At 35.8% G+C, this 144,179-nt stretch overlaps 7 protein-coding genes and 2 non-coding genes across 10 annotated transcripts in view; 5 read left to right on the top strand and 4 right to left on the bottom strand.

The window, feature by feature from the left end:
• Nucleotides 1–3,101, top strand: part of LOC140137207 (histone-lysine N-methyltransferase SMYD3-like) — a 16,327-nt gene extending 13,226 nt beyond the window's left edge. Inside the window, exons 6-8 of the mRNA XM_072158858.1 lie at nt 664–766; nt 2,233–2,343; nt 2,901–3,101. Coding sequence (XP_072014959.1) covers nt 664–766; nt 2,233–2,343; nt 2,901–3,101 — 415 coding nt within the window. The remainder of the gene's footprint in view (nt 1–663; nt 767–2,232; nt 2,344–2,900) is intronic.
• A 920-nt stretch (nt 3,102–4,021) lies between these two features.
• LOC140138433 (uncharacterized) lies at nt 4,022–13,236 on the top strand. The gene is made up of 3 exons (XM_072160327.1): nt 4,022–4,192; nt 5,095–5,206; nt 12,845–13,236. Exons 1-3 carry the CDS (start codon nt 4,095–4,097, stop codon nt 12,935–12,937), a joined length of 303 nt encoding a protein of 100 aa, XP_072016428.1. The 5' UTR covers nt 4,022–4,094; the 3' UTR covers nt 12,938–13,236.
• A 15,038-nt stretch (nt 13,237–28,274) lies between these two features.
• On the bottom strand, nt 28,275–38,145 carry LOC140137778 (NLR family CARD domain-containing protein 4-like). Its single transcript, XM_072159545.1, has 5 exons — nt 37,859–38,145; nt 35,192–35,377; nt 33,793–33,975; nt 32,295–32,339; nt 28,275–31,070 (listed from the first exon to the last, which is right to left on the bottom strand). The coding sequence occupies exons 2-5, from the start codon at nt 35,310–35,312 to the stop codon at nt 28,471–28,473; spliced, it is 2,949 nt and encodes a 982-aa protein (XP_072015646.1). The 5' UTR covers nt 35,313–35,377; nt 37,859–38,145; the 3' UTR covers nt 28,275–28,470.
• A 227-nt stretch (nt 38,146–38,372) lies between these two features.
• Nucleotides 38,373–66,638, top strand: LOC140137777 (N-lysine methyltransferase SMYD2-like). 2 transcript variants are annotated; one of them, XR_011856897.1, is made up of 12 exons: nt 38,374–38,683; nt 39,296–39,356; nt 40,536–40,652; nt 41,624–41,697; nt 42,560–42,743; nt 43,494–43,596; nt 44,002–44,112; nt 49,073–49,174; nt 49,657–49,829; nt 60,013–60,124; nt 62,538–62,682; nt 65,372–66,638. XR_011856897.1 is itself a non-coding variant. In XM_072159544.1 (11 exons), exons 6-11 carry the CDS (start codon nt 43,555–43,557, stop codon nt 65,459–65,461), a joined length of 630 nt encoding a protein of 209 aa, XP_072015645.1. In that variant the 5' UTR covers nt 38,373–38,683; nt 39,296–39,356; nt 40,536–40,652; nt 41,624–41,697; nt 42,560–42,743; nt 43,494–43,554; the 3' UTR covers nt 65,462–66,638. The 2 variants fall into 2 exon arrangements, 1 of the variants encoding a protein (XP_072015645.1); XM_072159544.1 differs by lacking the exon at nt 62,538–62,682 and having other exon boundaries at nt 38,373–38,683.
• A 15,101-nt stretch (nt 66,639–81,739) lies between these two features.
• Nucleotides 81,740–93,674, bottom strand: LOC140137206 (large ribosomal subunit protein eL8-like). The gene is made up of 7 exons (XM_072158857.1): nt 93,666–93,674; nt 88,280–88,457; nt 86,401–86,550; nt 84,636–84,856; nt 84,274–84,404; nt 83,574–83,643; nt 81,740–82,145 (listed from the first exon to the last, which is right to left on the bottom strand). The coding sequence occupies exons 1-7, from the start codon at nt 93,672–93,674 to the stop codon at nt 82,044–82,046; spliced, it is 861 nt and encodes a 286-aa protein (XP_072014958.1). The 3' UTR covers nt 81,740–82,043.
• Nucleotides 82,397–82,476, bottom strand: LOC140138505 (small nucleolar RNA SNORD36). Its single transcript, XR_011857029.1, has one exon. It is a non-coding gene; the product is annotated as a small nucleolar RNA SNORD36 (small nucleolar RNA).
• On the bottom strand, nt 84,487–84,563 carry LOC140138504 (small nucleolar RNA SNORD36). The gene has a single exon (XR_011857028.1). It is a non-coding gene; the product is annotated as a small nucleolar RNA SNORD36 (small nucleolar RNA).
• On the top strand, nt 90,569–99,025 carry LOC140137776 (mediator of RNA polymerase II transcription subunit 22-like). The gene is made up of 4 exons (XM_072159543.1): nt 90,569–90,645; nt 94,737–94,902; nt 96,124–96,204; nt 97,418–99,025. Exons 2-4 carry the CDS (start codon nt 94,756–94,758, stop codon nt 97,634–97,636), a joined length of 447 nt encoding a protein of 148 aa, XP_072015644.1. The 5' UTR covers nt 90,569–90,645; nt 94,737–94,755; the 3' UTR covers nt 97,637–99,025.
• A 13,008-nt stretch (nt 99,026–112,033) lies between these two features.
• On the top strand, nt 112,034–138,692 carry LOC140137775 (ubiquitin carboxyl-terminal hydrolase isozyme L5-like). The gene is made up of 11 exons (XM_072159542.1): nt 112,034–112,165; nt 121,963–122,029; nt 123,789–123,894; nt 124,772–124,897; nt 126,257–126,318; nt 126,890–127,020; nt 128,424–128,487; nt 132,885–132,999; nt 134,394–134,510; nt 135,536–135,634; nt 137,135–138,692. The coding sequence occupies exons 1-11, from the start codon at nt 112,087–112,089 to the stop codon at nt 137,219–137,221; spliced, it is 1,053 nt and encodes a 350-aa protein (XP_072015643.1). The 5' UTR covers nt 112,034–112,086; the 3' UTR covers nt 137,222–138,692.
• Nucleotides 138,693–144,179: the final 5,487 nt, after the last annotated feature.

Below are 144,179 nucleotides of genomic sequence, written 5' to 3'. Positions count from 1 at the left end.
ATGTCAGCTCACACTTTTAGTGGTGAGGATTGTATTCAAAATAAGACTTGCTTTTGTGACAATTGTGCATATTTACTGTGTAATTAAAGTAATAATGTGTGATTTGTATGAAGAATAGATTCCTATTTAAATGTTAGTTTTCACTGATAGCTACTGATCACATTGTCCCCTTTTCATTTTGAGCCAAACAAATGAGGTAAAACAAAGAAAATTGCTATTTCATTCCAGCGCCTACTATGCGTGTATTAGTTCACCAATCATATTATTATCATGATTATCGATGGAGCAGCTGGGATGTACAAACAAGACATAAGACTAACAGCAATACAGACAGTCTATACGTCAAGACGTTTGATGAATAGCAATATGCATACTGTTTATATGTCACTGATTCAATGATACACACGCATACGATGTGTTTAGCCATCATTCGATCGGTGAACTCAGAATAAAACTGGAGATCTCCGGATTTAATATAAAAAGTTAAATTTTACTGTAATTAAAGCACTTCAGGCTTAGTCATTCACATGGTATATTAGTATACCACTGGGCGTTACAGTCATGCAAAAAATAGAATGGAAAATAAGAAGATACAGTTCCATGATTCTATTACATAAATGTTGATGGTTTCTTCTGTTTTTATGGTGTTTCCTTTCTGATCAGATCTGCCTTATTCAATCATAGCTGCGCACCTAACTGCTGCTTTGTATTCAACCATTCAATAATAGAAGTCAGGAATATACGAGACATCAAGCCAGGGGAAGAGGTTAGTATATTATATTTGTGTTGTATTCAATCAACAATGGCAATCAGTAGTATCAAGCCTGGGGAATAGGTTAGTCATTTTAGTATTATGTATTTGTTTTGTATTCAATCAACAATAGTAATCAGGAGTATACAAGAGCTGGGGAGGAGGTTAGTGTATTTTTGTGTTCTGTCCAATCAAACAATGGAATCAGCAATAGAAGGCTTTCAAAATAATTGTAATGCAGACGAAGACAAGCAAACTAATTGTGTGAAGGCTAGTGAAAAGCGGGCGGACCTGCCATATGCCTGTCCTAACTTTTGCAGGGTTTTTCAGAGGGTGGGCAATGGGTGGCAAGACAACTTTTAAGAGGGAAAACTTTGACGAAAATGGTCAAAAATGGAATAAAAAAATACAAAAAAGGACTAAAAAATCTTAAATATCACGGTGGCCAGCATTCCACGGGGGAGGCAAGAGGGGGGCAAGACTTCTCGCAGGCAGGCAGCGTTCCCCCGGCTACGCCACTGGCCTGTTGTAGACCTACATGTATTAACCAAAGGTCTCTAGCAAGCTTTCCACAAGGGGTGTTTTTTCAAATTTACCTTATCTTTTAGCAAAATTTGCAGAATTTGGCAAATTTGAAAAGAAAATGAAACAATTTTGGATCTCTATTTCATCAAATTTAGTTTATTCAGGCATGAAAAATTTCAGCGATTTAGCTGATTTTAGTGTTTTTTGTTATTGTTTTCAGTGTTTTTTAGCCTATTTCTGATTCAAATTCACAGAAAATGGTAAAAAACATGGGTTTCAGTGGTTTTTTCAAGACCAGTTTCCATGCCTGTATATTTTGGGGGTAAGCTGCACATCACCACCCAATCCAAATTCTATATCCCCTGGGTAGGGATTGGATCACTGACAGGCCTCCCATTACAGGCTAATGAAAGGTACGGTATATATAATTGAAGACAAAGATAAAAAAGACTAGTTTGCGTCTGACGTCACTGTCAATCAAATTCTATACGATCCTTGATTGGTTAATAGCGTGTACAAGGAAGGTCGATTTATCTGGTGCCAATCGGAGAAAAGGAATAGCAGAGGAATAACAGAGGCAAAAAGCATCTTTTTTAGGCATTGTTGACATGGTGCCTTCACAAAAGAAAGTTTCCTACTATAAAGACCTAACTTTTGAGATGGTTTGTATGTTTGAAGGTGCAAAATTAACAATAAGGCATCCGGTTTTACCGCCTCGTTCAGCAACTCATATCATCACAACACTTGTAAACAAACCATGCTTGAGTTTGATTGACAGATGACGTCAGACGCAAACTAGTCTTTTTATCTTTATCTTTCATTATAGCAAGCTCTACCAGTTGGTTCTTCCACTATGGTAAAGAAAAAGAAAATCACAGGCTGCAAGTCCCCTGTATATAATTGGAATGACAATATATCTCAGATTTGAAAGAATGCTTTTCATTTGTTCTTTCCAGTGTTCTATTAATTACGTGAATTTGCTGAAACCTATGGCTAAGAGACAACGAGACCTGTATGATGTGTATGGATTTTGGTGTGATTGCACTCGATGTCAGCAAAACCAAGAGGTATGTCAGATTTGCAATGGGCTATTCCATTTAAAATCCTCACTACCCCTGTGGAAGATTTTGGAAATATCTCTCATAGGGGGAGTATGAATTTCAAATGGAATGAACACATTAGGCAGCTTCATTTGAGTTTCATACACCCTCTGAAAAAGATTCAACATGAATTTTCCACTGAGGAAGGATGAGTTTCAAATGCAGCTGCTTACATTGTATGTGTTCATTCCATTGGAAATTCGGACTCCCACTGTGGAAGATATTTCCAAAATCTTCCACAGGGGTACTGTGTAAATTTTAAATGAAATAGCCCATTTTGTTTGTAGGACAAGCCAGTTGCATTGCTGTTCCTAGACTGAGTCTTATTGTTGTCCAGTTATTTAGCCAGTCTTATTTTTACTTTGAACCTCTGCATATTTCTTGGTTCCAAAGGCAAAATGTTTAGATTTTTTCACATTGCCCTTCAAATTATTTATGTGTAGTTATTAACCTATATGTGCTATGTTGTACAACTTGCTTGACTCATTAAGGGTGTTGTATTCATTTGTCATATTTTAATGTAGGAAGCAGATGAAGAAAGTGGTGATAGTACCGCATCCGATGAAGCAGAACAACTAGGGGATAAACTACTCAGGAATATTGAAGACACAGAAGTCACAGAAAATATCCTTTACTGTTCTTTTACATCTATACTATTTCACAAAGATTTATTAATGGAAGTGCTTAAACCTAAGCGATATATCTTTTCAGGGGGACTTTTATGAAAAACCTTGATCATGTGCGACCATCAAGACATTCAATCAATCACTTTTCTTGCAATTCGAAGGGTCTAACGATTTGACCATGCACCACATTCAATACATTGAGTACATCAAGTAAGAGCATTGTGGTACATGATTGATGTGAATGATCATACCATGTCATCACGTCTTGGGCTCATTCAACCCGCTGCCATCGTCAGTGTGTGATTGGTTTTTGTTTTTTACTACACGCGACATCTTTCTGAACCAATTTCCAGAGATTTCCGATCAACTACTGAAAAGTTCTTTCAGTGAAGTTGTAGGTGGCTATCCAGGGTTTGTACAGGTCATGAAACCCCTGGAAAGTCAGGGTATTTGGGGTTTGTTTTTCTAGGCCTTGAAAGTCAGGGAATTCCATAAAGGTCAGGGCATTTTTGAATGCGCCATATTATTTTTCTCTGTTGTTAAAATGTTCATAAAAATGCTTGAAAATAATAAAATTGTGTTTTTAGCTTTCCGATTTTGTTTTTGTACTAAGAAATTAGGTTCAGTATGATGCCCAAAATCCACACATAATTGACTGTTGCAACCTCTGTCTAGTACCACATTTCACCGATTCACTGACATAAAATATACTGCCCGCTATATAATGTATACTTATCAACTAATTATTCAATGCCATGACACACTTGTTGTACCAAGGGAGGTATTCTCCCAACTGGGGGAATTTCATCCAACTTGGGCTTTCCCCTGGATGCCTCCAGTCAAAACCCAAAAATCATGATTTCACTAGTTGAGGCAATAAAATGGAACCTTTTAAGTATTTGCCCCTCCCCCATTTCACTTTTCTCCCACCTTGAATAAAGGGATCCTGCAATAGGGATGGGTTGACATGACCCATAAATAATTATTCCCCTTGTCTACCTTAACAACTCAACAAATCATCTTTATGTGTTGGAATTATGTCATGATGCTGAGAGCCAACTGAACCCACTGTTAGACCCAACACATCACATTATGGCCAGTATCTATACCTGTGCTACAGAGGCGTGTATTGAATTACAGGAATGGGACCAAGCTGCTGTATATGGACAAAGAGTCATTGATGCTTGCAGGTAGGCCATCATGGGTACACCCTGTCAGTCCGAAACCCCATCAGTCCGAATTTTAAGCTTACCTAACGTTAACCCTAAACCTAACCCTAAACCTAACCCTTACCCTAAAAATTTGGACTAGCGGTGGTTTGGACTGACGGTGTTTCAGACTGACGGGGAGACCCCAGCCATCATATACAATGGTGTAGGTGACAACAACTGTATTTGAGATTTAATTGGAACCAAAATTGATTCTAGTGCTTGGACATGTAGTCACATTGTCTCCTTTAAAGCATGTGCATAGCAACCACATTGGAAAAGGGGACCCACAGCCAGACTGCACATACGCGCACACTGTTTGTTTATGAAAATACGATCACATACTGTTCAGGCCCCCTTCAAAATTTGTTGCTGAGTTGCCTGCCCTTTTCCTCCAAACACTATCAAACTTGGGAAACTATTTATCCTCCCCCCATGATATATTGGTTGGTCATGTAGGTTATTATAGTGTGTCTTGTCTCAAGTTGAGATTAATGCCATGTTGGATTTCACAGCGGCAGATTCAAATCGGTACGTTTACCCAGTTGCGTCAGCCGCGCATGGACATATTGCCCTTCTACGCTTGTGTGCATGCCCCACGGGATTAGGTTAGCGTGCGCAATTCGAATTTCCACTGCGAAATCCAACATGGCGGTACTCTCAACTTGAGACAAGACACACTATAAAACAAAGCAGTTTTCTTATGTATTGACTGTGTAGACAAAGGGTGATTGAGAGTTTCAGGCAGGTTATTGATACTGCGATTCGATACCGCGACCAGCAAAAATATGTACCTACGTCACTATCAAACTCCAAGCAAAACAAAATACAGTCAACTTATATGAAATCTATTTCATTGATAACATACTTTTTCTTTCCTTTAGGACCCATCTAAGTGATGCCAATCCTCTGATAGGGTTCTATAAATGGCGTGTTGCTAAGATACAAGCTGGTGAACTAAACCAACCTCTGGCTGCAAAGACCAAATTACAGAAGGTGAGTCTCGCGGAGCAGATGGAATGTGTCGACTTTTGCAACTTACTTTTTTTGCATACTGTATGTGTTGATACAAGTATCAACCTATATTACTGATGAAGAATAAGCATTATGTTGTGCATGTTTCAAATCTGAGAGGAATCTGGTAATATTTCTATGGGATCCTAACATGTGGCATGATTTGCAGAATTCTGTCAGGACTGGGAACTGTATTTTTGTGTAAAAAGATCAAAATTAGGAGACAACGTTTTTCAAATTAGGAGACAACGTTTTTCATCAGGGCCTCCTGATGAAAAATTTCCATTCCAGTCGATCATGCCACTGTTTTTCTAAGAAATTTGAAGAGTGGTCAATGGCAGGTGAAACATTTGCCAATAAAATCCTTACGTCTCCTGTTATATTGACATGTAACCCCACGGTAATGTCACTAAAAAAACAGTTCCCAGTTCTGCCTTATTTTGACAAAAACATATCACATATTATTTTATATAGCATTGTGCAAAAAGAGGTGAATGATTATTTATCAGGGGGTATAGGGTTTTGGTTATGGTTAGGATAAAATAATGAGAATGGGGCTGATTTCACAAAGACCCAGAAAATATGTTAAGTGACTAATCCTAATTGATAATTTACAAGATTTTTTACATGGATTTGATACATGAACACGGGACATAAATTTGTAGATTGGTTACAGCGACATAATGTGACATCATGCGTTCATGTACCATGTCCATTTGCGTAACACTAATCCAATAAAATGTCTTTCGATGAATCTACAATGTAAAGATGAACCATGCGTGGTTTTTGTCACTCCCGACCTGACCAACCCTGACCTCTGGTAACTGAACCCCTGTAGTGTTTGGGTCAGCTCTTTTTTACCATAACTGCAAAGCAATCTGATGAAAACTTTCCTTGATCTGGCTAAGGGGCCCCATCTGATCTTGAGTATCCTGCTTATTTTGACTATAAATGGGTGTGTTCATGTGTGATTGATAGGCAGTTTTTGTGAAATCAGTCCCAATTTGTATCGGGTGCGGGAGAAGGTGATTTATTGGATACTGGATAAAGCTACATATATTTATGATGTCCCTAGTGGCATTAACATGGTATACCATTGGGACTGATTCATCTTCAATCGTTTCCATACAGTTTGGATATGTTCAGTTTGTTTTTATTGTATTTTTGAAAAGCCTTTTAACATGGTGCAAAATATTTCAGGAAGTGATATAATATGATTGATTGGATGGTTGATTGATTGATCGGTGATTGATTGTTTGATGTACTTCAATCAGTTAACTGATTAACACATGTCAGTGTGGAATCAAGAGAATTGGTACCATTGGTATAGGCCTAGCAATAACGAGCATTAACCCTTTTTATCTGAGATGAGGAAGTATATCATGAAGAATTATAATAATAACACAATATTGCATTTTAATTCAAAGATAGCTTGATAACTGGCACTGTATGTTGTATGTATCTATTCTCTTTACTACAGTGACTGCACATGCACAAACTTTGCTTTTGAATGTTATAATCTTGTAGTGAATCACAATGGCTCAGGAATGAAACATCAAGATTTCTAACGAAGTTTACACATTAAGAAAGAAATAATATGAAAGACACTGTTTTAGGCTAAAAATCAAACATGAATTTCAAATGATTTGTTGCAATCTACATAAATCTTTTTACTAGCTTGGATACTTTGAAGAATGCAAAATGTGACCAACATTAACTTCCATAGAATATTGTTGCAATAATTTATTTGATATCAATTTGACTGATTGAAACACCAGCTGAGCCATTGCAATTCACCTTCTGCAAAACAATTTCTTGCTTTTCAGGCCCAAAGTTAGAGTGATATATCTCATAGTTAAAATATCGATCAAATGATGTTTTATGCATTGATATGATATCACTATATACTTTGGGCCCTACAGAGTGTATCTCAACTGATTGTGTGAGTGTTATAAAGTTTGTTTTTGTGCAAGACATGACAAAATTAGTGTGCAAATGTTTGAAAATCAGAGCTAGAACATGATGTGCCCCAAATTCTTTTACTATGGGTTTAACGTTATACAGTGGCGGTGCCAGGATTTTTTTTTTTTTGTTGCTTTTTGTTTCAGGGGGGATAAAATCAACAAATTTTGCGCAAAATTGTTGCAAAAAGTGGAAATTTTTGTAATTTTGGGTTTTATTTACTGGGGGGCAAGGGGCGGGAAGAGTTCTTACTGGGGGAATTTTCCCTGTGGCGCCGCCACTGCCATTATATATATATGCAACTCTTGCACAGCACCAATCTTTTAACATTCACAAATCAGACTATTTCACCTACGCATGCCTCTTTGTATTCAGTCCCGAAGGTACAGAAATCCACACATGTGCTGTGGTCTGCTAAGCCCATTTATGGGCTGACAGAACCAGTCTTTCCAAGATATACCAGACTCCGGTCAACTAGGCAACAGTAAGGATCCATTAACATTAATGTTAAATGTTAATGTCGTCGTACTGGTTGGTTGCTAGTAGTAACCGTGTATGTAACCATGGTGATATGCAAGTAATCCCAAGTAAACAAGTGTGGAAGGTACGGTGTTTGTCTTTGTTTGCTATTTTGATTTTTTATTGTAGTTTTTTTGTTTTTGGAAATGTTTGACATAACTCCTTAATGATGAAGGTTGTGTTTTGAGACATAAAACTTCAATTTGAATTTGTAAATTTGATGAAAAATTTAACCTTTTTTCTAATGAGTAATTGATTACAAGTAATGAGCATGATTAATTCTCAGTGCATTAGAACAATGGCATAGCACCACATAGGGGCATAGGGTCACATGCTCCAAAAGTTGACAATTCCTATTGAAAATCAATCAAGCTCAGGCCCCCTATTGGTTGACTGAAGTCATAGACAGATAAATTTAGAAAGTATCACCTGATTTCACCTGTCACTCAAAGTAGAAATGTGCTATCTTACTGATTGATGTAATACATACATGCACACTCTATCTTTTGAGTGCATAAACTAATTGCCATGCCCCTCAAAGATGATGTCAGGCGCAACATTCCGAGTTTATTTCTGCTTGTCACTATAATAACACTACACCTGTGCAACTCCAGATTAGGTAGCTCAATGCCCTATATGGAGTATGAAAGAAATATATCAGAACAATTTTGATCAGTATTTTTTCTTTCGACAAGAAGATTGAAGAAGAGAGATTAAGTAGAGTTATGGCAAATGTTACCAAGATTGATTGTGTATATCCTGCAATGGGCTATTCCATTTAAAATCCACACTACCCCTGTGGAAGATTTTGGAAATATCTTCCACAGGGGGAGTATGAATTTCAAATGGAATTAGCACATTGACCAACTTTAATTGAAACTCACCCTCCCTCTGTAGAAGATTATGGTTGAATCTTTCTCAGAGGGTGTATGAAATTCAAACGGAGCTGCCTATAAATGTGTTCATTCCATTTGAAATTCATACTCCCCCTATGGAAGATATTTCCAAAATCTTCCACAGGGGTAGTGTGGATTTTAAATGGAATAGCCTAATCCTAGCATATTGCATATTGGAGAGCTGCTTTAACCCTTGCTTAAGGTGATGATGACCTGGGATGCATGTCCCAAAGCATTATACCATAACACATTATATCGTAGCTAACATATCGTTAGAATTAAAGTTAATAGATGTCTGTATGCATTTGTGATGCTTATGAATGTAAATCTTAAATTGCAAAATGGACCCCCATCTTAACTTACGATGTGTTTGAGGTGTGATGTGTCTATGATGCGTTGTAAATGGGCTATTCCAGTTGAAGTTCATACACTTCGTATGGGAGATATGACCTTAACCTAAAGCCAAGAATTTTCTGCTTTACAAATGATAAATTCCGCTTTTCTCCGCTTTGTAATTTTAGCACATTTCTGAAATAATAAAATTGGGTTATATCATGGCTGCAATGGGAGGTAGGACAGGTGTTGTACGGTAAATCTGTGACAGATTTTACTTTATTTTGATGAATTTTGAAGACCCATTTCATTTAGTATTTTATTTATTTATTTTTCTTTTTCTAGGTCATTTTTGCTTATTTTTTTTATTTTTTTTCTCAGAAATGCTTTTTCCACTTTACCTCCGAATTCCGCGATTTTCGCGGAATTTCCGCAACGCGGAGAATTCTTGGCTTTACCTTAACCTTTCACACATGGAGTTTGAATTTCAGTTACCTGAATGGGTGACTCCATTTGAAATCTATACCCACTGTGTGGGAGATTTAGGTCATGTCTTCCATAGGGGTGTATGGATTTCAACTGGAATAGCCTGCTGTTTGTGAAATCCACCCTTTATCAACAGTTTTAGTCATATTAATTTTAATTTCAATTGCAGTAGCATTGTTATTGCTGTTGCTGTGATCCACTATATTACATGCATTTACTTTTCAATTGTAATAGTTGTTTATGTTTAGCAACCACCTTAGCCATGAAAGATCTGATCATTTTTATAGACCTATCTCAAGTTGTACATTTGGACACCCCAAATATGTTCCAAATGATTGTTTCTTGTTTACCAGACTCATAATATTGAGGTTTGATCAAGAATACACTGTGCATAAGTGACACACACACAGTTGGATGTAGCACTTACATCAAGTCTGCTTTGTGTTTTGTGTGACTGTTGGTACATGTTGCATGCAATAAGTTTGGACTTTATGATTGTGTGCCTTAATGATAACCAAACTAAATTTCACATATTTGAAAACCTTAAAATACACAGCTTTGAATTTTCAGAACTTAACCCCATGAGAACTACCTGCTGATTGGCCAAAATGAATATTGTGTCCAATTTTGAACCAATCAAGGAGGGTATTAATAAGATCATCTGGAAATGCAAGTTTGACCATAAATAGTTTAAAAGCCTAGTCATAATTGGCAATTTAAATGAGCATTTCAAGTTATCAACAAATCAGAAATGCTGTTACATGACCATTTTCCAGGGGGTTAAAGCTTTCAGTTTGTTAACAGGTCATTGGCAAAATAGTTCACAAATTCACAAACAATTTTATCCTTTACATTTACAGTTAAAAGGTACATAACCTATGACAAATAACCTTGTGGCACCCCCAGCAAACTGTTGCCATAATTTAAAAAAATATAGGTTTCATTATTGTTGAAGCCATAATGTACGATTTCCATCAAATTTTATGTTTATTATCCAATTTATCCAAAATAATATTTGCAATAACTGGCAGGAAGGGTTTCTGTAATAACAAGGTAAAGTGAAAGAGGCCACACTGGCTATTTTGGCTGTTTAACATGGAGTTCATACGGACTTAATGTCGTACAACTTTATGGCAAAATTGCTCTGTTGACCTACAAACACAACAAATTTGGCTGATTCCATTTAGGTGTAAGTTGGAACATGTGTAAACATAACAAATAAAGCTAAAAATCAGGTTTAAAAAAATGTATCCAATTTCATGTACATTATGGCTTTAATAAGCAGGTAAGTGCACCTAAATATTTAGAGAATAAACAACAGGAATTTTTGTTTTACTATCCTATACCATGTGATAGACGGCAGGCAAGTGCAATATTTTGAGTAGTGGATTCCGGTAAATTCTTAGTCAGTTTAATATTATTGTAATACCGTAACCACTCGGGTATAAGCCCACCCCCTAGATGGGCAATTTCACTTCAAAAATGGGGGTGGGCTTATAACCGAGGAGGGGCTAGTACTTGAACTTAAAAATAAGAACAATCATCCTCATTTGTATATGCCCGATGTACCAGTAATTTTTTATCATCTATGTCATTTTTTAAAATTATAAGTATGGAATGTTAATTTGATATCAACTGATATTTTTTATATGCGATGCGATCAAACAAAATCAGTCGGAACTTGGAAATATTGATTTTGTTTCCTGCTGTTTTGGAAACTCTTTAATTGCTCATATCTTTGGAACTGGTTGTTTAATTTCATTGGGGTTTTCTGCAAAATGCAGCTTTGTAAATGCTGTTTACTATCCTATAAGAAATTGAAAATTTAATATTGTTGAGTTCCGACTGATTTTGCTTGATTGAATCATATATTTGTTCTTAAATGTGAGACAAAAGCATTGATTTGATTTAAGAACTTAGCCAAAATTACAACTGAGCTTATACCAGAGTGCACCCTTGTTCCCAGAATGTTTTGACAAATAAGGGGTGGGCTTATAGCCAAAGCTGGGCGTATATCCGAGTGGATACGGTAACTATAAACTATTTTATTGAGCAAAAATTAAGTTAACATCATAAAAACATTACATCTTCAGTTGCGCGCACTGCAAGCACATGTGAGTATTACACACTAGGCCTATGCATTCAGCACATCTCTGCAAGCGTGATATGCGTTATCAATATTTGCGATGGCGTAGAGTCATCTACAGCCTGATAGACGCCACTCAAAATAATGCAGCTGTCCAATCAGATTATGTGTCTACAAACTAGACCACTCCCCCTGAATAACAAAGTGTTTGTAAAGATCGTCCTGTTGTTCCAGCTTATATTGTAAACCTCAGACAGCAACTTTCAATTACGCAGATGGTTAGAATGCGAAAAAATAGAATGAGGTGCATTGTGAAAATAGTTTGTTATTAATTTTAGAAAATAATTTGCTATTAATTTTAGGTTCATGCTGTATTATGAGTGCTGTGAAACTGTGATAGTACTGTAATGATTTACTCAGGGTGTGGTATATGGATGATGCGTGATTTCCTGATAAATAACTCAGAGAACGGAAAACATGGAGCAAAAGGACAATGGAAGTACAATCACAAAATAACACGATTTATTAATAAAATACGAATCCTAACCATACAGAGACTGCCGCTTATATTGAAAGTCATGTCTCTAAACAAATGGTCAAGCCGTCTTTGCACAGAAACAAATGCACGTGTTAACTCAACAAGCTCCAAATCATAAGTGAAGGTGCATCGGATGACTGGCCCACGCACACGCTCATGGCACGCTCCTCTCACATGCCAGTCGACCCAGCAACAGCACCAACCAATCAGGGAACGGCGACGTAAAAGTGCGACGCCTTAAAAGTGCGTCGACATAGTCGCCGCATCTCTCCGTCCCCATTGCAGAAATGCGTCTACCTTCCGCTGCATAATGCATACCACAAATGCAGACGCATCCACAATAACGAGGAAGAGAAGTAATGGGACAATTAATAAGCAATTAGCGTCAATTAATTAACAAAAGGAATAATTTGGGTTTCATTTATGAAAGTCCGAAAATACGCAAACAATTAGGAATGTGCGCCTTGTGCAAGTACAGCAAGTAAACAAGTCAACAAACTCTCCTGGGTCAATGTCCGTTCGTCAGGTCGAGTCATTACATTTGATGAAAGTTTCATACACAAGAAAAAGGTAAAGCCTGAAAAAGATAGGGAGACACCCGTAGGCTCAGGGCATTTCAGTACTATTTAGTTCTTCAATGTTCTTAGAACTTCCATTTCAGGATTTTTAGGAAGGACTAGCATCCAATTATTAATAATTTCCAAACTTTGTTATATAATGGTAGTTATTGAGTGTCACCACCTTCATTACACTTCCAAACTCATTTTCTAACACCATATTTGGGTTGATTTGTCCTACAGGCTGTGGATAATCTGAGCATTGCATATGGCAGCAGTCATTATGTAACCATAGCAGCCAAAGAGCTCCTGGAATCCATCATCAACATGTCTTAGGTACTAATAGAGTACAAATATGGATGGTATGTATCCCAATGGGCCTTTTCATTTGAAATTGGACATACCCCTGTGGAAGTCTTCCACGGAGGGAGTATGTTTTTCAAATGGAATTAGGTAGGGTTAATTCTTTTGAAACCCATACTCACAGTTTACCTATTATCTTCCATACCTGGAGTGAGTATTTCAAATGGAAGTTACCAAATTGTCTATTCTATTTGAAACCCATACTCCCTCAGTTGAAGATTTTAGCTACATCTTCCACAGAGGGAGTGTGGATTTCAGTGGAATAGCCTAATAGGGATAATGGAGATTGTTTTTCATCTGCCATTCTAAAGCTTAATCAATCAATACTCCAGTAGTAACTGCCAAGTGATTGATTTTGACCAATGAATTATTTTGTTCTTTCCTAAATAACAAATAACAATAAATCTCATTGGTCAAATATTAAAAGCTTATTGCTAGAGAGTGAAATATATTTTGAGCTCAAAATCAGGTTGGATGTTTCGAATGCATGAGGTGTAATTTTATGTTTGGTGTATAAATAATATTATATTTGGTGTGGTTCTGGGAGGTGCAAGTGATATTATTATATAGGGGCCTATATTTAGACCAATGGCATACTTTGAAATAGGTAAAATATATTTAATTTTAAATGTGTGATATTTTATTTTGTTATTGAATCATATTTATTACATCTCTAATATTTACAAGATTGGCTGGTATTCCCAAAATAGGATTAGTGCCGACTTTGAAGGCACACATACCTGCAGCAGAAACGCAGCACTGCACACTGTTTACGCGCTGTATAACCTCAAGTTGTCACTTTGTACTTCAGAGTTGACAAACTGTAGAGTTTATGTTAATAAGTTGCCACTGTAATTTGAGCAGAAAATAAATTATAGCCGAGGACCAAAGCTCACAGGGTACAACTGAAAATTCCTACAGAAAACTGTAACATCTGTCGCAGTGGAAAAATAGCTGGGAGAATGTGGGGTTAAAATATTGGCCCTAAACTTTTTGCATTATATCATTCACTAGGATCTCAATTCTCAAACATACTCATCTATCAAGACCAGTGCTCCCAAGTAAAAAAAAACAATTTTAAGTTTTTTAGGCTTACTTCCATTTCCATTTCCGGGTTCAACTAGGTTCATTAAAAGTATCAACTGCTGTTGGATTCCCTGATTTAATTGTTTCATCGTTGTCCTTCTTGTTTCTCAAAAACTCCATCAAATTCAAAGTTGTTGTTTTTATTTTGACACCATCTTGAGTGCTTAAAAACAATCAAAACTTTTGACCTGTCCTATATTATCATCCATATGTACATGTTTTGCATTTGCTGGCAATTAAAAGCTTCAACAGTTGGTCGCCATTGGCGCCATGGATTGAAAGTTTAGTCGCATCAGAAAAAATCTAGTCGCCAATGCGCCTAAAATGGTCGCACCGTACAGCACTGATCAAGACACAGTTTTTTAAAGCCAATATCCTTGTGCAGTCATCAAATGACCTTTTAATTGTATGGGGTACAAAAACTCATATTCCACAGCTTGAGCTCAAATTTTGTGCTCTGATTCTGTATTGGAAGTTATGAACTACACCATCAGAGATGAGATCATTTTGGTCCATAGTGATTTTAGTCACTATTTTGTGTGAATATCAGTCAGAGTTTTTTGTTTTCTCAAAATGGATGATAGAAAATGCTATATGAATTATATCATAACAACTTTTGTTCATAGTTAGACTACCTTTAAATTATATCATATGTATCTTAATACATTTTATTCCTGTAGTGTAGATATATATTCCAATTATTAGCTTAAGGTAGTACTGCCAATTTAAAAGATTTGTGAATTAAATTTGCTGATTTAAAATTTCATAATTCCATTCAGAAATGTGATCATTATAGTAAATGATGTATTACCTATTGTATGTTGGAGAATACTTTGTTTTAGTGAGTTGGAAACCCACAGTGAATGCTTATAAATAAGCTTTTTTTAAACAATAAGAAATACAATACAATACACTTATACAATACAATACAATACAATACAATACAATAAAAGTAAGTAAGTAATACAAGACAAAAGATATTGTCAACATGTTTTCCACATTGTATTAACGATCAAAATTTTGTATTTTGTAGTATCCGTATTCGCTGTTTTATAATTATTACATGTACATGTAGGGTTGCAATATATTATAGAAAGGGTTTTTTCACTGGTATACTGTATTCTCTTATTAACAGCCCTCTCTAATAAACACCTGATGCCATTTTTTAAACCAAACTGTACCATAAATACTGATAATACCATATAGGCACCTGTATTTTCAAACCTTTGATCACCAGTTTGATGGAACACTCGCAATTTCACCCGAAACAGAACCAATAACCTGTTAAAATCTGTTATGAGTATAAATTTTGTTTACTAACTCCACACCAGTTAAAGGAGTATTTTGTGATCCTAGCATCATCTTTTTATGACATTTTTCAGTCGATATCTACGAAAAAAGCTTATTCCCAAAATTTCAGTTGATTCTGATTTTGCATTTGCGAGTTATGCATGATTATGTGTATTACACTGCTCCATAGACAATGTGTTGTATTTTTGTTCTTGTGTACCAGAACATAATTCAAATTACACAATATTTTTGCTAAACGAATTAATCTACAAGAATTTTTTTGCAAGAGGTTTCCATTGGTATAAAAATCTCAATTGTTTTTGGAAAAAGTAGGATGATGATGCTGTGGATCACGAAATGCTCTTTTAACATCAACTTGTTGTGTAAACAAAAAATTTGGCTTGAATTCACAAGTTTTCATATTGATAAACGTGCATGCATCCTTTGTTATTGACAAGCTTAACGGTATTTGTGGAAATCCTTTTTGAAAATGCAGGGCATTAATAAGAGAGAATATGGAATTTGAATAAATACAATATTTACTGATACATTGACCAATGTATCAAGTATTTTGATAGTATAGACCACATGACATGTGATGTCATTGCCCAGCAGTATGCGTGCAAATTATGGCAATTTCCATTGTTCTTGGCCCTGCAGTGTGCGTACGCATCATAGTTTGCTCATGGCATATATGCATTTTAAATCGCCCACCACATTTCATATAGTATAAGAAAGCCATTGAACAGTGTAGCGGTTCGTTCAAGCATATCGATAGACCAGTCCCTCGCCTTTGTTGATAAACAATGATGTCAAGTGGTCTATACTTTTTGTCACAACACCGTTTTGACAATACTTTAAGAAACATTGACTTGTGTGTTAGTTGAATTATTTAGTATCGTAAATTTGTCATATAACATTCCATTTTTAACATAATTTTATTCTTTTATTAATAATTTCTTTGAATTTGATTCATGGGCTTACCAATTTCATATCAATCATACTTTGAGAATTATTATGCTGCAGAAACTGTGTATTCCAAATACATTCTTATTATCACTTCATAAATATGTTTATACTATTGAAGTATTAATGGATGGTGATGATTAGGAATTTGACCAATAATATTTAGCTTTTAAACATATTTAGAAAGTGATTTAAATTAATATTTTGTATTTGGGTCAATGTTCCTATTTACTGATTCTTTGTAATGAATGTTACATGTCTAAATATTGTTGTAATGTATTGAATGAAAGTTTCGACATAATTTTTAACCAAATATTGACCAAATATATTGATATGATACATTTTGTCACCACAAATCGAACCATTTTGACAATACTTTAACAAATTGACTTTTGTGTCTGGTAAATTACTTATATTGATAACTTTTCATCTGAAAATCCATTTTTAAAACAATTGTATCCTTTTATAATAATTTCTATGAATTTAAAGGGCTTAACATATATTTCAGTATAATATATTTTGTAAATCAGGTCAAATTCTACTTCCCCTTTATCCCTATTTCCAATTTTGATGGGAATATTATGCAAATATTCTGTTTGGCCTGAAGTAGAACCAAGTTTGTCACGGCATAGACTTGAAAGGCGTGGGTGTGGGGTGTATCTGCACCCCAAAAAGGGTTATTAAAAAAGTAAAAGATCCACCAAATATGTACAATTTTGGTAAAAAGAAGACCACATTTTAATACACTCGCAAAATATTGTTGGAATTTTGATGTATACGATTAAAAAAATTCAATGAAACTAACACAGTTTTGATGTGATCAAGCAACATCGCCAAAAGTATGCAACTCTACAAATCAAGCCAAGGTGACAACATTTTTAGATGTTGTTTATAGTTTGGGCCATGGTTTTCCCATCTTTGTTTTTCTTAAGAGAAAGCCCGCCAGAGCAGTCCTTCTGGGGTGAACCAAACAGTGGCGGGGGTGGGGGGTGTAAATTTCAGGGGGGGCAAAATCAACAAATTTTAGCAAAATTGCTGCAAAAAGTGGTATTTTTAAGTAATTTTTGGTTTTTACTGGGGGGCAACAGGGGGCATGGGTTCTGAATGGGGGGGGGGGGGGGCATTTGTTCCCATGCCCCCCACCACTGGAACCAAACTTAGCTGATTATCAAATTAATCAGTGACAAGGTTATCACTGAATTTGACAGATGCTAATTGATATTTTAATGTCATTGCATCAATTAGCACCTGCCAAATTCAGAGATAACCTTGTCATTGATTAATTTGATAACCAGGCAGGTTTGGTTCACTCCAGAAAAATTGCTCTGGCAGGGCTTCCTCTTTAAAAAAACATTGATATCAATCTAAAGAGCAATATGGGTGGTGTTGTATTACTTCTTACATCGGGCCATTCAAAGTATATCATGTACTGTTTAAAGTGCATCAAGAAATGTGTTATGAACAAGCAAAATCAGATCACTAAAAGATGAAGGTGAGATTATGTTGATCCTCGGTAAATATCTTCACCATTCTCTCAGTATCAAGATTTGTATCCATATCATGGCCCAAAGGCTCTGATGATGACCAAGAGTGTATGATATATGAAAGGATTCTGGTCCCAGCGCAGAACTGCATACATTAGCAATGGCAATTCCCCATTATCATAATAACCCATTTTTTCCCAGAAATGACTGTTTTTGCTTGTTCCCTTCACAATTGTTGTGTGCCTTGGTAACTCTGGGTATTATGATTTTCCAACAAGTTTATTAATCGTGAGGGTGTTTATTAGCCATGAAGCGAGACAAAACTCATCTGTTAATCCTAGCCTATAGTGCTCTAATTCTAATTTACCATAAAAACTCAATAGTTAGCATATGTGCTTATTATCGAGTGCTTTAGAAAACATGAATACTGGCACATTACCAACTGAGCTAATGGGGTTGAGACACACATTTGCAGGTTTTCTTGTTCGTATATAACTGTGTATCGATGATTTGCTCAAAACCCTTTACACTATAGTATTTTGTATACACCTATCCGACTTCGCCATTACTGCGGTGTCCCCGATGTAAAACTGCGGTGTCCCGAGGTCGGGGGTTCCATCCATTATTTATTGTGTGCTATACAGAATTGTACCCGGAATTGTACACAATAGTGATATTCAATACACAATCATGAGTATTGAATTACGGATTAAATCTCCCGCTCTGGTACATCTGTGTTGCCGTCAATAGAGGGCCAAATACAGTAAACGCTTCTCGGATTGGTGTATATTTTGCAAAGTTGGCAATTCAGGGGCAGGAGCACTTGTGCGTATCTATCTATTATGCTTGTGTACTTGTTAAACACGTTTTGTCACAGGTAATGAAATGCAGAGAATATAGAGGTTATCCACTTTACTCATGTGTGACTTCTAACAAAAGGCGCTGGTTCCCGTAGTATTCCTCATTCAAACCAATTCAATGCACAACCTTGGAGTTACCTGCATGACTTTGGCATGCTATTTTGAAACAGTGATGGATGCACATGCAGGTACTTCTTTTGAAAGTCCTAAACAAGGTATAGCTGATAGGATATGCAGCTTATAGAACATGGATAACCTCTATTACAGGCCTAGTTTGAACCATACAAAGAGAAATAAGTTGTTGCTATTAAGTAGCGACTACATCATAGAGCAGTGGATTCATAGAAATCCTCATCAGATTGACAGATTAAAACTAGTTGGAATATCAACCCAGGTAAACTGCACTTCCAAATTAAATTCAAATGTCACCAAATTAAAAATTATTGATAGAATTTGTGATAAATTTGAATACAATTGTACCTATAAACTGACTCAAAACTTTTGTACGTTTGTATGCATTGCTAAGCTTTGTTTTGTGTATGTCATAATATGTGTAATATATATATCATGTGTAATAATGTTGATTCAACTACTGTGGCTGCCATTTTTTTTACAACTCAATACTACCATAAATATTCTTCCAGTTGTTAAGTAGAATAGGCAATATAGTAAAACAGGGTTTTATAAAGAGGGTGAAACAGGGCTTTATGAATTGCATACATTTAAGTCTTCAGGTTTCTACCATTGTATCGTGTAACAATTTGTAACAAGATCAAATTTCCAGCAACTTGACTTTCTTATCATACCTTTATATTCTTCCACCAAAGGGCTAAGAGTATGGGCTGTGCAATACTGAGCCCTGTGAGAGGGTCAAATATGGGGTGGGGAAGAAGAATTTTTTGGCAAGCAGAAAGGGGGGTAGGCAAGCAATTGTTGGCAAGCCTAAAAGAGGGAGGGGAGGTTATTTTGGCACACATTTATGGGGCACCTTCTAAATAACAAGCTCTAAAAAGGATTAGGAAAACAGTATGGAAACGGTATGATCCTCGGCCGTAATTATTGCACAGGCCCTTACTTTTTACATCACATATTCATAAACTCTAGACAATTCAATTGTCATTGAATGTTTTTCAGCAAAATCTGTCGGAACTCAGAAATATTGATTTTGAGATACAGCCAAACAAAGGAAATATTATCTTTTGTTTTGCCATTTTGGAAACTCTTTAATTGCTCATATTGGAACTGGTTGTTCAATTTCAATGGGGTTTTCTGCAAAATCCATCTTTTTAAATGCTTTTTACTATCCTATTAGAAACTGAAAATTTAATATTTCCGAGTTCCGACTAAGTGCTATATGCTCAGGTAATTGCTGGCCAGGCCAGCGAAACCCCTGTAGCTACCCGTGGATGATCGTGTACTTGGCATGCAAGAGTTCTAAGATTCAAATCCTGGGAATCAAGTGACTTCTTTGTTCATCTTCTCTCCTTCTTCGTTTCTTCTTTAACTTCTGATAGCAAAAAGCAGTGTTCGGTGTTAGGGTTGATTATGATAAATATGCAAGGTTTGTGTTAAAAATCCTTCTGGTATCAAAAGTATGTCTTTAGTATGAGTGTACAGATTGTATGGTGTCGATCATTACCGAAGAAAGCAATGCGCTTTTGTGAAGATGCTAGGTGATGATATGGGAGAAAGCTCAAAGTACTGGACCTGATGAATATCAGTCCCTTTTCATCATTCGGGAGTGGGCACATACCTTCAAAACATTCTGTGTTTTGACTCATTGTTTTGACAGCATTTTTGTATTGTTTGTATTCTATGTGCTTTAACCATGGGTATTACAAAGGTAATGAAGAAGCTTTCCACCATGAACATGAAATGTCATGGTGGTAGAACGAATCATATTAAGGCCAAAAAAAAGAAAAAAAGGTTTGTCTCAAAGCTTACGAGAAATTTAAAAACAAATGCGAAATGCAATTTTTTTAATTTTTTTTATTCGACTTTTTCATGGTATTTTGAGAAAAAATCTGATTTTCACGATTTTTTCTGGAAAAAACTAAAAAAATTTTTTTGAAATTAAAAAATTTCCGCATTTCTTTTTGGTCAAATCGTGCAATTTTACAAACGCGCGCGCAAGCTTTGAAACAAACCTTTTTTTTTTTGCCTAATCTCTTTGTAATCTCTTTTGCATAACCAGCTTATTGGGCTATTCCAGTTGAAATCCACACTACCCCTGTGGAAGATATTGGAAATATCTTCCACAGGGAGAGTATTTTTTCAAATGTAATTGATCAGAATTAATCATTTTGAAACCCATACTCGCCCTGTATTATGGCTTTACCTATATCTTCCACAACTGGAGTGAGTATTTCAAATGGAAGTTATCCAATTGTCTATTCTATTGAAACTCATACTCCATTTGTGGCAGACTTTAGCTAAATCTTCCACAGGGGATAGTGTGGATTTTAAATGGATCAGCCCATTGTATGTGGCTTAATGTTTTTTCTGCAAATGTTCGTCAGGGAATTTTAGATCAACTATTGCATACATTGTTATATTTGTAAACAAATCTTTGTAAAGAATGTTAATGGGAATTTTTTGTCAGCTTTTTTAAACTGAAAATAACTTGTGACAATATTTGAATGTTGATTTAATCATCTAAATTCTTACAAAAGAAACTATAGGAACATGTAACTATAGTTTGATCAGCTCGTAATCGTCGGGTATTATTAGGCTTTTACCCCTACACCGAAAAGTAGACCCACGATCTGCCTGGTCTATATTTTACGTCTTAAAAAAAGTAGACAAATTATAGGACTTCAATTAATAATTTGTAATACTTCTGACAAGATGTCACAAGACAATTGTCCAAATAAAATATATTGATATTAATGTTATAAGGCCCGTTGATTACGAGCTGATCAGACTATAACAAATTATTGATACTGCGTAGGGGTGTCATGGTAACTGTGTTTTGTGCTGTGCACCATTTTAGATTTGTATTATTGTTTGTAACTATGTAATAATCAAAGTGACCAATGTCATAACTTGGGTAAACATGGAACTTCCAAAGTATTTTATACTATTTTGTATGACTTCTAAGGATGTATACCTATATAGAACTAAATCAGTTTTTAAGTCTTTATAATGCAGTAAATGAACATTCAGTGATCTGTTACTCCCAAAATACACTATTTCTCACACATGTATTTTTTTAAACTTTGGGAATATATACTTAAATGTAGTATCTAATCCCTCCAATGAATGAACTAGACAGTTTTTTTGGGTTTTTTTTATCAAGAGAAACAATAATTATGGGGGGTCCCTTTGTTCCCCTGGCTACGCCACAAGTCTAATATGATGCCATCAATGTAAAACCACTTTCCAGTGAAACCAGTCAAGGAAAGAAAGTGCAATATTTTTCAGGGAACTGTACATTTCATTCCTTATATATAGAGGCCATGCATGAAATTATCGATTGGCTCCATACAAAGGATTTGAACCGGTGTCCTTCACCGTAGTTATGGCGGAGTGCAGTCCATTCAAAGGTTGTCATCAACCTATTTGATCGTAGTGCAGGGTTATGTGTGTGAGACGAACTGTCACGGTAGATTGCAATCATGCTTTTGTTGAATGCATTTGAGTAGTCCGCCATATTTACGGGATGATACGTCACATGCAAGGCCTCTATATTGGCATGCTTATTATTTTTTTACTCAATCAAGCAAAATGATGTCAATGTGAAAACTAAATTTTGCATCAAAATAAATCGGCTCTAATGTCACTGGGTAATGTTATGCCTTCAAGAAAGACAAATTACCGTACTGACGCGAGTATAGTCCCACCTTCGAGTAAAGTCCCACCCCAAACTTTCGAAAAATTTCAAAAATTAAAAAAAAAAAAAAAAAAAAAACCAAAATTTTTTTTAAAGTTATTTATTTTTTTCGGCTTTGGAGTGTTCCTGGACCTAGACCTAAATGCTAGGATCATTCATGGTTGATTAAAAATTTTTTTTTGAAATTGAGTATAGTCCCACCCCCAATTTTGAAAAATGTTCACCCAAAAGCGGGTAGGACTATACTCGTGTCAGTACGGTATATAGTGGAAAACATTCGAGTATTTAAACAAAGAACATAATGATTTGAATGGTAAATCTGGTCATAATTACTCAAAAACAACTTATTTTACTTGATTGGGGCATATTTTTTCATAATAGTTAAGTATTTATTGCATGTACACTGTATATAATTGTAGAAGTGCATATTGAAAATTATATTGAGATTTGTACTGTACTTTGTACCAATTTTGTAACAAGTTGGTGATAAATAAAAACAAGTGGGAATATGGAAAATTTGACCTTGTGTCTGTTGTGATGTAGTTTATCTCAGGTGCATATTTGATGAATATTTGTAGGTAAACAGGCTGGTTTTCACATACAAAAAGAAAAATTAAACAAAACTATTTTGATCTCATTTTTTATTCAGAAAATATATACATGAAACACAAACTTTACAAGTAAAATTCAGATGAACTCTATTTTCATGATTTTGGAGGTATAATGCAACTAGCATCATTGAACACCTCCAAACCTATACACTTTTTCAGCAGCTGATCGGAAATCTTCACAAATGAATAGTTCAGAAAGGTGTAAATAAAATCACACCAACCAATCACTGGCTACAGTGTATTCGATGAGCGTGATCATAATATGGATGTTCACACTAATCATGCACTGCATTGCTTTTTACTTGAGGCAGCATATTGAAGCCAAATCAACTATAGCTGGTGATAAGTTTATTCAACTCAGAAATAGAAGTGATAAGCCATAGCAACATGTTACATCATGTGAGTGCAAGAAAGTCATAAGTGCAATAGCTGCCTTATGTCATTTAACATTTATACCAAGTAGTTGGACTTGAGATGAATCCAGGAGTAACTTTAATCACCTGATGAACAATCTCAAATCTATTGCCCTTATGAGATAAATATTTTTTTCACATTTTTGGATTCCTACAAAAATGAAATTTCAAAATCTTAACATGAGGCAGCCATTACACATTTCTGACACTCACAAAATGATATGACCTAACTTATGAACTCCGAGTAGGCTGCTGAGGCCTGGTATGTTTGGGAGATTGGATAGCAATTTTATTCAAATGAGAAGTAAACCAATGCACTGGCTTGATTACAGGCCTCAACATAGGGCAGTTCATTGGGCCAAATGCCCTTAAATTATGCAAGAGCCTCTGCTAGATTTTTTGGAAGACCCTCAACTTTTTGTACACAACCTACTAGTACCTAGCACTTCATTGGAAAGACCTGGAGGCTTGCTTGAACAAGTTGAAGTATTTGCATTTCCGGTAAAAGAAGTACTGGATTCACTTGAGTACATTTCCTTCCCCTGACCAGCAGGAGTATCTAGGTGATCAGAATATGTTACAAAAATACAAGTTTGTCAGCTTACTCAGGTGCATCTCTTATGACCTTTTCCCACCATCTTGGACAAAAATTAAATTGGCCCCTAGAGCAAATTGTATATCAAGAGCTAATGTGCCAATTGCTGTGCTTTTTCCCTAAACTGCACAATGTTTTCACAATTCAGCAGCACTATGGAAGTCTTATGGACTATCACTGTGGGTCTGACGATCCTTGTGGCCCTGTGAAATTTTGCCACCAAATTAAAGTTGTACCCTTTTTCACCCTGATATGGCAGTAACATCCACACGTTGAGGCAGCTACTTCTCACACACATCTATGTGGCATCTTAATCTTCACTACCATATTGGTGGAAAATGGTATAGCAAGACAGACTCAATGCTATAAAGTGTCACAAATATGTGGACCATTGTAACATTAAAATTCTAACAATTTGAGGTTTGGACCAATGAAAATTGATAAGGGCCTGTATATTTCAAACCCACAGGCCTGCATGGCCCTAAGATTGTGGCTTATTTTTAACAGTGAAAGGTGTGCACAAATAGATTCAAATTTAATACACATTCATATTCTAAAACAAAAGGTAATGAGTAACTCGTACTGTGTGAGTAACTCGTCAACTGAACTTGGGTCAGATATTGTGCTTTTCCCTTAAGGGAAGGGGTATGAACGTTTGGACAGTATTTATTGTGGGACATTAGAGCACATCAGACATATCGAATTGCATTCTGAATCGAAGAATGTCATTCTGATATCAAATAATTTTGATTTTTGAAATTAGCAATGTAATACACATTTTATGGCAAATCATTAAAATTGATATTTTTGATATTTAACAGTACTCGAAGTAAACTTTATAAATCTGATGATTTATACTTAACGTGTATGTAGGTGGGATGAAAAGCCGACGATCAATTGAAAATTTTGACATTTCGTATTGAAGATATGGATTTTTTTCTCCAAAACACAAAAAAAAACTAGGTCTTTTTGGGAAAAAATCCATATCTTCAATATGAAAGGTCAAAATTTTCAATTGATCGTCGGCTTTTCCTCCCAGCTACATACACTTTAAGAATATATCATTAGATTTATAAAATTAACTTTGAGGACTGTTATATATCAAACATTTGAAAAATATCAAATTTTTATAATTTGTCATAAAATTTGTATTATATCGTGATTTTCACAAAATTATTTGATATCAGAAAGACATGCTTCGTATTCAGAATGCAATTCGATACGTCTGAGGTGCTCTCATGTTCCATAAAAAACGCTCATTCCAGATCCCTTAACGCCCCACTGTATATACATTATACTTACAAAATGTGACATGATCAAGGGGAATGAGTCACATGTCGGCCCTGGTCGAAAATGAGTTTTACACATGTTTCTAAAGAGGACATTTAGAGAACTTTAGAGCTTTCAGAAACTGAAAGCCCCATGTTGATACGACTTTTCTTTGTGAAGTTACGTCAATTTATCAATCGCTGAAAACAATATAAAACAAAAGAATTTTAACACTTTCTTTGCCAATATCTCAAAATCAATATTAGCGACATTCGACTCATTTCCCTTGATCATGTCACAAATGTGGGTGTGGGAAGGAGAGCTTTTATTTCCAACCAATGTAGAAAGTGAGAATGTATGTTGCTACTTCATTTGAAGTAAGATTTGGGAGTTGAACATGCAAATTTGATTTTGAGATGGATTTTGAGTTCTTAAAATCATGTGACCATTCACATCAAAAAAGGTTGGACTTCGCAGGAGTAATGTAATAATACTTTCATCTTAAGTAGAATTTTATCAGCTTTATTTTAAAACTTTCTTTTCTTTTTGTGTTCTTTATTTTTTCATGCATGATTTCATCCATATTTTCAGGATCTTGAAAAGCAGTTTGCTGCAAAGTCCAACCTTTTGGTCTGATTGGGCACAAATAAGAATTTAGTTTGTGAATTAGATGGGTGTAGAGTTCAAAATTATGGTTAAAATACATGTTAATAATTATAGTAAGAATGTTTTTATGAATTTAAAAAGTCACTTCTAGCTTGAACTTTAGATGCACCTTCAACTCCCAACTTTGACTCAAACTCATAAAAGGCATGCATTATAATACTCCTATTATGCAAACAAACAAAATATTTTTTTTAGCAATTCAATTCAATATACAAGAATGAATATTCTTGCCTATTTTACAGAGTACAATACTGGTAAAATAGTAAGCTTATTTTGGTTATTATCTCTAGGAAGTGATGTGTCTGGATTTTTGTCAGGGAGGAGGTCAAAGGAAAAAAATTGCCCAGTTAGCATTAGTTTGACACAAGTTTACTGGGATAAATGTGTGTGCAGCATGCAAACATTTTCAGTTCCATGCTATTTGAAGTGAAAGTTGTTATAAGTTAGGTTCATTTTGCGTGAAGCACACACAAATTTGAAATTTTACACTATTTTATTTTATACCCAAATCAAGGTGTTTACTGAATGCTCATATATTAAAACAGCACTAAGAACAAGGATTATTTCTTTTTTACTTTGACTTGTAGGTTCCCATCAGGCACGCCACTATCTCCAGATCAAAAACTTGCCAATATACCATTTCATTAGTAAATGTACAATAGTCTTTCAAGGTGCTTCAGTGACATTTTACATATCAACATACAACACAACAAACACACACAACACAACACAATACAGCACAAACAATACAACATCCAACATTTATTTTTAGACATCTTTATATTTCCATGAACTCTGCCATACAATTGATTATCAGCAGAAATATCATGGGAGAGGTCACCAAACGGCCAACACAAGAACATCTCAACTTTAGGTCCCGTCAAGTTCGGTAGTAATGTATCAATGCCTTTTTGTGCTTACACAAGTGGAGTTGTACATATTTGTACATTCTACGCGATTAACTTTATGACGGCGATTTGATACTGCGCCAGCAAATATGCACCTACATCACTACCAAACTTGAGGTGAACCAAAGTATACCAACAGTAAAAATGTCAGTAAGTAGGTCCACTGTTGATGACCATAATGATAATAGAACACATTGAAATACTGCTTCTGAAAATAACATTTTTGGTTTTACTAATGGCAATAACTCTAGCTATAAGTTGTATTATAATAATTTACAGATTTAGGAAAGTCCATCAATGAGGAATGTTTTTAATATGATGCAAGAGGGTCTATGATGCAACATCCAGCAAATTGCTCAATAAAATACTTGACCCTGCATTTCATCATATACAAAATAAAGCTATAATTACCACATGATTGATTTGAATATCTCTCTTTTTTCTCTTTTGTTAGCCTGTACTGTGACACTTTGATGCATACAGATGTAGGTTAAACCTTTGATAAGAGTGCTCTTTTTGAAAGCATGATGATATGCCCACATGTGTTAAGAGACAGGGTACACTAAATACAGGCCCAGTTCATGGTGTCTATGCTCATATTATACATGCACTCATGTACTCTGAACCCTAATGTCACTGCATACTACAAAATACTACAACCTGGTGCCTCCCCTCCTAGGCCTCCCTTTTAGCGGGGCAGGAGCAGACAACACATAGGGCACCTCTGACCAAACCATATCTCCAAAAAATAATCTAGTCTAGAAATTCAACCAAAAAACACAACATAACATATGTATGATGTTCGTTGACAAACCAAATCTGAAGGTAAAACAAAGGAAAAGACTTGTGGGACACTGGTCACCCACCCAAGCCATAACTGATAACCAGCAATCCTGGTCCTACCCTGGGCCAAAGCACATCTTATCTTAGTCCCCCTTAACATACCTGACGTCACCACATACTACAAAATACCACAGCTTGGATGCTTACCCTTCAGTATGGTGGAGTAACACATAGGGTATATAATATATTGCAAGGTTAACCATTGCGCATACGCACACAACATCAAGCGTGTGCTGGGACATTGTGAAAATAATATATGCTGGACAGTTAGCAGTACGCTATAAGGAAACCTGCAAAATATTATACCTCCAATCAAACCACCCTGGGTTATGGCCAGCGTTCGAAATAAGGCCGGTCAGCCGGCCATTGGCCTGTAACTTTTTGGCCTGGCCGGTAACTTTTCTGATTGGCATCTAGTTGCCGCCCGGCTGGCCGGTAACTTTTAAGGTCAAGCCGGTTGGCCTGTAACTTTTGAGGCATATTTGAACACTGGTTATGGCACATATATTATCAGGTGGGCTCTAAAGATTGTTTGCTGTTGATTGTCTCAAAGGATTTGCTTGGAGCTTCTATCATTGATCAAAATATGTATCAATGTTCACTTCCCCTATGACATGGAATAAGCTATAACCATTGAAGCAGTGTATACTCTCCACACATACATGATCACAGCCATTCTCATATCATGATGACAGCTGACCTTTCCTAACTGCTTGGCAGATGGACGAGATGGCATCCCTATCACAAACGAGTGACAGTAGCCACCTATTACAAGGGATTCGCTTACCAATGACAGCCAAACAGTCTCTAACAAGCACACTACATTGACTATTGACTGTAGCATCGATACAAACTACATCAAGGTTAGGAAGGTAATGAAGGTGTTGGAATACAGCATGCAGCCCAATATTGCCAACACAGTTCCCTTGCAGGAAAAGCTGCTTTAGATTTTGAAGATGACAAAATGTCTCTGCCAAAGCAACCACACCTTCATCTGTCATTTGTGTATTTTCCAAGACCAACACTGTGACCTTGCTGCATGACCTCAGGGAAGTAGCCAGTGTTGTCCCAGCCTTCCCTACAGGATTTTCAGATAGATTTAGCTGTGATAGTTTAACTGCCTTGGGTAGGAGCTCACATAAGTTGTGTATATCACTCTCCGTCAGACCAGTTCCCTGAAGATTGAGGTACTCCAGACTTGGAAATATAGTGTGTGTAATATGAGCAATTGCATCCCCAATGTGTGTACTTGACAAATTCAGGTTTACTAGCGGAGCTTCGATTGAATCCAATATGGATTCCATGCTTCCACTTGTTAACTGAATATTACAAAGCGTCAGTGTGTGAACCTGGTGCTGCTTACAAAGCACCTGTGATAAAGTGTCACCGTCAAGTTCTACAAATGCAAACGCGATGTGTTTAAATGGCGCCCTCTGACTGGTCTGACATAGGTGATGTAAGATACTGGTCACGTCAAAGTAAGGGGCAACCATCAGATACTGTGAACCATGCAGAACAAGCTTATATAGCCGATTCAACTTACTAAGGCAAACACCAAGCTTATTCACAATGCCTGGTTCGATATGGTCGAATAAAGACTCAAATTCAGGCAAGTGCATCGTAACCTCTTCAACACTACACATATGAGTCAGTGTATCACAGATCACATGCAATGAATTGGATGGATGTCTCTTAAATTCAATGGATTTCACTTGACTCAGAGTATGCGCTGCGAGTGTAGACTTGACAAAATCATGCCACAAAAGCACATCATGGGAGTGCATTACGTTGTCACCAATGGAAAGGAAACGACCAGATGCTAGTAACGACTTAACAGATTCTGTAAGAGCATTATTATTACTGGGAAAACAACTCTCATACAGCAATATCACCATTGGTAATATGTCACAATACAATGCTCCGTCGTTGTGTGATTGCATCAACCCTATGTATACACCACTATTCCTATCAATTACTTTGCGATATATCCTGGTCACCTGCTGTATGATCGTGATAGCACAATCAGCTCCATTCAATCCACAGCAAAATTTGAGAAACTCAAATTTGTTCCGAACAGCATCCTCTGAATCTATCCTCTGAAGAACAGTACTGAATTCATCAAACCTACTGTCAAACAACGTAGCCCAGTAGTAGGCTGCACAGTATTCCTGAAAGGACTTGTGCAAGAAAGTGACTGCACGTGAAACCCGCAATTTTGATTTCAACCTTTCCATTGTCAAGATCCCTACTTGACAGCCTCTCTCTAGATTATCAGGGAAATCTTTCTCATCAAACATAAGCTTTTCCTGCAACAAATTCTCCTTAGGCATTAGGCCCTTGAGAGCTACCTTACCAAGACTACATAGAAAGTCACTCATGCTGACGTCATCACAGTTTCTGTGCTTCTCGCAGAATTTTCTCCATAGGTATGAAGTGAATTCTGCGTACAACTCTGATTGTGTGGTAGGCAATGTCCGCTCATCTTCCCACAGAAGACACATGAGCATCAACAGAACGGGTATCTGGGACAAAGAATTCAAAATGTCTGACTTGGATAGCTTCAAACGTAGACCTTCGACCAGTTCCGAGTTGTTTCGGAAGAATTTGTGTATGTACAGTTGGACATTCTTCTCCGAAAATCCAGTCACCTGAACAAGTTCATAAAATACTTGACATGTCCCTAATTGTTTATGGGGTCGGGTCGTCACAATTACGTGTGCTCTACGGAGGATATTGAAAGCAAGCAACTTTTCTACTTTGCCTGAGGTTTCGTTCAAATGTGGCAGAGAATATTCATCAAAACCATCTAACAAGATCAACACTTTTTCTGGGTAGGAATTGATATAAGTCTCCAAGGCAACCTTGGACACTTTTGTATCCTCTGCCAGAATTTGCTGGAATATTGCGTCTACTAAATCACACCCTCGTTGTAATTCCCGAAAACTAAGAATAAATACAAGGTCAAATTTACCAAGAGGACAGCCCTGTTTTCTTTGTGCCCACAAGTATGCCAATTTAGCCATTAAAGTAGACTTTCCTGACCCTACTACACCTTTTACCAGAATTCTTGCAGCTGGTATACCTTGCTTTGTCTGAATAGTTACCAGATCTTCATTTCTTGCTAGAACCTGTCTCATGTTGTTTTCTAGCTTCAGACTAACGTAGATGTCATCTATATCCCTGGTGTCATCAAACCACTGCAGTAGCTGAATTTGACTCATTTTACGCTTGTAGAAGTTGATCAGTTCCCTCTGGCAGCCTTCAAGATCAAATGGAGTGTGACCTGGATATAAAAAAACAATTATATAGGTAAACTTACAATTGGTTTAAAAGCATTGATGTGTAGGGTATCAAAGAAGTTTCTAAATGCTGAAACTACCAGCTTCTTATTGGTCTTTCCTGACACAATAATTCAGTTTCTGACTTATTAAGTTACTTCACTCATTAATTATGTAAAAATAATTGATAAGTGTAGGAAAAAGAGTGCATGAGAATTAACAAATCTTTGCATGTCCATTTAAAGCCCCTCTATATGTGGTTGTTAATACATCATCGGATTTATTGATCACCCTATGCCGTGACCCAACCTCAGAGTGATGATCTTGATATCAGACCTACAAGGCTGCACACTTTACAGAAAGTGGTGGTATGTAGCCCCCATCATTCCATAAACATTCCCAAGATGCCAAGTTTGAGATCAGCGCAAGCCCTAATTAACCTACATAAACCATCGCAGCCAGAATTAGCTCATCAAGTTAAAATGGGTAGGCCGAGACAATTAGCGGTAAGTTCCTTGTCAAACTACAATCCTGGAAAAAATGTGTTGGGACACTTGCTGCATCATGCTAGTTGTTTTCCTCGCAATTCGCATATTTTTTACTTGGTGTTTTTCAAACAATGTTGTGCATGTCAGGGACTGCCTTTTTGAGGAGAGCGAGAGCAATCACTCTCTATCATGTCTACTGCTCTCCCTAAATCTGACATAGGAGAGTAATTTTTAGCTCTCCTTTGTTGACCATTCTCTCCTTTAATACAATCTATTGTTAATGCTCCAAACAGCTGTCCTTGCAGGCTCCAGAAGAGCTATTTAATGCTCTCCTGCAATTTCCAAAACACAATCCCTGGCATGTAGCTTGAACCCTTCTTGTTGAAGCCATCTTCCTCCCCACAAACCAATGTTGATAGGCCCAACAACGCAGCTGATTATATGACTCCAATCAACATTCTATGAGGGGGAAAGAGGAACAATTTTAATGCATGGTAGTCCCAAGATTTTTTCTGTGATTGTAGCTCAATTTGCCACAAGATCATCAACACCGCAGGGACTCAAACTTGTACCCTCACACACCAGAGACAAGTGCATTACTGACTGAGCTAACTGGATTCCTTCTCAATCCCTACAATTATTACTATGATAAAATTACAAATCAAACTGATTACAAGAAATGTACAGAAAATGTACTATTAACCAATGTGATTATCAGATTGAGTATGTATTTATCATTACCTGCATCTTCTACTGCTTGATGGAAATCTTTTCGTTGTCTAAGCTCTGTTCAGAAGAGAAGAGAAAAAGATTTCAACATGCAATCTTATTTTACTGAAAAGTCTTGTGGAAATCATCACTTTTTACATAAAATTGTTTTCCTTGGAAAAACAAAACTCACTTTCGGGAAATTATGCATCCTGCCTCACCCAAAATCCAGGCTCAAGGATCAAAACAGGGTACCGTATGTATTGGAGCACCCCTCGAATTAAGCGTTATTGCATGATAAGTTTGCACCGTATAAAGCCGTAGTGTATTATGAAATTGGTTAATTTTTTTAAACCATTATTTTTTTGCAATATTTGTAATGTTTACACATGCTCCCCTATTCTGCTTATCAATGAATAAAGGTAGTTGGTTTGAACTGTAAACTTTACATAAAGTATGGGACACATATTGCACATATAAAACATTTTAAAACAATTGGTATTCATTTGTTTGCACTTTTCAGTGTTTTTGAATTGCTTGCTGAACTTTAATTTGTGATTTTGTGGAATCAGTGTCAATTTAGATACATATTGGTTAACAAAGTTCTTTGTATCTGATCCAGAATGTTCATTTACTTGTGTACGTTTCAACAACACCTGTTGTCTTTATCAACACTTGATGGGTAGTGACTGCTACTGACAACCGACGCTAGAAGTAGTTCCAGCGTTGATTTTGGAGTTGCCAGTTGATTTTCCTCCAAGGGATTTTTTAGATCCCTGTTTCAGAAACTCATCAAATATGTGAGATAGTTGGTACTGTCCTTCATCTCTGTTCATGGTGGTGCCCCTCCTCTTTCTTATTTCTATAGCCTCCTTTATCCAGTGAGTGTATCTATTTTGCTCCGTGCCGGTTGTCAGTAGCAGTCACCATGGATGGGGTCTACATGTATTCATGATAAGAAGCAACTCTCAACCACTGTATAACCTGCACTTAAAATTGTACCTCATATGAGATGGAATTGCACCCCAACTTGAAAAGTGAGTTGGAATTTTGCACCTCTAAAAAAAAATATCATAATTTGCCAAGTATTTTATTTCCCACCACAATATCCAAGGAACAACGGGGGGTAGTGTCTTAGCTAGCCACCAGTCTGGTCGTCATTTTAGATGGGGAGTTTGCTCCTGGAGCGGGCAAAATGAATGCCTTTGACAGATGCTACATTATATAAATTGTAGGTGTTCAGAAAGGCGGTTGAGATTTTTAGTAGACCAGATTTGAAAAACAAGGCCAAAGCAACACATATTTGAACTCTTTGAACCCTGGGCTGTTTAGAAGTATAGGTTACAGTAAATGTTTTAAAAGGTCAAATTAGGGCAAGCAATTTTATTCAAATGATGTGCAAACCTCAATTTCTAGCTAATACCATGGTGTGAGATTCCCTCTTCTCACATGTCTCATAACACCTTATAATCTATTGTGGCAATTCTGTAATTATAGCCTGATGTGCCTTTGACAGTACTTTGCGACCTACCATCTAGCAAAGTTGGAGTTGCCCCCTGCACATGGACATGTTCGTGGAAGTGTGCATTCCCTGCTATTCTGTACACATCTCTTCCTGATATGGTTTGGTTTCCTGACACATTGGTTTGTTGTTGCAGATCAGAATCACATGCTGGGGTGATGTCTTGGCATTGACTTGCCCTTGCATTGGCTGCTGTAGATTGAAAATAATAACATTATACAAATATTAACTGTCTATGAGTGTAATGGTAGAAATATAATCACGAGGGGAAAGATGGATTGTTCCATTCCACGAGCCGGAACGGCGAGTGGAATGGAACAATACATCTTTCACGAAGTGATTATATTTCTACCATATACACAATTTAAGACAGTTAATATTTGTTTTATATCACTCATACATAAATTCTATTACTAAAATACTATCTAAGGTAGGAAATAAATTTTTTCATCAACATAACACCATGTTTTGCTGTGATATACATGTACTTCACATTTTGGGATCCACCCCATAACTAAATCAAGTGAGTCTAAGAGTCCAGCATGACGGCTTAGCGCAGGCGCACCACGGCAGGCACTGTGATGGTAAAGACTATCACACGGAGAGGGTGATAGTAAAAAATGGCAAATGGTAATCAACCAATGAACTGTCTAGAATTTATGTATGAGTGATATAATATTATATCACACATGTATAAAGTGTAGATAGTTCACTGGTTGCCATTCAATTGTTTTACCATCAGTCATACTATTATCCAGTGTTCGGTTGTTTTTTACCATCTCAAAAAAATGCTTTAAAAAAAATTTATATGGTGCAACTTGCAGGTAAAGCACCTCAAAGTGCATGCTGTACAATGCAAACATAAGAATTGTATTTTTGTTCTTTAAAATGCATGTTATATGCTTCCTGCACATGCAGGGAAAAGACTGCCTCTTTGCGTGACTCATGCTACTTATGTGTGGGCGTGTGTTCAGGGGTGCGAGTGGGTTACCTGTTACCCTCATACTCCCCAATTTAGTTACCGATACAAAATCTGGGGTTATGCTAAAAAATGAGTATTAAATGTTCTTGAAATGTAATAGAATTTTATGTATGAGTAATTAATGTAAAACAAATAAAAGTGTCAAATTTGTGTAATGGGAAAAATATAAGACATTTGGTGAAAGTAGTAGGGTATCTAACCTGTTAGCGTTTTGGGATAACATACTTACTTTACAGCTTCTGTTGAATCTGTTCACCCTCTGCAGAGACTTGGCATGCCAATTAAATGATGTATTTTTTTCTCAAAAGATATAAATGTTTTCAATGAAAGTTGCAATTCTCCTGTGCCCAATCACTTTCAATGCGCCAAAATTGTGATGTTTATGTATTTATACAGCATGTATGGTGCAGTATTATTAGGGCCTACCTGATGACAGATCTCTCTGAAGAGGGCTTGCCGGCAGCTGCATCATATCGGGATCACATGGTACATCGGAATCAAGTTTATTGCTGGCCTGATCATGGTCTGTGACATCAGGGATGGACATGTCTGAAATGGGTGTGGTCTGATGGGTGTGGTCTGATACATGTGGGTGTGGTCAGGTACATCCACCTGTTGGATGAAGATGGAGATGATGTGATTATTTGGTGATGACGCTGTACATACCCAATTGACAGCTAGGGCTATATCCTTACTTCATTCAAAATTAAGATTGGTACCGTATCAGAAGAAAACATTTCCTAAGATATGTTTCACTTCTCTGATCCAAGTTTTTTGTTTTTCTTACTTTTAATTTTGAGCCGAACAAAAGAGGCAGCCAATCAAAAGGAGCTTGTGATGTTAACATTGGTAGTCTGTTTCAGGGTTCGCAGGTTTTTGCCGCAGAGTGGAAAAAACCGCGGTTTTAACCGTGGTTTTAACCGCTTGGCAAAAACAGTTTTTGCCAGTTTTTGCCGGCAAAAATGGCAAAAACTAAAATTATTTATAGTTCAGTTTTTTCATCTCAAAACAAATTATTAAGTTACAAAAATCATTTCCTGGGTGTAATAAGGCCAGATTTTGTAATTATAAGTAACATATTAAGAAATTAAAGGCATGCATTTTCATTGCTCAAGTGCATTTAACCAAAATGTGGCATATATCAGATTCAAAACTTTTTCATTTTAAGGACTTGATGAGACAAAAATTATGTTGAATGATTCATTAAAAGTTGTGTGCTGCTGTTTATGAGCTTTCTGTGTTATTTTTTAATATTTGAGTGACTGTATGTGAGTTTTTGCATTTTTTTCCTTTTTTTCCGGTTTAAACCAGGCAAAAACTGGCAAAAACAGGTTTTTGCCAGTTTTTGCCACCGGCAACGGCAAAAACAGGTTTTTGCCGGCAAAAACCGAACCCTGGTCTGTTTGTGTGGAGTAAATGGATTCAAACCAGCGGCAGCTGAGTGACTACTAGAAGAGCCAGCGCCATATTGTGAGGTTGGGTGCGAAGGAGTCAAATGCTGGATCCCCGGGCTGGACCCAATATTGATTGATTGTTGATCAACAAATAGCCCTAGAAATCTGGCCACATAACCTTTTTATTTTTTAGGCCAGACGCACTTTACATTGAAAAACTAGGAGGAATTGCTTGACCAAACCATACGTACCTGTACAAAAGAATTACAGTACATTTTCATGGTCATGTGTGATGATGTGGAAATGCAACTTCAAAGTACTAAGACTTTTTACAATCATGTACATGTTTCCTAACAAACACTGTCAAATAAATCATCACTCACATACCAAAGTAGTGTGCGTGCTCGTACCCAAAAACATTGAAAAAGGGTTGAATTTTGGCCTTATGGCGTCGTCCGGGGAGGGGGGTCGTCAACATTTTTAGAAAAAAGGTGCTTTTCAGTACAGTATAAGTTTTGATGTTTAGGGTATCTTTTTTCAACTTCAATGGGTTTGTTTTAGAGTTTACACCATTTAGCATGTTTAGAAGACCATTTTAGTTTCTTACGCAATATTTTAGGGGAAAGATATACAAAGCCTTACACCAATAAGGGGTGAAAATTTGCTACCATGATTAGGCCTATGCCATTTAGGAACATTTTTGAGGTGCTGGGACGAGCATGCAGGCCACTTTGTTTGGTATGCAAGTGACATCCTTCCCCCAACCTGCTGCTTGATGTTCGACTGATGACCATTTGTGCGCAGGGTTCAATTTAACTGGTGTCGTGCAGCAAAATGCTCCCATTTTGGACAACCTGCTACTTTTTACAATGTAAACATATGCTAATATTATAAGAACATCGCCTAAAATCAGGTTTTCGCTAAAAATTGTAGGTATGCCAGGCAAACACATTTGCTAGTCAGCCAAATTCGCCAAAAATGTCAATGCATTTTTACATAGAAATTTAAAACAACTGGTCAAGAAGGAAACCTACATAAATATGTTTTCTATACTTCACTTGACCCAAATATATGATTTTTATGGTGATAAGACACTCGCTCATGGAATTTTAGAGGATTTTGATAGCAGTTCCATTAAAAAACCTGCTATCATAGTGAGACAAAAGATCTAGAAACACCCCCGAAATGCCGTTTTGGGGAATTTTGCTAGCTGAATCTTTTTGTGATTGTTTGATGAAAGTCAATCTTTGACAAGATGTAACTTTGCTACGGAAAGTGCTATGAAAAAAGGGTTTTCATGCAGTTTTGGCTTTGTTTACTCAAGGGCTTTAATTTGATATATAAAATGATGCAGTTTGATGGCAAATTTGAATTCACCTAGCATACCTAAAAATTGCTATGCAAATTTGTCAAAGTAATTCGAACCCTGTCTGTGCGCAGTCCCTGGGTGCAGTCCAACCCCCTGCCCAGTTCGGAAGCACTCCCTTGGCCATTGCATCTGCACTGTGCGCAGTGCTGTGCAGTGAGTGGCACGAGCGTCGAGCGAGTGCTTCCGAACTGGGCTGCGCAGGGGCCAACTTTAGTTCCCAAAACTGACAAGAAAAGAGACAAAAGGTCACACTTAGTAGATAGACGCAACAAGTCACAAAAAGCTTAATACATTGGTCATTTTATTGATTGTTTACAATTTTAAGCTTACCTAAATTTCTGACACACTCATCATGCACTGACTCAACTTTACAATTACCAGAAATCCTCGCAAAAAACATGGCCTGGTATGCATTGCGATGTTCTGCAGCAGGAAACAAACCATCAAACTTCAAAATAAAGCGGTTTTTAATGCCGCAGGTTTAATTGTTTCTTTCATACAAAATGTCATGCATGTCAGGCATTGTTGTCACCTCGTGTGGATCGGGGAATCCCCAGGAATTCTTTTACATGACGTCATTCATCGCAGATATAGCAAGCGGATTACGCCACAAATTAGAATATAAGGTGTGAGTCTAGCTTGGCCTCGCGGCATTGCATATATTCTAATTTACCAAAGTTCTCCGGATCGCGGAGTCCAGAAATGTCAGTAAAAATATTAGTGAAGAAGACTGAGTTTTTCCAGGTGTTTCGGGGGAACCTTAGCCAGTAGTCAGTCTTTAGCCCCAATCGCCATTCAAATATTTTTGAACACCCTGTATGAATAAAACACGAATACGCTCATTCCCAGTGTCGCAATTTCACAATCGCGATATAGTGACCGTTGGTGCCTATTCATTGCCTTGCGATATGCGATTGTCCAATACTGGCGGAGGCCGAAGGAGTTCAAGGGCGAAGGAAACTGGCGATTTGTGAAGATCATGGCGACAATAATTCACCCTGGCATAGAAGTGTTCTTGGCTGAAAGGCGTGGTCGTGGTGTCCGTGCCACTCAAGCAATACGATCTGGTACATGTCTGGTTAGAGAACAACCATTTGCCCACGTGTTGTTGGAGCACGAAAGAGAGAGACGATGTGAATATTGCCTTTTGAGGAGGTAAGCTTACTCATCATATATTTTTAATTTTTAGCTTATAATTTTTTAATTGATACTGACAGCTTTTAGGATGAGTAGTAATATCATGATATGATAACCAAGACTCTATTTCCTTCTGCTATTCTTTTGTAAAAGAGGCAAATAGTTTTAATCATATATTACAACAGCTGGTCTTGTATTGCGCAATCACCATATAATTCCATGATAAGGAATTAATGACTGCCCCTGGTTCAAACTCACCCCAATGCAGACTCATTTCCCTTGATCGTGTCACATATTTGTTAAGAAATGAGGTACATTCTAGTGGTACCACTTTTCTTATAAAGTACCACTTAACGGGGCCATACAGCAATACTGCGTATTGCTGTATGGAACCAGATATATACATACATGTCACATCACCTCCAAAGCCCTACCCCTACCCCTAGCCTTGAAGAAAGTGTTTGCAAAAATTGATGTGTTTATAAATGATAACCAAGTACTTCTGTACTGTACATGTTTTTGTTCACAACAAGTTCAGAAACAAAATAAGATTTTTTAAATATTTTTTTTTGTCTGTTAAATTTATACTTATAATTAATATATTCATCTTTTCAAAATTTCTTTTTCCAGAGAAAAGTTGCAGAAATGTGGTAGTTGTAAAGATGTCTGTTATTGTAGTAATGACTGCCAGGTTAGTATATAATTATTTGGACTGTTTGAAATGTAAATTAAGATTTTGGTCAAACCATGGAAATAGTATTTCCATGGTCAAACTAATGCAGGCTTTTCATTCACAACAATAATAGCCTAAGCTCAGTTCCAATAATTGAAACTCCAGGACTATGGCTTTGAGTTTCATTTCATACGCTGCAAGTGACTCTATTCAGCACAAAGAAATCTACATGATGTGAAATCACATTTTAAAAATCAATTTTCACCACAAAATACATGTATGATATGAATACACATACACTTGTAGGTAAACAATAATGTATCAATGTGTGGGTCAAAAGGTTGTCAATAATGTTAAATGCGTCACGTTTTTTAGTTTCAATATGTACAGTGCAAGTGACTCTATTCATTAAAAGCTGCGTAGGCCCACAGCACACAGAAATGTTTGCTCTACAAATGATTGGAAATCACGTATTTGTAATCATTTTTCATCACAAAATATGATGTGAACTAGGCCTGGCATTTTCGGGTAATTTTTTTTTTTTTTTTTAAGTTTTTTATTTTTTCGGTTTTGTAGTGTCCCTGGACCTAGACCTAAATGCTAGGATCATTCATGGTTGACCTAAAAAAAAAAAAAAAAAAAAATTTCAAGATGTTTTGTATTTTTAATATGAAAATTGATAATTTATATTCATGTCATACTCTATTAATGATTTCAAAATGCATTGAATTTGAATGCATTTTGATATCATTAATAGTTTTTTTTTTTTTTTGAATTTGGTACCGGGAGGTATTTCCTACCGGGTAATGTAATCTCGGCGGGTACCCGTTTACCCGACCGAAAATGCCAGCCTTAATGTGAACACACAGATAAGCAATGATGGAAGGGTCAAACAGGTTGTTAATATTATTTTATATACTAATGCATGTATACATAAAACCTGGAGTCCCGGGCTGGAGTTACTTGCACAGAACCTACAACTTTAGAACAAGTCCTCAAATGGTCAAAATTTGTAGTTACAACAATTAACCTAAGCTCATTCAGTATGTAGCACGAGTTATGCATCTGTACTGTAGACCACACTTGTGCAAACCCCTTGTAGGTGTAGAGCAGTGTAGGCAGTTATAGTAAAACATTACGGATTTTTCAACATGCATTAACTGTTCTTTCTTTGATACTTTGCTTTCTTCTCATTAGATTGCTGCATACAAAAGACATCAATATGAATGTAGGATAAAGAAAAAGAACAAACAACAATCATTGCCTGAATGGACAGCTGCTCGTGGTATGATACAGATCTTGTGTGTTAAACAGGTAAGCCTTGTCCTCATTGTTGATTTTCCTGTAATTTAATTTGTTCTTGCCCGTGTTATATGAGACAATAGTATAGTTTGCATTGTGCGTAACATGGTATGCATGCAGTTTTCTTGTGTGTTGCTGCCGTGCGATATCGTGCATCTGCAAGTGAAAGACTCACTGAATTTGCCAGTTTCGTTGTCACATGGTCACTAGATGGAAAGAGTGGACGTAAATTACAGGTAAACAGTATTTTACGGGTGATCTGTTTAAGAATGAGAATAAAACTACTGTTTTGAGGCCCAGCCTGTCTCTATAGCCTGATATTGTGCCGCCTCAGTGTTCCGCTAAAAAATAATGCTATCTATGTTATATCAGGTGATAGAGACACGGCTGGGTTTTAAAACAATAAACCCAGGAAAAATGTGTTTGTTTGGTCTCCAATACCTTTTCTGGGCTAAAGTCAGTCAGACATTTTTTGTTATGAATCATAGCAAACAAATCATTCTGAAGTGGAAAAACCTTTTTTCTGAAAATTGGATAATAATTAAATGGTATTCTTCTTTACTTACCCCCTGGTTTTCAAAAATTGGTTTGGTGGGCTGGACAAGTTTTTGTTTTTTTCGGGGTGATCAATTGAAATTTCACTACAGTTCAGGCCTATTATGAATTATTCATTATAGTTTCAGAGGTAAAGGGGTATAAGGTTAAACAAGGACACCATTCCACCAAGGCCATTGAGCGCTTCAGATTGTTTAGAAAATACAACAGTTTTTTTGGGCATAAAGGCCAAAATCAGCAAAAATGGCCTTCTGGCTTTTCTTCAATATTTAGGTTCCTATAATCTAGCTTTGTGTGACGGGTATTTTAAAACCCCATTAGCAGCTATTTTGTGATTAAAATCATCCTATCCAAGTATCTTTTATTGATAGATGAATGTTTGTGAGTCTTAGATATTTCATTGTCAATTCATTTGATTTTAATTTCAGAAGAAGAAGAGAGGACAAACCCTACACCGGTATATCCTGTTCATTCCCACTGCTGCCTTCTCAGTTATGTGATGGTAAATATATATCTATATGCTATAAACAAATCACACATGTGTGTTGAATCTGTAGACAGTAGGACAAATTATATAGCTCAAGCTTGTTTTCTAGTAGGGAGAGTGAAAAAATTGACCCATCGCTATACCAATTTTCCAAGAGAAAACAGAAACTCAGTCAATATATGTGATGCACACATCAAATACGCTCTCATCAAAAGTTTACAGGAAAAGATTTTACCAAACTCTTGGCAAAACAAATGTTGGTCTATTAATGTTCTCCTCCCATCTGGCAATACCTAAGTTCCTATGGTATTCACATGTACACGTATGATTTGTATATACAAATCATACGTGTACATCCATACAGAGAACATTCCTAAACCATGTGATTTTGAATAATGGTTTGAAGTGACCTCCACTCACAGTTGTTTGATGGTATGTAAAACTGTGTCATTTTAAGTAAAGTTGAACAATGATGGCGCTATCTTAAAACTTGTTTGCATCTTTGCAGAAGAGAGACACTTGTATAATGGTATTAGAACATCCGAAAAAAGACGAACAAATGTAAAGGAAATTTTCAAAAAAAACCTTTTTATCATAAAATGTAAGGAATAACTCGAATTAATTGACTAATTTAAATTTAAAATATATGTAAATAGCACCCTCAATTTGCTCACAAATGTGCAGTTGATATAATAAAAATTACAAAAAAAAAAACAGAAAAAAGGCAGCAAAAGATGAATAATTTGACATAGATACGAAAATCTATGTCAAAAATAGGTAAAAAATTAATGTGAATATTAGTGTGATAGCTATTGTTCGGGTCTAGAATTGAACATTATAAATGAATTTCATTATTCCACTTTTTGTTTCCCATAAGGTCCTGAAGGATTGAAAAGTGCAGAAGATGCTGTGAAATGCCTAGAGGACTATGTGGGTACCACTGATCTACCTGGTTGGGATCACAAAAGTCTACTGAAACTTAATGAAAAACTGTCTGTCAATTCATTTTGTCTGTATGATGAAGGAAAAAGATCTGAAATAGGGGACGTTTTATATACAAGGTAATTAAAGTAGTCTAAAGTCAACTACAAGTCTTATCATCTGGACATAAACTTTGTGATTGCTACCATATCACATCTTATCAAAACCACTATAGGCTGGTGGTAAATGTTGACATCACTCTAGCCTTGTCAAAGGTTAACAATTTACCACCAGACCATTCCGCCTGAAGATGACCTCTGATATGTTCTGATTATAATAGTGATTAAAAAAAGCAAGAAAATAAATCACTATATCTTGTGTTGCTTTAAGTTTGGTATTGATGTGAAAATGTGTCTGTGAGAGAGCATTTTAATTACACGTGAGTGTATTAAGCTGCGATTCAATGGCTGCGCAACCTAAAACACAACGTGATGTCACCACCAAACTCGGTCAAAGCAACACAAGGTATATATTTTTTGCTTTGCTCTACATCAGAGCTTGCAACTTAGTTGATTATGATCTTTGACTTCAGTATTGCAAGACTATAGTGTGTCTTGTCTCAAGTGGCAGAATTGGTTGTGTTGCAGCAGTTGCGTCGCTAACATACAGGCAAATCAGTCCACCCTTCTATACGTGTGTATACGCCCACCAGATTAGGTTAGCATGCATGATTCAAATCTGCCACTGTGAAATCCAACATGGCGTTACGTTAAACTTAAGATAGACTATAATAGTGGAACTGTTAATCTTCTCCAGTGTATACTGCTGTAGTGATTCTCTATGTTTGAATTTAATTTTCTCCCCATTATGTTGGCAATTATTTGTTGCAGGTCAGCAGTGTTTAATCATAATTGTGAACCAAACTGTGCATTCATTTACAATGGCAAGACAATGGAAATAAGAAGTCTACGGGATATACAGCCTGGCGAGGAGGTAAGTCTTGACAAAAATATTATAGTGATGTAACATTTCTTTTTGTTGTAATGGTGATTACCCTTAACACTTTTTCCATAGTTAAAAAAGAGGGTACTGATGAAGGGTAGTATATCGTTTTCTCCTGTTTTTTTTCTGTACAGTTGATTTTGAAATTATAAATTTCTCGGAAAGCATCCTTTATTGTGATCCTCACAATGTACAAATATTATACTGCAACTGAGACATAAGAGGGAGAGATAATTATTACCCTTTAAGGTGAGACAGAGGGGAGCATGGTCTAGTGGTGTTTGCACTAAAATATTGAGGCACACTCTGACGGACAGAATACACATTTCATTCATTTACAGAATATATATCACATATTCTGTTAATAATCGTCCTCATCTGCCTTTGTTTTTGCAGTGTTTTATTCATTATGTTAACGTTCTTCAAACTGTCAATGTCAGACGAAAAAAGTTATATGATAACTACAGGTTCTGGTGTGAATGTTTACGATGCAAACGGGAGCTCAAGGTGAGTAGCTGACGTGCCGCTGAGAATTTGAAAGTGGACCCATAAAGATACCAATTTTTCAAGAAATTTGGACCCATTGATATACCAAAAGTCAAACTTTTCGGCCGAATTTTCCTAAAAATTTGGGAAAATTTTGACAATTTTGGCTAGATTAAGGAAAAATTGGGCTATTTTTCGGAAAAAATTGAGAAAATTTTGAAAAAAAAGGACCCATTCATATACCAAAATGCTACCCATATTTGCGGCACATCCCCGTATGGTCATTTGTACTGAGTACCTCCCCCCGGGTATTGGGAGCTGTTGGGATTGTGGGTGTGTGTGATACAATGTATTTAAGGGGGTAACCCCAGCAAAATTTTGTGCCTATTTTTGCATTTTTCTCAAAAATCATAGCACATTGGTGACAAGTAAGATATGTATATTATAGGGGCAAGGACTACAACTACTGCACTGCAAATTTTATTTCAGCACAGACAACAGTTGTGGAGTTACAGTCAAAAATGAGGGAAAACCAATATTTGATCAATAAATCAATAACTACTTGCCTTGAATTGCTGAATTTTCAGTGCAGTAGTTGTAGTCCTTGCCCCTATAATATACATATCTTACTTGTAACCAATGCGCTATAATTTTTGAGAAAAATGCAAAAATAGGCACAAAATTGGCCAGGGGTGTAGTACCCCCTTAAGTCTCAACAAACCATGGATGTCCACAGTCTCCTTAAAGGTGAACCTCATTGAAAATAAAGTTATATATCAATGGAAAGCGTATGATGTCAGGAAGCAGAAAAGAATATTTTTTATTTGCATAGCGTACCAGGCTAGACATAATCTCCATGCAAATATTGGATATTGGCACCCCCCCTAAATTACAAAACGAAATCGTTCAAATTGGGCGCTTTCGTTGATGACGTCAGCCCAGGGACACACAGTTACTTCGGGTTTGATTGTAAACACAATGTCCGTGTATTACTGTGGCATGCATAGGGCCAATGCACGAATTCAGTCATTGTCAACTTACTTTACATGAAAAATATCTTCAATAAAATAAGAATAACATGAAGGAAATATCATGATCAAATCAAGAATGAAGTTCCTGAATAAAGTGTGTGGATTTAAAAATGGTAAAAGTGCTGGCGGGGTGATTTTTGATATAGGGAATATTGCAGTAAAGCAGGAAGATTCGCAGAAGAGCCGGAATGAAAACAGATTACAAAAATAACTGCTAGTGCTACCAGTTCAGATCGTCACACCAAGTTGAGATGAACTTATCACAATGAGAAAATGAAGGAATAGAATAAGGTACATGTACAGGATTTTTTTAATTATTTCTTAGCTTTACAACCGGTCATGGCCGGTCATGTATGATAGGCGAACTCGTATATAGATACATACGGGATGAGCTCAGTGACTGATTGAGTCTCACTACGCCGAGTGTTCAGTATCCGCGACTGTACTGTACTTGCAGACAAAATGACCGATTTGACATTCACATTCTGATATTTCCAACTTATTGCTACTTCATCAGCAAAATTTATTCCTGTAAATGTTCCAAATATAAGGGAACGATTGGTCAAATCTGCTGAAACACCCCATGCAGCGCAAGTGCTACCAGAGGACGAAGCCCGAAGCGAGTCGCCGGGCTAGTCGCTGTGTTTTGTCATATCCGTCCCTGCACTTCAGCAGCTATTTACGCATCGTGTTCGGTAGTCCATAAAACATGAATGTTTCACTTTTTCAGTACCGTACACTGATTGTACTATCATTAAAGAATCGTGACACAAGTGACAATATTTTAATTTTATTCAGATTTCAGAATTCCATCAAATAACGGTCTACTAAGCCTAAATTGTATTTATTTTATAATAAAGTATCTGCCCACGTATCTGTTTCTTTCAATCGCGATTCTGTGGAAAGAATATATTACCGCAATGCGCTAAATATGAAAACCTTTATATGGGCTGGATTTGACGAAATCGGCGATTTTTATTATTTTTTTGATTACTGCAAGACGATATTTTTTTAAATCAGATATTTTAAAATGAATCAAGAATAGGGAATGTCACAAACAAGTATTTAATTTGTTATTCGATCATGTTTATCCAGTCCATGACATGAACCGTAGCAGCAAGCATTTGCGCATGGGATTGATCCCAGCGCGAAATTCAAACTCAATTACCCAGTTATACCCAGGCAGTTATGACTGATTTTGTCAACAATTTACGGAAAAATTTATGTGTTGACGATAATTCTATTATTTCTAATATATATAGAAGGAACCAGCAACTTGAAGATTCCTCTAATTTCAAGCTTTATTGTGAAAATCAGACTTGCCGGGCAAGTACAGGAAGTACAGGAAGCAAGTCTTGTTTACATGTTTCCGAGTAGGATCACGTGACTGCGAACCCTGAGCTTACGCCACGAGCATTCTCAAGGTCATAGACGATTGATTTGGGTGCTTTTGGGCGCCTTAAAAAGACCAAAAATTCAATCATTTTTTAATTATTCAGCTTTATTGGCCATCAAAAAAATCGGAAAAAATAATTTTTAGTATCCTGACATCATAAGCTTTCCATTGATATATAACTTTATTTTCAATGAGGTTCACCTTTAATGAATATCATATCAATGGTATCTCCCTCAGGGTGGTTTGGTTGGAGGAGCCTTTGGCTAATGAAAGTTGATTCCAAGTTTCTTATCACCTCCCCACCCCCATCACTTTTTCATTTTGACTAAAACTTTTATTATTTTCATGAAAAAGTCAATTATATGAAAATTAAGATGGAAATATCAAATATTTAAACTCTCAGACATGCCTGCTGATGATTTTCAGCAGTGTGTCTTAGTTGTAGGGGTAGAGGATATAATCAGTATATGAAAATTGAAGGATTTAATTTAATAAAGACAAACTCCATATTATTCAAATTTGTTTTCAATCTGTTGCAAAATGTCTGTAAAGATGATCTAAACATTAAAGCAATAATGTGCAATTTGCATAAAGAATAGATTCCTATTTAAATGTTTGTTTTCACTGATCACATTATCCCCTTTTAATTTCGAGCCAAACAAATGAGGTATAACGAAGAAAATTGCGATTTCATTCCAGCGCCTTCAATGCGTGTACTACGCTCGGCGATCGTAACATGTAATACTGCACGGAGCGTCGCGCTTGACGTGTGTACACATAAACTGACATCCACGGGAGATGTTAGCATGCAGTTGATCGATGAACTCTGAATAAAACCGGGTCGACCCGGTTTTAATATAAAAAGTTACATTTTACTGTTATTAAAGCACTTCAGGCTTAGTCTTTTACGTGGTATTTTAGTACACCACTGGGCATTATAATTATGCAAAAAGTAGAAATGCGAGTAAAATTGAGGGCGTCGCTGTGAAGCAAATCACACATTATGGCTTTAATCACTGTTTTGACATGGTCTTACAAATTTACATTAACAATATGGGTAATATTGAGATACAGGCAAATAATGAATAATGAAAAGTCACCTCATTACTTGATAAAAATATGTGACAGGAAACTTAAGGGATCTGGAATGAGCATTTTGACAGTATTTTTTGTGGGACATGAGAGCACATCAGACATCAATTGCATTCTGAATCTGAAGAATGTCTTTCTGATATCAAATAATTTTCATTTTTTGAAATTCACGATATAATACAAATTTTATGACAAATTATTAAAATTTGATATTTTTCACATTTTTGATATATAACAGTCCTTAAAGTAAATTTTATAAATCTAATGATATATTCTTAATATGTATGTAGCTGGGAGGAAAAGCCGACGATCAATTGAAAATTTTGACCTTTCATATTGAAGATATGGATTTTTTTCCCAAAAAGACCTAATTTATTTTGGTGTTTTGGGAAAAATCCATATCTTCAATACGAAAGGTCAAAATTTTCAATTGATCGTCGGCTTTTCATCCCACCTACATACACTTTAAGTATAAATCATCAGATTTATAAAGTTTACTTTGAGTATTGTTAAATATCAAAAATATCAATTTTTAGTCATTTGCCATAAAATGTGTATTACATTGCGATAATTTCAAAAAATCAAAATTATTTGATATCAGAAGGACATTCTTCGTATTCAGAATGCAATTTGATATGTCTGATGTGCTCTAATGTCCCACAATAAATACTGTCCAACGCTCATACCCCATCCCTTAACATCAACTTTTATTAGTGTTGCCTGTCCCACACAGCGTGTTGGTTTATTGGACTGAGAAGGATTAATACAATATAAAATGGCAATTTAGACACATGCAGGCCTGATTATTCCCGATTTAAATCGGTTTTCCGATTTTTTTCTACTAAAAAAAAAAAAAAAAAAAAAAATGGATGATGATATTTCATCATAAAAAGAGCAAGAAAATTTTTGTTAGTGGGGAAATTAAGAAAGTGTTAATTATAAACTTTTTAGGGGTTGCATGCATTAAAAATGAAAAACAATTTTAGAAAAAACCCATACAATTATATGCCTCAGAAACCCAATTTTTACCCTCTGATATGGCTAAAACCCAGGAGCTACGGGGGGCTTCACCCCCTCGACCCCCACCGGGGCGTTGCCCCTGGACCCCACCGGGGCCCTTGAGCGGGCCCCTGGACACCCCGCCATGAGGGGCAATACTACGGTTGCTCTGTTCGCCAACTTAAACCAAAACAGAATTTTTTTTTAGGACCACAATCAGGCCTGGGCACATGTATGTATGAATGAAATATGCGACACCCATATATGTACACACCTACACACACGTATTCAGGACAGGAACACTGTACTGTGAAGAATTAATTGTAAAGGTATTTGAAATCTTGAACACTGTACTTGCACCTTTGTAGGTCCTGTTGTTCTGATATGGATCAATATCAAGCAACAAGAATTATACCAACACCAAAATCATCAACAATCATCTATTTTGATTTCATCATTTCAGATTCTGGCCGATACAGCGATAGGTGACCGCTTAAAACTCGAAGAGACAGAAGCAAAAGCGCAGACTTTCTTGGCCAAGATTGACAAAGAATTTGATGAGAATATCCTTTTGAGGTTGTGAACTTTAATGTGAAATATGTTTGAACAAATATAGTGACAGGCAGTAGCATGCAAATTTTCAAGGGGTAAAATGAAGTGACATAAAATCAGGATATAGGACCTGAACTTTGTTTAAAAATGACTTGGTTAAATCCCTTTTCCAGATGTGTCTCTGAAGTCCAAACTGGATAACAATGGATTTTGTGACCGTTTATCAGGCATGAGAACTATGACTGTGGTTGTGCACCACCGCACAAATTCCTATCAGCATCATATCTGCAACGTTTTGACAGCATCGTGCTCTGGGTGTTGTAAAAATATGTGACCAACAACAAACACGGTCATAATGTTAATGAGGCACTGTACATTGACAATGCATAGATACGTAGAGAGGCCTCGTAGTAAATTTGAGGGTTTGGGGCGAAAGATTTGATGGAAATGATATGTCAAAATTAAACAAGTTCCTTAACAAAAGGACTTTCACATTATTATAAAATGCTAGAGACTTGTGAGACAGGCTTAGATGCAGTCCAGAATGATCTAGATACAACTAATCCTCATATGGCACAGTTGCATGTAAGGACTCAAGAAGCATGTATAGGATTGCAAAAGTGGAAGGCAGCTGTCAAATCAGGAATGGAGATTATACGTGCTTGCAAGTAAGTTCAAATTAGAGTTAATTTATTGTTAATTTTTTTTTTTTTTTTTATTTCTTTTTTTCCAGTGTACATTTTACAATCATAGTTTACTCAGATAAATACAGAAATTTTGATTTCTATACACCAGGTATTTTTTAAATATTAAACAATACATAAACAGTACCAGCACACACACACTCTCACATACATATTTATATAGCATTTGATTTTTCTAGCTTTTACAATAAGAAGAACATGTTTAGTTGAAAAGTCTCTTCCTAACCTGCCATTTATTTTGATAAACTCGGTATTTTGAATCTTTTAAAAGAATGAATCTTTCCAATTTATGATAATATTCTATTTCCTTCTGAAGAGGGATAAAAGAAAGGGTCGAATTTTGGCATCTTTTTCTGTATATATAAAACTTAGTTAGAATGAGAATTAAATTGATAGCACTATTTAGTTTTCCTAAATCTGTCCCGAAAAGAATATGATTTCGGTTGAATGTGATAGGTATACCGAGTTTTTGTAAACACCAGGTTTCGAGCTGAGACCAAATGGGTTTAACCTTTTACAATCTGATAAAAGATGAATTATCGTTTCGGGTTCCTTGTTGCAAAAAGTACATATATTATCATTTCTTTTGCCAATTATAAACATAAATGTATTTGTGGTAAGAATTCCATTTAAAATTCTGTACTGAAACCACCGTAATTTTGTATCCATTGTACATTTAAATGGCAACAAAGAATATACCTTCCATTCATCATCTGAAAAGCTACTATTTAATTTTACTTCCCATTTTCGTTTTGCTCTTGGTATCTTTGAGGACATAAGTTGTTTACAGATTGATCTGCAACCTTTTTTATCTTTTAAAATAAAACTGAAATGAAATGGGATAAACGGCTTAGGAATTGCAATAAATGTAGCGTTTTCCTGAAATAGATGCTTGAAATTATTCTTAATTGCGCAAATTACACTGTTGTATTCCAAAAAATTTAGCCGTAATCCATAATTTGTTTCAATTTCATGAAGAAAGAGAAAACGGTTTTGGTTAACATGGACAAGGTCAGAGACAAAATCAATACCTGCTGTCCGCCATTTTTTATAATTTATTTCTTTACCACCAATCTTAAACCATTCGTTTTCCCATAAACATGATCTTAACACATCATCAATTGTATTAGGATTGTGTTTTTTCTTTACCTTAGACCAAGATAAAAGAACTTCTTTCCAAAAAACATTTTGGGAATTTTGTGCTACTTTTAGTGTATAATTTGCGCCCTTTTCAAGATCATTAATATGTATACCAGTTGAAAAAAAAAAAAACATCAATCCTTTAGCATCAATACATCCATTTACAATTCGTCTAATCCATGTACATTTCAGTGCTTCAAAGAATAAATCTACTTTAACCAATCTTAATCCACCTTCAGAATAATCATTTGACAATTGATCTCTACTTATTTTATCTCTTGTACCTTTCCAAATAAAATTATAGATTTTCTTTTGTAAATCTTTTATAAAGTCTTTTGACGGGTTAGGAATTGAAAGAACAAGGTGGTTAAACTTTGGTATCAGTAGGGATTTGACTATAGTTATTCTTCCAAAACTGTCAAGTTTCTTTTAGACCAATGATGCATTACCTTTGTCACCGACTCCATAACCTTATCATAGTTCAAATTAACCATTTCAACCAAATTGGTTGAAAATTGTACTCCCAATGCAGAGAATTGTCCGTCTTCAACCCACTTTAGATTTTTATTTGTAATGCCAGGGTTTGGTTTTCTACCTCTAAGTGACCCAATATACACAACATTTGTTTTAGCCTCGTTTATTTTCAACCCTGACAAACGCTCAAACAAATCCAGTGTTTTTAATGTTTGTAGTAAACTTTCATTACTTCCATTTAAGATCACAGTCGAGTCATCAGCGTATTGGGTGATTTTACAATTAATATTTTCAACTGTAATACCACATATATCAGTATTTTTTCGTATGAGACAGCCCAACATTTCAGCACAAATTAGAAAGATATAAGGGACAAAGGGTCCCCTGTCTGCAACCTCTACCTAAATCGAATTGTTTTGAGGAATTTCCATTTACCAAAACTGAGGATTGACTTTTATTATAAAAAGTTTGATCCATTTTGTAAAAGATGGACCGATATTTAGAAAATCTAATGTTTTAAAAATGAATTTATGAGAAACGGAATCAAACGCTTTTTCAAAATCTATAAGCAATAGCATACCTGGTTGGTCATGTAATTTTGTGTATAAAATTAAATCATAAAGTAATCTTATATTTTCTCCAATATACCTTCCTTTCATAAAACCTTTTTGATCATCATTTATTAGGCTTGGTAAAATCTGTTTCATTCTTTCAGCAATACACGATGAAGCTAGTTTATAGGTTATATTTAACAAAGTAATAGGACGCCAATTCTTTAGGAATTGTTTTGGTTTGTTTCCTTTAGGAAGGAGGGTAATAATCCCTAATCTCTGCGTAACTGATAATTCCCTGATTCATATGAGTAGTTCAGAGAACGTAAGAGAAAACCTCCCAAGTCTTGAAAAAAAACTTTCCAAAATTCAGTGGTAAACCCATCAGACCCAGGACTTTTATTGTTTGACATTTTCTTCAAGGCAGTTAAAAGTTCGTTATAAGTCAAATGCCCTTCGAGCTTTTTTAATTGATCTTGAGTTAATTGAGGTAAATCTGATCTTGAAAGATTTTTGTCGAATTCCTCCAAATATAAATTGTTGTCTTTACATTCATACAGTTTCGAGTAAAACTTAAAAGTTTCTTCCATTACTTGGTATTGAGCTTTTATATCATCCCCATTTGCATTTTGTAAATGAACGATTGCTTTATTTACACAGTTTCTTTTTCCAAGTTCACAAAATATTTAGATGGTTTTTCTCCGTGTTCTATCCATCTTGCTTTGGATCGTAACATTACGCCTTCCATTTTTTCCTTCCTCATCTCCTCTAATTCGGACTTTTTAATTTCAACATTTTCTAAAACGTCTGTATTGTTTGAATCACCTAGCTCTTTTTCTAAAGTTTCTATATCTCTTTCAAGTATTTTTTCTTTATTTTTATTTTTTTGTTTTTTCTGATGCATATTTGATCGTTTCCCCCTTATCTCCATGAGCAATACTTCAAGAAACAGTTGTTCATTTATCGTAAACTCGAGCTCACTTGCAGGGATTTGATTTATATTATTTAAGTTATATGGTGATACTGCATATTGTTTCTTAACTTCACTAATTTTTTTCTTAATCCTATCTATGTAATCAATTTCTTTTAATAGCGTATTATTGAATTTCCAAAAACCTTTCCCACGCTTAATAGGAGACACGTCGAGTTTAAAGACTAATAAGAGAGTGATCTGTTCGATATCCAGGGTCTATTTTAGATTTCACTAAATATGTTGTAAGCTCTTCCGATATCAGAAAAAAATCTAATATGGACTGTTTTAAAGGAGTTGGTCGACGCCAGGTATATCTGCGAGAGTTTGGGTTTTGAAGTCGCCACGGGTCTATCAATCCAAGTTCTTCTTTCATTTCTAAAACAGTTTTTCTCGCTTTTGGATTATTTATGCGAATATAATTCGAGGTATCTAATTTTGGATCTTGAACCAAATTCCAGTCACCACATAACACACAATGGGCATTATCAAATGTTTCTATTACCCTTTTAATGTCGTGATAAAAGTTTGGCTTGTCATCATTTGGACCATATATTGATATAAGTGTTATACTTAACATTGTTAATAGATACATCTAAAGCTACCCAATTTCCTTCTTCATCATTTTGTGTTGTATGGACTTTATAATCTAAATTGTTATTGAGAAAAATGGCAACTCCTCTTGAATTTGAGGCAAAGAGCTAAAAAAGCTTCACCTCCCCATTCAGCTTTTACCATTATTTCCATATTCTTATCAAAATGAACATCTTGCAAACATAATATTGAAACACTTTTGTTACGCAAATAATGTAAAACATCTCTTCTTTTTTGTTTAGCATTTAAACCCCGCAATTCATTGATAGAATTTTAACATCATTAGCCATACTTAATCATTTTCAATGTCTATAATGGTATCATGGAACACGTTTCATGAGGTAATTGTACATAGAAAACTCTAGACATACATATAAATTATACTTTGATAAATATGGCCACTCACCCACACACACAAACAGAACCATGCAAAAAAGAACATGTAAAAAAAACAAAGAAAATTGGAACAAAATCTTGGTAGATACCCAAAAAACAAACATAAAAAAACAAAAAAAGTATCTACACACCGCACTCATCTCCGAGCCGACATGGAAACAGCATTTAAGAAAGGCAAACTTTTTTTGTCTGATTTTTTCAGAATAGTAATTTGTAGCATGTTTTGTTTTTATCAATCAAGCTCCAAATATTACTCATTTTGTTCAAATTATTGTTTTTGTTCAAAATCATACATAATTTAAAGTTGCATTTTTGGAATTTGTAAACAGTAGTATGTACATAGGTTTCCTATTTAAACAAAATTTACCAGCAAATGTTACCTTTCTGCAGTATCCATGTAAACTATAAATGCATTTAAACCACTAACGTGGTATAAAGCTATAGTATGAAACGGCCAATACATATAATAAAGTGGATAACATTGGAAACTAATTATATTACATAAGTATTTTCCTTTCACCAAAGGCATTCGGACAAGAATGGCCTATGATTTCACAGTTTATTTTGTTTACATAACAATCATAGATTGTTATAACATAAACAATACATAATTATCATAAAGTGGATCCATTGGAAGCTATGTGACATAAGTATTTTCCTTTCACCATTGGCATTCAAACAGAAAATGATTTCACATTTTATTTTGTTTACATATATAGATTGTTATAACATAAACAATACATATCACAAATTGGATAACATTGAAAACTATGTGACATAAGTATTTTCCTTTCACCATAGGCATTCAAACACAAAAAAAGGGCCTATGATTTCACATTTTATTTTGTTTACATATTTTAGATTGTTATAACCTAAACAATACATAGAGTAGATAACATTGGAAACTATGTGACATTAGGTATTTTCCTATCACCATAGGCTTTCGAACACAAAAAGGCCTATGATTTCACATTTTGTTTTGTTTACATATTTATATATAGATTGTTATAACATAAACAATCCATATCATAAAGTGTGTGATGAGTATTTGCCTTTCACCATAGGTATTCAATCAAACACAAAAAGGCCTATGATTTCACATTTTATTTTGTTTATATATTTATATATAGATTGTTGTAACATAAACAATCCATATCATAAAGTATGTGATGAGTATTTTCCTTTCACCATAGGTATTCAATCAAACACAAAAGGCATATGATTTCACATTTCATTTTGTTTACATATTTATATATATAGATTGTTATAACATAAACAATCCATATCATAAAGTATAAGATGAGTATTTGCCTTTCACCATAGGTATTCAATCAAACACAAAAGGCCTATGATTTCACATTTCATTTTGTTTATATATTTATATATAGATTGTTATAACATAAACAATCCATATCATAAAGTATAAGATGAGTATTTGCCTTTCACCATAGGTATTCAATCAAACACAAAAAGGCCTATGATTTCACATTTTATTTTGTTTACATATTTATATATAGATTGTTATAACATAAACAATCCATATCATAAAGTGTGTGATGAATATTTGCCTTTCACCATAGGTATTCAATCAAACACAAAAAGGCCTATGATTTCATATTTTATTTTGTTTACATATTTAAATATAGATTGTTATAACATAAACAATCCATATCATAAAGTGTGTGATGAGTATTTGCCTTTCACCATAGGTATTCAATCAAACACAAAAAGGCCTATGATTTCACATTTTATTTTGTTTATATATTTATATATAGATTGTTGTAACATTAACAATCCATATCATAAAGTATGTGATGAGTATTTTCCTTTCACCATAGGTATTCAATCAAACACAAAAAGGCCCATGATTTCACATTTCATTTTGTTTACATATTTATATATAGATTGTTATAACATAAACAATCCATATCATAAAGTATAAGATGAGTATTTGCCTTTCACCATAGGTATTCAATCAAACACAAAAAGGCCTATGATTTTACATTTTATTTTGTTTTGTTTATATATTTATATATAGATTGTTGTAACATAAACAATCCATATCATAAAGTGTGTGATGAGTATTTGCTTTTCACCATAGGCATCCAAACACAAAAAGGCATATGATTTCACATTTTATTTTGTTTACATATTTATATATAGATTGTTTTGACCTAAACAATACATAGAGTAGATAACATTGGAAAGTATTTTCCTTTCACCATAGGCTTTCAATACACAGAAAAAGCCCATGATTTCACGTTTTATTTTGTTTATATATAGATTGTTATAACATGAACAAATATTTTACAATATATATCATAAAGTGGATAACATTGAAAACAAGTATCTTCCTTTCACCATAGGCATAAGCATCATAAATGGTTTTGTTTGTTTTGGGTTTTTTTTTTTATATCGTCAGTACACATTTTCTGACTTTTCTTGCTTTTATAAGTTTATATTTTACAATTTTATGATACGATCCGAACACAGAAAGTGATTTTTTTTTTCAACACCCAATGTCATTTTTTCACTAATGTCATTACCTGTACTACCATAACTTTTGAGACTTTCTTTTCCAAACCCAAAGTTGTACATAAAATTTATATGGTGTGCACATTTTATTTGAAACCGATTAAGGACTGGTTCATAATCAGCAATTTTTTTCTTCTTTCCAGCAAAATTAATATTGTTCGATATAAAGGATGCCGTTGATAATCTATCAATAGCTTGTTTGCAGTGTCAAAGAAAAAGACTTGCTATAGCATAGCTTGTTCAATTATTTGGTGTACATCTTCCAGGCACTGCCTTTTGCTTCCTTGGCACGATATTCTAAGTACACTTTCACCCCATTTACTCTGATCCTTGTTGAATTTCCTTCATTCCGTAGTCTTCTTGCTTGAGTAGCCAACTCACCCCTCGTGACGTTTCATCTCTGCAGGGAGATCCGTAGCACATGACTGGCTTCCTGTCCTTGATATAACCGCTGAATTTGGCTTGCTTCTAAAACACAATCTCTGTCGGACATGCAACCAAAACGCACAATGATGGGATCCGGTCGTTCCTCTCCTTCCTGTTGCTCGCGCCCTGTAAGTCTCTCTTTCGACGTGGTAGTCGATGCGCGTTCACTATGATCACTGAATCAGCGTGTTCTCTTCTAAACATGAAATCCGTAATAAGGAACTCTCGCACTACATCGTAAATGTCCTCATCTTTGGTCTGTTTCACTCCATAGAAAAGCAAATTTTGTTTCCTATCATGAATTTCAGCTAGGATCTGATTAGTTCTCATTTCATTCTTCGCCTGGAAAATTTTGGCGTTAATCTCCGGGATCTGCTCCTTTAGGATTTGGTTGACAAATTTATCATTGTGGTCCACTGACTTGACCAAGTCCTTGATTTGGTTTTCATTTTCCATTACTCTGTTCACTGTACCTTTTAACTGTGCCTCTATTGCATCCATTCGAGCGTTTAATCTTTTATCCATATTCAATAACAAGTCCTTCAGTTCAGCGTTAGTCACGTCGCTCGTTGCATTGTTCGTATTTTCCGCCATTTTCTCACTGTTGTTGTTTTGTTGTCTGGTAAACATATCTTCCAGTGTAGTTTGCTCTTTTGCTGGCTGTTTTTCCCCTTCTTTTCGGGCATAGTATGTTCAGCAGTGCTCCTCAAATTATATGAAACCAATGACATTCTCCAAAATAAATTAATCCATGCCAAAAAACTGAAAAACTGGCTCGGAAACGAGAGCGATTTATTCGACACATCCACCCATGATGGTGTCAGGGTTGCCAATTTATTGTTAATGATCAATTTATTAATTTGGATATTGATTGAGCACTTATTGATGATAAATAAAAAACAATGATGATAATAATAAGTGGTAGGTTATATGTTTGATTCTAAGAGGAAATCGGCATGCCTAGCATTAACAAGCAATGGTTAGAGAAAGCATGTAATTTGAGGGTCCAGTGACACAGACGTAACTCCATTTTTTGCGAAAATAAGATTTTGATATCAAAATTTTCAGAAACATGAGCACTTTCCAATAAACACTTATAAGAAACTCCATTTAGCACCCTATTGAAATCAATGGCCAGTGAAACAGAGACTTAACTACATAAATCAATGTGGACCATTATCAGTAAACTTATTTTTCTCAGAATTGCCAAAATGGAGTTATGTCTTTGTGTCTCTGACCCATCGAATTATATATATGGCAAGTAAAATTAAATAAAGGTTATGCAAAAACCAAATTAACAGTGTTATCTTGATTTTATTTTTTTTAAAGCAGTGTTGCTATGAAGTGTATAAATTATAATTGGAAATTTAAACTTATGATCTCAACACAAAATTAAGACGTACCTCAAATATGTATAAATTATGTTTAGGTTTCCTGGTTGGCATATTAAATTAGGTCTTCATAAATATTTGACATCTCTGTGGCTTATTTTAGTATGTACACGCAAATATGAAGTCCAGTTAATATCATTTGATGATTCCACTGTATGAAAGAGGAAATTAATGTACAGTTGCCATAAAAGGAGGAAAGGAATAAATAAATATCCTTAAAATCAGAACACTGCTACAGTAATAATTTGAATGAACACAGGTTGACAATCGCAGTGTCGACTGCACTGCGCGACACAGGTGTGGAAGTGAATCCAACTCATTTCTGATTGGTTGGTATTTCAGATGTCTTTTGATTGGTTTCATCACTATTTATGCCCCGCCCACATTTACTCATTTGTAATATGATCGCATAAAGCTGTGTTCATTCAAATGAAGTTTTTACTGAGTCTGTAAAGTGTGCTGAGGCTTGTGGATCAACGTCTAGGTGTTGTGCCTGTGCGTAGCGCACTATAAATCACTGCGATTTAGTCTGCTACACACTCAATTAAATTATTTCATGTTTGTTGGATATTCTATTCAGGGGTGCAAATTGTGATTTCTTCCTCAGGAGCAAGGTTTTAAGGCTCAAGATTTCCTCAATCACACCATGCATAAAATAGCTTTATTCTGCACTTCAAAAGATGAGAATGTTAACATAGCCTGTAGTTTTATAGCGACTGTATGTTAGGTCTTCGAGCTTCCAAAAAAGGCTTTATGATAACAATGTGCGCGCGTAGCGCGCACAAATTTGATATTTTACACTAGTTTGGGGTCAATTTTGGTCAGACAGAGGCTCCTTTTCCCTTTGTTTTTCTTTACCCCCATTCCTCTTTCATTTTTTTTTGTCAGAGGAGTACAACTTGTTTAGTGCTTTATGGTTCTTCTTTTAAATTTCCTCAATATTTTTCAGTTTGTCCTCTTCTCAGTGGAATTAGTATTGATACACTGAATTCCTTCATGACTTTTGTTCCCATAAAATCCTCATTCTTGCCTCTCTATAAATGTCCTCAGATATGATTGCCACCTCTCTAAATTTCCTCAGATATGAGCCCTGTTTCCACTTGTCTTCGTCCAACTTCTTTTTTCCCTGTTAAATTACATTGTCATTGAAAAAGGGAGTGAATTGTAAATGTCCTCATATCCCATTTCCATATTCTAACACCAACACTCCTCTTTTCTGCTCTTATTTCTTGAACAATAATGTGAATTCCTCCAAATTTTGCACAACCAGTATCTTTAAAGATTTTCTCTCTTCCATTCAGTAGCTTCACTTCCTCAAGCCCTCCCCTATTATCTTGTACCTCACTCTTTTTCTCGCCTCCTTTCCCTCTTCCTCTTCCCTTTTCTTTTCTTCTCTCGCCCTCCTTTTGCCTCTCTTTCTTTTTCTTCCCATGGCATTATTTCCTCAATTTTGACTCTCATTTCCTAGGAGCGGTGCTCCCCGCTTCCGTCCTAGGAGCGGTGCTCCCCGCTCCCGCACAATTTGCATCCCTGATTCTATTATGGTGAATTGAGTAAGGTTGATACATTTGCAAATTATTATCATTATTTTTTGAAGGGAACTGGGATTTAGCAATGAGACATATTTAAAATGATTAATTCTTTATAAACAACAAACTAATTTTCTACAGGACACATCTTCTACCCACGGATCCCATTTTAGGCTTCCATATGTGGAGGGTTGCTAAGATACAAGCTGTGACGTTAAATCAACCAATAGTAGCCAGGGATCTATTACAGCAGGTGAGTCTAGCCAATCAGCTTTAAAGAAAAATAAAGGTTTATTTGTGTTTTAAAAGTGGAAGTTGCTACACTTTATACTCAGACATGGGAATTTTCAGGCTTCTGCAATTCAGGCAGTTTTGTTGTCCAAATTTATGTGTGTTTTTTAGCCTGTTTTGGGCCTTTTAATGCTGAATTCACACACCTTTTCAGGCAGTTTTCAAAAAAGCCATTGTCATCATGCCTGTAAATTACAAGGTACTTTTATTGGGCTATTCCAGTTGAAATCCACACTACCCCTGTGGAAGATTTTGAAACACCTTCCACAGGGGGAGCAAGTTTTTCAAATGTAATTGGTCAAGTTTAATCATTTTGAAACCTGTACTCCCCCTGTATTAATATGGCTTTACCTATATCTTCCACACCTGGAGTGAGTATTTCGAATGGAATTTACCCAATTGACTATTCTATTCAAAACTTATACTCCCTCTGTGGAAGGCTTTAGTTAAATCTTCCACAGGGGTAGTGTGGATTTTAAATGAAATAGCCCATTTGTGGCCTTGGTTTTGTCTATTTATTGGGATGTCTGGAAACAGTGTACGTTAGATGAACTATTGAGCAAATTCAATGAGATGGTACTGAGATAACTTTCTTACCAGTATGGTAAGTGGTGCGATTTGAATAGATGCAAATTTAATCAGATCATGCAGTGCATAAAAGCTTTATAGCCCAAGATGTTTTACTTGCCTGAAATGAGGGGTAGTCAACATGTGTCATCATATTAGGTGTGTTTAGACGGTAGCCTACTTTTGAATGTAACTTACAAGCGAGCCAGCAATTAAATTATGCTACAAGTGAGTGTGTGTCCACACGGGACTTACTTGTAAGCCAACTCAAAAGTAAGAGTGACCTTCACTGGTAAATTATGCCATGATTATGCACAATCAGAATAGGATTGGGTCATCAAGGTCATACTTACAAGCGAGTTTACATGCAAGTCTTGTTCACACTGGCCTTACATTCGAATGTAGCTCTCTACATGTAAGATATCTTACATGTAAAATCGTCACTGGTAACTTGCATGTAGCTACATGCGAGTGCGTTTAGACGGGCACTACATGCAAGTTTACATTTGAACAAGTCTAATGTGTGGTAATAATTTCCACTGATTTGGTCTGTACAATTTGGAGGGCATTGTGTTGTTGACACCCATTAAAGTGTATCTTTTTACACAGTATAGACATTGCAACTTTACATATCACACCAGGTTTCACAAAATCATCAAAATCTTTTGGAATTCGTTTTACACAGATTATTTTAATGAAGTATCAAGCTGCAGCTTATAAAATTCTTTTAAATCAATTTCAATATTCTTGATCATATATGAAGAGCTTTGTTACAAAACCCCTTACATCCACTTGCCCAATTTTGAGAACACATCAACAAATCATGAAAAAAAATCACTGAAATAAGGGGGTTTTCAACAAAAGCAGTTCTTGGCGGGATGCTCATCTTACCCAAGCATCCCGCCAAAAACTGCTTTTATTGCAAACCTCTATATATCAGTGATTTTTTTGATGATTTTTTGATATGTTCTCAAAATTGAGCAAGTGAATGTAAGGCGTTTTGCAACAAAGCTTTTCATTTGTTAAAAATTATGACCACTCCACTGAGTGTTGAATTTCTTTTTCTCCAGTGTTAAGTTATATTTTCAGACTCTTTGCACATCAGATTACTGTTGTTCAGGGTTGACAGATCTGTTCAGGAACTTTTTGCTTGATACTCTAATCAGTACATATAAACATTAGATAACCAAATTCTTCTTACAGCTGCCAACTATATGTTTTCTGGCATTGTTGGAAGTGGATTTTTGTGTTAAAATGTGGTTTACTCAAAGCACTTAGTAAGGAATGGAGTTGTGGTGAAGCAGATAAAGAAGGACTTACAAACCAAACACATAAAAAATACCACTTCCTACCAAGCTTGTTGCTACTCCAGAATATGTATACCACTTTTGTGTTATGATATCAAAATGTAATGTGTCCCCTAGCTCCATCTAACTATGGAAATTGGTGCATTAATATTTGCTATTACATAATATCATGTGTGAATCTTGTTAATCCTACCCTACATGCTCTTAACAGGTTTCAACTTTTCAAAATCTTACAAAGTACACAATATTTCATTTAAATTTTGGTTAGTAGTTATTGAGATGTAGGCATATACACCTCAAAACCACAGTGCCTAAACAAGGCATGAATGGTTGAGCTCCTGGAGTACCAATTTAAAAATTTATCGAGTTTGATGAAGCCCACATGGTCTAAAACAGGAATTTAAGACCTAAATTTAATTTGAAAAAGTTGAAGCCTGTTGATACTTGTTTGTGAGACATTGCCCAAGGAGATGAGTTCAACATGTTCAATATTGTGTTTAGCCCTAAAGGTACACAAAACCCACATACAGGTGGTGAGTTATCCAGCAAACTGGCTGGCCATTTGGCCTAGCCCACCAGTCACCGTCTAGCCACTCACAAGTTGCTATGGTAACCGATACTACACTATCAAGCCTCCTACTCTCAGGTATAGTGACCGTCTTACTACTTTCTTCCAGTTATTCCATGTACGGTTTGTTGTGACATTGTTCACATTTTGCCTTTTTTTTGTTCTTTGCCATTCACTATTTGTTGTTCAAGTTTTTAACTTGATGCAACAAGTACATTCTTTTACTGACATGATAAATCTTTTATTGATTTGGTTTTGTTGAAGAAATTTGATAAAACAGAGGGCACGTCTAAGTGAGATTTTGAAGATAACAAAGTTTGGGTTAATTTGTTGTCCTGATCTACTGTGTACTTACTAACAAGGAATTTTGAAATGCCAAAACTTTTACAATGTCTTTGGGACATTTCAAGCATAGTGCTATTTTAAGCAGATGCTAAAGTGTGCTTTATTGCTTTATTTTTTTGCTGCTTGCTATCACAGGATTTGAATTTTGCTTGTCCTTACATTGCTTTTGTATTGTTTGCCAAAAGAACTTAAAAGTAAGTATTTAGTCAAGTGGGAACAATTGAGCTCCAGGGAAAACTTACAAAATCATTTACATCATTTTTATTTTCATTTGTGTTTTTCCATTAGGTTGAATTAAATTATCATATGATATAGAAATTCAGGTACTCAATATTTTTTGGGAAGAACTAGATACCATTCATGAAAGTTCAGGCAACAAGACGAGTGCAAAATAAATGTTAGATTTTTTTAATGTAGATTTTTGCAAGCAATACTGGCACTTAAAAGATAGCAGTTTTTAGGTAGTACAAGTTTGATCCTGCTTTGTTTAAAAGATACGCACTTGAAAATAAGAAAAAGTTTGTTATTGCATGCGCAGTAGATAACTTTAGGGTTTGATGCTCTAGATAAAATAACGTCCTTGGGATCAAAAGTTCATTGACCTGTGTTGTTTTGTGAGTAATCCCTTGCTTACCTGTGTGCTTGAGATTTCAGTCTCATACCCATGAATTTGGGGGTCAATTGTAAAATATCATAATAGTAAATATATGATCAATGAACTGTGCCAAAGGATTGTGTTGAGACAGTTTTAGACTACATGTAGTTGAAAGGTAGGTTTTGTAGATGAGTGTTCAGGCTTTGAGTTTAAAAAAATTGGGGAGTGTGATAAAAAACACACCTCAAACTTGTGAGGAGTGCTATTTTGTGAATGATGAGTGTGATTGTCATACGAGTGTGAGTGTAAGCTGAAAGATTAAGGAGTGGGATAATCGCACTCCTTATGATCATTTATGGAGTGTGGAGGAGTGTGATTGCACTTGCACTCCTTAAAACTCAAAGCCTGAGTGTTGGACAATGTATTGAAAAGGGATAGCCTCATGCATAGCCCTGTGACAAATCTGCCAATAGGATTGTCATGCATAGGACCAAAATAATGTAGTGCTGGCATATTTCATACATACATTGATTGATTGATTGATTGATTGATTGATTGATTGATTGATTGATTCATTCATTCATTCATTCATTCATTCATTCATTCATTCATTCATTCATTCATTCATTCATTCATTCATTCATCTTTCATTCATTTTGACTCATCATATGTGCCGAAGTAAAAAATTGGCATCATTGACTCTTTGCACAGATCCGCCATCTTGCTCCCAAAATATTATGTTTTTGCAAAGCGTATGTGGTAATTAAAGTCATAATGTACGATCTTGATCTTATAATATGAAATTGTTTAATTTTTTCCAAACCTGATTTTTTGGCATATTTGTAATGTTTACACATGTCCCAACTTGCACCTAAATGGAATCAGTCAAATTTGTTGTGTCAACAGGGCAAAGTTCGACATAAAGTCATAATTCATATGACCTCCTATAGAACTGCATGTTAAACGGCCAAAATAAGCAGATGAATTTCTTTCACTTTACCTTGTTATTTCAGCTCCAAATGGACAGAAACCCTTCTGGACAATTATTATTACTAGTATTATTTCAGCATTTTGAGTATAGAAGAACAAATATAAAATTTGAAGGAAATCGTACATAGGCTTTAGGGCTCATATTGAAATACCCTACCACGTTTTCACACAGAAAGAAGGCAGGATTCCCCTCGCTAAGCGCGCGCCTCAGGAAAGCTTGGTCATAAAACGGATGGATTATATGCATCAGTGATACACCCTGCCCAGGATTTTAACAAAAGAAGGCTAGCACACGAAAGCTGCAGGATGGCGCACACCTTCCTGTGTAAGGGAATTTCAATATGAGCCCTTAAGCACATATATGAAATGACACACAACACACACTTTGGAGTTAGAACCTTGTTTTGAGATGACTGTGCCCGGGGACTGTGCAAAAGGTCAATAGCATTTTTGTTGCAATACAAAAGGTTTCACATATAATACCATGATATGTGTCATCAGCAGATTGCATTATATGCAGAAATCGGAACATGATCTAGTTTTAACAGCCAGAGGTTTACTATGTTCCCTTCCATATGGGAATATTTAAACAAGGCAATGCCTATTCTCCCTTTTAATTCATTGGACAGAGAGTTGTAGTATTTTTTAAATAATTTTTGAATATAATAGTACATTGTATATATGTAGGTTTAGTAACACTTTCAGCTTTAGCTAAATGAAGTTCGAGACAGAAGACAAAGGCTGATCTAGTTGCAGACGATAATTTTATGTGGGCAACGTCACTATAATATGTTTGATTCTAACACACATCTTTGCTGGTTCCCTTTGTCTTTCCAGGCTATTGATGTCATGAGTATTGGATATGGAAGCACACATCCAATGACAATGGAAGCCAAGGAGCTGTTGGGAACTATTATAGACCAATAATTACGGTGACATGGTAATGAGAACAGGACCAAGAAAGTTCAACTTCAACTACTACTAGGATAACAGGGTTTATATCACAGAAGACCTCCCACCTCGAACCATCTACTGTTATCCAACCTCTGTTGTATCTGGCCATCATGAGACCAATTGGTCTGATAAGTGAAAAATCCTGATAAGTGAATTATGTGTAATTTTGCATTGAATATGTGAAGTGCTTAAATTTGGGACAACAGATTACTGGATATGTGACACGATCTGGTCCGTGAAGGCCAAAGGCAGCAAATTTAAAATTGGGATAAAGGCAAAATCATGGATCAAAAAACAATAAAAATACATAAGAAAATAGGCATCAAAAACTTCATAACTTTAGAACCAAGTTTGCTAGATCTTTGGTGTTTTCAGTATATGATAGCTTAATGTTTGTATAAGGTAATAATTATAGTAATTCAATTGTCAAAAATGCCTCCTTTGGCCCGCATGGACCAGATTATGTCACATATGAGGTAATGTGGAGAGTTACTGAAAGATAAGTACTGTATGCAATATAGATAAGAGCATGACATTAATGTGTCAAAGCATTAAAAACATGTCCTACTGTATGACAATCACATGGCTGGATAACAGAGAGATCCGGATAAAAGAGGTTGGACTGTGTAGTGCTATTGGCCTCGGAGTACAGTCAGTGATGAGGGTGCAGTGAATATTAAACAAATAATCTCAAGCCATTTCCAGTCAGTTAGCTCGATCAGTAAGGAATTTGACTCTGGTGCATTGATTTTAGCAATGCAAGTTTGAGTCCCAGTGTAGTCCCTGTTTGTTCTCGTGGTATAATTGAGCTAACTGAATTCCCTGTACAAGGAACTAAATGCTTAATGTCTCGGTTACCAGCATGAGATCTCTGGGAACTGATCTGGGCTGCGATGGTTATGTAAGCTGACGAGGGTTCTGAGCTGCCTCCCTGATGCTGAATCGTCTTGGGCCACAGAGGTCAGTGAATTTCTGTAAGTGTGCTGAGGCTTGAGGATTTATACCTGCATGTGCATAGCACACTCTAAATTACTGTGCTTTCTTTTGTATTGAGAAAGAAACATTTGTGACCCATCACATCAAAACCGATCACTTCGCAGCTGGCTTTGTTGGCAGATAACAATGAAAGAAGATGAGAAAATATAAAGAATTTAGAGCTTGTTTTGCCTCATAAAACTTTTTTACTGTATCTGATTTCAACAAGGTGTCATTTTAAAGTAAAAATCAGCAGTTTATCCTAGTGTTTAAATCTCCATTTTCATTTCTGCCGCAAAGTGGTCGGTTTTGATGTGATGGGTCACATTTTACTTTCATTTAAAAACCAGAGCAAAACTTGACAATGTTCTGGTTCATAAATCTATATATATTACTTTAGGATATTTTGCAGGGTTTTACTGGTGCTTTGCTTGAATACTTTATAGTACTAGTGTTATATGGTGAAAAAAAATTACAACATACAAAAATTATTATGTAATAAGAAAAACTATAAAAGATATAATTATTATAGGTTTAGCTATAGATATGGAAATATATTTATGAATATGAATATATTAGTTAGCTTTTCTTCACAAAGTGTCTTATGTTGATCACCTGCGAAGAAGGAATAGAGGGTATTATATAACTCATACAAAGATTCTTGTCATTTGATTGGTCAATTACTATTGATTATTTTTGCTATCCAAAACAAAAAGACTGCACTCCGCACAAGTGCAATAGTCAATTTTCCATTGCACTCGTGCAATGGAAAACAATGACATGGCAACAATGACATGAAAAACATGTCAACAATGACATATACGTGCATATAGACCTCGACTCGTCAATTATAGGTGTGAGTGTCGCTGCTAAAATAAATATAGTTCATACATATTTGAATTTATTTTGTTTTCCTGGTGATTTATAGAATTAAGTGGAAGATAAGGAATTTATGTGTGAGTTATATTAAACAAATATTGAATGTTTTTATTTGTTCAATGAAAAGAATATTTTCATTTGGTGAAATGTGAACTGTTCCATTCAACTCGGCAAAGCCTCATTGAATGGTCCAGTTGAATGGTCCATATTTCACAATATTTAGTATTTACAATTTAATACACATTGATACTTGCATCATACCTGAAAACTTATTTGTGACCTGCTCTCACAAAACCAGGAACAAGAGTAGTCATGATATTTTTGAACATTTTGCAGTTTTCACTATATAGGAGACAACGCGTATAAATAAGTTTCAAATGAAGCCCAAGATCATGCTTATTTTGCTTCATTGTGTGACTATTTTTGGAGAAATAGGCCAATTAGGTAGTACTTGACACAGGAACGAATGTCAAATGATTGCATTTCAATGTAGTATTTGAAAAGTAATAATAACACCAACTCAATTATGAAAGTACAAATTGTCAAGCTTACAACACAAAATACTATGACTTGCATCTTGGTATTGGTTTTGTGGTAGCAGGCCACATTAATGGTTAATGTTAAGGGTAAGTGTGCAAAAAGTCCTCATCTGCAAAAGCTGCCCAGTGTCATTTGTGGATGTGTACAATATAAGGCTGGCATTTTCGGTCGGGTATTCGGTACCGCCGAGATTACATTACCCGGCAGGAAATACCCTGCCCGGTACCAAATTCAAAAAAAAAAAAAAAAAAATTTTTAATTTTTTTTTTAAGTTCGGTTTTGTAGTGTCCCGGACCTAGACCTAAACGCTAGGATCATTCATAGTTGTCCTAAAAAAAAAAAAAAAAAAAAAAAAAAATTCAAGATGTTTTGTATTTTTAATATGAAAATTGATAATTTGGATTCATGTCATACTTTATTAATGATTTCAAAATGCATTCAAATTCAATGCATTTTGAAATCATTAATAGAGTATGACATGAATACAAATTATCAATGATCCTAGCATTTAGGTCTAGGTCCACCGACACTACAAAACCGGAAGAAAAATTTAAAAAAAAAAAAAAAAAAACGCTGCTGGTACCCGGTACAAAATTACCGAAAATGCCAGGCCTAGTACAATATAGAATGCAGGAATGTCTATAGGGCAGCTATTGCAGTGAGGGCCTTCTTGTACTAATCCCATCACATGTACCAGGATTATTTTTATACTTGCCATTTGATATGCGGCAGCATAGGACAGACTTTCTTAAGGAGTCGGTCATCCACCTTTGCACAGTATTTTTTGTGGGATCTGAGAACACCTCTGACGCATTCTGAATACAAGGAATGTCCTTCTGATATCAAATAAATTTAGATTTTTTTAATTTTCGATATAATACAAATTTTATGGCAAATTGTTAGTTTTTTCCTGATAAAAAATTGATGTACTTTTGTACTCTTGTTATTGTATTCAGTGATTTTTTAGGGTAATATACCACTTCAATAAAAAAGTTTTCAAATTATGGACAATCCTGATGAAATAATTTATGGAGGATCATCTATATGGAAATATATTTATGAATATATATGTGACCATCCTCCACAACTGAGCCCGGATGTCGCCAGTGCCACTATTGAGATATGCTCCATTGAACTTAACAATAAACAATAGGAAACAAAGGATTTATTGACTGTTTTATTGATTTTCACTACTTAAATGTCAAGTACTATAGACATGATATACATCATTTTAAAGCTAATTTCAAGCAGAATATTTTGGTTGAATATCTCAAAAATGATGATTGGCGACTTCAGGGCTCAGTTGTGCTGGATGGTCACATATACGCTATATATGATAACTGATATGCACACTAATTTCATGAAAGTGTCTTGGGTTGATTACCTGGACTTGAATTCTTACACTGCATTGTATTTAGATAATAATACACAGGCTTTACAGATAGTAAAGATGACTGACGGTAACCTTAAACATAGACAGTAGAGAGAATATGCCTTAAATTAGAATATCAATGTTGCCTTGTATGTATACCTAATTTCAATGCAAAAAATAACTTTCTTATTTTATTTTTTAAACCTCAGGTTCTGAAATGAATATTATATGGAAATTAAATGTGATGTGTTCTGTCGAAAGTAGACGCTTCTGGTACAGATCAAAAGTGAGATTTATAGCCATAATATGATATTAATTTTATTATATGAGGGTCATTCAAAAAGTTCTACCTCCATCATCACATCTCTGTAATCTTATGTGTCAGGATATTGAAATTACCTATATATGCAGACCTGCCAACCTACCGAAGTCAGAATGAGGGACATTGAGACTAAAACCTTGTACATGTACACAAACTAGATACCGACAAATTCAAAGACTTCAGGTGTGCAATACTTTCAGCATTCAGAGAAGGTTTTGCAGGTCTGAATTTATCACAATAGACTAAAAAGAATGCTATAGCAAATTTTAAAGTGACATTTTCATCATTTTCTGCTGTTCTTACATTTAAATTTGCCATCACTGAAATTTTCAGAAAACAGGACTGTCCCTCATTTTCACTTTGGAAAACCCCAAATGAGGGACAGTTGGCAGGTCTGTATATGATTATACTCTTAAATCTCTGCTTCATAATAAAAGTTATTTGATTAAAATGTGATTAAGGTTGTTTAGATATGTCGGTTGAAGCGAATACAGATTTGGTACGCCGGAAGCCAAAAGTTTAGTAAACATCTTATTTCATTTTAACTTATGAAGCAATTAATATGACTTGAACCAACAAGAGTTCACCTGATCGAAGTCAACAACCTATCGAAAATGGTCAATACGAAGGCTACCCTGAACATGTATCGGTTTTGTTTTGCAAAAGACACAATACCCAGTAAAACTGTACTATCTGCAACCATTAGGTATTGAACAAATTTGAACAAAAATAAAGCAATTTAATCATTTTCAGAACGAAATCTGTAATGATTTCCATTATAGATGTGGGCAACCTTTTTAATCAAAATTAAATGTTTTTCAGACCGTTTCCGACATACCAAATCTGTACTCACTTTAACCAACACATCTTAACATTTAAAAAAAAAATCACATTTTAATTACATAACTTGTATTTTGTAGCCAAGATTTAAGAGTATAATCATAGGTAATTTCAACTTCCTGGCATGTAAGATAACAGAGATGTGATGATGGAGGTAGAACTTTTAAATCTATTATATTTATGTAATCAAAATGCCGTAACCTTGCACAGGAATTTCCCATTTTAAAATTGAACCACCATATTAAAGGGTAAAGTCTACTCTTTAATAATATATAATGAATTACTCATTTCTGATCAAGGTGCCATGCAGAAGAGTCTTATTTTTGACAGAACACTTCAACACATATTGAATGTGATTGGTGTATAATAAAATTATGTATTCCTTTTAAATTGAATATTATATAAAATTTTAATTGTAAATTGCTCTTGGTATAATTAAATTATCTGGTTCAAAAGTTGAACAAATTCAGTTATGCTTTTTGTGTAGTTTCTTCCTCGTACATTGTTTGTAGTATAAATCGCTGGGCAGAAAAAACCAGGGGGAAAACTTTAAATACGGAATTGTAACAAATCAAATAGATGGCGTCTTCATTTTGCAGGGTCATAAAACATGCTGAACTAATAACAGGTGTGTAGTTTTTGTGAAAATATATTGTTGACTATCACAATAATGTGGGACTTATGACAGTGTTCAAGCTTTGACTTACGTTTGGCGGACAAAAGTGTGAAAAAATTATTTAGGGGTGAAAACAATAAAATTCTTGATTGTTTATATGTTTCCAAGGGTAAAATATCATGTAGTTTCAGATTTTGGCACTTAAAACTCCCTATCTTTTATAGATTTCAAGAAAAATTCAATTTTATGTCCGATTTTGACCGAAAATAGCCATTTTGGGGTGACAAAAAAATTGACGTGCAGATTTCCTGTGAGTGTATGAACATGAACACTATTAAATAGCGCCTAATTTTCTATACTAATTGTGTAACAAGGGTACAATTGTGATATTAAAAGCATTGAATGGGATCAACATCTTTCTTTATTTCCGTAGCAGCAGTAGAAACTTGAGTGTTCGGGTGACAATTGATTTGGAAAAAAGTACGATATTCGCCTCATTTTCTATTTGAAAAGGCCATATCTCCTCATTTGTATGAGCTATAGGGATGTTTTAAAGTGTCTTTTTGCTCAGTATTTCAATAGCTAAATGGTAATATAATAAATAAGTAAGCTTCATTTACAGAAAAGAAAATAACTTGCAATATGCTACCCCCACCCCTAAGAATTTTGAAGGCGTGAAAAAATTAATGGATTCTCTAAAAAAAATAAGTCCTTCAAAACTGTGAGGTTTAAGGCTAAACAAACACAAACTTGCTCTTGCCAATACCTCCCTCTAGAGCAAGTTTATGTTTATTTAGCCCTAAGTATCCCCATTTTGAAGGACTTATTTTTTTAGAGCAAATTTTCATGATATTTGAGGATTTCGGGCAGAAATATGCCTGTACAGTGCTATGGGGAAAATTTTCAAGTTGATAATTATACATTTTTTATGTCAGATTCAGTTTCTACACAAAATTTCACCCTAGAAAATGTTCCTTTAAGTAGGATATCTTTCACTTTATGTTTTCACCATTCTGTCCACAAAATGTAAGTCAAAGCTTGAATGCTGTCTTATGTTATCATCAAAATGATTGGTTGGTTGTCTGTTTGGCAGGCTGCCTGACCTGTGTATTTGGCCGACTGTCCAGGGTGGAAGCAAATTCATTAATCCACTGTGCAGCCCAAACGCAATAAACCATCAACTTCCAACTTGGCATAGGGATTGGATATGGTGGCTTGATGAGCTGTAGTTTTGTGTCACATTATTTGCATTATTTATGAATATTAATGAGCTCATTTGCATATTTTGCCTACATTTTCATTAATCCACTCTGTAGCTTAAACACAATAACTGATCAACTTCAATGAATTGTGATAATATTATAGTGGCCTGTTGTGCTGTAGTTTTGTGCCATGTTATTTGCCTATTTATGAATATTAATGAGCTTATTTGAATATTGCGCAATATTTGTATCACAAACTTTCGTTTAATATATACACACTTTAAGGGGTGGATATGAGTGTTTGGACAGTATTTTTGTGGGACATAAGAGCACATCAGACATCGAAATGCATTCTGAATACGAAGAATGTTCTGATATCAAATAATTTTGATTTTTTTTTTTAAATTCGCAATATAATACAAATTTTATGACAAATTATTTAAATTTTATATTTTTAAAATTTTTGACATTAACAGTCCTTGAAGTAAACTTTATAAATCTAATGATATGTACTTAAAGTGTATGTAGCTGGGATGAAAAGCTGACGATCAATTGAAAATTTTGGCCTTAAAAAATCCTTATCTTCAATACGAAAGGTCAAAGTTTTCAATTGATCGTCGGCTTTTCATCCCAGCTACATACAATTAAGAACATATCATAAGATTTATAAAGTTAACTTCGAAATATCAAAAATATCATTTGCCATAAAATGTGTATTACATTGCAAATTTCAAAAAATCAAAACTATTTGATATCAAAAGGACATTCTTCGTATTCAGAATGCAATTCGATGTCTGATGTGCTCTGACGTCCCACAAAAAATACTCATACCCCATCCCTTAAGGGGGCCACCTTAATTATGAACATCGTAATTCTATGTTAACAAGTTGTCACCATTACCCATTTGCCAAATAGGCAACGGTGAAAATGCACAAGGTTTTTTCTGCCCAGTGATGGTATGAATTCAGTTTTCAACCTGTGTTACAATGATGTTCTTTAAAACCCACGGTATGAATGAACTATATAATTTTGTTTGGTAAATGGTGATGTAGCTGCATGGTTTTCCATTTATATCATGCTACATTGGGCATTTAAAATCAACCTCTAGTGCTACATTTGGAAACTAAGAGAATGTACAATTTTGCATGGACATATGACCACTTGAATAGAGTATGACATGAGTACATATTTATTCAAAACACATAGGTCTACAATATTTTTTTTTTAATCAACCATGAATGATCCTAGCATTTAGGTTTACGTCCAAGGACATTCCAAAGCCGAAATTTGGGGTGGGACTTTACTCGAAGGTGGGACTATAATACTCGCGTCAGTACGGTATGTTCCCTTACGAAAATGGCACGCAGTTTTTGAATGCATGCAGTACGCAAGCAGCACGCGTGCCGCACCGTGTGCAGCATGTGTGCAGTGGGTAGCGTCGCGGATGCGTATATTTGAACGAGGCACGCATGCAGGAAGCATGCAGATGCTTGCTGCATGCATGCAGCAAAAATGCATGCGCGCACAGTTTGCATGCAGCATGCAAATCCATTAGCGTGCAGCACGCACTGGCCATATATACATATGCGAGACAAAATCACGAAAAAAAAAAAATCAAAATTAGTTATTGGCGTATATTGTCCTTACATTAAGTCTTACATTACCTGGCTATCTTTTTTCACAATGAACCAAAATTGCCTGGCTTAATTTTATACAAGTGATTATCTAACTTTACCTACCTGATTTTGAACCAGGGACCTTCTGCATGGGAGTCTGATGCTTTACCATTTGAGCTAACAGGGGTGTACACATTTGATGAAGTGTTTTAAGTTAATATAAGCAATATTTTGATGACTAAACCGGCCAAAGTGCATCATTTTATGAATATTGATCAAATTTACTGTAAATATTGATAACATTTATTATAAAAATGTTGAATTTTGTTTTGATTTTTTTGCAGTGCCAACTGTTGATTCATGAATGGTATACCAACATTGGCCCAATGTTGCAATGACAACTATCGAAACAGGAATGCATTTCAACATTGGGCCAATGATGCAATGCCTAACTATCGAAACAGGAATGGAATTCCACTGAACATTGGCCCAATGTTTCAATGCTAACTATCAAAACAGGAATGGTGCATTCCAACATTGGCCCATGTTGAAATGCTAACTATCGAAACTTGAGGAATGGCATTCCAACATTGGGCCAATGTTTCAATGCCAACTATATTGACTCATGAATGGCAAATCAACAATGGCCCAATGTTGCAATGCCAACTGTTGATACAAGATTGGCATTTCAACATTGGGCCAATAATGGAATATTCAAAGGCTGCTGAAAAGATGCAAAAAACATGGACCAATGTTGGCGTGCCAACCGATGATGGTCCTTCCAATGCTTGCCACCGTTGAGCAAATGTTGTATTGATATTATGAGACGAGGTCTATTTAGGGCTGTGCAATAATTAGTGGGTAAAATTTTCAAATACCTGCCCAAAATTGCTTGCCCTCCCCTCTAGACCTGCCAAAAATGGCTTGCCTCCCCCCTCACCTATTGGCCTGCCAAAAATTGCTTGCTCCCCCCCCTCTTGGACTGCCAAAAAATCTTGGTCTGAAGGTTAAACACTTAGAAAATTTTGGTCTGAAGGCTAACTTATTTATTCATTGTAAACATTTAAATATTTTCACTACTAGGTCATTGCCAAATTCTCACTTATGTCAGTTGTGTAAAGGTGAATTAGTCATTGAGAATCCTGCATGCATGCAGCATTTTACCTTTGCTGCTTCTGAAAACCCTGTATGCGTGCAGCATTCTAACTTTGTGATCTGGAAATCCTGCATGTGTGCAGCAATATGTGTGCTGCATGCAAGATGCGTGCAAGTTGGGAAACAATTTGTGTGCAGTCCTACAGTCCGCACACAAGTGTAGTCTGCATGTAATTTGTGTGCAGATTGGTAGTCTGCACGCAGGTTCTGCAAGCAAATTGTGTGCTTGCTGGTGGATATTTGCGTGCGATGCCTGCATGCATACAGCTGGTTCGCACGCATGAACACGCTACCAGCAGGCCTTGCATGCATGCTGCGCACATCTGCACGTGTGCTGCACACTGCCGCACGCGTGCTGCATGCTGTTGCACACATGTTTCATTGCTTGCATTTTCGTAAGGGTTGGTAAAGGACTTCCACGTATACAATCCACAACTTTCAGTTCCCCTTACTGCTTTTTGAGATAAATGTAGAGTACCGGTACCTATGTGTAGCCATATTTTGTTTCACACATGTGGACCAATTTAAAGCATCGTGCAATATTTAATGTCACAATGGTTTCTTATGTAAAAAAAATTGGTCATTTGAAAACTTGCACATAGGAGTCTACTCCTATGGATTTTAAAATGGCCTCTTATTTACAATGAACCATTGTGACTGAATGCAATGTGTGACACTTTAAATTGGTCCAGATGTGTAAAACAAATGGCGCTACCACGCTACACATACCATTTACTTTCCATCCTTTTTCCATTTACATCATAAAGCATTGGCATACACCATGCGAAAATCTGTAATGATTTCCATTATAGATGTGGGCAACCTTTTTAATCAAAATTAAATGTTTTTCAGACCGTTTCCGACATACCAAATCTGTACTCACTTTAACCAACACATCTTAACATTTAAAAAAAAAAATCACATTTTAATTACATAACTTGTATTTTGTAGCCAAGATTTAAGAGTATAATCATAGGTAATTTCAACTTCCTGGCATGTAAGATAACAGAGATGTGATGATGGAGGTAGAACTTTTTAAATCTATTATATTTGCGTAATCAAAATGCCGTAACCTTGCACAGGAATTTCCCATTTTAAAAATTGAACCACCATATTAAAGGGTAAAGTCTACTCTTTAATAATATATAATGAATTACTCATTTCTGATCAAGGTGCCATGCAGAAGAGTCTTATTTTTGACAGAACACTTCAACACATATTGAATGTGATTGGTGTATAATAAAATTATGTATTCCTTTTAAATTGAATATTATATAAAATTTTAATTGTAAATTGCTCTTGGTATAATTAAATTATCTGGTTCAAAAGTTGAACAAATTCAGTTATGCTTTTTGTGTAGTTTCTTCCTCGTACATTGTTTGTAGTATCGTCGCTGGGCAGAAAAAACCAGGGGGGAAAACTTTAAATACGGAATTGTAACAAATCAAATAGATGGCGTCTTCATTTTGCAGGGTCATAAAACATGCTGAACTAATAACAGGTGTGTAGTTTTTGTGAAAATATATTGTTGACTATCACAATAATGTGGGACTTATGTTATCATCAAAATGATTGGTTGGTTGTCTGTTTGGCAGGCTGCCTGGCCTGTGTATTTGGCCGACTGTCCAGGGTGGAAGCAAATTCATTAATCCACTGTGCAGCCCAAACGCAATAAACCATCAACTTCCAACTTGGCATAGGGATTGGATATGGTGGCTTGATGAGCTGTAGTTTTGTGTCACATTATTTGCATTATTTATGAATATTAATGAGCTCATTTGCATATTTTGCCTACATTTTCATTAATCCACTCTGTAGCTTAAACACAATAACTGATCAACTTCAATGAATTGTGATAATATTATAGTGGCCTGTTGTGCTGTAGTTTTGTGCCATGTTTGCCTATTTATGAATATTAATGAGCTTATTTGCATATTGCGCAATATTTGTATCACAAACTTTCGTTTAATATATACACACTTTAAGGGGTGGATATGAGTGTTTGGACAGTATTTTTGTGGGACATAAGAGCACATCAGACATCGAAATGCATTCTGAATACGAAGAATGTTCTGATATCAAATAATTTTGATTTTTTTTTTTTAAATTCGCAATATAATACAAATTTTATGACAAATTATTTAAATTTTATATTTTTAAAATTTTGACATTAACAGTCCTTGAAGTAAACTTTATAAATCTAATGATATGTACTTAAAGTGTATGTAGCTGGGATGAAAAGCTGACGATCAATTGAAAATTTTGGCCTTAAAAAATCCTTATCTTCAATACGAAAGGTCAAAGTTTTCAATTGATCGTCGGCTTTTCATCCCAGCTACATACAATTAAGAACATATCATAAGATTTATAAAGTTAACTTCGAAATATCAAAAATATCATTTGCCATAAAATGTGTATTACATTGCAAATTTCAAAAAATCAAAACTATTTGATATCAAAAGGACATTCTTCGTATTCAGAATGCAATTCGATGTCTGATGTGCTCTGACGTCCCACAAAAAACACTCATACCCCATCCCTTAAAGTCATAATGTACGATCTTTTTTCAGAATTTACCTTTATTTTTTTCAAAACCGATTTTTTGGCATATTTGTAATACTTACACATGTTCTAACTTAAATCTATGAGCAAACTGTCAAATTCGCCCTATTTGTAGTAAAACGGGACGATTTTCTGTTGGTCCGACATAAAGTCATAATTTTAGATTATGACTTTATGTCGGCCACGATCGCAAACCGTAGTCTCAGTACAAAACTAGCTTAGTTACGCTCCCTCCACATGTGGAGGGAGCGTAACCAAACTGTTAACAGCAGGAGACTAACTCTGAGGCCGCACTTTTCGCTGTCCTAATCTAAATAGTGCGAGATGTTTGAGTGATAGAGGTGAAGTTTATGATGTTGTTTCTTTGCAAATTCCCAATGTTTTTCGCTTCTATATGTATTGGGAACTTTCACAATGATTGCATATTATCATTTTAGAAGAAAAAAAGAAAAATCTAAAAATTTAAAAAGATCGTACATTAAGGCTTTAAGGGGGCCACCTTAATTATGAACATCGTAATTCTATGTTAACAAGTTGTCACCATTACCCATTTGCCAAATAGGCAACGGTGAAAATGCACAAGGTTTTTTCTGCCCAGTGATGGTATGAATTCAGTTTTCAACCTGTGTTACAATGATGTTCTTTAAAACCCACGGTATGAATGAACTATATAATTTTGTTTGGTAAATGGTGATGAAGCTGCATGGTTTTCCATTTATATCATGCTACATTGGGCATTTAAAATCAACCTCTAGTGCTACATTTGGAAACTAAGAGAATGTACAATTTTGCATGGACATATGACCACTTGAATGTTTTTTTAATATGGACAACCTGACAGACAGCCCCACATTACACCATTAAAATTCAGATTTGGGCATCGGAAGGAAGTTCATACTTTCTCACAACCCTTGTAAAATTTTAGGCCTATATAAGTGTTTCCTTTGTATTGTATTCAGGGGTGTGATTGGTGCTTTAAGAAAAAAACCCCAAGGCAATGAAATTGCGAAGCAGAGCTCTCGGCTGTTGCGGCCGGGGGTCCAGGGTGGGGGTCGAGGGACGAAGCCCCCCGAAGCCAGAGGGGTTTTACACACTTGAGCACCACTGGAGATGCAATTTCATGGGGTAAAATGCAAAAATGAGAAACTGTTAAAATACTTCACTCTATAGTATAAAAACATTATCTGTGAATACATGCTTCCAGTATCATATCATTCACATACACATGAGAAATTGCATCACCATTTTTGCACAGTACAGTGTCTATAAATCATCCAGTCAGGATTCTAAGGAATTTTAATTTTAAAATTGGAGATTTTCTCATATCTGGAAACTGAAAATTCCGGAAATGTGACATCTCTGTTAAGCATTTAGCTCTTGGTCCAGGGCCACTCCAAAAGCGACAAAAATCCGGAATTGTTTTTTAATCCCAAAAATCCGGAAATCCGGAAAAATCACACCCCTGAATGGATAAAACAGTGGTAGCCTTACTGCCCTGGTGGTATACCACCCATGTTACACAGCCCATAGGTAGGGTGGTATACCACTAGGAGTGCTGTGATACTTGTTTTTGCTTATAATAATATCCAAACCCAGGGACTGTCTTTTGGAATTTGCAGGTGAGCATTAAATAGCTCTTCTGGAGCCTTCAAGGAGAGCTGTTCCGAGCATTTACAGTAGAATGTAATGAGAGAATGGTCTGCTGCTAAAAATCACTCTCCTATATCAGATTTAAGGAGAGCAGTACAGAGCGATTACTCTCCTCAAAAGACAGTCCCTGCAAACCGCTGGAGCAATTAAACTTGGAAACTTTAAAAGGATTACCGTACTGACGCGCGTATAGTCCCAACTATACTCGAATTAAAAAAAAATATTAAATTTTTTTTCAGGTTTGGAGTGTCCCTGGACTTAGACCTAAATGCTAGGATCATTCATGGTTGATTAAAAAAAACCCAAATATTGTAGGCTGATGTGTTTTGAATAAATTTGTACTCATGTCATACTCTATTAATGATTTCAAAGTGCATACAAATTCAATGCATTTTGAAATCATTAATAGAGTATGACATGAGTACATATTTATTCAAAACACATAGGTCTACAATATTTTTTTTTTTAATCAACCATGAATGATCCTAACATTTAGGTTTACGTCAAGGACATTCAAAGCCGAAATTTGGGGTGGGACTTTACTCGAAGGTGGGACTATAATACTCGCGTCAGTACGGTATGTTGGTAAAGGACTTCCACGTATACAATCCACAACTTTCAGTTCCCCTTACTGCTTTTTGAGATAAATGTAGAGTACCGGTACCTATGTGTAGCCATATTTTGTTTCACACATGTGGACCAATTTAAAGCATCGTGCAATGTCACAATGGTTTCTTATGTAAAAAAAATTGGTCATTTGAAAACTTGCACATAGGAGTCTACTCCTATGGATTTTAAAATGGCCTCTTATTTACATAATGAACCATTGTGACTGAATGCAATGTGTGACACTTTAAATTGGTCCAGATGTGTAAAACAAATGGCGCTACCACGCTACACATACCATTTACTTTCCATCCTTTTTCCATTTACATCATAAAGCATTGGCATACACCATGCTATAAACTTTTCAAACGAAGTAGTAGTGGAATATCCAAATTCACACCTATTTAGGTTTCTTGATAGAGGTCATTATGCTATCTTAAGCTATGATCGAAAAAGAAAAAGTTGCCCAAACAACCAACTTTTTGAGTGTACACAACGTCAGCATGAAGTGGAATTCCGATTGGCCAATACAAATGCCTCACAATATAAAGCAACAGATCGGTAAGCATTGGGCAGTGCTTATGAAGGGAACATAAAGCCCATTAACATGGCGTTTGGGGCAAGCTGAGCAAGAGTGTCGTTCTTTTCTGAAAGCCAGTGAAGTTGAATGCAAGGTCACTAGTGTATATTTGTATTCATGCATCAACCTGAAAGTTGCTGACCTAGCTTCGGTAAAACGTCAACATGGAAAATTGCCAACAAGATAATACTAAACACAGCCAAAAAAGAAAGTCTCCAGTAGTTCCATCCCCATTTAATCAGATTCTGATGAGTTTATGGCAAAATGATTTATATAATAATTTTCTATACACTCTCCTTCAAGATTGATACCAAATTTGATATCAAAAGTTTAATCATCGTGAGCATGGGAACCGTTCTTTGGAAATTCGTGCAATTTTTAAAATGACATAGGGAGTTGTATCACGCGGCGGAGCTAGCGTGTGTGCCAAGAATTACGTCGCCTGAATAGGCCGGCAGGTTAATCGATAAAGCGTGACTGTTTGTGACTGCGGAATTTCAAATGGGGTATAACATGTCGGGTTGTATGTGCAGCTGTTACACACATTTCGGCGTTGTTGTAAAGTTCTTTACTGGGAGATTTATTGAATTCAAGTTCTAAACAGTTTGCGCAGACTTCAAAATAAGTAATGAGACAGATTTTTTTCAATACGTTTTCTTGAAAGCATCATCAACATAAAATATAAAATCAGCATTCATACAACATTATCTGCAATGGCTTCTTTTACGACATTATAAAAAAAGTATTTTTTACATCTACACATCTACACGCATCTGAGAGGTCTAAATTCATTGTCATTAAAGGTTTACCCATGCATGTCAAAATGCAAATCAAATACCCCGCTCTTTTTATTGTGCGCAGGCAAGCATGGCAAGTGTATAATGATTCCTGTGCACGGGTTGCTTCGGGCCACATAATACGCTGATACCATGCATTGACTTTTGCGTGGTCAATTAAGTAATTTGTCATTTTTAAAATTGCACGAATTTCCAAACAACGGTTCCTTTGCTCATGATGATTAAACTTTTGATATCAAATTTGGTATCAATCTTGAAGGAAAGTGTATAGAAAATTATTATATAAATTATTTTGCCATAAACTCATCAGAATCTGATTAAATGGGGATGGAACTACTGGAGACTTTCTTTTTTGGCTGTGTTTAGTAACCATTGCCAATAACCACCCAAGAATTTTCATGAAAATATGTTCAGACAAAATAATAATTGACACAATAACAAATGTTTGTCTTCTATATTTGGATTTATTTGTGAAGACATAGAATCTGTTCATAATTCTATACCATATGATTTTATAAGCATGGGTTTTATTTTATTACTATCTCAAGTTCGAGAAATTGACACATGTAAAAACAAATACTTCGACACTCCGAAGGAAAAATCCAGTATCTATCATGTTATTTACTTGTGGATACTGCATTTTTCCATTCGAGGGCAGATTTGTTGGACATGAAAATATTTATTCATGTTTTAAAAGTTCCCAATGCTTAATAAAATCAAGTGATAGCAGTTTCTTTGCAATCATGATCTTTTGATGTTATTTGGAGAAATAAGGTGGCATTGTTTTTCAGTTGGTAAACAAGTTCCAAAGTTTGTTTGAGAGAGTTGCGAGAACTTCTTGATTTACATTCGTATTTCAAGTTCCTTTGCCTTGGCCTTTTCAAGTTTGGCGATGCGGGCCTGTGTCTTGCTACCCATGATGCCACCACCCCAGTGTTTGCGGATCTGCGAGGAAGAAAAATAAAACATTGTAAATATGAAAACTTTCTCACCTGTAAGTTACACATAAATTCATTATACAGTCTGTTAGGAAGTAGCTAGCTGGCTGTGTACCAAAAGAACTACCTGAACTAATATTTTAACCCCCATATGTTATATACTATGAGGATGCTTCTGCCCATTTCTAAAAGAGAGCAGGCAAGCTGATAGAATTTAAACTATACATTCATAAGGGTGAAAACCTTTGTCTTTGTTGTCTTGCTCAGATTTAAAAAGCTCGATTTTATTTCAACAAGTGAATTTTCAGGTGAAGAAATTCAATATTACATCATTGCAAGCAGCAAAGGTCCGACAACTTAAAATTTAAACCCACCCATATCTAACATGACCAAGAAAGGATGCTGTTACTCTTCTTTTAAAAGAGAAGGAAAGGTACAGTGTTCAAATCAAAATGGGTTGATCAAATGACTCTACAGTTTGCAACTTGAATTCAATGTTTGAATTTATGTGCACATCAAATGAAGAGCTTTGCATGTATACCTGCCAACCCTGTAATCTCAAAAATAGGGACAAATGGGAGAAAGAAACTCAAAAATAGGGACATTCCTGAATTTCCTATACATTACTATAGTCATATTTTAGCAAAAACACACATGGCAAAATCGCTATCTTTTATGCTTTTTGTTTCAGTAAAAATAGGGACAATCCCATCCCTATTGAATAGGGACAGTTGGCAGGTATTGCTTTGTTGCAATTTACCCCTTACATCCACAATTTTGAGGACACATCAAAAATTATCACAAAAAAAATCACTGATATAAGGGGGTTTTCAACAAACGGGATGCTCATCCTACCCAAGCATCCCGCCAAAAACTGCTTTGGTTGCAAACCCCATATATCAGTCTTTTTTTGATGATTTCTTCTCAAAATTGCTGAAGTGGATGCAAGGGGTTTTGCAGACCTGCCAACCCACCGAAGTCAGAAAGAGAGACACCGAGGCGAGGCCAAAACCTTGTACATGTACACAAACCAGGTACAGATACCGACAAATTCAACGACTTGAGGTGTGCAATACTTTCAGAATTCAGCGAAGGTTTTGCAGGGTTTATTACAATAGATGGAAGAGAATGCTTAAGCAAAACTTTAAAGTGAAATTTGCATCATTTTCTGCTGTTCTTACATTTAAATTTGCCATCACTCAAATTTTCAGAAAACAGGACTGTCCCTTATTTTCACTTTAGAAAACCCCAAATGAGGGACAGTCCCTCAAAATGAAGGACAGTTGGCAGGTCTGGTTTTGCAACAAAGCTCTTCAAATACAAAGTGTACAGATTTATATTGCCCCTAAGCATGAAAATAAAAACCTAATAAATATTGCCAGTTTATCAGTAGTGTCCTATTCATTGCAACTTTGCAAGAACTGGCGGTACTCACCTCATCGTATCTGTCATTGTAATTGGTTCTAACCGCTTCAACCAACTTGTTTAGAGCACCCTTGTCCTCTCTGAAAAGCAACAACAATGTACAATTACTACCATAATAAGAAACTTAAATAAATTTATGATTGTAAGGTACAAGCTGTATCAAAATGATTGGTACCCATCAGTTTTCATCGATAACGGATGAGCCTAACACATCAAAATTCAACATATAAGATCCAAATAATTTGTAGATTAATTGTAAAACAAGTCATAAACTATACATTCTGGACATTTCAAGATTATCCAACACTGTATTTGGAAGAGGCAGGCTTTTCAATAAACATCAAACTTAATGGGTACCAATTATTTTGATACACCCTGTACTCTCATGAATATTAGTATATGAATAAGTATGGACGAAGTTATTCCACCACTTAAAAGTCTTTATGCTCATTCAATACTTGACACAATGAGAACTGGGGGGGGGGGCAACATTGTGCTGATGATTACCAATTTTGTTTGCTTCTGAAAAATCAAAATTTGAGTCATGCTGCTCATCCTCAATTCTGACCTTGTAGAGGAAACTAAATGGCAAAACAGTAGCTCCAACTCCTGAGGATATTCCCCTCTCCAGAGGTTACCCTCCCTCCAGATTTTGCAGGGTGCAATACGTAAACAAATTAGTTGCATAAGTTTATACACCATTTACTTACGGGTTGACTTGTGTGAAAGCCAGGCAGGTTGATGTCTTGCGATGTACCACCATTCCTAGACGAGCCTTGCTCTTCACAATGCAGTATGGGACACCCATCTTACGACAAAGAGCAGGGAGGAAAAGCACAATCTGAAAGAAGGAAACACAGACAGTGTACTGTTACTTACAATAGTAATGTAAGTTTGAATGTGAAGTTACCTTTGACACGTGCTTTGCTCAGATTTAAAAAGCTCGATTTCGTAATCTACACAAGTTTTTCAGGTGAAGAAATTCTACACATCATGGCAAAACAAAACATTCACTCTGCACTTTGTGATTCCCAAACTTGGTTGAAGTAATCTACAATTTAGTTATCTTTACCTCAATTGGCTCTACATCATGTGCAATGACAACCAGTTGGGCCTTCTTGCTTTCGACAAGATTTGTGACTGTGTTGATGCCAGACATCACTACTGGGGGCCTCTTGGTTGGTACATCCTCTTTTCCCTTGACACGCTCTTCAGCACGGGCACGCAGACGAGCCTTCTTCTCAAGCTTGGTTTCTGGCCTGTACTTGTTCAGGAGACGGAACAACTGGACAGCTGTAAGAGATCATGAAGTTAGTTAGTGTGCGATGTAACATCGTATAGGCTCTACTTGGATTCTTGAATAGTGATCATTCATAAAACATGTTTTCCTCTGCAGTCAAACATAATTAAAAGAATCCACTATTGAACTCAACTTCTGAATCAACACAGTCGGGTGCCTCATAAAAGTCTCAGTAGTTACACATGGTAGTTATAATCAAGTAATTATATCATCTAGCAAATACTCAAAACCATCACTGACAATGATGCACCGACCAACATGCTAATACCAGGATTGCTTTGTTGAATTCCAATATTATTAACACGTGTAGGAATTGAAGTTGGAGTCAGTTGTAGCCTAGAAAAGCACCACCTGGTTCATATTTTCCAAGAAGTCTTAACACTTTGTTTAATATTTTTGTTGAATGGGAGCTGAAATGTTTGTTAGAACTTGTTTATTCTACTTTTGGTCGCATGTCACAAATAGGTCACCCAAAAATGGAGGGGCCGTAACATGAAAACGCTTTCTTCGCACTTCGAGCTTGGTTTATTCTAAAAGTATAATACCTATTGTAGAAAGTTTGGTGTCATTTTGTAGATAATTATGTTCTTTATCAAATACAAAAAAAACCAAGTCAATTGGACAACTACTTTGAGAGTTATACTTCAATATGTAACACGTGTCAATGGAGGGGCCGGGGCGGGTGAGCCGGGGCGGGCGAGCCCCATAGGATTGTACACAAAATTGTGAAAATATGGCAAACTTCAAACCTTAGTATCTTAAAAAGTACAACTAGCATGGACCACAAATTGCACATATCATCCTGGATTGTAGATCTACCTCATAGTAGATCAACTGTAACAAAAGATGTAACTAATTAATTGCTTAATTAAATGCTAATTAAGACAGTTTTCCCTATATGTTACTGTACAAAGTGTACACGTAATGCTCCGACATTTCTAAATGGCCTATCTCTTGCCTGAGACACCCTGCTTATTCAAAAGTACACATATTTTTAAGGAAATTTGATGAGGAATTCAATTATGCTATTAGTTTTAGTGCCAGACATGGAGGAAAAAAGTTTTAATTGATAATGTCATACAAATTCTAAAATTATTTTACAATTTTGACCACCCTGTATGTTTAACGCAAGAGATACCAAAGTTTTTCTTCCTAATTTGTTTGAAGGGCCCATGCAATGTCTTTCTGAATCCATATTTATTTTGAGCTACATAGCTTTCAGAAAAAGAAAATATGTGGTTTACCATGACAAGAAAGATGCTAATTTTGTTGATCTTCCACCCTGTATATTTCTTACCCACCCTGTATTATGATGTTATACTTTGTTGATTTGGCATCCTTGTAATATAAGCTTTCCAGAAATATATACTTATAATGGTCTAAAATGTATTCATTAAAAGTTGTGTTGAAGTGAATCAAAATTGGTGATATTTTTATCAATTAACATTATGTTACACAAAAGATGACCAATTCATGACATGTGACCTTTTCCAACATAATAAATGTAAAGGTAGTGAAGAAAACTCGTGATTTTTACCTGTCTGTCTATCAAGAGCTTGTGAAAACTGGTTGACTGGTGGTGGTACCTTCAGACGTTGATACAGAACAGCCTTCTGACGCTGCAGTCTCACATACTTGGGCCAAAGCACAAAACGAGACAAGTCACGCTTGGGCAGGATGGTTTGACCTGAAATAAGATTTTAAAACAGAGCACGCAAATGAAGAAGTAATCAGCTATGGCCATGTGTCTTGAACTCGCCCCATTTTGCGTTGCGCAGCCTTTTTGAGCTTATTTACGCCTTCCGAGGTTGAAATTGACATAAAATTTTAAATATGCACTCCACCCCATGCAAACTATACATTTCCTGAAAGGAAATTGTATGAGCAATCCAAATATGCCATTAAAAAAATTGTAGGGGGTATTGTTAAGTTGCCCAGACTGAAATTGTCAGCTAAAATTTAACTTTTTCATTTTTTATCTTTCAAGACATATTTTTTTAACCTCTGCCCCTATCTTTAATTGCTCATCATATTTGAACTCCCCATGAAATTTCCCTTCAGAAAATGTATACTTGTATAGAGGTAGGGTATATATACCTATTTTCTTACGGTTTCGGAAAATGACCTTAAATGACCTTTGACCCGTGACCTTTGACCCCACCTTTGACCTAAAACACAGCTTATCTAATACATCTTTACTTATGGACACTTGGGTCCAAGTTACATGGAGAGGGGCCTTATAATTTGCAAATGGGAGCAATTTAAAAATATAACTGCAATGCTCATGATGCTGTGCCTTCCATAAGGTTTGTACAGCCCGCTTCCTCAGCCACCGCTTCCTCAGCCACCGCCACCCTGAATAGTCCAAAAACAAATGGAAATATCTCCAATACCCTAAAACACACATTAATGAATTTCGCACAGCATGCAGTATGGAGTTTCAGCTTTAAATTGATACCACACTTATGTCTGTAGTGTATGTGGTTGTCAAGTTATAAACATTTTTGGCGAAAGGATCTGGAAAAATGCAACGCCGCCACCCTTTTTGGGTGGCGACTTCAAAACACATGGCCCTATAATTATGCTCATGACAATGCCAGTCACATGATTTTTAAACAAAGACACAAGACATCTATAATAGGCTGCTGCGTTTGATCATGGAGTATGAAAACAATAACATTGACAAAAGGGTAGTGTTGATAATTCTATATTTCTGCTGGTCAGTCTATCAACCTATATTGTTTTCTAAAAAATAACATTTCAAATTTTGCAGGATGTTTAAGGTGGTACTACACCCCTGGCCAATTTTATCCCTATTTTTCATTTTTCTCAAAAATTATAGCGCATTAATGACAAGTAAGATGTTTATTATAGGGGCAAGGACTACAACTACTGCACTGAAAATTTTATTTCAGCACAGACAACTTGTGGAGTTACAGTCAAAAATGAGGAAAACTAATATTTGATCAATAAATCAATAACTACTTGTCTTGAGTCACTGAAATTCCAGTGTAATAACTGGATTCCTTGCCCCTATAATATACATAACTTTTGCTACCAGTGTTTTATTAGTTTTTGAGAAAATGCAAAAATAGTCACAAATTTATCTCTAGGGGTGTAGTACCACCTTAATGTGCAGAAACAAATTATTTCAAAATGTAAAATGTGCTAACATTCTAAGGCACTGCTTTGAAAATAACCCAACAAATTTTGCAGGGTGTTCTTCGTATTTCAAAATATGAAATGTGCAAATATTGTAAGGCACTGCACTGAACTGCAATTTTCCAATTTTTTGAAAGAAAAGGGAATTAATTTCTGTCTGTGTCGATAAAACAGTTAGTGACAGGTTTATGCAATCCATTTCATGAAGTTATGGGCATTAATCCAGCATGCAATAATGTGAATATTTTCCTTACCGATTCCAAAGTTCCTTGGTCTCTTTTCAAACAATGGGTTGACAGTCTTCTTTGGAGTTGGTGCCTTAGCGGCATAAGGGGCCGGAGCCACCTTCTTCCCCTTGGTTGCCTTCTTTACTTTGGGCTGCAACACAAAACAAATATAATCTTTGTTAGTTGTTACATTTGAAGCTTTAGCCTTTATAGGCAACAAAAAAAGAAAACCCTGTTCTTCAGGCCCAATCAACCCAGATTTCAAAAGAATTGTGAAACAATTTTTTTTCTACTAAAAGAATGCCGACCAATAAATTAAGTTCGAGTTGGAGGCTTAAAAAGGCTGCCACGCCACACAAAATGCAATTTTTAATTCCTTAAGATCTCTATGGCATGCACCAACAAGGTCCCAACAAAGTTACTTCATATTTAGTTTATTTAGATACTCCCAAACCTTTGACCATTCTTAAATTCATGCGCCAAAATGATCTCAATTATTTTTCAAGTGATACCTGCCGCTATGTCACTCAGAGGTAGGCCTATAGTGTAACTCGCACTTACAACCTTGTGGGTCGAATATTGCAAAATACACCCCAACTTGACCAAGATGTTACTTTAACATTTTTTGCTCCAAAACAAACAAACATGTCAAACATTAGCCACATGTAAAAATGGATTTGAGTATATTCTGCTTAGAAAAGAATGTTTGATTTGAAGTAACCTGGTTGGGAACTATTTTTTGAAATATAAAGTAACTTTGTTGGATCTTGTTGGCAGTGTTCGATTTAGTCGGGTCAAGTATGGCATGGCTTCAATAAATGAGGGAAATTATTGGGTAAAAAACAAGGTTAAAACAACTTTTTGAAAACAAGTGATTATGCCTTTTCTGCTAGGAAGTTTTCTGCTTGAAGTAACCTGGTTGGGAACTATTTTTGAAATATAAAGTAACTTTGTTGGATCTTGTTGGCAGTGTTCGATTTAGTCGGGTCAAGTATGGCATGGCTTCAATAAATGAGTGAAATTATTGGGTAAAAAACCAAGGTTAAAACAACTTTTTGAAAACAAGTGAAAATGCCTTTTCTGCTAGGAAGTTTTTGTCTCAAAAAAAAAAACAATCAAAAATTATCAGAAAAGCAAAAAATATACCTTCATAAAATCTTGCACATATTAAACAAGATGAAATGATCAGTTGAGTGATCAGTAAAGGAATTTTTTTGAAGAAAAATACATCACATTTTTCATGAAATTCGCTATCTTGAAATGAATATTCATAAATGGTAAAATGTAGAATTGCATCACACAGTAAAAAAACTTGGTCAAATGGTTTGAAAATTCTTGATACGCGAGCATAAATCACTGACACTGTCAAAACGAGCGTACATCAAGCGCTCTCGTGCTACTCGAAAGTTTTGGAGTTTGCATCACTAGTTTTGCATCAAAAATTGTGATACGAACATGGATTTTGTAACAAAATAAACCTTGTTTGACAAAATAAAAGGTATACATTATAACCAAGAACATGCTTAACCTTGATGAAAAAGTTTAATTTGATAAATTCGTAATTTTAACCTTCTTAAATTAATTAGCTCGGGTGGTTTAAAGAGAAAATATCACCCATACATTTTCTTTATTTACTAGTCTAAACAAAGTAGTAAAGTATTTTAGGGAGAGTACCAACATCATGACATGACCAAGCCTTAAGTCATTATGTCGCGGAAATTTAATGCATTGGCCATTGTATTAATCTTCTGTTATAGCTCGGGCATGTCGGGTGAACGATATGATCGCCATTCATTCTACCACTTCTGCCTACATGTTCTAAATCATGTCATGCATGTGGATTTTACATCCCCAACCAAAACACGATTCATTGGACGCAAATTCATCCCCATTTTCTTACTTAATGATTTATTTCAAGAAGTCAAAAAGGTCACACTTCCATAGTGGATTTATCAATATGTCTTAACAATTAATCAATGTTACATTTTATTAAGAGATGGTGGAGATATCAATGGAAATTATTCTGTATGTAATTCTCTCTCTATCTCACCATTTTGGCTGCCACCGAAAAGGCCGATGAAAAATCTCGCTCTTTCACGCCCGATCTCGCTAGCGTTTTTTTCGCAGGAAAGTGCACATTTAAACCAATTTCCCATTTTTAAATCTGTTTTCGTTCTCATAAATTTCCTTATGTCATCTTGGTACAATATAATTTGTAATATAAAAAGATAAATAAAATCCATGGATAATTTCTCGCATTTAAGTATAGAATTGGCTTGAGAAACATTTTCATTTTTTTAAATAGAAACAAGTACAGGCATTCAGGTCAAAGGTTAATTGATTGGCAGATCTGGAAAAACAAAATCACAACTCGGGAGCGTGAGATTAAATAGGTAAGCTTATGTTCGGGGCTTTATGTGAATTGAATTACTCTATTTAACTACAGGGCTTGAAAAAAAGTTAATTTCCCACGAAACGAGCTAAATTTCCCACAATTTATAGCATGTAAATAATGTCAATGACAATTTATAGCATTAAAGCATGTAAACAATGTCAATGACAATTAAAAGAAGCCGGAGCGGAGACTCACTACCCCGGGGGGGGGGCACTCGAATTTTTTTTTTTTAGGGGTGTGCCACCGCCAGTTTCGAACTTGAGGTCTAAGGAACTGATCGGCCAGCCAAAAAGGAGGGTCTAGGGAACTAAATGGCGGTCAAAAAAGGGGGTCTTGGGAACTGATTGACTGGCCAAAAGGGGGGTCTTGGGAACTGATCGGCCGCCAAAATCTGAAAAATCTCGGAAACTAAACCCGCAGGCCAAACCAGGGTTCAATTATTAATCAGGAAAATCATTAATGCAAAATAGGTCTGGTTTGGCCCATTACGATGGAAACCTCAACAAAGCAAAACAGCATTCAAATCAAAATTACTAGACCCTGTAGACCTACAATCTATGCTATTCTGATAATTATAGCAGCATTACAAAAGCCCACCATAAAAACAAACTCACAAGAATTATTTTTTTCAGTGCCGAATAGAAAAACATTTAGACTACAAACTACATTGAACTGTCATGCTTATACTATGAGATGATTGAGTGAAGTGTGCAGAATTTGACAGCCATTCCACTCCCGATTTTACTAGACCAGTAGATCGTAAAATTACCTTTTAATTCATTGTTTATGGAGAGCTGCAAGGATGTGTACATAATTATTAAGGTACTTTTCCTCATATTTGGCAATTTTATTCCAAAAAGAGATCTCAAAATCATTTATTTCTAGCTAAAATGTTCACCAGCTGGACTCTCGCGATCGGCATTGCTGCAATGTTTATTTATTATCAGTCAACCAGTGTTGCCACTACTAAAGGAGCCCAAAATCCCACCCAAAGTTCACCTTATTCCTTACAATGTGTTTCAATGGGGAAGAAATTAATGGAAAATTCCCTTTGAAGTTTTTGGGTTCGCAAAAGTAGCTTTTGGGTCTGCTTTTGGGCTTGAAATAGTAGGACGGAAAACACGTCTCTCAAGATGCCGATGAGAGCGGAAATCGATGATCTGAGGGTCTATGGGCGGCTAGAAAATTTTTTGGGCTTCAGAGCGCGCAAACAATGAATTCAGAGGGTCTAAGGAACGGCCAGTGGCTCTGAAAAAGGGGGGTCGTCGCCCGGCACATACCAGTATAGCTGGGAAATGTGAGTGCCCCCGGCTCACTACACTATCAAAAGTAATTCTTGGCCAAACTGGAACATGCGTGTTGCGTCCATGTAGTGTACTAAGCGTACGCAGTGTTGAGTGTAAGCGCGTGTATACTTTATGCTGTACAGCGCTATAATATTGGCAATGTGTTTATCGCGAGCCACTACACTAGCGTTCACAGTGTAGGTATCCTAGGTGAATTCAAATTTGCCATCAAACTGCATCATTTTACATATCAAATTAAAGCCCTTGAGTAAAGAAAGCCAAAACTGAAAACATTTTTGTCATAGCACTTTCCGTAACAAAGTTACATCTTGTCAAAGATTGACTTTCATCAAAAAGATTCTGCTAGCAAAATTCCCCAAAACGGCTTTTAGGGGTGTTTCTAGATCTTAATCGCATGGCGATAGCAGCTTTTTTTTAATGGAACTGCTATCAAAATCCCTCTAAAATTTTATGTGCGAATTGATTATCACCATAAAAAATCATATATTTGGGTCAAGTGAAGTATAGAAAACATATTTATGTAGGTTTCCTTCACCAACCTATTCTCAAAAAAAATTCAAATTTCTATGTAAATATGCATTGTGTTTGGGCCCCGGTCTCGGCGAATTTCGCTGACTAGTAAATGTGTTAACTAAGGTTTGCCTGGGATACCTACACAGTGTTCCAGTTTGGCCAAGAATTACTTTATTTGATTATAGACTGCCGGCTGGGAGGAGTATTTCCTAGACATTGCTAGACTAATTCCAATCAGCAGTCTACAGACTACACTTCGCATGTACTGTGTGCTTCGTAGTGACGACTGATTATCTTGCAGTCAATATCCTGACGGACTTTTGAAAATATTCAATGCGACTTTGGTTGTGCGCGGTAGCGCGACTCACTAGCGGCGCCTGTGTACCGCGCCGTTAGTGACTGAAGTTCTTAAAAACAACATACTCAGTCAAAAGGTCAATTTGGACACAACTGCGCATGCTCTATGCCACAGGAATCCCGTTGCAAAATCCGTCACTTTTTTTCCACGTCATAGTTTTCTCAGTCGTCAATCCAGACGTTTGACGACTGAGAGCAGCAGGCTAAGTATTTCCCCCTTCCTGGTAAGCGATGTCTTCCAACCACCGGATGGAGAATTTAGGGTTAGGGTTAGGGAATGGTTAATAGGGTTAGGGAATCATTCTCGATCCGGTGGTTGGAATACATCGCTTACCGTGATGCCTAGTAGGCAAGCAAGGCATGATCACAAAATTTTCAAGTAGGATATTTCACTTAAAAATGTCAATCATCGGGGGTCAATCACCTCAAGCTTGACAACGATGATCTAATTCTAAATAGACTATTGCCAAGTCTTGCGTGTAGGCGTCAAACGTCTTGGGGTTAATTTTTGTGTTTGAAATTGGTATTTTCTTGTATAGCTTGGCTCGGATAGCGGGATTGTTGGTCGATTGGATGTAATCAATAAAATGTCATTAAAATATTAAAAATAGCTGTTCAACATTTGAAAAAAATACACTGTAGCAGGCTTGAAAAAGTCTAAAGTAAACCTTGGATGCAGCAAGCCGTGATTTTTACGGGTAATTTTATTAGTTGAACGCGGAGCACTGACGCGATGGAGCCGGTAGAAAGCGTGATAGTGTTCCAGGCCTACGTGATGGTAGGGTAATGGCGGCTTACATAGCTATTATATTATTTGACTAGATGTCATATCCAAATTTACCTTATCCATGATGTCACATGCATGACGCTTGTGGGAACCAACCAATCTTTAAATTAAAAAAAAACATGATCGCCGATATCGATGTGATGTAGGACTTGGATTGTACAGAGATTAAATTTGGCAAAATTTGACATTTCTAGGCAAGTTGACGTTGTTTTGATGTTTTGGGAGACGGTGAGGGATCCCAAACAATGGGTGATGGAGCCTATTCTTGACTGTGTAATATTCCTTCACCACTCTGCCGTACGGTCTTAGCCTTGTACGTTGGACAGATAGTATCAGTAATCAGTTTGTGAATGAGGACAATGTATATTAGTTCCTTGTACTATAAAGTAGCACCCGACAGTCTTGTCATTTCAGTAGATGTATCCACAAAAACGCTTATTCCAAAAATTTCAGTTGATTCCGATTTTGCATTTCCGAGTTATGCATGATCATGTGTATTACACTGCTGCATAGACAATGTGTTGTAATTTTGTTGTGGTGTACCAGAAGTGACGTAATTCAAATTTGCTTTAGAAACAAATCAATCTGCAGGAAATGTTTTGTACATAAACATTTAGGCAGAGGTTTCCAGTGGTATAAAAATCTCAACTTTTTTGGAGAAAAATGTGGGGATGATGCTGTGGATCACGAAATGTCCTTTTAAGGGGGCTGGCATTTTCTTCAGAAGAGGGGTTCCAAATTTACAAAAAGTCAGCGACAGCGTCAATAAAATTGCGACCCCCCCCTCCTATTTTGGCAACAAAAATTTTATGACCCCCCCCCCCAACGATACACTTTACCCGTTAAAGGCTAAACTGGCTAAAATTGTATTGAAATCAGACCTTTTGAATAAAATAAACACACTATTCACTATTTGTGGTCATCTTGTGACTCCCTACATTTTGGTCATCAAAATTTTATGACCCCCCCTATTTTTCTTTCCAAAATTTGTGATCCCCTAGTGTATTTGGGACCCACCCCTTCCGAAGAAAATGTCAGCCCCTTGTCATTATAAAATATAACACTAGGAGAATTGTAGAATGTTCGATGTAACATGTCTGCTTTTATTTGTTTATTTTTTTGCAGCCATAACAGTAATATCACCATGTCTCAGACTCAATCAGGAGTGGGGGTACCACAACGTGCTTTACCACAAAGTAAAGACAATCAGTTAAAATCTTACTCAAGAAGATTGAAAGATGATGTGAAATCAATGATGGACAATTATACTGAAATAGTGAAATTAGCAAGGGTAAGTATCAGGGCTGTAGCTTAAAGGGGTACTACACCCCTAGCCAATTTTGTGCCTATTTTTGCATTTTCACAAAAATTATAGTGCATTGGTGACAAGTGAGATATGTATATTATAGGGGCAAGGACTACAACAACTGCACTGAAAATTCCTCAACTCAAGGCAAGTAGTTATTGATTTATTGATCAAATATTGGTTTTCCCTCATTTTTGACTGTAACTCCACAACTGTGGTCTGTGCTGAAATAAAATTTCCAGTGCAGTATTTGTAGTCCTTGCCCCTATAATATACATATCTTACTTGTCACCATTGCGCTATCATTTTTGAGAAATATGCACAAAATTGGGCAGGGGTGTAGTACCCCCTTAACAGCTGCCTGCACGCCACAGACAGGTGTCCTGTGTGCAGGTAATTGAGGTCAAATATCAAAAGTATCCCTTGAATCATAAATTGTAAATTGATATGTTAATTTAACAAGGGAGTTAAACAGGGATGCCAGTTTTCAGACAGTTGCCTGATTTCCCACTCTTTGTTACTCCAAATTTCCACACTTTAATTTATTTTCAGCCCGTTTTGAGGCTTTATAGCCTAAATTTGCAAACATTTTCAGGCTTTTCCTGCAAAGCCACTACTGGCCACTGGCATCCCTGGTTCAAGTGATTGATTAAATTTGATTGATTTGATGAATGAAGGAAAGAAAGAAAGGAAAGAAAAGAAGGAGAGGGGGAAAAGAAAGAAAAACCAAAGGAGCAGATTGGATGTTAACATAATTATAAAACCCAAATGAGGAAGTGACAGAAAATTAGAAGTATGGTAGCCATTGAAGTGATCATACATAATTATTGTTTCATCAAAATTATTGTCAAACAGGAGTATTAAATTTTTCAACAGAAACTAGTGAACAGAACTTTTCAATTAACCTTGCAAATATTTCCAGGAGCAATCTGTTAATACCATCATCATACAGTAATGACTGGCTGGTTAACTTCTTGGTTAAGGTATTTCTAGAAGCAGACTTTCATAAATGTTCGTTAGACTGGGCCCCTGTATGTTTAACTTGTTTGACAGGTATCACTACTGGCTGATGATGGTAACAGGTCATTTATTATTTGCAAGGTAAATGAATATTTTCCTTCATTATTTTCTGTTGAATGTTGTTAAACAACTTTTGTTTTGCTATACCAAATGAGCATTCATTGTTGCAATGTGTTGTCCTTACAGGTTGAAGATGAAACCCAGGTAGCAAGGCAGATGCAAGGAGAACAAGACCAAAGTGAAATGCAGGTCCGAGCAGCAAATATTGTAAGTGTGAGAACTGGTAAATGAAACTTTGAACTAATTAGGTTGAATACAGAGTTTAAAGATGATGCTTGTAATTATCACCTGTTTCTTAAATGAATACTGAATAGCATACTCATAAAAATGTGACCATCCAATGCAAAAAGGCCATAATGTCGGCCAAAATAGTTATGGTCCATTGAACCTCTGCCTGTCCATAAATTTCAAAATGTTTACTGCCCATTTTTGGTGGATTGTCATTTGTCACATATAGAACCAACCCAATTCCTTATCATGATCATTTACTCACCTTCTCAGTCTCACCATTAGTCCTATCAACAGACCTGAAAAAAGGTGTTCACTTCCCTTCAAGAGAAGTCAAGTTTCCCACAAAGATAACCACATTATCCACAATTTACTTCATTTAGGACAACAAAATTTCCTCCCAAATGACTTAATTTCCTGGAAAGAAGCCTCCTGGATTCCTTACTTTACCGAAGTGCCAATCAATACTAAGCATGTGAATATGAAGTCTATGAAAGTCATCATCAACATTGTCATCATCATAATTTATATTCTTTATCAGGCTTGACAGGGACTGCCTTTTGAAAATTAGAAAAGAGTTGTAGAATGCTCTTCTGGTCTCTTCAAGAAGAGCTGTTTGCACCTGTGGCCATCAAAGCATAAAGAATTTAACGAGTCATTTAGAGGAGCTATAAATCGCTCTTGCAAATGCAACTTAAGAAGAGCTGTAGAGTAGTGATTGCTCTCACTCCTCTCAAAAGGCAGTCCCTGCTTCAAATTGGTCCTTTGATTTGTGAATGAGACAGGTGAGACAGTTGTCTCCCATTTGAGCTAATATGAACAATAAATGAACAATGAACACCCCAGTCAAGTGTTTCCAAAAGATGCAACTATATGTAGACCTATTTTGAAGTTCATTCCATCTCCTGGTTTACTCACTATTTGTGCCAATTACCATAGGTTAAGGGTCATACAGGGTTTTATGACTTTTATCAAAGTTTCCTTCAATCTATTTTGCAGTTTTTATATCTATTTTCACCTCTATTTTCAGCTGCTGGTGGATAAATTAAGACCATGTCCCCTGGTGCACTGACCTTCCAGTCGGTCACTGTGGTTTCACAAGAGCCAAATAAGCACCTGTTCCTTGTTAAATTTGAGTGTTGATTATTATTATTTGTTAATTTTCATTCTTCTTATTTTGTGTCCATTTCAGGTGCGTGCAGGTGAATCCCTTCTGAAGCTTGTCTCAGACATCAAACAGTTTCTGATATTAAATGACTTTCCCTCAGTCAATGAATCTATCAATCAAAGAACTATATTTCTGAGAAGAGTCGCTGAAAGTTTTGACGAAAAAATCATACAACTCCGAGATGATCTAGCTATAGACTTGTATGAGATTGAAGAGGAATACTACTCATCAAAATATAAGTAGTGGATATACATTCTGTTGGGTACTAAAGTGACCTGTTGTTTACTATCACAAAACTTTGATGACTCTGAAAGAGGAATGCTATCACACATGTACATTCAACAGTAAGCTAGTTCTTGGAGTTCTCTATGAATTTATAGAGTTGAATTGGAAGTTACAAATGCTTGTAACATGAAGTTCTATGATATGATAGAGTGCTTACCGAACTTGACACTCACAAACTTTTCTACTCAAGAAGTAACAATGATGAGCGGTTTATTGGTTTGCATGTGTATATTCAGTCATGAGGACTGCGAAGATGTCAAATTGTGCAGGTTAAAAATTTAGTTTTGCCAGAGCACCCATTTTTAAGGCAATTTGGCTAAGTATTCCATGCTAGGGCACCAAGGCAATCTGCACAAGAATGTGGCCAAAGTTAGCACATTTATATGGGCACAGAGGCATTAGGACAGGCACTCAAGGCAATTGATTTCAGTGCCTTGTGATTATTGGGCTACAATGTATTCCAGTTCAATTCCACGCACCCTCCATGAAAGACATGACCTTAATCTCCCACACAGGGGGTTTAGATTTCAAATGAAGTCACCATTCAGGTTAACCTCATTTTGAAATTCACACTCCCTGTGTGGAAGATTAATTAAGGGCATGTCTTCCATATGGGGTATATGGATTTCAACTGGAATAGCCCATTTCCAGCCTCACAGCAAAGTTAATACCTACAAATGTATTACTGGCGCTATGAAAATTATTCTGGAATCCATCATCATTTTATTACTTTATTAATTGACCTTTTCAACAGGAGTTTCCAAACGCACCAATCATTGCGAGTAGAGTGACCATCAAAGCATATATCCAACCAATCAATCAATTGCTGGCAATTTGAACTCATATTGCGATCACACAGTGGACACTGAATTCAAAATATGTTGCATCATAGTACGAGCAATGTGGTTTATGATTGGCGTAAACAATCATACCACACCACACACTCATCAATGCTCTGTCACCAGTGTGTGATTGGTTGTCGACCATGTGTTTTTTTCTGCCACACATTAAATCTTCCTGAAAATTTGAATCAGTTGCTGAAAAGATCTGTTGGAATGTGAATTGTAGAATAAATTTATGTTTTATTGGGTTTTTTCATCATAGTGATGAATCAAATGCATACAGTAAATAGAAATAATATCATAATAAAGGAAAAGATATGGAGAAAAAAAACCCAATTTTAATACTTATACTTGTGTGAAATGTTTAATATTATGTGTCTGCCTCAACTTCAATTAGGCGACGAAAAAAGAAAACTCTGTTCTACGGTCCCGACCGACCCAGATTTTAAACAAATTGGGAAAAAAAATTTCCTGTACAAATGAATGCCGACCCAAATTTCAAAAATTTCAGGAGAACATTTTTTTGTATTTTTTTAAATTGCAAATTATTTACAGATTTTGGTGATTTTTTGGGTCATTTCCAAAAAAAAAAAACAAAAAAAAAGAAGAAAAAAACAAGCCGACAGACCGACCCTACTTAAAAGGTCTGTCCGCCCGTAGAACAGGATTTCTTTTTTTCGTCGCCTTAAAATTGTCGGGCTAAGGCAACAAAAAAAAGAAACCCTGTTCTACGGCGTACGGACCTTTAAAGTAGGGTCGGTCGGTCTGCCTCGAAAATGGCCCAAAAAGTCACCAAAATCTGTAAATAATTCGCAATTTGAGAAAATACAACAAAAAATTTGTTCCTTAAATTTCCGAAATTTTGGTCGGCATTCATTTGTACAGGAAATTTTTTTCCCAATTTGTTCAAAATCTGGGTAGGTCAGGCCCGTAGAACAGGGTTTTCTTTTTTCGTGGCCTAATGCATTGAAATATATACAAGGTGTATCAAAATGATTGGTACCGGGCTATGTGACATTTTCAAAAATATATCAAAAATATAAAATTCCTAATTAGTATAGTCTTTGTACTATAAACAGAAAGGGGCATATGTTAACTTATTGATCTAATAATCTGAAGATAATAGCTTGATGCATCTGGGAGCTATTGTCATTTAAATGAAGATCGACGTAATCATGGTTTTACTTGCACAACATAAGATGAATAGGTTCACTGCTTGAACTATTTATTGCATGCTCTTCAATATATCAACTCAGCCTTCATAACATAAAATTGCTTTACACATGCTTTTAGAAGGATAGTTCTTGATGTCCCTGCCTCACGGCAGTGTGAGGTGAAGACATATCTTGAATGAACTTAACACCTGGGATAGATCCATTCTGTAACTGCCCATCAAATTTTGTAACATGGCAAGTTGTAGCAAGTTTGCATGGGATACTCCTTGCTCTTGGAAACTGTCTTCTAAATCTTCTCTGCACTTCTCTATAGCTTCATGTCAACCAGTAATTCTTTACTATGAATGCACGCTGAAGTGTAGAATACTGTGGAGCCATTCCAATAACTTGTATTAGGCTAACATAACATACACTGTCTACAGTCTATAGCCATTCTACCACACCACCTACTAAGTAATCTCAAACATCTTATACTACAATTTAAGTAACCGCCCTAGAATACTTCAGATAATATTAGTGATAATGATTTTTGTAACTATAACCATGAAAACAGCCAAAATTTTGAAGGACCTACTTTTGATTTTATTCCTGTTACTTATGACTATGTTTTTAATCAACTTTGTAAATTATCTGATAACAAAGCAACTGGTTTAGACAATATTCCTTCAAAGCTGCTCAAATTGGCAGCACCTATCATTACACCAATTATAACTCATTTAATCAATCACTCCTTCACAACAAGTAAATTTCCAACATGCTGGAAAAGAGCTAAAGTCATTCCTGTTTTTAAGGCTGGTGACCCTAGTGATCCCAGTAACTATAGGCCCATTTCCATACTTGTTGTAATTTCAAAAATAGCTGAAAGGGCAGTGTTTGACCGGGTGTTTGACCAACTGTACAACTATTTAAATACTAATGGATTAATTAATATCAACCAGTCTGGGTTCAGACCATCTCATTCAACCTGTTCTGCTCTTGTTAACATAACTGAAGACTGGTATGATGAAATTGACAAAGGTAATATGGTAGGACTTTGTATGTTAAATTTTAAAAAAGCATTTGATACAGTAAATCATGAAATTTTTCTTAAAAAACTGAAAATATATGGCTTAAGTAATTATTGTATTAAATGGTTTGAAAGCTATCTTACTGGTCGCACCCAATGTACTTCTGTAGATGGTGTACTCTCTGATCAATGTGAAATAGTATGTGGCATGCCACAAGGATCAATTGATGGCCCTCTTGCCTTTCTAATTTATATCAATGATCTTCCTAATTATGTAACACATTGTAAAGTAAGTATGTATGCCGATGATACTGTAATATATTATTCTTCTAATGAAATTAATGATATTTTTAGCAGTATAAATAATGATCTTAACACCATCAACAAATGGCTTCAAAGTAATAAACTTAGTCTAAACACTGACAAAACAGAATTCATGTTAATAGGCTCAAGACAAAGGTTACATTCAGTAAAAGAAGATATTAATAATGCAGATGTCCATGTTCATATAAATGGTCTTAATATTAAGAGGGTGCAAGAGAGCAAACACCTTGAGATAACACCTTGGTGTTATTATTGATGATACTTTGTCTTGGAACCAACAAATTGATACTGTGCGTAAAAAAGCTCTCAAAGGAATGTTCATGCTAAAAAAATGTAGATCTAATTTCCTCATTGAAGATATTTTGAAGATGGTTTATAATTCAATTGTTCTGCCTCATCTAGAATATTGTAACATTGTTTGGGGAAATTGTAGTATTTCTGTAGCAAAACGTCTACAAATTATCCAAAACAGGGCTGCACGTATAATTTGTAATGCTAAATGGGACACATCTAGTAATATAGTTCTTGATCAACTTGGTTGGAAAACAGTTTCAAATAGGCAGCAGTACAATTGTTCTGTGTTAACATATAAGATTTTGAATAACTTGTCACCTCCGTACTTAACTCACATATTTTCAATTCCAGAGAATCATTACAACTTTCGCCAGAGTAAATTTAATGTTAAGATCCCTCAACCGAGGACAGATTATAAGAAACGTAGTTTATCATAATAGAGGTGGAATCATCTGGAACAATTTAGATGAAACTATTCAAAAATCCATGACCTTACATATTTTCAAAAATAATGCTAAAAGTGTATATTTTTAACTGTTGTTTAAATCTATCAATTTTATGATGATGTAAATTTTATTTGTACCTTGTTTATTAATATTTTGTATGTTATGTTATGTCCACGGCCCCAAGGAAGAACAACTTTGTTGATTTGGGCCTCCGTGGTGAAATAAAGCTTCCTATCCTATCCTTCACCCCACTTTAATTATTCAGGTCAATAAAATTGCTCCCAACCAATAAAAATTGATTAGAACATTTATATATATTATGAATGAAGAAATAGGCAAGGAAACATTTCCATGATTTTCACCATATCATTCTCACAAGGTATTTGTAGTAAAATAGAGCTTTGAAAATGGTGCGCTACTGATATAGGCGTAAAGCATTACGATGAAAAGTGTAAAAACACCTACTTTCCTTTAGAATCATATAACAAAATGTGCTATCTTTATGATCTAAAATTCTTAGAAAAGATAAAACTACTATAATTTCAAATATTTAAACAATTAACCCCAAACTGGTATAAAATTAGTTTTAAAAAATCTGCAAAAATGAGAAGTTGTCGGTACCAATCATTTTGATACACCCTGTATTCCCCAAATATACTCCTTCCGAAATATTAATGATTTAACTGTTGCAAGTAAAAAAAATTGTGCAAACAAGAAAAATTTGGTCATTTTGTGATGATTTCAATATAATAAACGTGTTTACAAGGAGTCTTTACCTATTATATTGAATTCATGCACTTTTGCTATATCTACTAAAGATGACTCAAATTTAATTATGTTCATATTTCTAAAGTGTTGCCATATTTTTTATATTTTTTGTCAGGCCTATAATAATCGGGATAATAATGTTGCATCCATGTGTTTTTCCTATCTACAGAAGATAACTCAAATTAAATGGATGTTGTCATTTTGCCTCCTCAATGAGATAGCTTACTATTTCAAAACCGTGTTTAGTGCTATCCTGAAGACAAAGAAATGTCAAATGTGGGGGAAAGTATTTTGGCATCATGGTTTTTTGCAACCTTCTGAAGATATCATTGTGGGCCTAATAAAACAACACAGAAGATTTTCACACATTCAGAAGTTAAATTCTACATTTGTCATGTTGACCGTTTAATTAGTATAGCCGCGTGAAGCGTACTGAATCATCATGGTTTTTAAAAAATATCAGTCATATTTTGCATTTGAATTATTTCCAATAAAGATTTCTTAACACACGTTCTGGATGATGATTCAGTACGCAAAATCCCGGGACAAAACTGCTATAATTGGCCGCGCGCTTAGAAAAAAATAGTCAATAGGCAAAATGCAAAGCCATAAAGAAATGTTGAAATGAAGGAGCTGATCAAAATTTAAAAAGGCACTTATATAGTAGAGATTATCAGGAACATGAAGGGAAAAAAGAAACAACAATGCAAAACATGGCTAGTATTAGAAATTAAACTAGAGCGATAACCGCACCATAGCTGAACCATGTGGCTTCGGCAGTATATTGTGGTAGGCCTATACCTACAATTGAAGCATTTTGAAAACTTGACCTTTGACCCCTTTATTGCCCCTTAATGACCTTAAATGAATTTTAAAATATTTGCAACAAGTTTAGAATGTCATAAGAATCATTTCGTTTAAATTTCAGCTCAATCGGAGCATTTTGAAAACTTGACCTTTGACCCCTTAACCCCTTAATGACCTTAAATGAATCTTAAAATGTTTTTGAAATGTTTAGCATGTCATAAGGATCATTGCATATAAATTTCAGCTCAATTGGAGCATTTTGAAAAACTTGACCTTTGACCCCTTTATGACCTTAAATGAATTTTAAAATATTTGCAACATGTTTAGAATGTCATAAGGATCATTGCGTTTAAATTTCGGCTCAATTGGAGCATTTTGAACAACTTGACCTTTGACCCCTTTAGGACCCCTTAATGACCTTAAATAAATTCAAAAATGTTTTAAACATGTTTAGAATGTCATAAGGATCATTGCATTTAAATTTAAGCTCAATCGGAGCATTTTTGGTTGAAATGACCTTTTTTGACCCCTGTGACCCCTGGATGACCTCTGACGTTTGGAAATATTTTTATTATATTCTTTATGTTTTTCTCTTTCATATGACACCACTCATGGGGTCATACCTTCGTCAACATTTAGAGATATGTCCATTTCAGACCAAATGGTTAGTTAGGGACCTAGTAACCTAGTAACATATGCAGTTATAGGCTGATCCATTTCATGGTTCAGCAAAAAACAACAATGATGATTCAGTATGCAAGAAATCACCTTTTTTCTGATAATCTGCTATATTCAGTAGAGAGTCAAAATAATTAATAATCATACAAAAAGTCATTAAACATAAAGAAAAATATAGATGTATTGTGTACTAGAAAGGATAAATTCGCCGCTACATGATGAAATAAAAAATATCGAGAAAATAATGTAAAATATGGCTTCTAGAGTAGAAAGAGATGATGAATCGGGATGAGATGTGAAATGCTATCTTCAGTAGATAGCGTCAAAAACATAACAAAAATCAAAATGTATCCTAAGGCTTTTCAAGCACGTTCTCGCTCTTCGCACATTAAAAAATCGTAATTCGGCCAAATGCCGAGCTATTAAAACTGAAGTACAAAACTGAGGAACATGTATTAGGTGCGGAACGTGATGAGTCTGTAATATCGCTTTAAAATGTCTAATCGAGACTCATGTACATGTACTAGAAAGAAAAAGAAATCGCCTCTACATGATGAAATAAAAATACAGACAAAATAATGTAAAACATGGCTTCTAGTAGAAAGAGATGATGAATCGGGATGAGATGTGAAATACTATCTTCAGTAGATAGCGTCAGAAACAACAAAAATCAAATAATCAAAGACTTTCCAAGCACGCGCTCGCTCTTCGCGCATTCTTAGTCAGTGGGAGTGGTCTAGTTCGTAAACACATTTTTGATTGGACAATCGCAAGATTTCGGGTGCCGTTTATCAGGCCGTAGACGACCCCACGTCATCATGCGTCTTGATTTAACTTACACGCTTGTAGAGGTGCGCGTATGTATTGCGCTGTAATGCGTAGACTAGTGCGGAATACGCGACGCTCTAGCAGTACGCGCAACAGAATACGTGAAGTTGTAAACAAGTTTCGTTCATTTTATAAATGAGGGAGTTTTTATGACGGTAACTTAGTTTTGCTTTAAAAAATTGTTTACAGTTATTAAAATAATATTTAACTGACTAAGAATGAGAATAAACGATAGGAATTTTTATTTTGCCTATCCTCTACCTATGATAGACGACAGACAGGTCCAATATTTTTATCGTAGTGGATACCGGCTGCGCCGGCATCCACTACTCAAAATATTGGACCTGCCTGTCGTCTATCACACGGTAGAGGATAGGCAAAATAAAAAATTCCTATCGTTTATTCTCTAATTAAACAAATCGTAATTCGCCCTAATGCCAAGCTATTAAAATGGTAAAAAACAGAAAAATATGTAGGTGCGGAACGTGAGTCCGTAATATCCCTTTAAAATGTCTAATCGAGACTTATGTACTAAAAAGAAAAAATTAGCCGTTACATGATGAAATAAAAATATAGAGAAAATAATGTAAAATATGGCTTCTAGGGTAGAAAGAGATGATGAAGGATGAGATGTGAAATGCTATCTTCAGTAGATAGCGACAAAAACAAAACAAAAATCAAAATATATCCTAAGACTTTTCAAGCACGCGTTCGCTCTTCGCACATTAAAAAATCGTAATTCGCCTGAATGCCGAGCTATGAAAAAAATGTAAAAAAACTGAGAAACATGTACATAGCCGTTTTCGCCAAACGTTTGACAAACATTTAGTGATCACAAACGTTTGCCAAACGTTTACGAAAATGTTTGACAAATGTTTGGCTCCTTATCCGTTTATAAACCGTTTGATTATAAATGTTTGACAAACGTTTGTGATCGACAATTGTTTGACAAACGTTTTAGTAGCGATGTATATTAAATGAATTAAATAAATGTTTGGCAAACAATTAATAAATACGTCTTGTTAATGTTTTTCCATAAAATCATCAGATTGATGTTTGTCAATTTTCATCAAATAAACATTTCGAAACAAAAGCACATTTTAGATTAAAAATCACATTTTTATACAAAAATCACATTTTTTCTCCAAAATCTAATTTTTTCCCAAAAATCACATTTTTCCCCAAAAAAGTAATTTTTTTCCAAAAATCACATTTTTCCCCCAAAATCACATTTCTTTTCCAAAAATCACATTTTTTCCCAAAAATCACATTTTTTTTCCAAAAATGTGATTTTTTTCCAAAAATGTGATTTTTGGGGAAAATGATTTTGGGAAAAATGTGATTTTGGGAAAAATGTGATTTTGGGAAAATGTGATTTTGGACAAAATTAGAGTTTTAAAAAAAAATATGTGATTTTTGGTAAAAAATGTGTTTTTGTTTCAAAATGGATTGCCAAACATTAATTTAATTCATTTAATATACATAATAATAAAACGTTTGTCAAACAATTGCCGATCACAAACGTTTGTCAAACATTTATGATCAAACTGTTTATAAACGGATAAGGAGCCAAACGTTTGTCAAACATTTTCATAAACGTTTGTCAAACGTTTGGCGAAAACGGCTGTGGTAGGTGCAGAAAGTGACGAGTCTGTAATATCACTTTAAAATGTTTAATCGAGACTCAAGTACTTGAAAGAATTCATCGCTACATGATGAAATAAAAATATAGAGAAAATAATGTAAAACGTGGCTTCTAGGGTAGAAAAAGATGATGTCGGATGAGATGTGAAATGCTATCTTCAGTAGATAGCGACAAAAACATAACAAAAATCATAATATACCCCAAGACTTTCAGCACACGCTTGCTCTTCGCGCATTAATTCGCCCTAATGCCTAGCTATTAAAAAAGGTAAAAAACGGAGAAACATGTAGGTGCGGAACGTGATGAGTCTGTAATATCGCTTTAAAATGTCTAATCGAGACTTGTGTGTATATATACTAAAAAGGACAAAATTTGCCTCTACATGATGAAATAAAAAATATAGAGAAAATAATATAAAACATGGCTTCTAGGGTAGAAAAAGATGATGTCGGATGAGATGTGAAATGCTATCTTCAGTAGATAGCGACAAAAACACAACAAAAATCAAAATATACCCTAAGACTTTCCAAGCACGCGCAATCGTAATTCGCCCTAATGCCGAGCTATTAAAAAGGTAACAAACAGAGAAACATGTAGGTGCGGAACGTGATGAGTCTGTAATATCGCTTTAAAATGTCTAGACTTATGTGTATATACTAGAAAGAAAAAATTCGCCGCTTCTTGATGAAATAAAAATATAGAGAAAATAATGTAAAACATGGCTTCTTGGGTAGAAAAAGATGATGAATCGGGATGAGATGTGAAATGCTATCTTCAGTATAGATAGCGACAAAAACATAACAAAAATCAAAATATACCCTATAAGACTTTCCAAGCACGCGCAATCGTAATTCGGCCTAATGCCGAGCTATTAACATGATTAAAAAAACGGTTAAAAACAGAGAAATATGTAGGGCGGAACGTGATGAGTCTGTAATATCGCTTTAAAATGTCTAATCGAGGAAAGAGAAAGAGATAATGAATCGGGATGTGATGTGAAATGCTATCTTCAGTAGATAGCGTCAAAAACATAACAAAAATCAAAATAATATCCTAAGACTTTTCAAGCACGCGCTCGCTCTTCGCACATTAAAAACCGTAATTCGCCCTAATGCCGAGCTATTAAAAAAAAAAGGGTAAAAAACAGAGAAACATGTAGGTGTGGAACGTGATGAGTCTGTAATATCGCTTTAAAATGTCTATTTGAGACTCATGTACTAGAAAGAAAAAAATTGCCGCTACATGATGAAATAATAGAGAAAATAATGTAAAACATGGCTTCTTGGGTAGAAAAAGATGATGAATCGGGATGAGATGTGAAATGCTATCTTCAGTAGATAGCGACAAAAACCAAGACTTTCAGCACGCGCTTGCTCTTCGCGCATTAAAAAACGTAATTCAGCCTAATGCCGAGCTATTAAAAACGGTAAAAAATAGAAAAACATGTAGGACCGGAACGTTACGAGTCTGTAATATCGCTTTAAAATGTCTAATCGAGACTTGTATACTCGAAAGGAAAAATTCGCCGCTACATGATGAAATAAAATATCGAGAAAATAATGTAAAACATGCATGGCTTCTAGAGTAGAAAGAGGTGAATCGGGATGAGATGTGAAACACTATCTTCAGTATAATTACGGTATGTAAAAACAGTGTTTAGAAAGTGGTGGCAAGAATGTGTTAGAAACGTTATGTCACGGATGTCAGATGTTTAGCATGTTTAGAAATTAAACACCATCACTGACCCATGTTGAGAAATTTGACGCATGATGTTTAGCTTTTAAACATGTTTACAAAGTGGTGGCAAAATTGTGTTTAGAAACGTGTTTAATCGCTAAACACTATTTTTTACCGTTTTTAATAGCTCGGCATTAGGCTGAATTACGTTTTTTAATGCGCGAAGAGCAAGCGCGTGCTGAAAGTCTTGGTTTTTGTCGCTATCTACTGAAGATAGCATTTCACATCTCATCCCGATTCATCATCTTTTTCTACCCAAGAAGCCATGTTTTACATTATTTTCTCTATTATTTCATCATGTAGCGGCATTTTTTTTCTTTCTAGTACATGAGTCTCAAATAGACATTTTAAAGCGATATTACAGACTCATCACGTTCCACACCTACATGTTTCTCTGTTTTTACCCTTTTTTTTTAATAGCTCGGCATTAGGGCGAATTACGGTTTTTAATGTGCGAAGAGCGAGCGCGTGCTTGAAAAGTCTTAGGATATTATTTTGATTTTTGTTATGTTTTTGACGCTATCTACTGAAGATAGCATTTCACATCACATCCCGATTCATTATCTCTTTCTCTTTCCTCGATTAGACATTTTAAAGCGATATTACAGACTCATCACGTTCCGCCCCTACATATTTCTCTGTTTTTAACCGTTTTTTTAATCATGTTAATAGCTCGGCATTAGGCCGAATTACGATTGCGCGTGCTTGGAAAGTCTTATAGGGTATATTTTGATGTTTGTTATGTTTTTGTCGTTATCTATACTGAAGATAGCATTTCATCTCATCGATTCATCATCTTTTTCTTCCAAGAAGCCATGTTTTACATTATTTTCTCTATATTTTTATTTCATCAAGAAGCGGCGAATTTTTTCTTTCTAGTATATACACATAAGTCTAGACATTTTAAAGCGATATTACAGACTCATCATGATGTGAAATGCTATCTTCAGTAGATAGCGTCAAAAACATAACAAAAGTCAAAATATATCCTAAGACTTTTCAAGCACGCGCTCGCTCTTCGCACATGAAAAAAATACGATAATTCGCCCTAATGCCGAGCTATTAAAAAAGGTAAAAACAGAGCTAGAGAAACATGTAGGTGCGGAACGTGATGAGTCTGTAATATCGCTTTAATGATCGAGACTTATGTACTAAAAAGAACAAATTCGCCTCTACATGATGAAATAAAAATATAGAGAAAATAATGTAAAATATGGCTTCTAGAGTAGAAAGAGATGATGAATCGGGATGAGATGTGAAATGTTATCTTCAGTAGATACGGTAGCGTCAGAAACATAACATAAATCAAAATATACCCTAATGCTGGTTTCATACTACCCTGCCGCTTGCCGCAGCGGCAAGCGACAGGAAAGTATGCTGGGGGCTTAAGACTTTCCAAGCACGCGCTCGCCCTTCGCGGATTAAAAAACGTAATTCGGCCTAATGCCGAGCTATTATAAAAAGGTAAAAAACAGAGAAACATGTAGGCCTAGGGGCTGAACGTGATGAGATGTGAAATGCTATCTTCAGTAGGCCCTAGATAGCGACAAAAACATAACAAAAATCAAAATATACCCTAAGACTTTCCAAGCACGCGCTCGCCCTACTCGGATTAAAAAAAAAAAGTCGTAGGCCTAATTCGGCCTGCCGAGCTGTTAAAAAAGGTATAAAAACAGAGAAACATGTAGGTGCGGAGCGTGACGAGTCTTTAATATCGCTTTAAAATGTCTAATCGAGACTTATGTACTATAGAAAGAAATAATTCGCCGCTACATGATGAAATAAAAATATAGAGAAAACAATGTAAAACATAGCTTCTAGAGTAGAAAAAGATGATGTCGGATGAGATGTGAAACACTATCTTCAGTAGATAGTTTTAAAAACATAACAAAAATCAAAATACAGCTTGGGACACAGGGTAATTTGGGACAGTGATTTCGGAAATACTTTTATACTTTAAAATAGTCATATTTTGCTCATTTTTACAACAAAAGAACTTTGATTTAATTTATATATTTCCAACCAATTAAAAGTACCATTCTTCATGTCATTAAACAGGAATTTCTGAGGGCCGTACAAGCTTAACACATCAATTTTTTCATATCTAAGTAGAGGTCACGACTTGAAGCTATACACCAATCCGAGAAGCGTTTACTGTATTTGGCCCTCTATTGACGGCAACACAGATGTACCAGAGCGGGAGATTTAATTCGTAATTCAATACTCATGATTGTGTATTGAATATCACTGCTGTGTACAATTCCCGGGTACAATTCTGTATAGCACACAATAAATAATGGATGGAACCCCGACCTCGGGACACCGCAGTTTTACATCGGGGACACCGCAGTAATGGCGAAGTCGGATAGGTGTATAATCAATGGCCCGGATTAGTGTTTCTCAGATTAAAGAATAACTTCTAAGCCACCTTTTCAATTAAATAAGACAAAATAATTTACCGTCGTACTTTTTCTTCGAAAATTATAAGAAAAGTTTTCTTTTAGAAATGTGCCAAATTGGGGTAAAATGGGACGCCATTGATTTACTGTGTGCTAACTCGCGCTGTCCCATCTTGCCCCAATATAAAATCCCATAGTAAATCAATGGTGTCCCATTTTATCCCGATGTCCCATTTTAAAAAAGGTATAAAAACAGAAAAACATATAGTAGGCCTAGGTGCGGAACGTGATGAGTCTGTAATATCCCTTTAAAATGTCTAATCGAGACTTATATGTAGGCCCTACTATAGAAAGAAATAATTCGCCGCCGACAGAAATAAAAATATAGAGAAAACAATGTAAAACATGGCTTCTAGAGTAAAAAGAGATGATGAATCGGGATGAGATGTGAAATGCTATCTTCAGTAGATAGTTTTAAAAACATAACAAAAATCAAAATACAGGGTACGGTAACTTGGGTAATTTGGGACACAGGGTAATTTGGGACAGTGATTTCGGAAATACTTTTATACTTTAAAATTGTCACATTTTGCCCATTTTTACAACAAAAGAACTTTGATTTAATTTATATTTCCAACCAATTAAAAGTACCATTCTTCATTCATGTCATTAAACAGGAATTTCTGAGGGCCGTACAAGCTTAACACATCAATTTTTTTCATACCTAAGTAGAGGTCACGATTTGAAGCTAAATATGTGAATCAATGGCCCGGATTAGTGTTTCTCAGATTAAAGAATAACTTCTAAGCCACCTTTTCAATTAAATAAGACAAAAAATTTACCGTCGTACCGTTTCTTCGAAAATTATAAGAAAAGTTTTCTTTTAGAAATGTGCCAAATAGGGGTAAATGGGACGCCATTGATTTACTGTGTGCTAACTCGCGCTGTCCCATCTTGCCCCAATATAAAATCCCATAGCTTCTTTACAGCATGCAGCAACAATTTCGTATGGGGTAAAATTGGACGCCTTAATAAAATAATGAAACCGGAGGGCGACGGACACTATTTTTTGTGAAACATAAGTCTACTAGACTCTTGGTGATATACATTTTATTTTGTAGTGGTCACTTGTCGGGTATTAGTATTATAGGCCTACTAGCCGAGTAAAATCTGGTGTCCCATTTCTGATTAATCGTAATTCGGCCGGCCGAATGCCGAGCTATTAAAAAAGGCAAAAAAAAAGGAAAAAAAAGAGAAACATGTTGGTGCGAAACGTGATGAGTTGAAACGTGATGAGTCTGTAATATCGCTTTAAAATTAATCATCCCCCCTTCAAAAACGTTTTTGACTCTAGTGGCCACCCATACCGGTACTCCATATGCTATTCGGATTTCCATCAAATATCACATTTGACCACCCTGTAAGTACTAAAAGGTCAATTGAGGTCAGCAACAAAAACATGGCGGGTGGTTCAGCTGGCGATTGGTGTCTGATCGAGAGTGATCCTGGCGTCTTTACCGAATTAATTCGGGGTTTTGGTAAGTTTGGAATAGAATTCTGAAATTGGGATAACCAAAAGGAGTAAACCGCTAAAGATTTGCGGGGATTGATTCGGTGAAAAAGTGGGTATAAGGAAACTAATACCACTGTTTTGTTCGCACATCATGCATGTGTGGTGCGTGACTGCAGAATTTTGAACCTTGTCCTTGACACAAGTGTCACTTTTGCTAGCCCTTTAGGGATGACCACTGTTGCATCAATTTGATTGGAATGCTCCCATAGACACACATGGAGCTCATCTGTGCACAACTTGCAGGGCCGTTTCTAACTTGAGCTCATTTTTTATTTCTGAATATTTTTCTTTAAGGCCAATTACAATTGATCCTTAGTTTCCTGTTTCCCTCGCGCGTTCAAAATCAAGAATGGAAAAATATTTAATTATTTTATTTTTATTTAGGTATTTTCATCTTTTAATTGACTTTGTAATTACTTTTATTTGCTAATATCTGTTTTTGATCATCTCAACTTTGATTATGAATATAAAACAAGAACATTGTAGGGTCCCCTACTAATATTAATTTAAAAAATCAATTATAAAGGTAAAATAATTAAATCCGTAGTCTTAGTCAAAATGACCAAATGGACTGTTGATAATAGTCACGACCACATTTTCAAAATAAAGAAAGTAATAGATAATTAATAATTAATAGATAATTAATAATTAATAATTAAAAGTCGCCTCGTCCTTTATTTTCAAACTTGAAACAGGAAACTAAGAATTAATTGTGAAGGGCCTAATGGGAATTGAATTGAACTTGAAGTACCCGGTAGTAGATTTGCGTCCAGAACTTTTTGAAATCCCACGCGGCTTTTTTTCATTATTCATTATTCATTATTTCTATTCTATTAGGCACAAACGAACTACCCCCATTCACTACATGGATCGAATCCATGGGTTCCTACAGTCACTAGAGTACCCATGGAAAACAGGGTACGGTACTGAAAACCAGTACACAATTAGACTCGCTTGCCAGTCCTATATACGCCGTACCTATGTATATTGAAGACTGGCTTACGCCATTTTGGATGTCAATGGGAAATACACACTTAACGATTTGCGCCGGTTAGAAACTTGAAAAAAAATCTTTAAAATTTCATCGATGTATATAAAAGTGGTACCAACCGTATTGTGCTTGCTAATTTAAGACTCGGTTGAAACAAAATTAAGGATCGAAAGCATTTTAGTGTCCAAAAAGGCAAAATTATCGTCAAAGTTCTGCGAAATCGGCACCCTTATGAAGGGTTCAGAATTGAATCGGGAACGAAAATATCCGATCTTTGCGATCAAAAACACAAAATTACAACTTTAAACATACTATTGGCAAAAGACATTATTACCAAACAAACAGAATGGAAAATTTGACATCATTTTCTCAAAATATTGAAAAAATTTGCTCACTAGACATCGAAAAAGTACGCAATCCAATTCCCGTTCAAACGCGTGGGAAACTGAAAGTGCGATAATCGTGACTAGTACACAATGTTCATATGGGCCATATGAGTTAGTTTGTTTACATTGCAGTAATTCCTTCAGAATAGTCAATACAGATTCCAACAGATAAAACTTACCTCACATCAGTTTTAGTTGCCCCTAATAACTCCAAATTGACATGACATTGAATTCTATTTGCTCAATTTCATACCAAAATCAAGGAAAACATGGTTTTGTTAAAAATAACATGGAAATCGTGCAGGGTTATATCTGGTCACTCCACTAGGCCACTTGAAGTAATCAATATTGGCACTTGAATGGCGTGACTCATTAACTTTCTGCCCATTGTAAGACTGATGTGTTGTAAACTTGATTGCATAACATTAAGATTGCCAATTGATGTCCTTTCTATTTGAGTTAAATTCAATTATGGTCCCGAGTACTTCTGTCATTGATAGAGTAGACATGTCCACATTGCTTATTATAGAGGGCGACATTCAATCCAAAAAGTTTGGACCACAGTAGCTCACAGTCAATGGCTTAACTGTGTAATCCCCATAGGAAATACAAAAATTTGAAATTTCGACACCAGAAACTTGACGACGTAGTCTAAAAAGTGCTGGTACTTTATCCTTGATACAGAAGTCAGCATGCAGTGAAAGTTAGATTTCATAAAATAAAATCGCCTTTGTTTAAAATGGATCATCGTGGTAAAAAATGATGCATTACATGCTTTTTTTGTACAGTAAGTCATTGTAAGGCATTGTCAATGATGGTCGAGAAAAGTGCAGTTTTTAAAACAGACATTTGCCCATAACTTCGCTAGTTTTTGACCTACAGACATGGTTGACCCCTCATTTTTTAAGTTAAATAATCACCTTTTTAAACAAAATAATTTCCATGTGAAATATCCTACTTGAAAATTTTGTGAGCATGCCTATCATTGATGTAAACATTGACAAAAAATGTCAACAAAACATGCTACTGCACAACTCTATGCCTGTGTGTGTGTGTCTGAGGGCCGATCTGAGGGCTGATGACACACATTCAATGGGTGTACCCATTCACGCTGTACAAAGTTGGAAGTAAAGGAGCCGGTTAGTTCGCAAGGCCTCAAGGCAAACTTAAAAAAACGGGCAAACAGACACATCATTTATCGGTATGACATTTTTGTTAATAATCCAGGTTTTGAGATGGTCTTTCATCAATAATATATACTTTGGTACTGGTGGGGAACCTAAATTTGGAGGAAGCTGTTCATAAAATCATTGATTTTATTGACATATAAATGGATAATGAAAAGAGACCGAATAATGAATAATGAAATAGCGACCTCATCCTTTTTTTCAAACATCCAATCGGAAACTAATAATCGAGTTCCATTGGCCTTATTGGTGATGCCCTATCTAAGTTTGCACTGAAGTGCCATCTCAGTTTTGGTGCGCCGACTTGGATCATGTGCTAATGATTTTTATTTATTCTGGATAAGTAACGTGAAGTATTTATTACAATTTCAAGCATAGGAGTTTAGGTAAGAAGTACAAGAAGCTGTGTAATTAATATTTATGACAAACATGCAACTATTTAAGCTACAGGAGCCTTGTATTTTTTAGTACAAACTCTAATTGAAATCATGCAATTGCGTTGCACTATCTTTTTGTATACACTTCGTCCCATACCGTTGTGCAGAGCTACTACGGTATGGGTTCCCTGTACTAGGAGCCGGTTAGCACGCCAGGCACCACAAAGCATGCAAAGTGCATAGCATCGGAATTTTGGTGATCCCCGTCATCTTTGTTACCGTTTGAGGCAGTATCGCGCTGCTCATTAAATATTCATAAACCCAATCACGTCACATTCACATGGTCTTAATCGGTAGCTCGGAGTGGTTGGGATTGACCAGGCATGTTTTTATGAATGAAATTATGACCTTAACAGGGGTCAGGCATTAGCATATTCATATGGGTTTTTTTTTTCAAGATGTCTGCTGGCTACCGGCGTTGCCCCCGGTGGGGTCACTCCCTGGCAGGGGGGACGCGTAGGACTGTTACCACAAGTACAAATTACCCCCTTTCGCAGTCGATTTCAAGGACAAATCATGAAATTGTACCCCTTTTTTACTCAAAAATAAGGACAAAATGGTACTCTGAAACACCCCTATTTTTTAGACTCCAAGGACACATTCGCAATTTTGACCCTATTTCACCATTTCAAGGACGAGGCTTTCATGATTTTTTTTTCAATAATTAACAGGGCATCAAAGAATTCAAGTAGTACCCCTTGCATATACATCAGAGATAGGGGCTACATAGAAAATAATAAGAACCCCTTTTTTCAAATTTCGCGGACATTTGTGTGATAAAACACCCCTATTTTTCCAATTTCATGGACAATTTTGTCCGCGGACAAGCCCTAAAAATGACCCCCTTTTCTGTGATTTTGGTAACGATCGTGCGGTCATTATTGCAAGTTGAGTGACCCCACCGGGGCGTTGCCTGGCCTGTCATGCTTGTTGAACTGAACTACACGCCCGGGACTCGCGGTGAACAGCCAACACGGGTGAACAACATCATTGCAGACTCATTTTCACAGTTTTTACGACTGTTTTACCAACTTCAAACTTGCTGATTTTATGTTTGAAAATTGAAAGCCATTTTTTCTTGTTTCTGGTAAATGATGAAATTTTTTGCAAATAATGAAAAAATATGCGGTAGGTTTTGGAGCATGCGGGCGGTGGACGCAAATCTACTACTTTAATTCCCATGGCCTTATTATGTCAATATTAATAATGTTTTATAAACTATTCTGTAAATTACAGCAACACAACATATTTTGTTTTCCCGTAAGTGCGAGTTAAAATTGATCCATCACCACAAAGTCTAGCTCTGCTCAGGATCTACAAGTAGGAGAGGATGACATAAAATAATCAGATCAATACTATCAGGTGTTAACCTTGGTCCTCTGAGCTGAAATTTGACAGTGTTGCCAGAAATACTTGTCTCACATCATCTTTCAAAAGGCTAAGTGATTGGAGAAGCAGTTCTCGAGTTAGAAATTAAAACAACAGCTTCCGTTTGGAATTCAGATAAGCCTTTCGAATCATTGGAAATAGATAACTTTCTGAACCTAATTGTGAAGTTTGATGATGATTTGATGAATTGTAACACCTGATACCATCCCTAAAACTATTTCTTATATTTACTATAGACACCCCACTATGTAGAATATGCCTGTGCACGCAGCATGACCATGGTGCTGTGACCATATAGCTGTAAAATTATTTTGGAGCCTGGAATGTGTTAATATACACGTAATCATATACCAACATAAATAAAATCCATTTCTTTTCCCTTTTATGGATTTTGGTGATTTTGTCAAACAAGTTGCAGAATTCTGCACCTATGACTGGAAAAAAATAAGTTTTAGAGGTGAAATTTTTTTAAACCAAAATTGTTAGTTTTATTGTTCTATTTGATGCATAATAAACCCACTGACATTCAAACTTTTGGTTGTGAAAAAAAAAATCACCTGTGCCATTCCCGGGTGCCATTTTGTGCCATGTTGGCCATTTTGAATGGCTTTTTGGATTTATTCTCTAAAAACCCGATTTTAGTGCAACGGTTTGAAAAAATAATTTGTGTCATTGACCTGTAAAGTGCTATTTCAAAAGAACCACATTTGATATACTTTCATAATATGCTTGTTTCCTGTTTATGTGTACATGTATATTAAAAAAAAATAAAGAAATATAAAATTTTAAATATATACTTTGTGAGTTTTGTTACTAATTGCTTTTTTTGGACTTTTGTCATTTTATTTTGTTCCAATAAGCGGTCAGAATGGGAAACTTTGAAAATTCATAATAATTCAAAAAGTTTTTTGTCCGATTTTGACCATTTAACCACCAAAATACTTCTTTTGATGAGTTCTATCAAGTACACTGTATTTTGCAACAACAGGGGCAATATGAAATTTTGATGGTCATCCGTACTATAATAGAAGACAGAGATAAAAAAGACTAGTTTGCGTCTGACGTCACTGTCAATCACATTCCCTATGATCCCTATGATGATTTTGGTTAAATAGCGCATCAAAAAAGGGAAGGCCGATTAAGCGTTTAAATCTGGTACAATTGGTACTGATCGGAGAAAAGGAATAGCAGAAAATGGCGACAAATTATGTACTTCTCTAGGTATTGTTGACTTGGTGCCTTCGGGAAAGAAAGTTTCCTTCTATTATAAAGACTTAGCAGAGTACTCACACCTCCATCAAGGAATCCAGGGGCAAGGAATCCAGTTACTACACTGTAATTTCAGTGATTCAAGACAAGCGATATGTTATTTATGTACCGCTAGAATATACCTCATTTCTTAACATATAATGAACCACTTTTCTTGAATCACTGAATTCATTGGATTCCTTGCCCCTATAATATAATGGCCCATTTCACGGTTAGGCGCCACTTTTTGATTTTCAACATATCTGGCCTGGTGTGTAAAAAATAATGGGGTTACAGAATTGACTGTTGGTGATTTTTCATTGTCTCTGTATGGCCTACCTCCACTAGCTTAATCGGCCTTTCTGCTTTTATCTTTCAGGGCGTACCGGGGTAAGAAGTAGTCAAAAACCACATTTTACTAGCAACCTGGAAACAGACATTTATTTTCCAATGCTGCCACTTTTAACTATGTTGAGCCTACCAGCTGCTTTTGTTGTTTTTATGTAGTGAACAAGTTGCACTATACAGCCATACATGAACAAAGTAGTAGTTGTCAGTTAAACTAGCATGAGAACCATTTAAATTTCTGAATTCGGATGTGACATTTTCCGTTCACATCTATGTACCTTATTCAATGTGGAATAGATCAACTAATACTTTACATGAATGGCAAACTAGTGGTTTTAGTAAAGTTCAGAGTCTTGTTACTATTTGTTGAACAAATTACACTTGTTGCTCTTAATATGTAGATACAGCGATATTTTGAATTTTTGCCAACAAATTCCGTTCACAGTTTTGTCACATCCGATTAATTTTCCAAATAGTATAATTTATTAACAAATAAGTGGCAGAATTTTTTCTCCTTGATTTTTAAAAATCTCCTGCTACGAGCTATCTAATGACACCATTTAATGAAAACTCCTTCATCAACTTAGCTTACAGATGGCTAACTCCACAGAAATGGTACATTTGCATGAATTTTAAAAGTTCATTCAATGCTTCCAAGTTATTGTTTCCTGTCAAGTAGACTAACAAAGCTTTCAGAAACCAATCTTGTTTTTTGCCTCGCATAATTTGATACATTTTTATGACAATTTGAAGTTTGGGGAATTTGAACAGGTTTGTGTATCCCTAATTTTGCAGGAAATTGCTATCTTATGATAATGCTGATCCTAGTGTACATCATGCACAAAAGATATAGTGGTTTAATATCAGCTTTGATATCTTTACTGCCATTCCAGAACAAAATTTAAACCCACCAGTAACATTATAAATGTATACTACGGCCTTCAAATATGGGTATTGAAATGTCCCGTCTGTCACAGAAAAACATCAAAAAGTTGTTTATTTTCTATATTTTAATATATTTTTTGTTCAAAACTTAATTCCTATCTCCTATCAAGTAGGCCTCATATAAAAAACAAAGTAAAATTGTTCACTGACATTTAGTATAGAAAATATTCCATCTCAAAATGTGTCCGTCTGTCACATTTTAGCATTCTTACCATGTACAATGTACAATCAAATGGGGGAAATTTTCAAGTCAGAAATATTTAGTTTTTTACTTCAGATTCATATTCTGCACTAAATTGTGGCCAATAAAAAATTATTTAATGTTCATTTTGACAATTAAAATTCCATCTGGCAGTCAAACCATTGTAAACTCTAAAATGTGATCATTTTTATGGGTACTGGATGTTTGAAGTTGACTCCCCTCGTATGAGAGGCCTCAAATGATGTTTAAGGTAATATTTTATCATGATTAAATGTTGTTCATAATTTCTGTGTGAAAATAAATCCCACAAAGTATATTTGAGCAACTCGCCATTGCTCTAAAGAACACTGTAAAAAATGTTCAGAAATGGTCCCGTCTGTCACGTCCCGTCTGTCACAACTTTGGCGAGTCCAGGTATAAAAATCTCAGCTTTGTATTTTTGGAGTATGATGTTTACTGAGAGTTTATGTACCAATGCTGAATGTTGACAGCATTTTTCAATAAATCTCACTTGAGAACAGATAGAGTTTTGCAAGAATATACTTTTTCTAAAAATTGATGTTTTTTCCGTCCGTCTGTCACGCTGTATTTCAATTTGCAACCATACAGCCATTGAATCACTTGGTTTCATCTTGTGTGTTTTAAATTAAATTAAGACATGTTCTCTTTGACTTGGAGTATAACAGTTTGGGATATGGCTTGCAGATTTTTTTGTTGAGGCATTTGAAAAACAAAAGGTCTATCTAACTGTCCCGTCTGTCACGCTGGAGTTAGCCAGATGTCATTTCAAAGTTTCCGTTCACATGTGTCACATCCATGGTACCTGTCACATCCAAAATAGTTTCTTCAAAGAACTAAGACAGGAATGGGACTAGGATGCCAGTTTGAAGTTATTTCATTACAGGTTTGTGGGGATCAAAAGGCACAACAAATCTTTAATTCAGTATGCCTTCTTTAATTGTGACAGGGGACTCAAAAAGCTTCAATTTCCGCTCACATGTCACATCCTCAAAATTAGTAGTTTTAGGTCAAAATACTTAAACAACATGATATTTTACTTTCTAAAATAGGTTTATTATTTCATACATGTCTCATAATATGATTATTTCATGGCTTTGTTGATTGTCTTTAGGGGACAGTTTTGTATACAATTTACAGAAGCGGATGTGACATTTTCAATTGTGAACAGAATATTTCAGTATTATAAACATTTTGCTTGTCAAAAATATAAAGGGTCATGAAAAAGATTTTAGCATTGCTCAATTCAATAGAATCTCACAAAATATATGTGTTAGAAGTGCTTAAAGCTTATATTTTTGACAAGCAAACTGTTTGTAATATATGAAATATTCTGTTCACAATTGAAAATGTCACATCCGCTTCTATAAATGGTAAACAATGTTTTAAAATGAACACTAACACAGGTTGATATGTTTCAGTATATCCCATTTAATTTACTGGGGGTGTGAAAACTCGTTGAAGCATTATTTTCTGAAATATACTCTGCTTTACAGTGTGTGGTTTCCGTTCACATTGACATCAGTCACATCCAAAATTGCACAAACATCAGAATCTTGAATTTGACCTGTGTTTTCAAACTGGCTGATATTATTTGTGAACATTACCCATATTATGACCTTCAAAGCTGTGGAATATCAGAGTCATTCCTTGATTATTAAAATTGTTGCGTAAACCTTTTCATGTCAATTTCCCTTTTTTACCACAAAAATTACATTTAAGTGGCCATAAATTTGTCATAACACAACAAAAGTTGCCCTAATTTGGTCACAAGAGAGCCTATGACACACTTGTTTATTTTAAATATCTATTATATATGTATTGGACAGTCAAAGTATAAATATTCACTACTCAATATTTATCCAATTTGTTAAAAAATTACATAACATGAGATAATAAATCATAATTTTCTTCAAGAAGTAGAGAGATTTAAGCTGGGAAATGATATTTTTATGAAAATCTGGTCTAATTTGGAAAAGAAAACCCCCATTAAATGAAATTTAATCCATTTTGAAAATTTCAAGTTTTTTTCACCAAAAGTGGCGCCTAACCGTGAAATGGGCCCATAACTTTTGTTACCAGTATGTACTATGTAGTTATTTTTTGAGAAAAATGCAAAATTAGATAGTCACAAAATTTATCAGGGGATGTAGATGGTTGAATGGTAAAGGTGTTGTGCTGTCACCAGAAACTGTAAGAAACTGATTTCAGCTTCTTACACACTATTGAAATTGTGCTCATACTTTTCCCTGCAAAATGGTCGTATTTAGTTCCCAATAGCTAGGGCGCTTGCACGAAAGGTTAAAAGGTTGATAAAAATGACCTGCATTGAGAGTCAGTCAAGTGACGCTGGAGGACAAACAAACTATTATCATCCTCTGAATCTTTGGCGCGTCATTCAAAACCCATGCTTTTATTGTAAGGAATACCAGTACTCTGTGGGTGATATTTCATTTTCACATGTTCCAATATCGTTGTTGTGCCTACAGGGCTAGTGACCTGTGGCGTACATGAAACCTGCCTTAGGCTGCCTATACCATATGGTCAGTTTGTCAATTTGAGTTTTCCTTCAAACTCTGAATTTTTTTTATCATCCTTGATTTTGTTGCAGGTGTTAAAGGTATCCAGGTTGAAGAAATATGGAGTCTAGATGATGAAACTAGTTTGAAAAAACTTGAGTAAGTAAAGAGAATGGTTCCAAACCAAAAAGATTAAATTAAAGAGTACAGACTCGGCCCAGGCCCTGATTATACAAAATAAAGCGTCGCGGGGCTGGAAAACATCCTATGTGTCATTGGCCCCTGAACATGTTTAAAGCAAAGCCTCGTATGTAACCTGTTGGCAGTTTTGTTTTTTCATGTTCAGTGGCCACAAGCACAGGAGGTTTTTTACCTGCCCAACGACGATGACGAAAGTACCTCCCGATTATTGGCAAACTTTAATTTATAGTAGAGTTGAAAGAAATGACTTTCGTCCCCTTCTCCGATATCAGATATGATGTTCCAACCGTAAGCACTTGGGTATAAGCCCACCCCATAGATGGCAGATTTCACTTAAAAATGAGGGTGGCTTAGAACCGGGAGGGGCTAGTAGTAGTACTTGAATTTTAAAATGAGAACCCCACATGCCAAATATTGGGGCTGAAGACGTCTAAGAGAACACTGGATGAAAGCTTCCCCTCGGTAAGCAATTTCAAGTTTGTGAGAAATAAGAAAAGTTAAACACAAAAACAATCTTCGCCATTTGTATATGCCCAATGTCCTAGTAATTTCTATCATCTGTGTCATTGGTTTTTTTAATTATAAGTATGGAATGTTAATTATCAACTGATATTTTTTATATTTGTGTGAGAGAAAAGCATTGATTTAGATTAAGAACTTTGTCAAAATACAGCTGTTATACCAGAGAGCACCATTGTTCCCAGAATGTTTTGAAAAATAGGGGGTGGGCTTAAAGCTGAAGGTGGGCTTATACCTGCGTGGTTACGATAATATCGGCCGATATCCGATCCAATATTTAAAATGGGCTATTCTACAATGTAGTTGAAATCTATGCACCCCTATGGATCAAGACACAACCTTAATCTTTCACACACAGGGTGTAGATTTCAAATGCAGTCGCACATTCAGGTATTCCCATTTGAAATTCACACTCCCTGTGTGTAAGATTAAGGTCATGTCTTCAATAGGGGGTGTATGGATTTCAAATTGTATAGCCCAATGCTTAAGGTACAATATTTTGGTCCCCAACAAGACAATCCTGCGGGGCGGATTTATCATAGTGGTACTTACTGGTTCTGGGATTTATAACTTTGGTCTGAACAAAAACCTATGTGTGTGTGTCTGATGAAAAAATTGTTTAAGTAACCCAGTAATTGTGAATGTTAGTTAATTAAACAATTTTGATAGAAACTTTCAAATAGTTTCTGTGTCAAAGTAGGGAATCACAGCCATGTTTGATTGTTGTTCATGTTATCTGCTTTTGTAAGATATTTATCAGGGATGTGAGAGTTCCTCTTTTCAGCTGATTTCCTCTTTTTTTGTTGCCAAAATGTACGTGTTTTTCTTTTATTTTCAGCCCATATGTGACGTACATCGAATGAGCAGTAAATGTCCTCAATTGTATTCGAGTTACAGTGTAAAATGGGCATGAAGGTCGTATTCATTGGTACTCAATTTGGTGCTACGTGTACCTCATTTAATGAGATACACGTAGCACCAAATTGAAATACCTATGAATATGACCTTCATGCCCATTTTACACTGTAACTCGGAATACAATTGAGGACATTTACGGCTCATTCGTGCTGTACGGTCACATATTTGGCGTTTTTACCCTGATTTTACGCTGTTTTTAGTGATTTTCCTCGTTTTTGGTCTGTGGCCTCTCACACCCCTGATTTATAATGTCATAATTTTATCCATTTTGTCCATGCAGACCTGTTCATGGGCTTATCTTTCTCTTCAAGTGGCAGCCTGGTGAGGAACCATCAGGCACTATAGTACAAGACAACAGATTGGACAAGATCTTCTTTGCTAAACAGGTGAAAATATGTAGATAGGATGTAATAATTATTATTATTAAATGTAAAATTAATTCATGAAATGTGCTATTTGTGGAGAGGAGGGCGAGATGCAGAGCGGTTAAGGCATTGCGCTGTCGGCCGAGAGAGAATACGATTGGCAAGGGTTCAAACCTTGGGCTTGCCTTAGGTGAGAATTCTCTTCTTCACCTAAAATGTTCCTACAAGGTTGGAAATCCTACAATTAAATTAAATAAAATTGAAGAATTTCTTCTCACCCCCATGCACTGCTTAGCTTGTGTAGATATAGGTAGTGTATGTGCGACGTCTAGTGGTTCGGAAGTCACGTAAAGCCATTGGTCCTGTGTACAGGAAGAGTCAAACCCTGTGCATGTTAAGTGTCAGAACTTTTCGAAAAGCGACCATCCCCCGTTCTGATATCTGCAATCAATCCTAGGTTTCAGGATCATGCATAGGTAAACGGTGTTAATTACGAACTGCGTAATTCTAGTTAATATTTAGCCTGCGATATCAAGTTTATGAGACAATGCCAACAAGATTATTCAAGAGCCAGTTGAACTATGACATTTCTGTATGTACACTAGTGGGTGAATTAGTGACAGGATAGAGTATTTGTAAGTTTATAGGAGGTGGTACTTATAACTTAGCTATTGATCTGCTGGATCAAGTCATTCATTACTCATAACCAGACAAGTAGGTTTTGAAATATTGAGTCTCCATAAAATGTGAGTAGATATGTTTCATAGAACTTAAACTACTAAGTTTGCAATAAATCAAAATGTCTCTGTGTGTCAAGTAAAGCTGCGTAGTGAAAACTAAAGCTGCCTTTTGAAAAGTTTTGTTTATTTTTTGCTTTGTTGTTTTGCATTTATTGTAGGTGATCAACAATGCTTGTGCCACTCAAGCCATCCTAAGTATTCTTCTGAACTGTCAACACAATGACATGGACCTTGGTACTATACTCTCGGAATTCAAAGACTTCTCACAAAGCTTTGATCCTACGGTAAGTCATGTGTCCCTCAAACCATCTTATTTGTATGTATATGGACAGTATAGGTCCAGGAGGCCAGCCAGTTGATTGACCAATCTATGATACCATGCATGGAGCATCCATATGGGGAGCATCTGTAGTGCATAAAGTCTTATTCAGATTTCCTTTGACAGCTTAACCATCGCGTGTATGTGCGCGACGTCAAGCGTGTGCATTGGACCTTGTGCAAATAATACGCGCTGGACAGCTAGCAGTACGCTTAATTTGTAAAAGGAAATCTGAATAAAACTTTAGTTCTTCACTTACAGAAGTCAGCACTTCAAAGGAAGGAAGGAAGGGTTATTGCTCTTCGTACAGCTTTCAAATATTTAAATTTCCAGTGCATATTCTACTTAGTGAATGTGTAATTACTGCAGGAATTAGCATGATTTCATTTCATTTATGCCTGCACTGTACAAAAAGTCCTTCTGTGATAATGGATTTTGGTATTATCAATTTTAATGGATTCACAGTAATACCTGAGCAGGTTCAATATCAAAACTGTACTGAATTTAAAGGTAATCAAATTTGGAGATAAAAATAATCATGTGGGCCACCTTTGCAGTAAACAGGAGTGGGCGAGAAGAAGTTTAACATTCTTGCACATTACCCATAAATAGGAATATTCTCTTCCCTGTGAATCCAAGATGGCTGCCGTGGTATGAACGGCCATCTTGGATGTGTATTAAAGGTGAATTTAAAAACTGCTTATATGAGAAATAAAGAATAATTATTAGAAAATGTGTATGAAGTAACTTTAGTATATGTTTTCCTTTACTCACATGTCCAAGATGGCTATCATGGGCTTTGTATACATCATGGGCTTGTATGCACCATGAGCAACTTGTGGGATTTTTTTCTTGGTGCATTTTATGCACCGTGAGTGAAAGAAGTTAAAACACTCATCTAATAATAAGTTCTGCTCAATCCCTGTCTGTGTTTGCCTCCAAACGTGGACATTGTGTTTTGCTATCTAACCGAGGACGTGTGTATGATGTTTTCATCGCCTAACCGTGGACTAAAATGGCGGATTTTTGTGTGTATAATACTTAAACGGAATTTTAGCCATCACCCCGCGGACGGTAGTTTTACACGTGTGGTCCTCGGTTTCAGGCAAATAGCGTTTAAAGCATCTAGCATGCATTTGAGGTCTTTTGCAGTAGTTTGAGACCGAGGACAGTCCTCGGTTGGAAGTAGGTCCACAGTTTAGGGTGAAAAATCTTGTATGTGTCCTTGTTTGTCGGCGAACACGTACGCACCTTTCCTTATTCTTATTGACCCTGCTGACTTTCAGTATTGAATTTGCATTATGTTTCTCTTTGATTTCAATAGATGAAAGGATTAAGCATCAGCAATTCTGATGTCATCAGGGAGGTACACAATGGGTTTTCAAGGTAAGCCACAAGTTTGTGTTGTGACATCAAAAGTGTACAGCATGTTTCTACATCTTCCTATCCCACAATATGTTTCTACAATCTACATCTTGACTGTTTCTGACATTGTAAGTTCAAGTGGCAAATGTTCAAGACTCATTACAACCATGTTGATCTTTATGCTTTAAACAAATTATGGTTCTTTGTTTTTATTTGATTAATTATTGTTTCTTCATAGTTAATTCATATGATCTCCTAATATAAGTTTATATTTTGACAGGGCTTGAAAAAAATGCGGATTTCCCAGGAAGCAAGCTGGATTTCCCATAATTTATACCATGTTTTTATATACAAAAAGATGCAAATTCCCTACAAATACCAGAATTTCCCTCCAAACACCCAACATTTTTTGCGAAGGAGCTTCCCAGTTTCAGTCTTATATAAAAAAGGAGTTTTTAGAGTTCTCATTCAGTTGAAAAATGTAAGTAGATAGTGGTAAACATTAAAAATTAGGAGTCATCAATAAATAAGATTTAAAAGTTATTATAAAAGGTACCTAATTTTTTTTCAATATTATTTCCTTGACATACAGGCAGCAGATGTTTGAATTTGATGCCAAGCAGGCCAACAAAGACGACGATGTCTTTCATTTTGTTGGCTATGTACCTATAGACGGTAGACTCTATGAACTAGATGGCCTTAAAGAAGGACCAGTAGACTTAGGTAAGTTGGAACCAACTTTTTTGCTTTTCAGAATCTTGATCCTGTTCTTGCTTTATTTCAGTGTTCACAAGTTACTAGAGCATACCCATAATATAGCTGTATCCTGCAGGCCTTGTCTTTTGAAAATTGCAGGCGAGTGACAAATCGCTCTCCTCACAACTGTTAGGTGAGCTGTAGGTGAGTGGTTCATCGCTCTCCTGGGGAAGCTTAGGCGAGGGTTTATCACTCATCATACATGTGTATTTTGTCACGTAATTTGTGCCCTCGGCGTATGTTTTGACGTCTTTGGCTACAAATCCTTTGATTCTGTGATCGGCCAGTATCTTGCATGTTTTACAGTACACGCTTGTAACCTTAATAATTCCATCTTTCACTTCCATTTCGAACCCATAAGCAGCTCTACCTTTCAAGTTCAGAATGTCTTGAGCTGCACCGAATTCAGCATGATTTTGGTCTTAAAAAAGTTCCAATAAGATCCGATAAAAAAAATCAAAAATCATGCAATCGCCCCGGAGTGTCAGATTTCCACATGTCAAAACATTAGCTTAAAGCTATTCACCGTGCATTTCATGCATATTTACTTGATGAAAATAAAAATGACCATCGTGTGTGCGGTACATTTTTCACATTTTACCGATACCCGTGGTATTGTTCATGAGATGTTACCATTATAAAGGAGCAGAAGCAGAAGCGATCGGAGCTTTGTAAGGACGGGGTCGCTGATGTCTTGTGGCTATTTTTAGACAAAGTTGACATTGTAAAATCAGATGCGCGATAAATCACGCTCCTCGATGCAATTTTAGGTGCGCAGTGGCGCGCTTCAAAAGACAAGGCCTGATCCTGCCTAGTTATAGCACATTCATAATGGGAGGAGAAGATCTTCCAGATTTATCAAAATTAGTGGTTACTCAGGTTTTGTGATGTTGACAATCCAATTCAACGGTAACATTATATCCAACTATTGACATTATTATATTTTCAGAATTTTGCATCTTACACCTTTTTTACGTAACATTGCTATCCAACTACTTGGACAGTAGCCTCATTTGTATACTAAGAAGGCTATTCTGAGCGCAATATATATACAAATTTATTGGTAGAGTTATGAGTTTTTAAAGAATTGGGTGAAACAAAGTCGAGCGCAATATTGTTAAAACTCGTAGAAAGGCCAATAAATTTGTTCATTGTCCGAAAATATTTACCCAAAGTTATGTTTTCATTATATCCGTTCAAAATGAAAATTGAAAGCTATCAGGTACCAAGTGTTTGGACATATTATGATGTTAAGTAGAGTTTAAAGTTTTGACGGAATTTCAACACATGTAAAATTTGCTTTTTGCAGAACCCATGGTTCATTTGATAATGTCATAGTAAATCTTTTGTTTGGTATGTTTATTTTGCAGGAAAAGTCGACACCAATGATTGGTTGAAAACAGTCAAACCAGCCATAGAACAAAGAATAAGGAAGTAAGTAGGAAGCACTAAGCAGGATTGAATCTTGTCTTGTATCCGAGTTGTGATAGAAGGAATCTGCTGTAAATGAAAATATCATTGAAAAGAGCAAATTGTAAACGTCTAAATTTAAAAAAAGAATTGTTGTATATGCTTACACGAAACCCAAGTTTACTTATTTGAATAAAACCAACCATTTTTGTCGCTGCACACGGTTTAACTTACCATCCGTGTAGTGTATTGATTACCCATAAACAGAGAAATAAAAATTGATGAAAGCTGAATGTGATATGAAACGAAAGCAAGCAAACCCCACACCAACAAAAGGTCTACTCCCATTGTCTGATGACTGGCTAGGCCATAACCGGCCTTACGATTGGATGTGGTATGTTACAATGACCTCACGGGTCAACACACAATGACATTAAACAGTCATTACGGAAGCAACCATTTCTCTGCATGGGTAAATTGGTTTCTTCCAGACAAGCTTTCAGAAATGTTATTGGTTGAATTTGAAGATGTGCTAAGCTGGTTCATCAAACTCACATTAACCTTAAGGCTAAAAGTGATTTTTGGCTATCAGAAAGGGAAAAGGAACAAAATAGGAGAGAAGATGAACAAAGAAGTTATGGGTGAGTGATACAGATGAAACTGATATCTTGTCCCAGCTTCCTGGATATAAGCCCTCGCACTCAATCTTCAGTTGCTGGAGGAATGGGTCTCTCTGTTGGTGAAGTTCAGAACAGCGACAAGGAAGTGCTTCCTGGTTTCTGCAGCTTCGCCACACAGTGGGCACATGGGGGTTGATATTGTGTTGGTTGTACTTTGCTTGGTTCCCTTGTAAGTTGTATGTACCGGTTAGAGGTTTTGCTTTTATAGAAGCTCTATATACATCTCTCTGGTTTGGTTCAACTGTTTCCCATGTTGGGCTGTGTCTTGCCAATCTCGCAACCATCAATGTTGAGATATTTTGGGGGATGATTTCCCTATTATATATTATATATTAGACTTTATTTCAACACGGAAAGCCCAATTCAACAAAAGTTGTTTTTCCTTGGGGCCGTGCATAAACAAACATACATGTACAAAATAACAAACAATTGCAAAAGCTTATTATCTAGGCTTAAACATATTACAATCTCAAAATTATTAATTGTCAAAAGCCATAATGATACTCTTATGGTTACATACATACCATGCTTACAGGCATGGTTTTTTAAAGATTATTTTTAAAAGTATACAATGTTGGAGAGATTTGGATATTATTTTCTAGTTCATTCCCGCTTACAGCACCTCTATATGACAGACTGCGCTTTTTGTACTCTGTTCTTGGCAGGGGAATAGTTACATTACTTTGGCTTTGACGGAAATTATAACTGTTGTTTACATGACTGAAAATATGACTCAAATAAGGAGGTGCAAGATGATTTAAGATTTAGTAGGTTAAAATTAAACAATTGCATCATTCTTGAGTTTACTGTTCCAGAAGCAAAAGCACAGCAGAGGTTGATGAGGCTTTTCCATGCTGCTTTTGATGGAGGATTTATAAGTAAAGCAGGTCATGTGCACTTGGAAGGTCGTATTTGATGAGTAGCTGGCACACCATTGTGAACAACTTTTTGTCGTTCTGCGATATCACTTTCCAAGGAAGGGGTCTAGATCGTCATCAGAAACAAAGATAGCTTTTTTAGCTCGATCCTGGCTCTCACTGATAGGGCTCCAAGAAGTAGGTAAACTGCAGAATCTTCTGTTTTATCAGGTTGATGTTGTATTTGCTTGAGGATCTTCTTCTGGAAGGATGTCAGGATTTTAATATCACTTTCGGTGAGGTGCATTATCTCAAGACCATAAAGATACCTGTCTCCACATACGTCATACGTATATACCAACTTCCATGATATTTTGGGATTAATACCATTCATAGGTAATGTGTCTGCCTGTCAACATCTGAAGGTTCTTGTCTTCAGTAGTGGGGCTAAGCAAAGGTCTACTAGAGCCATCAGGTCTGCTGATTGTTGGTTCAGATACCTCTCTAAGATCTTGGGAAGTTGGGAGCTTACATGCTTCAGGTTCAGTGGAGGCAGTATAAGGATTGCTACATGGTATCACACTAAGATTCTCATCAGACTCTGCTGTATCAGCTATGACGGTGATTTGTTGGCAGCTTGAACAGGTAAAGATGGATGACGGATTAGAGGTAAACTCTTTCTTTCCTTCATCACTGATTTTTTTTTTTTTTTCGCAAGAAAAATGAAGCCAGATAAGGCATTTATGACACTCAATTGAGTCAGTTTCCACATCATTATTGCAAATAACACAAAGTAGTTGAGAGTTCTTCTCTATCATGATGAGTGGCTAAAACCATCAGACCGTCATCATCCCTGCATTGAATTTGGTTTGTAGACTCTTATTGCCACATAAAAGAGTATAAGGAGTGATTGAAGATGCAATGTTGTGGTCATTGTCAAGATCATCACAAAACTCTCTGTTGTTTTTCTTGCTTTGCTGACTTGATTTCATATATCTTGCAGCACTTTTCCAATATGCTTATCAGCCACTGTTAGGTTTAAGTTTGTGTCCATCAGATTCTGCATGACAGGAAAGTGTGAGGCACCAAATATCCTGCTCCAAGAAAGTATCCTTACACTTGGAAAAATAATCACAATTTCAAAACTAAACCATATTGGAGTAACTTTGTTTTTTTAATAGATGCACTATCTAATCAGGCACATTTTGATACCCCATTGAACCCAATGTGACTTCAAAAAGCAAAGTTACAAGCATTTGATTAGACGAAGGTCCAGTTTTAAAAAGTGACGCACTGGCCTGTTTAAAATTCAACAGACTAGACATCTGGTTTGAGAGTGTGCCTTTAATTAAAAACAAAAGGGACAAAAGAAAACTGAAACAAAAGAGCTAACAAATAAAATGCAAGTTATGAAATGTACAGAGAAGTAAAAACTGAAATAAATACTGCTTTAAATAAGGCTTTATTGAAGAAACTGTGTAGTCTCTTTGTTGCGCTTGTTGGAATCTTTTTGCGCCTTGTATAGGCCAATTTGTCACTATTAAAACTGAACCTTTGTCTATTCAATTGCTTGTAACTTTACTTCTTGAGGTCACATTGGGTTCAATGTGGTGTCATAATGTGCAGGATTAGATAGTGCATCTATTACAAAAACAAATTTATGTTTCAGTTTTGAAATTGTGATTATTTTTCCAAGTGTAAGGATACTTTTTTGGCGCAGTATATATCAATAACGTGTGTCCCATTCACCAGGGCGGATGAGGTAGTGTTGTAAAGGTTGATTGTAAATTTCAGACGGTTACCCATATCGCCATATTCTTTTTATTATAGATGGAATACAATTCTTGGACTATCGCCTCACTTTTATCTCTAACCACTGTATGTTCAACAGACAGATCCTTTATCAGGTCTGGGTTGGGATTGGTAATATACATGGCACTAATATAGGATTTAGCTGCCTCGTAGCCTGCCGTACTCAATTTTCAGTCGTAGTTGGCTTTTGGCTTTTGTTTCTGAAACAAGGATTGGTCTATTACATGAGTTTTTGTTGGAGAGCTTTTGATTGGTCAAGATCATATGAGAGTCTTAAGTCTTCATACACAAAGTCACCTTTTGTGTTTTGTTTTGAAATTCTGCTGCTTTTGCGTATTGCGTCTTTTAAAGCTGTAATTCTATCCATGATGAACAAAGGGCTATGTTCTTACTGAGAATGAGATGTACTACACCCAGCTCTGGATGACAAACAGATGCACCGCACACGGCTTGATTCAGCGACGAGTACGATGACGTGTAACTGTCTACAATACACTGGTGGTAATGATGGAGGGTGCCAGCACTTATTATGCAATGAGTTGTAAATAAAGTTACCACAGCGTAACTCACTCTGCTACTTCAAAGTACGACGCCTGTGCAGCAGGCCTTGCCGTCTACATTTTAAAGGCGAGTGGTCAATCACTCGCTAGCATGATGCTAGCGAGTGGTGAATCACTCTCTACATTTTAATCGAATCACTCGCTAGGTCTGAAAAATTATTCATATACTAATATGAAACAATATTACACACTGTTCACAAAGCTTCACAACCTTTCTTTCGTATCCAGGCTAAATATTATGGTAGATCGGATACAGGATACACTGAAGTGCTGAAACTTGCATGTAAATTGATATTGGATTCAATTTTAGGCGATTTGCAGCGAGCGATATTTAGTGTCTTTGGCGAGTTTAAAATCGCTCGCTAGAAATTGAGTTTGGGCGAGCGGTGGCGAGCGAGAGCGATCACTCGCCTCAAACGGCATGGTCTGGTACAGCATCGTTTTATTTTACAAATTGCAATCATTACTCATTGTAACTTTTTAGCGTATTCATTTTCTTGTGTGTCCACTAGGTATAGTACCAATGAGATCCATTTCAACTTGATGGCAATTATATCAGATAGAAGAATGGTGTATGAGAGGAAAATAGACGGCCTCAGAGAACAACTGGTTTCACTTCAAGATAAGGTATGTTCAGATGCTCGGATTGTGTCCACCATTTCCTTTTTCAGAGTAGCAAAACCATTAGATTATCCAGTCTTGACTTGACTATAGCATTACACCTCATGCAAGGTACACCCTCAGTCCCCCAAGGCTAGTACAGTTTTGCCTGGTGTGGTTGTGTCGTCTCAGGACGTGGAAGGCAAATTACAAGCTCCTGCTTCAGGATTACTGCTAAATATTAAACAGAGAGATCATGTCTCAAATGCCAGCATATTTTCCATGACCAACAATATAGTCTGTATACCTTTCTTGAGTCAGTAAAGTAAAATAAAATTTTGAGATTTTCTCAGAAACTGTTAATTTTTGAAGGAATCTGTTATGCTAGTTGGATTTCTTGCATCATTTCCTTTCTGAAAATGTATACTTTATATACTTCTCATTATTACATCAAGAGATACAATCAAAAACAATTACTGACTCGAGAAAGGTATGCAGACTATAGAGGAGCCAGATAGCTGTGTCGGGGAAATCTTGTGTGTTACCTGCACCGCAGCTGAAGGATGATGACTATGATGATGATGACAGAGGTGTTGTTGGTTCTCAGCAACAATTTTTGATTTTCAGCTGCAAGCTTCAATTGTCGCTGCAATTTTCTGCTTGGTTGATTAGCTGTGTTTTGGTGATTTGTTCTCCTACTCAATGTTTTCTACAGCAAAAAATGCTAAAACAAGTAAAAAATACTTTTGTTACACAATTAAAAAAAGTTTTTGGAGTGGGCCAAAACTTCCAAAAATTGTTTCCAAAATTGCACATTTTGGGTAGCCTCATTTAATATTAAAAAAAGGAAAAAACATCCTGCGTTTCTGTCTTTCCATTTTGTTCTGAGACTAACTTTTTTTCCCTAGCTGTAAAAAAGTTACCCTTTAGTGTAAAAATTAAACATTTTTTGACTTTCTCTCTAACAACAGTGGGTAAATGGCTCTTCAGTCTGTGGTTGGGGCAAGGCTATCCTATAATACAGGTTAGGACACCCTATGATTCCGTTGGGGAGACATTACAGTAAATTTTTTAATTCTTTTGAGTTCCAGGTACACAATGATGATTATGGGTCAACCGTCTTGTAGTCATGATTGTTGATCAGCCAATCAGTATGATTGTTTATCATTTCTGCATTCATGCCTATATACACTTGATGCACAGCACATAACTTTGAAGAATTAAAAAAATTTACTTTAGTTATGTAAGAACTTACTAAGACCTAGCCCCAGTCTCCGCTACTCAGTCCTACTTGTTCTGATGTAGCCACATCACATTACACTCCACAGGCTCAGCAGCGACTTGAGATCCACTATGTGGATATAAAGTCACACATTATAAATCCCAATATTTTATATCTAACTTTATTTTGTGTTGCATAGGATGAACCAATGGATACTGACCAATCACAGCCTTTAACAGAAAGTGCTATCCAATTAGAAATCAGCAAACTTCAACTCTTAGTGGAAGAAGAAAACCAGAAAATCACAAATTTCAAGGTTATCACTAAATGGGCTATTCCTTTTAAAATCCACACTACCCCTGTGGAAGATTTAGCTAAAGTGTTCCACAGAGGGAGTATGAGTTTCAATAGAATAGACAGTTTGGTAGCTTCCATCTGTAATACTCACTCAAGTTGTGAAGATATATGTGAAGCCATAATACAGGGGGAGTATGGGTTTCAAAATGATTATCTCTGACCAATTGCATTTAAAAAACATACTCCCTCTATGGAAGATATTTCCAAAATCGCCCACAGGGGTAGTGTGGATTTCAACTGGAATAGCCCAATGTTTCTGAAATCAATACTAAAGTGAACACACACAGAGCTAATTCTATTTTTTTCCTTTCTGATACCACATGCATACAAAAATAAATTAATATTTAGAAAATAGTGTTGTACATTGTTTCAAACTACACTGAAACTAAAATTGTTTAAAATCGATCAAGCACAATACTTGTATGTGGAATAATCTGAAAATTGAGCTAATCGCTATTACTAACTTGCTCAGGTCAATACCTAAGCTTACTGATGTTGAAATCCCTGCCATACTTAGTTGTAAAGAACCTTTTATATGTCCATTTGCTTATGTTTTTTTTTATTGTTTTTGGCTCCATATTTTTCCCTTCATCTCAATTTCATTATTTCTGATGGATCAGATTGTGTCACATATGATGGAATGGGCTAATCCAGTTGCAATTTATACACCCCCTATGGAAAACATAACATTTATCTTCCACACAGGGAGTGTGAATTTCAAATGGGTGTACCTGCATGGATGATTCCATTTGAAATTCACAGCCCCTGTCATGTCTTCCATAGGGGGTGTATGGATTTCAACTGGAATAGCCCAATTGGTACCACTGAATGGCAAGGAAATATGGTTAAGATGTAATGGTTAGGCAAAGTTATTAGGTGGGAAAGGCATTCAGATGTTACTCCAACAGTCCCAACCCTTTTAATCACATCATCATGAAACATTTTTACTAATAATTTTAAGTAACACATGTTTTGTATTTTCAGATTGAAAATGTTCGCAGGAAGCATAATTATTTGCCGTTCATCATGGAGCTCCTCAAGATCTTGGCAGCAAAGGGAGAACTTGTTCCACTTGTACAAAAGGTAACTTGGGGGGTTTCTGGTCATTTAATGTACACTAAGCCAAAAAAGAAACTTATAATTTTTCACAAGGTCGTATCTTAAAATCCTGTCCATCAAAATCAACCAAAATGACACACATGATTGCCTCAATACTCCACTCTAAACACATGTCAATAACAAAGCAGTTGTCCAACTGACACAAAGGCAAAATGCAGTGATATGGAACAGCTTCCTGGACCACATTCACAGCCCTATTGGCACCAGCAAAAGAAATCTGTGAGAACGGCATCTTGAATCACAGGTCACAAACTTACCAGGATCATCATGTCACATGTCCAAGCAAATAATGAAGTCCTTTAGTAATGGGTATGTCCACCGTGCGCTTGCGCGCATGCTGTGCACCTGCTTCTCATGCTTCCAACCAAGTTCCTGATGATATCCTGGGGAAGATTGCCCCATGCTTCCCGTTACTAAAGGACTTCATTATTTGTTTGGACATGTGACATGATGATCCTGGTAAGTTTGTTTTGACTCTCTTGAATGTTTTTAACTTAATGTTGTTAAAATTGTTGGCTGTGACCTGTGATTCAAGATCATTCTCACATATTTCTTTTGCTGGGTGCCAATAGGGCTGTGAATGTGGTCCATGAAGTTGTTCCATATCAGTGCATTTTGCGGTTGTGTCAGTTGGCCAACTGATTGGTTGCTGACATGTGTTTTGAGTAGAGTATTGAGGCAATCCTGTGTGTAATTTTAGTTAATTTTGATAGACAGGATTTTAAGATATGACCTTGTGAAAAATTATAAGTTTCTTTTTTGGCTTAGTGTATATCAATGATACAACCATGGACTAAAGAGATATAGACAAACTCCAAACAATCAAAGTCTCAGCATCACCCGATAATGAGGGCCAATTGTTCCATGAAGTGCAACAGACGAAACTGCTATGCATTGCACATACTGCATATTTTTACGGTCTTTCGCGTAAACGCAAAGATATGCAACGCTATGCCGCATAAACACAAAGTATGCTCAATCTAACGGTTGCTTATATATGGTTTAAGTTGTGTACAGAACAATATCAGTATTATGTATAGTACAGCATATCACATATAATAAGGTCTCTAAATAATGCCTGAATGTCTGAGGGTCATTTGGGCCCTCAGATTGAAATTTTGGAGGGCCCCAAACACATTTTCCAAGCACTGAAATGGAATGTTGAAATCATTCTGCTAAAGAGTACAAATGAAAAAAAGAAGAAAGAGACACATACAAACAAATGGTGTGGGTGATTCGGCCCAGCAGAATGTCAACTTAGCATGCCATCATTTTTTTGCAGGCCATTACCCCGCCCCCTTATTTCGAGGCCTGATAATAAGGTTCCATATCGTCAGCCTGCTACACTAATTGCTGAAGTATTTTTTGTAATTTTGAGAACAAAGTACAAAATATGGTTCAAGCATGCATTTAAACATATGACGATATGCTTTGTATTCTAAAATTTTCATCATTTTTTTTCAGGCCAAAGAGAAGGCAGTTGCCAAGCAAGAACAAGAAGCAGTAAAAGAAGCAGCCAAGAAAGAAAAACAACAGCAACAAGCAAAATGATAGTTACTATTCAATTCTATTGGTATATGTGGTGCACTGTGTTCTCCTAGCTTCTTTCTCACAGATGGTAGCAGAATCATACACAACACTAAGACTAACAAGCGATCACTGGCAACACTCTCGGTGGTTTTTCGTCACATAAAAATGACTCTAAATGGACACTTTTAGACATGGACTTGTTATTGACTTGAACAGGGTTGAACCGTCTTTTCACTGCCAGATTTTGAACTTTAAGTAATTATTGCTATTGAGGCGGTAAACATGGAAGACCAATTGCCAAGCTTTGTGAAGATTCTTCATCATCTTTCACCCATTGGATATACTACTTTAGAAAAAACACTGTAAGGAGTAATTAGTGGCATCTTGTACATATCAAGATGCCCAGTTTCAACTGGATGGATAATTTCGCTTGATGGATCTGAACTGGTACTAGCAAAATAGTGTTTAAGGCAAGAATAAAACCACAGAAAACTGTTGATACATTTTCATGAACAAGTAGTACAGGGATTCACCATACAGAGGTGCCTTGGATTAGATCAGGATAGGAATGACCTTATGTGGACAAGTTAAATATCAAGAAATGAGGTGGGTGTGTTCTGAACATACTAACACACATCATCTTGACTAAATCATTCAACTCGAGTAAAGTCCCAAATTCATTTCACCAGGTTACTTGCTTTTTACATTGAACACTTTTATATAGCGATCTGCTTACAGTTTGGAACAACTTTTGAGCCCGACCTAATTAATGAGTATTCTCTCTGTCAGGGTTGTACCATCTATTGTACTTGCCAATTTCTCCAGTCTGTCAAAACTTTTGGAATTGATTCATCAAGAGGTATTTATTTTATGGTATGAATTGTGATTTTCCCCCATTGAGTGCAACTGTAAGTATTCCCTAGATGTCAGAGGGGAGACATGGAACAACCAAATCCCGGCAAAAGCAGCAATGTGATGAAGCGAGTCATGTCAAGTGACATCATACTGACCAACCAAATTGTGTAACCTTGGGTAGAAGGAATTGAGGACTTTGCTTTATCAAAGTTTTAAATGTTAGCCAATTGCTGACTTTCCAGCCATTGTTTTGTAACTTGACACATGGTATCAATCAACCTATATTGTGCATGCTCCTAGTACTACCTGCATCGTAAGCATTTTGCTTTTGTACTTGTGCAAGACACACATGCTGCAGTAAATTTACTAGGCTATTCTAGTTGCTATCCATACATCACCTATGGAATACACAACCTTAATCTCCCACACGGGGTGTAAATTTCAAGTGGAGTCAACCATTGAGGGAACCCCATTTGAAATTGACACTCCCTGTTTTGAAGATTAAGGTCATGACTTCCATAGACAGTTTATGGATTTCAGCTGGAATAGCCCAAGACACAAGCATTCCATATTCATAGTTTCTACTTGTTTGGATGAGGTCTGAAAGATGCATGATGATATTAAAAGACCAAAATAATTTTTTTGTGTGTCTGACGTCCTTGTCAATCTAACTCCACACAGCTTGTGATTATGTAGCATCACATGAATATAGGACAGCAAGGATTTAGCTACAGAGCCGTCCGGCCGTCATTTGGACAACCTGTCACAAGAATGGACGCCCTACAAAATGCTAAAGGCATCCGTGAGGCCGTCCAAAAACAAAGCCTTTAGCAATATACAATCATGTTGAATGTTACAAACCACTGTTTAAGGAGCCTCTAAATGTCTATAAAAAGGTTACAAACCACTGTTAGGAGCCTCTAATTTAAATGTCTATAAAAAGCACTTTATGATGCATTTTCGCCAAGTACGAACTGCCATGGGCACCATTTTGTTAAGCTTCTTTACTTCCGGGTTTGGTAATAGCGCCATCTCTTGAAAACTCATCTTTGCATGTATTCATTTCGGCCATTGGCGCTCTTTCAGAATCCCAGACTGGGTTAGACGCCTTACTTTCAAATCCAGGCCAATGCCCTGTAGGACAGTACCTTTCCTAGTTATGCGATTCTAACTTATCACAGGATGTGTGTAGTTTGATTGACAGAGATATAGATGCAAACTAGTTCTTTTATTTCTGACTTTATTATACCACCAATGTATTACAGAGATATGTTGCATGCTTTAAAGCAAAGATGAACGATACTCTTTATTTGCTCTTTGCAATGATGTCATTTAAGGGATGGACATTCAGATATGATTATGACCTGTGGTTTATGAAATTTTGTTAAACAAGGTACCCAAGAGAAAAAAAATTGGAAAAGATTTTAGTACTCTACAGCATATCTGTACTTTGTTACTATGGGAACAACAACTAAACCCAAGGTTAGCTGACATTATTCTCAAATAAAGGATAAAACATATGTGTAATTATTTACAGCATACCTTGGACTTCCAAATAAACCAGAATTACTAGATAACGCCTGGACGATGCTGAATCTAGTATACTCCCAAGTTACAATTGACAAGTTACAATCGGTAACATTCACCGTGCAGCTGCAGGGAGTATTCCATCATTCAATACAGTGTATCCGCTTACTTTATAGCAAATTATACCCAAAATAAGTAGGAGCTGTTTTGATATTGAGAACTATGGATAGATTCACAATACTTTAGGGGTCAAATGTTTTGAAACAAAAGTCAGTACTACACCCCTTGATAAATTTGTGACTATTTTTGCATTTTTCTCAATAAATAATATTATAGGGGGCAAGGAATCCAGTTACTACTGGAATTTCAGTGACTCAAGACAAGTGGTATGCTATTTATGATAAGAAATGAGGTACATTCTAGCGGTATCTCTTTTCTTAACATATATAATGAACCACTTGTCTTGAGTCACTGAAATTTCAGTGAAGTAATTGGATTCCTTGCCCCTATAATATGCAGAACTTTTGTTACCAGTGTGTAGTTTTTTGTTGAGAAAAATGCCAAATTGGTCACAAAATTTATCAGGGGGTGTAGTACCACCCTAAGCACCCCAATTTTAAACAAGTAATTGAAGTGAGGCCATTTGTGCACATTTTCAATGGCATGTGATCACTACTGTTATGGTATTGCAAAGCATAATGGGATACTCCCTTCGGCTGCTGTGGGTAACATGCTGATACATGTATTTTGCCACCAGAATATCAAACAAGCATGTAGCCTGCTACTTTTGCATATGATATTACCCACATCATCATCATCTTAATCATCATTTACATTGTACTATCATTGTTATGACAGTTTTATCTTAGTTATTACTAACTTCATTGTCTTGTCTTTTGAGAAACTTTCAACGTTTGTTATGTTACTGAATTCAAGCTACCAAGTAGCTACCTTTTACCATAAAATATTATTATAACAATACCTGACTGGACTGCATTCCAAATTTGTTATGATGACCAACGCTAGTAATTGCATTTTCTAGTGGATTTTGCGACAGGGTAGGAGAACACCTTGTTAAAGGCTGTGTGTCATGAAGTGAGGTTCCTTTGCATTTCATCAGTAAAGTTCAAAGATCACACATTATTTTACATTGAAACACTCATAACTCCAAACCATATCACAGCAAAAGTAAGTACTTTCTGAAAGGAAAATGGCCAATATTTCCAAATATGGCATCTAAATGTCAGTAGGGGCAAGTCTTAATCTGGTGCAAATCCAAATATGCATGAAAAAGCTGTCAACAAGTAGCAACTCCTCAAAAATATGTAATCATCTAAACCATAGCACATATAAAAAAACCACCTTATTTGGGCAAAGTAAAGATAATGGCCCACCTAAATATGGAAACTTTTGCCCCTAGTTGATGTGCTGTTATGATATGATACATGGAATGACACAGTCAAAATGAGTGGAAATACAAGAATACTGCTTGGACTGCTTAAGACTTGCACCTTAAGTCCATATCTGAAACAAAAAATACTGTATTTGGGTTCTAGGCTGAATATTAGAATACACATGTACATGTCAAATTTATTGCGGATTGTGTAGGCTTAAATATGGGAAGAGTGCCAGTCATTACTTCTGAGTGCTGAATGTGGCCAACTGGTGTTAGGGTTGATCACTTAGAATTATCATTTTTAAAAAAGATTCAATAGATATACATCCTAGGTATTTATAACAGGTGCCAAAGTTGTTCAGTTCAAATTAAATTGTGGAGTACAGGGTGTATCAAAATGATTGGTACCGACGACTTCTCATTTTTGCCGAATTTTTTAAACTATTTTTTGTACCAGTTTGGGGTTAATTGTTAAATATTTGAAATTATAGTAGTTTTATCTTCTCTAAGAATTTTAGATCATAAAGATAGCACATTCTGTTCAGAAGTTACATGATTCTAAAGGAAATTAGGTGTTTTTACACTTTTCATCTGGATCAGTAGCGCACCATTTCAAACTTCTGTTTTACTCCAAATACCTTGTAAGAATGATAATGTTCAAAATCATGGAAATGTTAAAATTTTTCCTTGCCTTTTCTTCATTCATAATATATAAATGTTCTAATCAATATTTATTGGTTGAGAGTAATATTGTTGACTTGAATAATTTAGGTGGAGTGAAAGAAGGGCGGTAATTTAAATTGTAGTATAAGATGCATTGAGATTACTAAGTAGGCCTAGATGGTGTGGCAGAATGGCTATAGACTGTAGACAGTGTATGTTAGGTTAGACCTGGTAAAGGTTATGGCTCCACAGTATTCAACACTTCAAGAATTACTGGTTGACACGAAGCTATGCAGAGAAGTTTCCAAGGTGTATCCCATGCAAACATGCTATAACTTTATTATTAACTTCAAAATTTGATATGGGCAGTTACAGAATGTTGAGTTCATTCAAGACAGGGAACCACCTCGGCACTGCCAGAGTCGGAAGGCAGAAACTACAGGAACTATCTTTCTAAAAGCATGTGTAAAGCAATTTTATGTTATGTAGACTGAGGTGAGATATTGAAGAGCATGTATCCAATAAATAGTACAAGCTGTGAACCTATTTATCTTGTGTTGCGTAAGTAAAACCATGATTACCTCGATCTTCGTTTAATTGACAATATCTTCCAGATGCATCAACCGGTTATCTTCAGATTATTAGATCAATAAGTTAACATATGCCCCTATCTATTTATAGTACAAAACCTATATTAATTAGCAATTTTATATTTTTGATATATATTTGAAAATTTCACATATCTTGGTACCAATCATTTTGATACACCCTGTACATGGACTATGTATGTTTATAAATGCCATGCGCAGGTATCAGTTGTTGACAACACTCCATGCATGACACTAATCTGTAAATGATAATCCACTCTGCACCTGTAAGCAATACCGTAAACGTTTGCCTACACTGGGTTTCAGAGAAGAACAGCAGTCCCTTGCTCGGATTGACGCAAGCGCCCTGTTAATGAGGGACATACGTGAAGCTTTGTGTTCACTTCAAGAGCGCCTATCTGCACCGACCAACGATTTAACGCACAATCAGCCAATCAGATTATCGATCTGTTGCAATGATTGTCAGATGATTGATTCAGCCAATCAGAACCCCACTTCCGTGTTTACGCTCTGCACGCTCTCAAAATGTAAACAAGTACCGTTCTTCTTAGACAAAAACTTTAATGGTGCACCTTGGCTCCTTTGCCTTGGGGTAAATTTCATGTACAAATAGATAGCTCCCTCCTCTATAAATCCCAACAAGAATTAATTAAGGGTATGTGCCCTTATTTGCTGGTTATTTTATGGAAGGCCACTTCTTAGTTTGTCAAAGGAGCCCATAGCCCCATTAGGCGAACATTTATGGTATTATTGTCACAGTTTCATACAGTTTATTTGTTTCCCCACAAGATGTTAGTTTTCACTCTCAGATTATGTCCCCTGTTAAATTTGAGCTGATTAAATGAGGTAAAACAAAGAATATCGCAATCGCCAATTTGTGTCTCAACCCATCAAAACTGACTGCGATTGGTTGGCCTGATGTTTTATGAACAGCTGTTATGCAGGTACAGTTAAACTAATATTTCAATTGTATGACATATTCTAGCGTTTTATTAAAAATATCAGATTTGGTCACAAATACAGCACCTAAAGCCTTAATTTTGCAGACATTTTAATTTTGTGACATATTGCTACAACTGAAATTCCTATTGGTTAAAAGTGCATAACTTCAATGTACATGTGTTACTTATGATTCAATGGGTTTATTTTTAAAAACAAAATCCACCCTAATGTCACAAAACATTGCATTGACAATTTCAAAACCTATTTTGATCAAAAACATGGTAGTTTTCAACTTGTAAAGAGTTATATGCAGGGACTATCTTTTGCAGGAGAGCATTAAATAGCTCTTCTGGAGCCTTCAAGGAGAGCTGTTTAGAGCATTTACAATAGAATGTAAGGAGGGAATGGTAAACTAAGAGCTAAAAATCACTCTCCTATATCAGATTTAAGGAGAGCAGATGGGAGCGATTGCTCTCGTTCTCCTCAAAAGGCAGTCCCTGTATATGGTCCTCTCCTTACAATGTCTTGGTCAAATGGGCTGCAGGCACCTAAACTTAACAAATATGCATCAAGACATTGCAATGAGAATGGGCTAATTATGAACAATGATTTATTTGCTGTTATTATAAGCTGGCTTATATGGGATATCCAAGATGTCCCAAGGTACAGTTATAAACTGCTCAAATAAAGAAAGTCCGCAGTCATGTAACCTGTCCTATACCAAAACCTGATCTTGTTATGACAATTTGATTGATACGGTCGTGTGCAGAATCTTGTTATCTCCAATTTGATACCAAATTGGCTACCAAACACTCAAAAGTGACAAAGATTGAGACCAGTTTATGGCATTTGGTGCATTTACAAAAGTTGCAAATCAAAACTATGCACACGGTCGAAATTGCTTAGCTTGGCAATTTGCTCAAGCTTGCTTGCCCACAATGGGCCCTGTCGACTATTCCAAGTGCGCGCTTTATTCAATTGTTAATTT

This window comes from Amphiura filiformis, chromosome 17 (genome assembly GCF_039555335.1).
Source record: "Amphiura filiformis chromosome 17, Afil_fr2py, whole genome shotgun sequence".
NCBI classification, from domain to species: Eukaryota; Metazoa; Echinodermata; class Ophiuroidea; order Amphilepidida; family Amphiuridae; genus Amphiura; species Amphiura filiformis.
The sequence above is the reverse complement of the archived record's forward strand: the minus strand, read 5'-3'. Positions and strand labels throughout refer to the sequence as shown.

Bases quoted from the DNA above. Each gene is read 5' to 3' on its own strand.
- LOC140138433 (XM_072160327.1), top strand. From the start codon at position 4,095: ATGGCCAGTATCTATACCTGTGCTACAGAGGCGTGTATTGAATTACAG. The intron at 4,193-5,094 runs GTAGGCCATCAT...TCTTTCCTTTAG, and splicing joins AGAGTCATTGATGCTTGCAG to GACCCATCTAAGTGATGCCA. The intron at 5,207-12,844 runs GTGAGTCTCGCG...TTTGTCCTACAG, and splicing joins CAAAGACCAAATTACAGAAG to GCTGTGGATAATCTGAGCAT.
- LOC140137778 (XM_072159545.1), bottom strand. From the start codon at position 35,312: ATGTCCATCCCTGATGTCACAGACCATGATCAGGCCAGCAATAAACTT. The intron at 33,976-35,191 runs GTAGGCCCTAAT...TTCAATCTACAG, and splicing joins TCAGAGAGATCTGTCATCAG to CAGCCAATGCAAGGGCAAGT. The intron at 31,071-32,294 runs GTAATGATAAAT...TTTTATATCCAG, and splicing joins TCAAGCAGTAGAAGATGCAG to GTCACACTCCATTTGATCTT.
- LOC140137777 (XM_072159544.1), top strand. From the start codon at position 43,555: ATGGAAATAAGAAGTCTACGGGATATACAGCCTGGCGAGGAG. The intron at 49,830-60,012 runs GTAAGTTCAAAT...AATTTTCTACAG, and splicing joins GAGATTATACGTGCTTGCAA to GACACATCTTCTACCCACGG. The intron at 60,125-65,371 runs GTGAGTCTAGCC...TTGTCTTTCCAG, and splicing joins CCAGGGATCTATTACAGCAG to GCTATTGATGTCATGAGTAT.
- LOC140137206 (XM_072158857.1), bottom strand. The intron at 84,405-84,635 runs GTAAAGATAACT...TCCTTCTTTCAG, and splicing joins ATGATGTAGAGCCAATTGAG to ATTGTGCTTTTCCTCCCTGC. The intron at 83,644-84,273 runs GTAAGTAAATGG...GTTGCTTTTCAG, and splicing joins GCTTTCACACAAGTCAACCC to AGAGGACAAGGGTGCTCTAA.
- LOC140137776 (XM_072159543.1), top strand. From the start codon at position 94,756: ATGTCTCAGACTCAATCAGGAGTGGGGGTACCACAACGTGCTTTACCA. The intron at 94,903-96,123 runs GTAAGTATCAGG...TTGTCCTTACAG, and splicing joins AAATAGTGAAATTAGCAAGG to GTTGAAGATGAAACCCAGGT. The intron at 96,205-97,417 runs GTAAGTGTGAGA...TGTCCATTTCAG, and splicing joins AGGTCCGAGCAGCAAATATT to GTGCGTGCAGGTGAATCCCT.
- LOC140137775 (XM_072159542.1), top strand. From the start codon at position 112,087: ATGGCGGGTGGTTCAGCTGGCGATTGGTGTCTGATCGAGAGTGATCCT. The intron at 123,895-124,771 runs GTGAAAATATGT...CATTTATTGTAG, and splicing joins AGATCTTCTTTGCTAAACAG to GTGATCAACAATGCTTGTGC. The intron at 134,511-135,535 runs GTTATCACTAAA...TTGTATTTTCAG, and splicing joins AGAAAATCACAAATTTCAAG to ATTGAAAATGTTCGCAGGAA.